This window comes from Myxocyprinus asiaticus, chromosome 16 (genome assembly GCF_019703515.2).
Source record: "Myxocyprinus asiaticus isolate MX2 ecotype Aquarium Trade chromosome 16, UBuf_Myxa_2, whole genome shotgun sequence".
In the NCBI taxonomy this organism is placed as follows: domain Eukaryota; kingdom Metazoa; phylum Chordata; class Actinopteri; order Cypriniformes; family Catostomidae; genus Myxocyprinus; species Myxocyprinus asiaticus.
The window spans coordinates 9,759,997-9,886,531 of NC_059359.1; the positions used below are offsets into that span (position 1 = coordinate 9,759,997).

The 126,535-nt window shown below is 37.7% G+C and overlaps 2 protein-coding genes, 2 long non-coding RNA genes and 2 pseudogenes across 6 annotated transcripts; 5 read left to right on the plus strand and 1 right to left on the minus strand.

Moving 5' to 3' along the window:
• The first annotated feature begins 4,535 nt into the window (after window positions 1–4,535).
• Window positions 4,536–9,844, plus strand: LOC127454208 (rRNA 2'-O-methyltransferase fibrillarin-like). Its single transcript, XM_051721252.1, has 9 exons — window positions 4,536–4,661; window positions 5,409–5,540; window positions 6,665–6,829; window positions 6,923–7,017; window positions 7,122–7,292; window positions 8,269–8,401; window positions 8,491–8,603; window positions 8,866–9,011; window positions 9,362–9,844. The coding sequence occupies exons 1-9, from the start codon at window positions 4,652–4,654 to the stop codon at window positions 9,384–9,386; spliced, it is 990 nt and encodes a 329-aa protein (XP_051577212.1). The 5' UTR covers window positions 4,536–4,651; the 3' UTR covers window positions 9,387–9,844.
• Window positions 9,845–15,273: 5,429 nt separating this feature from the next.
• LOC127454547 (alkylated DNA repair protein alkB homolog 8-like) lies at window positions 15,274–18,986 on the plus strand (annotated as a pseudogene).
• Window positions 18,987–21,664: 2,678 nt separating this feature from the next.
• LOC127454218 (uncharacterized) lies at window positions 21,665–25,802 on the plus strand. Its single transcript, XR_007899502.1, has 7 exons — window positions 21,665–21,810; window positions 22,199–22,317; window positions 22,834–23,090; window positions 23,283–23,416; window positions 23,546–23,623; window positions 25,026–25,353; window positions 25,458–25,802. It is a non-coding gene; the product is annotated as an uncharacterized LOC127454218 (long non-coding RNA).
• Window positions 25,803–30,219: 4,417 nt separating this feature from the next.
• On the plus strand, window positions 30,220–100,629 carry LOC127454190 (dual specificity tyrosine-phosphorylation-regulated kinase 1B-like). Of its 3 annotated transcripts, none has more exons than XM_051721220.1 (11): window positions 30,220–30,377; window positions 88,117–88,262; window positions 89,801–89,920; window positions 90,360–90,548; window positions 90,749–90,896; window positions 91,627–91,913; window positions 93,171–93,317; window positions 94,066–94,227; window positions 96,548–96,851; window positions 97,070–97,173; window positions 98,096–100,629. In XM_051721220.1, exons 2-11 carry the CDS (start codon window positions 88,200–88,202, stop codon window positions 98,843–98,845), a joined length of 2,274 nt encoding a protein of 757 aa, XP_051577180.1. In that variant the 5' UTR covers window positions 30,220–30,377; window positions 88,117–88,199; the 3' UTR covers window positions 98,846–100,629. The 3 variants fall into 3 exon arrangements, with proteins under 3 accessions (XP_051577180.1, XP_051577178.1, XP_051577179.1); XM_051721218.1 differs by lacking the exon at window positions 30,220–30,377 and adding an exon at window positions 62,731–65,108; XM_051721219.1 differs by lacking the exon at window positions 30,220–30,377 and adding an exon at window positions 62,734–65,108 and having other exon boundaries at window positions 94,066–94,206.
• On the minus strand, window positions 42,777–62,028 carry LOC127454219 (uncharacterized). Its single transcript, XR_007899503.1, has 3 exons — window positions 61,821–62,028; window positions 51,218–51,306; window positions 42,777–43,253 (listed from the first exon to the last, which is right to left on the minus strand). It is a non-coding gene; the product is annotated as an uncharacterized LOC127454219 (long non-coding RNA).
• Window positions 100,630–103,564: 2,935 nt separating the features above from the next.
• On the plus strand, window positions 103,565–118,271 carry LOC127454548 (zona pellucida sperm-binding protein 3-like; annotated as a pseudogene).
• Window positions 118,272–126,535: the final 8,264 nt, after the last annotated feature.

Below are 126,535 nucleotides of genomic sequence, written 5' to 3' on the forward strand. Positions count from 1 at the left end.
AATGAGAAATATGTGTTATGAATAAGAAAACACAGTCATATAAAGCCTCTTAAAGGAATATTCCGGGTTCAATAAAAGTTTAGCTCAATCGACAGCATTTGTGGCAGAATATTGATTACCATGAAAATGTATTTTTACTTGCTCCTCATTTACTTTAAAAAACAATCTGGGTCACAGTAAGGCACTTATAATAAAGAAAGTGAATGAGGCCAACCCGTAAATTTTCAAATAACTATTGTTTCAAAAATAAAGCCACAAGACATAAACAATATTCATGTTTACATTTTAGTGTGATAAAATCACTTACTAACCTTTTCTGTTATATCCAATTTTACAACGTTGTTGCCATGACAATGTAATGTCAAAAATTACTATTTATACTAGAGCCCGACTGATATGGGATTTTTTAGACGGTTTTAGAGGGGGGGAAATTCACAGATTACTGATATGGTGGCCGATATATTTAATTTTTGAACTGGAATGAAAACAGACCTTTTCGATGTGGATTGTTCACCGATTTTGCACTGATATGACTATGCAAAGGTACTCAGAAGGCTGCTTTCTTAAACAAATATTTTTATCAAAGAATATTTGACATTATTATTATACATTGTCAACAAATTCTAGAAATGAACATTGAGAAAATAAAGAATAAATAAAAATACAATAAATAGCTTAATAAACATCAGTACCGTTTAGTATCAATCAAATGTTGACCATTAAAATAAAGAATAAATAAAAATTAAATAAATAGCTAAATAAACATCAGTATTACTCTTTAGTATGTGTCAAATGCTGACTATATTAATATTGCAGCGGTGTTACACTGTATTCTGCTATACAAATTCAGGGGAAACATTCAACGGTGGAAAAACAGACTTCTAAATATTACATTTTATAAATGCAATGACTGGAATTGTTCGGTTGAAGAGGGTACCAAACTGTGAATCCTGAACAAAACAGTTTGGTGAATACATGTTTACTCATTAGCTTCCACCCATCTGACAAGCAATGAAACTAGCTATGTGGTTAGCTAATTAGCTATAAGCTCGTTGTCATGGAGAGTAAAAGATGGACCAGCATTGTGTCTCACCAACTAGGTAACAACGTAGCATGAAATCAACACTCACCACACACAATCCACCACTGTACCGTTGTCTGCTGAGCTGCAAAAAGATACTCTGATATTTACCTTTCAATCTGCTACATTACTGACTGCTCTGACTATAGCTGACTAACAGCAAACAGTTCTGATAAACAGGAGTGACATTGTAGTCTGGGACATGGTTAACGTTATATTAGTTATATTGAAAAGGGAAAATGATGGGGTCATTGTATATTAACTTTCCAGTATGTATTTCAGAAACTAGTTAACTTACAGAGACACCGCTGAACTCCGCCCTGTCTGCAGAGCCACCGCCAGTTCAGAGTCAGCTCTGTAAACAATGGAGTCGGAGTGCGCTCTGCTGGACAAACTACGATATGACACCAATTCTAAAGCATTGTTTTCTGCATTATATGTTCTGAAAAAGTTTTCATATCTGCACATATCGGTAAAATAAACGGCGATACCGATATATCGGTGAAAGGCTAATATCGGCCGACCGATATATCGGTCGGGCGCTAATTTATACATCTTTACAGGTCAAATAATACATGAGTTTTAACAGAAGAATTAATGTAAGTGTTTTTATAAAATTATAAGATTCACATTTCTGCCTTTAAACCCTCCAAAAATTGGCCCCATTCACTTCCATTGTATGTGCCCCACTGTAATTTAGATTTTTGCTTTTTCTTAAAGAAAAGGACGGATGAGTTGAAATTATTTTTTATGGTAATCAATATTATGCCACAAATGCTGTCGACTGAGCTTAATTTGTAGTGAACCCGGAGTATTCCTTTAATGCAAAAAGATCAATTCTAGCTTTGTTTATACTAAAACATCACAATAATCCAAGATTTAAAGCACAAGCTCTAAAATGGACCAATGGCACTTGCTTGATCCTCTTGTTGATTTATGAGAAAATTAACATGGGGAAAAAAATGTAGGATCTGTGAGTATATTAATAAATGTAAAGGTGCACTCATTTTTTCCTTATTAAAAAGTTTTATTCCTAAAGAAATAAATAGTATATTTGAAACATATGTTTAAAATCATGACCACTCACATTAAAATGAAGACTCCAGTCATATCAGTAACCTTATAAAAGCTGTTGTATTCTACATAAAGAGGGTTTCCTCATGGGGGCTGCCATGTTAGGATCACATGACCAGCTGAAGACTACTTGCTTAATCTCTGTAATTTTCATTCATGGATTAAATAAATAACAGGTGACTGTGAAAAGTGAATTTCTTCAATGACATCGGTAACTGAAAACTGTTGAGTTTGTCTTATGCTGCATCCATGCCCCTAGGTGTCAGTGTATGTCCAAGATGACATAAACAAAAAATTACTGAGTGCACCTTTAAAGCTGATGTAACTTTTTGTTGTGTTAAAAAACTCTAATTATATTTTTAACTAATTACATTTATTTATCACACATTTGCAGTGAAACTCTTTTTTTTCCACATATCCCAGCTAAGGTCAAAGTGCAGGGTCAGCCATGATACAGCACCCCTGGAGCAGATAGGGTCAAGGGCCTTGCTCAAGGGCCCGACAGTGTCATCTTGGCAGTGCTGGGGCTTGAACCCCCAACCTTCTGATCAGTAACCCAGAGCCTTAACTGCTGAGCCACCACTGCCAGGTTAATTTTCTTGAAAACTGTAAACACTGTGTCTCTGTGGCACTATAAAAATTACTGTGTTTGTTTTGAACTACCCACTTAGACCCACCCCAACAACATTACTCAGCCAGTAGTGTGAGTTGGGGATGGGACTATCTCTTTGTTTGACCAATGGGAGGCGGAGGGCATATCCAGAAAGCTATTTTTAAATCAATAGCCTCTTTTACACCATCGGGCTGAACGGTTCAGAGCACGGTAAGGAATGGTTACAGTAGCTTTTCCACTAGGGCATGATTCGGCACGGCAAAGAAACCGTTCCCGGCCAGGGACATTAACCCCCCCCATATTCATAATAGTGCACTATTGATATGGGATTTTTTCCATGGTTGATTATTAAATTATTGCATTTGGTCCCCCCCCTCCAATCAATAGTGTAGTCAAGGGCATATGCAGGCATATGCCGTATGCCCACCTATCTTTCTTAGGATTTTGCGCATGCCCACCTAAAATAAATGATGATACGTATGGCCGCCAGAACAACGAGTAGGCTTTTGACTTGGAACTTTTAAACTACTAACGCGATGCCTCAGCACCTTTGAGTGAATTGTGTTTTTTATTTTATTTTAAAAAGTTTGCAGAGCTTCTCTCTAAACACGCACCGAGCTGCGGGAGGTGGGAGCGCAACTGATGGCACTGGCAAGACAGATAGTCCAACTAAGCTGATCCACCAATCAGAACGTTCATTTCAGATGTGATTGGATATTTGCTAACCAATCATATTTTCCATTTCAGTAAGGGGCGGGACACTTCCAGCGTCTAATGCTGATGCACAAGCATCCATGGAGTAACCATATGTGATGAGGTTACATTTAACAGGGAAATAAAAATGTTGGTGTGATGAGAAGGAGGGCGTGGCCGGGTTTGAGTTGTCCTAATCAACCAGGGGGAGCAACCCTCATAAATTTACAGTATTTAGGCATGGGCGACATGGTCAGCTGCTTGCGGGGCAGCATGAGGCACCCACACAGACCAACCCCCCCCGGTCAACTACTTTGGGGGGGGTGTTGAAGCGGGTTTTGCCCAAGGCGCCATACAATCACCCCCCTCCACGGTCAACAACTTTGGGGGCATGTTGGAGCGGGTTTTGCCCTGGGCGCCATACAAGCTAGAACCGCTACTGAGTATGCCAACCTCTTATGTGTACACAGAAGCTATTCTAATGACAAAATACATTTAATTATATCATCTATTCCTAAATATTGAAAAGTGCATTTTGTGGCCAATTTGTATTGTAGAATTCAGTCTTTTTTTTTTTTTTTTTTTTTTTTTCACTTTTGCTTTAGGCTAGTTGTTGCCCTGCCTTCATCATGTCTATCTTTATAAAGCATTTCAGCTTAATTCCTTATTAATAATAAATTAAAAAAAATATTTTTAATTGTATCTTATAGTCTATGATTACCTGTTGTCTTGTTCCATAATTATGAAAATCTTTTTAATGAATACATTTGACCATATATTACCCTTACACAAAATACTGTGGTGGTGTAGTGCTACCATGGTATGGTGATGGTATCAGATGGTAGGCTACAATATGATTACTGTACTGATGTACCATGGTATTTACATGGCACTTCATAATGCAACTATGCCCAAAACCCATGGTTTAAATATGATTCCATGTGAAAAAACAAACAATCACTGCAGTGTAGTGTATTGGAACTTGATTGTAGTTACATATCTTTCCCACTAGAGAGCGGGGGGGAGCAAGAGCCACGTTTTTTGCAAGTGCATTATGGGAAAAGACGTTTGACGCACATGTGGCCATCTGATCACATTGTTGAACGAGTTCAGAGGGAAAGTAGCGGAACTGCTTAAGCTGCAACAGTTTGTATAATTAGAAGAGGATTAGCCTTATATACTAAGATACAATGAAACCAGGTAAGCTATTTATATTTCGGATGCATCTTTATGTTTTTGTTTATCTAACATCATACGATTAAACACTAGCATTTATAAATGTCGATATGCTCGCGCGAGAACATGCCGGCCATGTTAGCCACGCGCATGAAGTTTTAGATGCGAATCTCGCTTTTTTTTTGTTGTTGTTGTAATGTCCTGATAGTGTTTCTTATCTTCTTTTTGTATGTTAACATTTTTAACGTGTTTTTCTTACAAAGTGTTATTACAAAGGTGACTTAGTTAAGCTTGTTGCAGTGTATATTAGACGCGTGCGAGCAACCATGCTGTGCACGCGGGACTTCAGCCCCCACATGGCACATGTATGATCCAAGACTACACAATTAATTGCGCTGTTTATCAGATTATTTACTTAATGCCAATATTATATAGTCGGTTCTGCCTAGTCGTTTTGAAGTGTTTTCACGCGTGAGCATTCACACATTGTTGGTGACCACATGGGTTTAGGAAAATGTCTTGCCTGTCCGACCATGTTAAGTGCATTTCAGCAACCTGGTATAAATGAATTGATTTTAGTTCTGTGAGCGAGACATTAGTATTGCGCACATACACGAAGTTATCAATTAATGGAAATCAACTTTGTCCACACTGACTCGATTGTTAGAGAGAGGACATTTAATCTCCAGGCTTGTTTGACTAATGGTGTGTTCTGTTTTAGTATGAGAAATTGTTTTCCTTTTAAAAAGCCCTAATATTTAATTTCGTCAGGATTCAGTCCGAGAGGTGGTGGCGGCGGTTTTAGAGGGGGCTTCGGGGGCAGAGGCCGTGGAGGAGGAGACCGGGGTGGAAGAGGAGGAGACCGGGGTGGAAGAGGAGGATTCCGTGGAGGTCGAGGTGGTGGTAAGTTTGGATTTTTTTTTTTTTTTTTTTTTAACTATTTGGTCACTGCAGAATTATTATTGCTATTTATTACATTATTGCCTAATGTGCATTTTCATGTTTTTGTTTCTTAAATCTGGTTTGTTGACAATTGGACAAACTTTTTCAATATCAATATAAGGGGTTAACATTTTTGTGTAAAAGAAAGTGTATGTTTTTAGATTATGAAGTCATTTTTATACATTTTAAAGGAATATTCCGGGTTCACTACAAGTCGAACTAAATCAACAGCATTTGTGGCATAACGTTGATTACCACAAAAAATAATCTGGGTTAAGTGAGGCACTTACAATGGAAGTGAATGTGGCCAATTTTTGGAGGGTTTAAACAGAAATGTGAGGCTTTTAATTTTATAAAAGCACTTGCATTAGTTCTGTTAAAACATGTGTATTTAATCTGTGTAGATTCATATCAGGCGGCCTCCTCCTAAACAATGCAAGTGAATGTCCTCCATTTTTTGATGGTCCAAAATGCATATTTAGGGTGCATCAAAATAATCCACATGACTTCAGTTGACAAATAAAGTTAATCTGAATGCAAACGATTGATTATTTTTAGAAACAAAACAATACTTATATACTACAAATGTTCGCTTCCGTACATCTGTGTGACTTGCGCTCATGAGAGGGATTACGTAAACTTGTTGGTAAGGTCCACACTTCACGTGGAGTCAGGAAGAATGTCATTGTTTACATTTGTTTTTTATTATTATTATTTGGAAATTATTTTTTATTTTATATTGTTTTGGTTTGTGAACGGCGCTTGGTCTGTGCAAGTTTCTTTTGTAAACAATGATGTGCTTCCTGCCTCCTCCACGTGACGCGTGACCTTACCAACGAGCTTACGTCATCCCTCTCATGAGCGCACATCACAGAGATGTACGGATTGTCAATTGTTTACTTTTATCCAAAGTGGCTTGCAAATTGGTTGTTTTTTTTTAGAAGGTTTTGAGAGTTAGGGCTATCAAAACATAGAGATGTTTTTGTGGTGAAATATCTGACAACTTACAAAAAAAAACTGTCAAGTTTTCCAGTGTGCTATAAAAGTGTATCGTAAACTTACCCATCTCCACTTTTTTGATAAAGGTGGAGGGTTCAGATCCCCTGATGGTGGCAGTGGTGAAGGGGGCTTCCGTGGGCGAGGGTTCGGCCGTGGGACTCCCAGAGGCCGTGGAGGAAGAGGAGCAGGAGGGGGACGAGGAGGATTCAGGGGGGGCAGAAGGGTGACTGTAGAGCCTCACAGACATGAAGGTGAGTCATTTGCTTTGTTTACTCTCAAATCTGAAGGAAGATTACATTTGAGTTCCATAACTTTCTAAATCACCTTTAATTTGAAAATCCCAGGAGTTTTTATCTGCCGCGGTAAGGAAGACGCCCTGGTCACAAAGAACATGGTGATTGGAGAGTCTGTGTATGGAGAGAAAAGAGTAAGCGTTGAGGTGAGTTCATAGCGATGGTAACGTCTCTAGTTTTCATTCAGGTTATTCTAGAAAGCTTCAGATGCATGTTTTATGTATGTTTACATACATTTCTGTTTTTGAAGGAAGGAGAAACAAAGATTGAGTACAGAGCATGGAACCCTTTCCGCTCAAAGCTGGCTGCAGCAATTTTAGGAGGTATAGACCAGATACACATCAAGCCAGGAGCAAAAGTCATGTACTTGGGAGCCGCATCAGGGACTACTGTATCCCACGTCTCTGATATTGTTGGGCCGGTAAGTGGACTTTGCTTTAATTGTTAATTTCCACATTTTGTACACATCACCAGCAAATAGAATGCATTGGATCAGAGATTTAACATTATTAAAATGTATATTGTAAATAGATTTTTGTAAATGTGTTGTTGATAAATAGTTCACCCAAAAATAACTCTTATTTACTCACCCTTATGCCATCCTAGATGTGTATGACTTTCTTTCTACTGAACACAATTTAAGAGTTTTAGAAAAATATCTTGGTTATGTTGGTCCATACAATGCAAGTGAATGGTGGCCAGAACTTTGATGCTCAAAAAAGCACAAAGGCAGCATAAAAGTAATCCATACGACTCCAGTGGTTTCCAGTGTCTTCAGAAGCGTGTTTTGTGATGCATCATATAATAGGTGTGGGTGAGAAACAGATCAATATTTAAGTCCTTTTTTACTATAAATATCCACTTTCACATTCTTTTGTTTTTGGTGATTTGCATTCTTCATGCATATCACTACCTACTGGGAAGGGAGGAGAATTTAGAGTAAAAACTGACTTAAATATTTGTGTTTCTCGCCCACACTCATCATCACTTAACCACTGGAGTCATATGGATTACTTTTATTCTGCTTTTTTGTGCTTTAAAGGTCTGGCCATAATTCACTTGCATTTTATGGACCAATAGAGCAGAGGTATTCTTCTAAAAATCTTCATTTGTGATCAGCAGAAGCGAGTCATACAAATATGGGATGGCATGAAAAATTTTCATTTTTGGGTGAACTATCCCTTTAATGTTAATTCAGGTGTTTCCATATTTGTAGCACTGTAGTAGTTTGTAATTATAATCATCTAATCAATGCATAATCAAATTTGCACTTTAGGTGTGGTTAACAGTATTATATTACTAGTTTTCTGCTCTGATTCCACGTTTTCTGGAAGTAAATGTGATTTCTCTATTTAGGTAAGGGGTATTACATTTTTCTAATTTTTGTTTGCTTACAGGATGGGCTGGTGTACGCTGTCGAGTTCTCCCACAGATCAGGCAGAGACTTGCTGAATGTGGCAAAGAAAAGAACCAACATTATTCCCATCATTGAAGATGCACGACACCCACACAAGTATCGCATGCTTGTTGGTAAGTTCCTGTTATACGACTATGTATTTTAACCTTTGAAAAAGCAATTCCAGGTTGTTTATTAAACCACTGCTTCTCTTTTCTTGAAGGTATGGTGGATGTCATCTTTGCTGATGTTGCTCAGCCTGACCAAACCAGAATTGTTGCCCTGAATGCACACAACTTTCTGAAGAATGGAGGCCATTTCGTAATTTCCATTAAGGTAAAATAAGTATGTTTTTGACATTGTGTTCTTGTTGCTGTAAGACTTTGAATTCTTCAGTCAAAATAATATTTGTAATTTAATACATCATTGACCTAACCGCAACACCTATGAATTATTTTGATACCTTTAGAAATATTGATCAACGTTTACATGTGTTAACTGAAATCTATTTTTGAAGTTGTGAAAATCACGCTTGGCCGAAAGTCAAATCTTAAAAAGAAATTTCAGTTGTTTCCCCTTTCTCCATTGCTTTCTTTAGGCAAACTGCATTGATTCAACAGCAGCACCGGAGGCAGTGTTTGCATCGGAGGTTAAGAAGATGAGTGCAGAGAACATGAAACCCCAGGAGCAGCTGACACTTGAGCCATATGAGAGAGACCATGCAGTTGTTGTGGGAATATACAGGTAAGTCTTGATGGTTTTAAGACCAGGGAGCCTCATGCAGAAACCTATGTGGTTTCCATACTAGAAGTATGCATGCACACAAAAGACAGAATCTGAATGCATACTCTCCAGTCAGCATGTGTACATGTTCTTCACATCATTCCCTTCAGAAATGTAAATTTGTGTAAATTTTGCTTGTATTCATGAGCTTTTGGCAGCATTTTTTTAATGTTATTTTTATATATACATTCTGATATGAGATTAGTAAATAGTGCACTTTTTTTTTGCAATGGCTATAAGGCCTGTGGTTTCCTTTTAGTCTATTGAAATTAGTAAACTAAATTTCCCTCTTTGTTTTTCGTTTCTTTCAGACCAGCACCCAAGCAAAAGAAATGAGGGGCTCCTGTGAGATCTTGCATCACTATTCTCGTCCTCCTTTGCTCCTGAAATTATTGCTTCTGCCACTAGATGGACCCACAGTTTGCAGATAACAAAAAAAAAGACTGATATAACTTAACCATTGTCCTGTTTCCACTGGGAAAAGAAGACATCCCACTTTAACTCGTGAGCAAGGACGACATGCTTAATGGAGAGCTACTGTTTTTTATGATCATCCTCAGCTATGTAATATACTGTACTGTGAGGTGAAGTTAATTTTTTGCTTGTAAGATCTGATTACTGGTGTTAACTAAATCAAGTGTTTTTCAAAGCATACTTTTGTCAATGAGACAAATAAGGCTCTTATGGAATTGTAAGATTTCTATTTGTCTTAGACTAAATTTGTGCATATTTTCATTTATTGTTACAATTTTCTTTTATGAATATTTTTAGTAAAAACAAAATTACTAATTGAATGTCATGTCAGTTATTGTGGAGGGTTTAAAAAAAAAACATTCCTGGTCTCGTACACACCTTGGAAAGAGATAAATATGTTGGTGTTTACCGTTGAAATTAGGAGGCAAATTAAAAGTTTAGTTCGCTTAATGTTACAGGTATTGACCACATTAAGATTTGTAAAGCTGAAGTGTGTTGTGCTTGTAACATTGCCAATATCTATCATTTCAATGATAAAAAAAAAAAAAAAGGGTTAATGAACAAGTATAAGTTGTTGGTAATTATAGTGTTTAAACATTTGCAGAGATTAAACAATAAAATGCTTAATTAGCATTCAGCAAGTTAGCGTACATCTGATGAAAGAGATGACTGGTCTCAGTCTTAAAACTACAGGAGTGAGTTGCAGAAGTTGTTTATGGTCTGACAGAACTGGTAATCTGTGAGTGCAAACTTTTGAAAGGATTTTTTTTTTTAGAATCCGAAAATCAAAATATCAGTTCATAAATCTGTCAGAAAACTGGTGAAATGATCAGTTGATTCTAGCTTTTATTTGCAGAAAATATTAAATTGGGATAAATATTCACTTAAAACCGTTACCATTTTCTTTCAGCTCAAATTTACACAGGGTTGATTTTGAAGATCCTCAAGTAAGGTATAAATATAATTCCCATTTGCACTAGTATTCATGATGAAGCTCATATTGAAATCCAAAATCACGGTACATCTGCACCTCTGATAAATTTGATTCTGTTCCAGAGGTTGAATGCACAATGCCTGAAAGCTACTCCTGTTCACCCCAAACAAAGTAAGATTTCAAAGCAACATGAGTGACGATTTATAATATGCCTTTATGGCTAGATTGCCCTTAAAAAGTATGCAGTGATTGTATCAGATGGTTATACAATGCCATTGAATGATTACCATAGTATTAACACAGGACTCATGGTACTTCAGAGAAACCATGGTATGTGTCTGTCAAAACAACACCTTATTAACAATGTGCATGTCCAAAAAAAAAAAAAACGTAGTACCATGGTACATTTTTTTAAGAGTTAAAGGGGTCATAACATGCCCTTATTTATGCTTTTAATATTTTCCTTGAGGTTCATTTATAATATTAGTAAAGTTTTTTTTAGCACAAAAAAAGTCATATATTTGTAAAACATGATAATTTCCCACTTATTCTGACCCTATGTCAGAAACACTCTGTTTTGGTGCTGTTTCTCCTTTAAGACTTGACAGTGAACGCCCACTGTTATGATTGGCTCTCTGCTCTTAGCTATGAAAAGTGACAAGATAAAGTAGGTATTGATGTCAGACATTCTATTATTTACTGAGATTACCTCTGCACTTTTACCATAGAACAAAGTGTAACGGTTAACTAGCGTGTAACGACAGTATGTCACCATTTGCAGATACCATACAGTCAAATGGGGAATCATAAACTGTCACCTACCTTCTCTTATAAAACAGCAATTTTATATTCCATTTATATTTTATTCCAAAAGGATTGTTTAATGTAAAACATGTTGAAGATTGGTGGACAGGTGGTCAATTCATTAAGTGATGAGCTGTTTCCTGACAAAGCACACAGAAGCCTCTCCTTCATAGACAAATGCTCATTTTGCAGTGAGGAAGTTTTGAGTTCTGAAACTTACAGTATGTTTTTATAGTACAATGACCTCTTCTATGTAAAAAAGATCAAGGAAAGTTTGACTCTTCATGTCATGGCGTTTTAAACCAAGGCAAAATCACTGTAGACATTCAGCAATTAAAATGCCACAGTTTTTATTGTATGCGAAAATTGACCAATTTTGTTGTTATCTTTAGTTCAAAGTTCTGCCAAAGAAGCTCTAAAATACCGGTTATGCCAGGTTAAAATAAATAAATAAATGGGAACATACGTTTGTAGGAACCAATGTTGTAGTTATTGCGCATGAAGGGACCAAATAAGCGGTTGCACAACGGAGAACAGCATGGGCTGTGTCTCGTTTGGAAGGATGCGTCCTCCGGAGGTCGCATTTCTCGGCCGCATGCGTCATTGAGGCTCTCTCGTTTAAGAAAAGCGAGTAAGACACTTCAAATGCAACCTTCTTTCACGGGAATTCGGAGGAAGCATGAGGTGTATCCTTCGTGGGCTCTCACAACCCACAATTCTTTGCTTCAACGGAAATGTCAAAAAAAAAAAAAAATGACACCAATTTGCCCGTAAATATGATGTTCAAACGCAAGGAATGTTAATTCCCAAGTTTAAGTACCTCAGTAGATGGGTGCAGAGTATATAATATTTATAATTATATGAATATATAATTAAAATAAAGTATTAGACTAAAAGTACACTTGTAAAATCTATTTTCTTTTCTCTTTACATCATTATAACTCTCCTAAAATGTATCTCTCATGCATTCCCTTCCAGAGGGACTTTGTTCCCTTCTCACTCAAAGCGCTCCCGCTTGTTAAGGAGTGGCATTCCATTTCCGTTTGTCCTAGGACGTCTCGTTTAAATGAGGCTTGTTTAAAGGGGGACACTCGGTATACTGCAGCCTTCCAAACGAGACACAGCAGTCATTTTAGAGTGTGTCTGATTGCACCGTGTAACAAATGTTTTTTTTTTTTTTTTTTTTTTTTTTTTGGTTCCTGGGTAGTAAGTGTTATTTCCTAATAGCTTATGCCTCAAAAGTATAGAAAATGGCTATTATTCCTCACAAACTTTGCTTTTGTGACCAGGACAGTAATATTTTGAAATGTATCTATTTCCAATGAGAAAATGGGCACATTTGTGTCTTTTTGTTCACATAAAGTCAGACAAAAACAGCATATGAATCCAAATTAACATGTATTTATACTAAAGTAATATTCAAAACCGTGCTGGTCCATTATGGTATCAAGTACCTGTCTCTTCCCCTGGCTCACTCGGTGCACCTCAAAGAGTATTACAACAGCATCAAGACCTTGCTGGATGCCTTGAAGTATGATGAGTATGGCTGGGAGGTCATAGGAGACTTCAAAATGGTGGCATTCCTGATGGGTCTCCAAGGCAGTTTTACCCAGTTTCCCTGCTATCTTTGCCTTTGGGACAGCAGGGACACCAAGGCGCACTACCACAGGCGGGACTGGCCACAGCGGACCAAGTTCTCTATGGGGAGGAACAACGTCAAGTGGAAGCCACTAGTGGACCCCGGAAGGTGCTGATGCCACCACTGCACATCAAATTGGGCCTTATGAAACAATTTGTCAGAGCTCTAGATAAGGAGTCGGCAGCCTTCAAGTACCTTCAAGTCTTCTTCCCTAAGCTGTCTGAGGCAAAAGTCAAAGCCGTTGTCTTCGTCGGACCACAGATAAAGAAGGATTTTGGATTCATATGTTGTTGTTTTTTCTGACTTTATGTGAATGAAAAGACACAAATTCACCCGTTTTCTAATTGGAAATAGGTAAATTTCAAAATATCACTGTCCTGGTCACAAAAGCAAAGTTTGTGGGTAATAATAGCCATTTTCTATACTTTTGAGGCATAAGCAATTAGGAAATAACACTTACCACCCAGGAACAAAAATTGTGTTACATAGTGTTGTTATTGGTGTGTTTGTGTCAATAGGGATCAAAACTTTTACTTTTACACTTACACCTTAGTTAAAGGGATTGTTTGCCTCAAAATTTTCTGAATTTCTTTCCTTCATGAATCACAAAAGGGATGGAAAGCAGAATGTTAGCCTGAGTCACCATTCACTCTGATCGTATTTTTTTCCCCATACAATCAAAGTAAATTGTGACTGAGACTGTCATTCTGCTTAACATCTCATTTTGTGAGAAAGGATGATTTTTTTTGGGTGAACTATCTCTTTATTTAAAGGGTCACTTAAATCACTGCAAGATGTTGCAAATAAAATTAACTCAACTTTTAGAACTGCAAAAATCATATTCTTGATCAGTATTCTCTCATCATTTACTCACCCTCATGCCATCCCAGATGTGTATTACTTACTTCTGCTGGACACAAATGAAGATTTTTAGAAGAATATTTCATCTCTTTGGGTCTTTTCAATGCAAGTGAATGGTGGCCAGAACTTTGAAACTCCAAAAATCACATACAGGCAGCATAAAAGTAATCCATACGACTCCAGTAGTTAAATCCATATCTTCAGAAGATCAATATTTAAGTATTTTTCTCTATAAATTTCCTCCCTGCCCAGTAGGGGGCTAAATGCACAAATAATGCAAACAGCCAAAAACAAAAGAAGAATGTGAAAGTGGAGATATATATATATATATATATATATATATATATATATATATATATATATATATATATAATACTTAAATTTTGATCTGTTTCTCACCCATACCTATCCTGTAGCTTCTGAAAACATGGATTTAACTACTGGAGCATATGGATTACTTTTATGCTACCTTTATTTTCTTTTTATATCTTTAAAGTTCTGGCCACCAGTCACATGCATTGTGTGGACCTACAGGGCTGAGATATTTTTCTAAAAGTCTTTGTGTTCAGCAGAAGAAAGAAAGTTGCTGTTTACACTGTTTAGTGCTGTCACAAAGACTGGTGAGATATCTCAAGACATTTATGTCAGTGATATCTTTCAGGGAGAATGAACATTGTCTGCATAGCATTCCATATTAAATTGAAATGAGAAATAATAAAAATTGAAGCTAAAAACAGTGTAATTATGATTTTTGCCCCCTTGGGTGGAGCCACCAGTCGATCCACCAGCATTAAAATCATATTATTATGAATAAAGTTTAGCTTATTGCATGGTCTTACAAGTTGCATGTCTTCAATAATTGAATCACATTCAATGATACAGAAGCGTATTAAAAAAATATTTAAAAAGACTTTGCCTATAAGATGTTATACCAAATGACAGTAGACATTAATCAACTCTTATAACTGTGTTCTTTGCAGAAGCTTCTCAAATGGTGATATACACCGATCAGGCACAACATTAAAATCACCTGCCTAATATTGTGTAGGTCCCCCTCGTGCCGCCAAAACAGCGCCAACCAGCATCTCAGAATAGCATTCTGAGATTATATTCTTCTCACCACAATTGTACAGAGCGGTTATCTGAGTTACTGTAGACTTTGTTAGTTCGAACCAGTCTGGCCATTCTCTGTTGACCCCTCTCATCAACAAGGCATTTCCATCTGCTGAACTGCCCCTCACTGGATGATTTTTGTTTTTGGCACCATTCTGAATACACTCCAGAGACTGTTGTGTGTGAAAATCCCAGGAGATCAGCAGTTACAGAAATACTCAAACCAGCCCATCTGGCACCAACAATCATCAATAATCTGCAATAATCTAATCAGCCAATCGTGTGGCAGCAGTGCAGTGCATAAAATCATGCAGATACAGGTCAGGAGCTTCAGTTAATGTTCACATCAACCATCAGAATTGGGGAAAAAATGTGATCTCAGTGATTTCGATCATGGCATGATTGTCAAGAAAGGTGTGTCATACAAGTTCATTTCGAGCTGAGATCCATTTGTGCTGGACAGTTTAGATGATTCTTTACTCAGAAGATCTAAATAAAGTGTCTAATGATGAAAATGTTCTATTGGTTTGTCAGTGGACTGTGATAAGAGTGTATCGTGTGCTTTGCCTCCTGATCTATCTGTGTTGGAGGATTTTGTGTCTCCAGAAGAGGAGATTCAGCTGCTGCAGGTTGCTGACTGGACATCACATTCTGATGATGTCATGGGTAAGAGATATTTGAGATCGTTATTGGGATCCCAACAATCAGATTTATGCACAAATAAGTAATAAAAATGTCAGCACATTGACATTTGATGTACAGGGCAATATTTACATATAGTTTTTACTTCAGAGCCAGGGTTTTCAACTAGTGGTTTGTGAATATGCTCTAAAAAACATACACTTTTCTTTATATATATATATATATTTTACATTTCCAATACTAACTAATTTCACACTTTCCATTTAATGATCTAATAAGTATAATTTAATGTTGTAATATTAATGTTCTCAATAAAATAGTGTTATCAAGATATTCTAGCCTTATTTTGTACTGGGTATCTATGGATTGGCTGAGTTTTGTGTCAACTGGGCCAGTTTAGACAATATTTTGCTGAAGGCAGATATTTGCAAACTATTACCAGATTTAAATGTAATATTCTATCTTATTTCTGTTATTTATTTTTTTGTATTTCAGTGCAGAAAGCTTTAAAACACAGAAGAGTGAAGCATTATGGATATGAGTTTTGGTATGATAACAATAATGTGGACAAAGACAAGTCATTACCAGGTGGTAAATTGAAAGTTCAAAATTTGTACCCACATTATGAATTATTAAATATGTATTAAAGGAATCGTTCATAATTTACTCACCTTCATGCCATCCCAGATGTGTACGACTTTCTTCTGCAGAGCACAAAGATTTCTAGAAGGAATATCTCAGCTCTGCAGGACCATACAATGCAAGTGAATGGTGACCAAAATTATGAAGCTCCAAAAAGCGCATAAAGGCAGCATAAAAGTAATCCATAAGACTCCAGGGGTTTAATCCATGTCTTCTGAAGGGAATTTTTGGGTGAGAACAGACCAAAATGTAACTCCTTTTTCACTGTACATCTTGACGTCTGCAGTCTCCTTGGCGATCATGATTTCAAGCTCGATTGCACTTTCTAGCACCATCTAGCGCTATGAGCATTCGTCAAGCACTGCGAAGTGTATTTAAGTTTAAAATTATGATCGTTCCTAGAGACTTCAATGGCAAGATTTGCAGTGAAAAGGGAGTTGCATTTTGGTCTTTTCTCACCAAAAACCGATTAGATCACTTCAGAAGACAAGGATTAAACCACTGGAGTCTTATAGATTACTTTTATGCTCCTTTTATGTGCTTTTTTAAGCTTCAAAGTTTTGGATCCCATTCACTTTCATTGTATTGACCTGCAGAGCTGAGATACAGTGCATCCAGAAAGTATTCACAGCGCTTCACTTTTTCCACATTTTGTTATGTTACAGCTTTATTCCAAAATGGATTAAATTCATTATTTTCCTCAAAATTCTACAAACAATACCCCATAATGACAACATGAAAGAAGTTTGTTTGAAATCTTTGCAAATTTATTAAAAATAAAAAACGAAAAAAATCACATGTACGTAAGTATTCACAGCTTTTGCCATGACACTCAAAATTGAGCTCAGGTGCATCCTGTTTCCACTGATCATCCTTGAGCTGTTTCTACAACTGATTGGAGTCCACCTGTGGTAAATTCAGTTGATTTGACATTAATAGGCAAACACCTGTCTATATAAGGTCCCACAGTTAACAGTGCATGTCAGAGCACAAACCAAGCCATGAAATACAAGGAATAGTCTGTAGACCTCCGAGACAGGATTGTATCGAGGCACAGATCTGGGGAAAGGTACAGAAAAATTTCTGCAGCATTGAAGGTCCCAATGAGCACCGTGGCCTCCATCATCCGTAAATGGAAGTTTGGAACCACCAGGACTCTTCCTAGAGCTGGCCACCCAGCCAAACTGAGCGATCGGGGGAGAAGGGCCTTAGTCAGGGAGGTGACCAAGAACCCGATGGTCACTCTGACAGAGCTCCAGCGTTTCTCTGTGGAGAGAGGAGAACCTTCCAGAAGAACAACCATCTTTGCAGCACTCCACCAATCAGGCCTGTATGGTAGAGTGGCCAGACGGAAGCCACTCCTCAGTAAAAGGCACATGATAACCCGCCTGGAGGACTCTCAGACCATGAGAAACAAAATTCTCTGGTCTGATGAAAAAAAAGATTGAACTCTTTGGCCTGAATGGCAAGCATCATGTCTGGAGGAAACCAGGCACCGCTCATCACCTGGACAACACCATCCCTACAGTGAAGCATGGTGGTGGCAGCATCATGCTGTGGGGATGTTTTTCAGCGGCAGGAACTGGGAGACTAGTCAGGATCGAGGGAAAGATGAATGCAGCAATGTACAGAGACATCCTTGATGAAAACCTGCTCCAGAGCGCTCTGGACCTCAGACTGGGGCGAAGGTTCAAATTCCAACAGGACAACGACCCTAAGCACACAGTAAAGATAACAAAGGAGTGGCTACGGGACAACTCTGTGAATGTCCTTGAGTGGCCCAGCCAGAGCCCAGACTTGAACCTGATTGAACATCTCTGGAGAGATCTGAAAATGGCTGTGCACCGACGCTCCCCATCCAACCTGATGGAGCTTGAGAGGTCCTGCAAAGAAGAATGGGAGAAACTGCCCAAAAATAGGTGTGCCAAGCTTGTAGCATCATACTCAAAAAAACTTGAGGCTGTAATTGGTGCCAGAGGTGCTTCAACAAAGTATTGAGCAAAGACTGTGAATACTTATGTACATTTGTTTTCTTTTCTTTTTTTTTATAAATTTGCAAAGATTTCAAACTTCTTTCATGTTGTCATTATGGGGTATTGTTTGTGGAATTGAGGAAAATAATGAATTTAATCCACTTTGGAATAAGGCTGTAACATAACAAAATGTGGAAAAAGTGAAGCGCTGTGAATACTTTCTGGATGCACTGTATTCTTCTAAAAATCTTCGTTTGTGTTCTGCAAAAGAAAGTCATACACATCTGGGATGGCATGAGGATGAGTAAATGATGAGAGAATTATCATTTTTGGGGGAACCATTCCTTTAAGTTCAGTGTGATTATGTTAAACACTTTAAAGAAATACAGTTGAGTGGTTTATCTAAAATAATTGAATAAATGTCTATCATTTCAGGCTTGCCAGTGGAATGTGATGCTTTACTGCTGAGATGTTTGGCTGATGGCCACATAAATGCTGTCCCAGACCAGCTTACTGTAAACCAGTACCAAAGTGGACAAGGTGAGCATTCAGTTGATATATCATGTATTTATGCAGCTGAAAGTAGATTTATGTGCATTTCTAAATGTAAATGTTATCATTCGTTACAGGCATTCCAGCTCATGTGGACACTCAGCGTTTGAGGACATCATCCTTTCCTTGAGTCTCGGGGCAAAGGTACAAATAAATGAAGCACTTGATTGTCTAATGTAAGAGTATTTATTAACTTATAAAAATGCATATGTTTAATGACCTTTAATAGGTCTCCTAACTTAATTCATTATGATTCTTACTGGTGGTTTTTCGACTAGAGGAGCCAGAGCCACATATCATAATTGTATCATCACTGTTTACTATTAATTTTATTGCGTGAATTTGAAAGTGACTCTGGAGTTGTTGGTGTTAGTATTCATTGAATATTCATGATATTATTATATATGATTTTGCTGCCGATATCAAATTAAGCAATGTCGTGAATATTGCAATGATTTTAGTGTGCTTTTTATTTGGCCTCTATGTTTCCAAAAGAGCATGTCATGAGACTAATTTCACAATCCTTCTGGGCTGCACAATATGAATATGTGAAAATAAAACCAAAAAGGCTGCGATTTAATCCAGTGGATGCATGGTCTGTGTGCTTTAAAGTGAACAGGTGACATTTTCTGTGATGACACGCTGTTTTCAGCACTCTCTGAGCGATTCACGTGCATTGTGAAAGCAAAGTGCTGCAGATTCACACCGTAGCAAATAGGGCTGGGTATTGATAGGGATTTCCCAATTCGATTTTGATTCCGTTTTCACAAGCTCTCGATTCAATTCTGATTTCGATTCGATATTGATTCATATAGGTATATTTCAGTTATAATGTCCTTTTTGCTTGCATAGGAAAGAGATTCTCCTCCAGCTAATGCTTTTAATCATACAGGGGACCTTCTAACTAGGTGCATTTCGAAAATATTAATTTTACTAATTATATTTTATTTAATCATTTTGGTCACATTTTGACTTTTTAAAAATCGCTATGTATGCAATCAATACATAAGGTATTATATTTCATATATTATTTTTTTGTTACATGTTTATTGTTTAATTGCATTCATTGTACTATTTACAAGTATTTACATTGATTTGTTGAACACGTGCCAAAACCGGTATTTCTGTAGAGAGCGTCTGTAAATGAGTGCATGCTAATGATAGAGACTCAAATGGCTTTATCTCATCTGTGCCATGCATGATTGTTATTGTTGTTTTTGATCAACAACTGACTGTAGAGAAAAGAGACATTATTCAATGACAAATGGGTCGTGTGGATTTAGTCTTTGGACGTGCATTACACGGAACAACTTTTACTCAACACGCAGTGAAAGGATCTCGCTGCTGAATACTCCACCACTATACTACATAATGAACCCTTTTCACAAACCTGTTATGATGCATTTCTTTAACATAAATGTAGCAAACTTTTTTTATATTTCCAAGTTTAAAAATTTATTGTAAATGTATAACATTTGACTTTGTATTTTATTACCCTGGAATAGGTTTTTAAAAATCAGTTACCATAGCTGCAATGAGGCTTCTGAGGGAGTGACAGAACATTTGGCCTGTTTCTTTCTTCTTACTGCTGTTATCCAGCGCTGTATATTTTTCTTCTTTTGCAAAGCTGTGAAAGCATAATCGTGTGTGGGTGGTTTTTTTTTTTTTTTTTGCTGTTGGAGCAAACCGGTAAGCAAAAATTACATTTGCTGTGGTCCCCCATTCACCGCCATTCAAGTTTAGCCAACTATGACGACTTCCGCTTCGCGGTACACGGACGTGTTAAAAGGGTCCATTACTGGTTTGGACTAATTTGCCAAATATATACATTTTAGTCGCATAGCACAAAATTTGGTTGCAAATGCGAGTGATTTCCCTTCATTGTGGTGGACGGCTGTGCATAGATTACAAGATCAAATTTGGAATTAAAGAATCGATATAAAGACCACTCAAATGAAGATCACGATGCATCGGAAAATCAGTATTTTTACCCACCCCTAGTAGCAAACATTTGTAACCACTACAAGTTATTATACAAATCTAAAAAAGGACACAGTATCACAGAAAAGATGGCAACATTTCAACAGATTTGTAATGAGCAACATTGCAAACTGACAAATTCACGCTTCACTTTCAGTGTTCCGCCAAAATAAAAGCTCCAAGTGAAGGTGAAGTAAATTTGACAAATGTAGTATTATTATTATTGTTCAAAACAAATGTTATCCACATAATTCATATACTAATAGTTCAGCATTATATTGTATTATAATGTATCTGGGCTCCAATAGTAAGGGAGTGAACTTGTTCTCAAACAGTTTGCGTAAAAATATTTGTAGTTAAATATAGATTATTACTGTATTGTTTTGGTGCATCTAAATGAAAATTATTAAATATTGTTCTTGTGTTAATTTAGTGCAACAGAAAACATGCCTTCATTTTTTTTATTTCATGCATTAAACATTTTAAATCTACTTAATTGCTGTTTGGTTGAAATTTATCGTTCCTCTGAAATTTATTTAATGCCATTTCAGAGCAAATACATAATTGTATAGATATATTTTATATCGAATATAATCAATAAGCTGAAAAATATTGAGATATAGTTGTTTTAGCCATATCGTCCAGCCTTAGTGACAAACCATATTTATTTTCACAATGTAAAAATTCCTATTCTTAATCAGAATCTTTGCCAAGTTTTAATATCTGATGCAGTTTTACTTCTCGGGCAAATTTATCTTGTCATAAGGATGTTTAATGCATATTTTTGTTTCTCATAGTTCTCTTGTTTGTTCTTTATATAAATCCCTCTTATTTTTATTTTACACACATCAGTATTATGAGTGGGTCAGTGTAATAAAGTGTGGTGCAGTGTTCTGTTACACAAGACCTGTATGTAGCTTTATTGATTGGGTTACGGTACAGCAACTTTATTGATTATCTGATTTTCCTTTGTCAAAACAAAGATGGAGACGGTAAGGAAACCTCATCCTATGAGGATGAATATCCCTGTTCAACATCTCATCCTTCAGACTTCAGACATCCTGATGGACGATCTGTGGTTGTGGTGCTGCCCGAGTGGAGTTTACTAGTGATGAAAGGAGAATGCTGCTATCTGTGGTCCCACAGGTGAGAAACGGGAAGATCTTTCTTTTAAAATAAGTATCTATGTAATTAGCACATCTAATGAAGCACACTTTTACATATCATGTGTTCGATCATGCACAGCATGTATTTTTCGCAGCTCTTGATCATTTTTAGGTGATGGTATCGACTCATGACTGTGTGCCTGCTTGGCCGAATTAACAGTGGTGTTATTTGCCCCTTGTATCTACTAACTTGGGTTTCTATTGATAATGCGTAGTTTTTTTTTTTTCAAATATTTTAATATTTCAATATTTACTTCTCATTTGTCCTACTTCAATTGATCAACAAAATATTTATATTCAATACTATTGTTAAAAATGACTTAAGGTTTAAGTCAGTATAACGCCTCCGAAATTTTATATTGTACCAGTATCATAGGCTGGAGGGTCAGGCGTTATGACCTCTGACTTGAGTAATCTGACCCTGAGTCGCTGAGAAACGAGGACATCGCTAACATTTGGAAAATCCGTCATATACCCCGCAACTGTGGTGAGTGCATAAACTATTTGCCAAATTTCAATTTTTAAATGTCTTATTCTAAAGAGCACTAGAAACATATGTTACTCCATTTAATGAGCAGAAGAAAGTCTTTTTTTTTTTTTTTTAAATTCACACGCTGTCGTGACGGTGTAAAGAGGAGTTTTCTGTTTGTTTGTTTTTGCTCACATGACAATAGAATGGCTACCTGCATGATGTTTACACCTATCTTTAGTGAACAGACGTTTTTCAAATATTAAAGAAATAATATTAAAAGTTTATTCGAAACTACTTTTTATAAGCCTTTTAAGAATTTCAACTAGACATTTTTGACTGTAAGCCTCAAACAAAATATCGGAATGACTAGCATGTTCATCATAGTAGAGGTGTATTCAAATAACTGTTTTGTGTGACTGTTTTTGAATAACTTACTAGATCCAGATAAAATTAGTGTCTCATTGTTGACCCATTTGTATAGATTTAGGAATGACATGCATCCATTATAAAACTGTTTATTTCCCTTTGTAGCCTATCCATCTGTATGTGATAGCCAGCTGCCACCCTCTCCACCCACAGTGCCTGTTGCTGAAGGCAATGCATGCTGTTTGGAGGTACAGTATGTTCATCAAGTCTGTGAAGAAATTTCGTCGCACTTCAGCAGCATGCGACACTTGCCGTGTCCCCAGGTTCCTGACTTCCTGCTGTCCCTGCCACCTGATACTTTTCTGGTGGGCATTGGATGCGGAAATGGCAAATACCTGGGGATAAACTCTGACGTGATTTCGGTAAGTCCAATAGCAGCAGACTTTACCAGGAAGTGACCCACAGACTTGCTATTAAAGCTGGACATTTCATGATTATCAATAACTATGATGATTACCCATAACTTCTCTGGCATCTGTCTCATCTCTGAAGAACAGAAAACCCCTCTGAATCTTTTTTTTTAATCTCTGTCTGTTGGTGGGCTCTGACCGCAGTGCTAATTTGGTTCAGATCTGCGTTGAGCGAGGGTTGTGAGGCATTTGTGTCGGATGCCCTGTCTGTCCCACAGCGCAGTGGCAGCTGTGATGCCTGCATCTCCATTGCTGTCATTCACCATTTCTCTACACAGGTGAACATACTCAGTTATTCAGAGCAATCTGTTAAAAGTTTGCAACACACAAAGTTTCCCTTTTATTACTTTTTCTGTGGAATTCAAAGGGAAATATTAAGAGGATTGTTAACCTCCGTCACCATACAGGTGTCTTTGTTTCGAAAAAATTATGCAGTGAAAGTGCATGGTGACTGAGGACAACAATCTGCCTAACATCGCAAGGGGGTGAGTAAATGATGACCGAATTTTCATTTGTGTGAACTATCCCTTTAATTACGTTGGCTCGACAAAGCCAACATCTTGTTATTCTACAGACATGTTTAGGGTTTTTCCAAAATCCGTAAACCAAGAACAAAATGATCAATTGTAACTCCTCCTACAACTTTCTAGCTACATCCACCAAACTTGGTACAGACTTTCAGATTGTTCCTTAGAGTGCTATGTCTTGATCAGATTTTGGTTTTCCCGTAGCGGGTGATCAAATATCCCATTGATGTACTGTACATTGACGGAATGTTCAGACGGGCCAAGACTATTCAAACTCCAAATTCCAAAAAATTCTAATATAAACTTTCTCTCTTGCTTCTTTCTTTTTCTATCTTTCTCTCTGTCTGTCTTGCTAGCCAGCTGTTTTTCTTAATGTAATGTCAGTGCAACCATCAAACTTTTAAAATTAAAGGAATAGTTCACCCAAAAATTACAATTCTCATTTACTCACCCTCATGCCATCCCAGATGTGTATGACTTTCTTTCTTCTGCTGAACTCAAACGAAGATATTTGGAAGAATATCTCCGCTCTTTAGGTCCATTCAATTCAAGTGGCCAGAACTTTAAAGCTCCAAAAACCATATAAAGGCAGCTTAAAAGTAATCTATTTGACTCCAGTGGTTACATACATGTCTTCGAAAGTTATATGATAGGTGTAGGTGAAAAACAAATCAATATTTAAGTCCTTTTTTACTCTAAATCTACATTTCACCAGCCCTTCTATGCACGTTCACAAGAGGACAGTTCTTTTTTTTTTTTTGGTGATGCGCATTCTTCGTGCACTTCACCACCTACTGGGCAGAGAGGAGAAAGAGGAAAAAAAAAGGGAGGGATAATGGAAAGGAAAAGAATAAATAAATAAAATTTGCACAACTGCCCACCAGTAGGTGGCGATATGCATAAGGAATGCAAATTGCCAAAAACAAAAGACCTCTTGTGAATACGCATAGGAAGGGCTGGTCAAAGTGGACATTTATAGTAAAAAGGGACTGAAATATTGATCTGTTTCTCACCCACACCTGTCATATCGCTTCAGAAGGAATGGATTTAACCACTGGAGTCATTTGAGTTACTTTTATGCTGCCTTTTATATGCTTTTTGGAGCTTCAAATTTCTGGCCACCATTCACCTTGCATTGTGAGGACCTACAGAGCTGAGATATTCTTCTAAAAATCTTCATTTTTGTTCTGATGGCATGAGGTTGAATAAATGATGAGAATTCATTTTTGGGTGAACTATCCCTTTAACCTTAAGACAAGTCTTTGTCAAGCCAACATCAAAGTTTGTTTTAGCAAACGTTATCTATCTAGTTAAGTCATGATGCATGTTTAAATCTGTACATGATATGTACTGTTCTTAGGTAAGAAGACAGTCAGTATCAAAGAGCTGGTCAGGTTATTACTGAAAGTGGGAGGAAGATCTCTTATCTACGTTTGGGCCATGGGACAGGAATACAACCAGAAATCGAAATATCTAAAAGAAAACAAGCAGCAAACTAGCCTGGACAATCAGGAACTTAGAACTGATGAAAATAACCCCAACCAACAGGAGGAGAATGTTGGGAAAATGAGTTCAGACATGACACGTATTGAGGACAGTTCTGAGAATGCGACAACCCAGAATACACGTACATGCTAACCGCACAGCTTTCCTTTCCCAAGATCTTCTAGTGCCATGGCACTTAAAAGGTAATAAGGACAAGAACAAGGGAGATACAAGTGGAAGTATAGAAGTCCCAGTGGACAAAACAAGCCAGGGGCCTGTGTTTCACCGCTATTATCATGTGTTCCAGGAGGAAGATCTGGAGGAGCTGTGTTCTGCTGTGACGGGTGTTAAAGTGTTTAGGAGCTACCACGGTCGGGGTAACTGGTGTGTGGAATTGGAGAGAACACTAGATGCCTCTTCACGGAATGATACTGCACAGGGAAAATAACCTTTTTTTTTTTTTTTTTTTTTTAAATCATGGGTCATTTAACTAATTGAATTTTATTAATAAAGAACATTTAATATGAGCATGAAACATTTTCATTGATGCAGTGACTAATTATTGAAAAGTCAAAAGGCCAGTGACTGAATTTCAAATTCAGTGTTTTTTGTAAAACTGTGTAAGAATTTGTATATGCCTTGTGCAAAACCTACCTCAATCAAATACTTTTCAGCATTGGATTAGGTGGAAATGTCAGTTTAAGACTGTTTCAACAAAATTTGCTCTGGTCAGTTCATTTCCACTGCACTGCAAAAAAATAATCATTTACATTAATTAATGCATTATGTGAATGAATGAACATTACATTTATATAGTGCAATTCTGACACTACACTCAAAGCACTTTACACAGTGAACAGGGGACTCTCCTCAACCACCACCAGTGTGCAGCATCCACCTGGATGTTGCAACAGCAGCCATAGTGCACCAGTACACTCGCCACACACCAGCTATTGGTGGAGAGGAGAGAGTGGAGTGTTGCAGCCAATTAATGGATGGGGATTATTAGGAAACCATGATAAGGGCCAATGGGGGGAATTTGGCCAGGACACCAGGGTTACACCATAATGTTTTTTTGAGAAATGTCCTGGGATTTTTAATGACCACAGAGTGATGACCTCAGTTTTTAGGTCTCATCCAAAGGACAGTGCCTTTTTACAGTATAGTGTCCCCATCATATTCTGGGGCATTAGGACCTACACAGTCCACAGGGTGAGCACCCCCTGATGGACTCCCTAATATCTCTTCCAACAGCAACCTTAGTTTTTCCAGGAGGTCTCCTATCCAGGTACTGACCAGGATCAACCCTGTTTAGCTTCAGTATGCAAGCAGTCTTGAGCTACAGGATGATATGGCTGCTGGTGTCATGAACTAACAATGAACAATACATTTTTTACAGCATTTATCAATCTTTGTTAATGTTAGTTAATAAAAATACATTTGTTCATCATCAGTTCATGTTAGTTCATAGTGTATTAATCTCAACATATACAACTTTTGATTTTAAAAATGTATTACTGTATGTTGTATTTAACATTAACTAAGATTAATAAATGCTGTAAAAGTATTGTTCATTGTTAGTTCATGTTAACTAATTTCAACAAATGGAAACTTATTGTAAAATATTACCGAAAAAAAAAGAAAAAAAAACTTGATTAAAAGGGAAAAAAAGTTTTATTTTTCTTACCCATTTGGCAAATAGTTTTTCTTGTTTTAAACATAAACCCCTCTAAATTTAGACTTAATATCTTATGCCATTCTGCATCGGAAGTATTTTTGTTTTCTTTTTCTTTTTTTATGGATGTTTTGATATTTTTACAGAAAAATAAGACAAAAATACTCTAAGAATATTTTTGCTGTGTGGGTGATTTTAACATTCAACAAATTCTCAGTGACCTTTGCCAATTTTGCGAACTGCTTTTCTGCTTTCATTAAAAAGAGAGTTATGAAAAAATTATTTTGTGGTGAAGTAAATATAGCAGAAAATATTAAGTACTTTCTACATTAAATAAGTTAAAGCGTGAACTTGAAAGTAATAAGTAAATTCTACATTTGTATTCAGTTCAAACATGTACAAATTAATGCTTTATCTTGTAAGTAAATATTATTTATGATTGTTTGTTGTCTTTACAATGCGTAATCATGTACCAATCCTAAGTAGAAAACCTTGTCATATATATTTGCTAATTTTAGTACATTTCACAGGTAAATGAAATAAGTAAATTTTACTTAACTTTTCAAAGCTGGTGTGGGAAGGCTTCTGTGTGTCATGTAGTAAGCATTGAAATGTTATTGCACTTTGCTTAATTCAGTGCTATATTGCTTAAGTAAAATGTACAAACACAAAGTGAGTAAAACTGACCTGAAACAGAGATTTACAAGAAAACTTTACTTGAGAATTTCTAATTAAAGCCACCAAGATTGAGCCTTTACTTGAAAATATGGTCTGTTAAATTTACCAGCAATTTCTGGGTGGAAATTGTTTCATAGTTTGTTCGTTTTTTTTTTTTTTTTTTTTAAGTAAACCCCACTCCAAATAAATGTTCAATAAAACTCTTTAGAAAATATATGTATCATAAGCTCATATACATGTTTTTGCCAAAGGGTTTGCAAAAAAAAAAAAAAAATGTTTTTGTAAGACATGGGGAACAAAGACATAATTTGTTCAGTTTATCGGTTTTTGAATGTTGTAAAAGTAGCTTTCAACTGTAAATCTCTGTGTTTTGAAAAGCCACTAGAGGGCATCGGATCTAAATTTTAAAAAGAGGTAAAGGTACCGCTATGAACTTTCACCTTGTGTGAATGTGATGACGAACTTCCTGTATACGTTAAAAAATGTTGATAACCTAGGTTGACCTGTTGGCCCATTTGATTCATATATGATTTACATATCTATTTGGCCTGCGCGTATTTTGCACAGACGAATGCGATTTGTACAATTTAACTGTGAAACTGGATGAAGAAAGAGGTGAAAGGGTCAAAGCTTTAAAGTTGTGAATGTTAAAGCCTTTAATGTGTTTAAAGGTTATTAACAAAAGGCACCTATAAATATGTTTGTTATGATTGTCTTATAATCATTGACACTTTATAATAATGGTCTGTCATTAAAATGTAATTATGCATGAATTAATGCAGGACAAATGAGTAGTACTACAATAACACTTTAGTTACTACAATTAACTAATATGGAAACATGATTAACCAAACATAATCATTCACATTTAGACACATGTTAATGTTTTGATTAGTAATCAAAATTAATTAGCAGTTATTTTAAATTAGCCATAGTTAGTTGATAGTTCTCAAGGAGGAAAATCAGATTCAGTAATTACTGATTACCTAACAGTGAACAACCTCAGTCATCAGTTCACTATTACTTAATGATTGGTTAATCATGTTTCCATATTAGTTAATAGTAAATCGCTTTAGATAAAAGCGTCTGGCAAATGAATAAATGTAAATATAATAGTAGTAACTAAAGTGTTAATGTAGTACTACTCATTAATCCAGCATTTATTCCTGCATAGTTACCTATTAATGATGGACCATTATTATAAAGTGTTACCGGTATTTCCTTAAAACTTGTGATTCCAGAACTGTATATTCTTCATAAAAAACATTTTTTTAGCATTTCAGTGAGTTGAATTATAATAAATATATAAAAATTATAATAATCTATCATATTTTAAATAATTTTAAGAAATCTTGAGGCCCCCCGGAAGTGTGCTGAGGCCCCCTATTGGGTCCTGTCCCCCTGGCTGAGAACCACTGTGACAGATTCAATCAAAAGTGATGCTTTCATCAACTGTTTAGTCTCGATTTAAATTATTTGATGATCTCTGAGGAATACTATAAAATACGTGGCTCTTGACTTGTTAGATAAATTGAATGCAATTGGCTTGACAGTGTTACTGAAGCGGTGATTTTACACATTTATCCCTTTAGTTCTGGGCTTATGAAGCCCACACTTTGCACCAAGCTGTGCTAATATTTTGATATTAACATTACATCTCAAGTATTTGAAAACAGTACTGAAGCTAAGTTATTTGGAGACATGAAAACGCAACTTGATACCGTATTTTACCTAACATTGCCGTACCTTAAATTATATTTTATCCAAAGATAATGCTAATTGAGATTTAAAAAAAAAAAAAAAAAAAAAGAAGAAAGAAAAAAAGTTCCATTAACTGTCGCAGATTGGCACAGTAAACTGCTTCACGAGATCACTGCCTCGACATTGTTCATTTGCTTTGGTTTAAGCAGTTTATGCCATTCTAATAGACGAATACAAGCCAGAGAGCCACTTAAACGTGAGTCCTTTTAATTGTTGTTTCCGTACGAATATCGTTATTTTTCCCTACACAGGCAAATCGCGCTAACAGCCGCTGGGTGCAGCCCGTTGTCAGGTTTGTTTAAGCGGCCATTTTGTGAACACTGCACGCACACTGAAACGAGCGGGAGCGCGCTCTGCAGCGGGGACGCGCTTCAACCGTGCAGACCCTCACTAGCGACAAGCAGCCGCGGAGCCGATCCGAGATTAACTGGCAGTGAGGGGGGTCCCTGGCGAATGGACATCGCTAATTGTAGCGGTGTGACGGAGAAACCCCGGTTTTAAGTTCACCCGTTTTTCTTTCGTTTCTCGTTTTTTGTTCATTTAATCACTCAATTCTTCTCACCCCCTCGCTGCTGCTGCTGCAACACCACCGCGAGCAAGCCGCTACTACAACTGCCGCTGCTGGGCGATGTGAACGCGGTTAGCCTGAGCGTTAGCCTCCGAAACCCACATACTACCACCACCGCTACTACTTGACTTAAAGCGACTTTTTCTGGAAGGAGAAGGGAGACACCACGTAAAAGCGGTATATCGGCTGTCACGTTCCTGCTCATCGGACTGAAGGTTAGCCACGCCGGGGGTTTGCAAACGCTCCTGTCGCGCTCTTTTTCAGGGGACTGTAACAGAAAAAGACCAACTTGCTGAATAGGGATTGTAGAGCAACGACAAGACGATCCTGTGTGTGTTTCGTCTTTTTTTTTTTTTTTCCTTTCTTTTTTTTTTTCTTGAGGAGGCGATCTCAGCAACCCGTCCGTCCGAAGGGGTGGCGGTTCGGGGGAGGGGGGTAGTTTTGCCGGTTTTTCGGTCCGCCCCGGTACCTGTGTGGCGGAGGTTCGGACGGTAGAGGGGGAATACTGGTAATGGCTGCGTCGGGAAGCTGGACACGAAGCTGAGGTAAGAGGACAGCGGGTTTCTTCAAACATATAAACCAGTATTTTTCACTCTAGTTTATACTGTTCCTTCCTTATTCCTCTCATCGAGCATCAAGACACCGTGTTCCCTTGCGAAGATGTCCGATGCGCAGGCCGTTCAGTGCCGGGGCTCTGGGCAGGGGAATGGGGAGGGAGTGGGGGCATATTCGGCTTGTTACTTCATATAAACTGGGTCAGATGCAAAAGACCACTGGCAGGTATTTAAACCTTATCCTGCTCTACCATCCATCCAGACAGCAGCAGCTCAGCTCATCATGGTTTGTCAGTGGATGTGATTCGGAATGATTAAAATCATGCAATAGATTTTTCCTGATCTGGCTTGGACATTTAGGTTCTAGGTAATGGAAAACAGTTTATTCTATCACATCAGGAAGATTGAGCATCAGTCAAAACCAATGCATGACATTTTGAATCGGGTTGCAGGCGTTTGCAACCATGCACCCATGTTCGATTATGGATTATGAGACTTTCAATGCATCCTTCGATTATCGCTTTTCATTATTTAGATTGATGAGTCAGGTTTGCCCATCACGTTCGTTTTAGACGCCCAGTTGTCATTTAATGGTTGTTTAAGAAAGAAAAAAATCCCACAGCATCACTTCGGCCACAATTACATTAATGCAAAACTGCGGTGTTGCATGGGATGCAAATCTTCTGAGCAGAATGTCGAAATTTGACTGCTATTTTGTCGCTTTTGCACCATATTTGTTCATATATTGACTGTTTGTAAGCTAGGATGTGCATCTTGATTTAGAAACGGGCATATTTTGTTCATACAAATGCGACTTTATTCTAAGGGTGTCTATAAAGGGTGACGTTACATTTTTCTTCTTAATGTTCATATGTGCATGGGGGGGTAATATGGGCGATTCTTATTACTGTCCACCTCTAGAATAAATTTGTATGTGGCACATTTACCCAGGTGTCTTATTTTGCCCAATATTTGTACAGTCGAAGCCCTGGTTACATCTGGCTATGCCTACACCCCTCATCTCCATAGCGTTTTCTGCAAGGCTTCTGCTGTGGTGCTGAAGTAGCAATGCCGGTTCAAAATGGACTCACTTCTGCTTCTTTTTTTTTTTTTTTTTGCATGTTGCTATCTCGACCAGCCTTCTTTCTGCATCAACAGACATTGTCACCTTTAGGAATGGTTAAAGCATACCTATTTCATGGATTCATGCTTTTGCTACAGACGTCCAATTTTCAGAACAGAAGTGGGTGGGTTTCAATTGTAGGTGAAAGATTGGATGCAAAACTACTTGGTCATTCTTTCCATCCATTTTCTTTGGAATATTTAGTCAGAAGAGGATGCATTATGACTTATTTGAGAGAAATGGCCTTTTGGTTGCTATGTGGGAGCTCTTAAAATCTTTTCTTCTTCATCTTCGAAAAACCCCCACCCCACCCCAACCCCCCAATTTTTGTGTGTTGGTGCACTTAATGCATTTCCAAACATCTGCCTCAACCATACATTTGTCGACTCTCCCAGTCTTTCATTTAGTTTCGACCCCCTTTCATCAGATTTATTTGTATGTATGAGAAGCTCTGTTTTGGATTTCTTTTGGTGTCTGTGGCCGAGTGGCACACGGCTGTGAAAAGACTAACTAACTTTATTGTAAAAAATCTTGGAATAACTGTAAACATCTAGTGAGGATATATTAAAGGAGGTTTCTTTGCCGGGAAGGGTTATATTAAAGACTTGTTTCTGTACTCCATTCAAAGAGATTTCCACTGCATTTACATGTTATATTGGGTATTTTTTGCGGTTTTGGAAGGAAACTTCGTGCAGTAGTACTCCTAGGCAAGTTTCACAATATATCCTCAATTGGCAGACATAAGACTTGAAAATGTTGTAGTTTACATATTGTCTACTGCGTTTGACAGAAACAAAATGTGTATTCTGAAATAGGGCTGCAACTAACGATTATTTTGATAATCGATTAATCTAACGATTATTAGAATGATTATTCGACTATTCTGCGATTATTGCACCGATTAATCATCAGCTCTAAACCGATTATTCAGCTTGTGCCCCGACATAAAAGGTTGTATTAAACGTGCTTACTAACAAAGAGGAAAAAAATCATCTTTAAAAAATAACTCTAAATGACATTCACTGAATTAAAGGGAAAAAAACATTTTATTTCAGTTTTTAATTCAGTAAAGAAAATCACTGCAAAAAAATCCTTTTGTTATCAAGAGTTTTTGTCTTGTTTTCCATTTAAAATAGTCTAAAAATCCTTAAAAAAGAGACATTTACTTGAAAAGCAATATATAAGATATTTAGACTTGCTTTAAGAGAATGTATCTTAAATATAAGTGTATTTTGTATATAAGTGTATTTTTTCAATTGATTATACTTCTGCAAGTGCAGTAATGACAAAATATACTTATATTCAAGATCTATTCTCTAAAAGCAAGTCTAAATATCTTATATGCTGTTTCTCAGGTGAATGCATCTTTATTTAAAGGATTTTTAGATATTTTAAAATATTTGTATATATATATATATATATATATATATATATATATATATATCCCCTTTCTCCCAATTTGAAGTGCCCAATTCCCACTAATTTGTAGGTCCTCGTGGTGGTGCGGTTACTCGCCTCAATCCGGGTGGCAGAGGACAAGTCTCAGTTGCCTCTGCTTCTGAGACCGCCAATCCACGCATCTTATCACGTGGCTCATTGTGCATGACACTGCAGAGACTCCCAGCACGTGGAGGCTCATGCTACTCTCCTCGGTCCACGCACAACTTACCACGCGCCCCACTGAGAGCGAGAACCACTAATCGCGACCACGAGGAGGTTACCCCATGTGACTCTACCCTCCCTAGCAACCGGGCCAATTTGGTTGCTTAGGAGATGGGGCTGGAGACACTTAGCACACCCTGGATTTGAACTCGTGACTCCAGGGGTGGTAGTCAGCATCAATACTTGCTAAGCTACCAAGGCCCCCGAATATTTGTATTTTTAATATTATATTCAACATTCTCAGATAACAATTTTTTCTTCTAGTATAGCTGCTAAAGTAAATGTACATTGTTGTTTTTTTTGTTTTTTTTGTGTGGATTTTTTCCCCTTTTCTCCCAATTTGGAATGCCCAATTCCCAACGTGCTTTTAAATCCTCGTGGTCGCATAGTGATTCGCCTCAATCCAGGTGGCGGAGGACGAATCCCAGCTGCCTCCGCATCTGAGACTGTCAACCTGCGCATTTTATCACGTGGCTTGTTGAGCACCTTGCCACGGAGACATAGCACGTGTGGAGGCTTCACGCCATCCACTGTGGCATCCACGCTCAACTCACCACGCACCCCACCGAGAACGAACCACATTATTGTGACCACGAGGAGGTTACCCCATGTGACTCTACCCTCCCTAGCAAACGGGCCAATTTGGTTGCTTAGGAGATCTGGCTGGAGTCACTCAGCACACCCTGGGATTCGAACTAGCGAACTCCAAGGGTGGTAGCCAGCGTCTTTACCACTGAGCTACCCAGGCCCACATGTATGTTGTTTTAAAAGAGATATAGATATTTATATTGGAAAACAAGCCAAAACAATTTTGGCTGCAGTGTATAATGGGGCGAAGACTACCCTCTCTCACCTTTCTGTTCACTTCAATCCATCTTTAACTCACAAAAAAAAAAAAAAAACTCTCTCTCTTATAAATAAAGCTGCGTATTGCCCATTTTTTCACGATAAGAAATGCACAGTGAAATATATTATGATTAAGTAAGTCGCGAGCCATCACGTTATAATCTAGCTGCATTTAGTGTGCATGCTCGAGGGACGAGTGTCCCTGCGACAGAGTGTGCATCAGCCAGCTGCAGTTTCAATCACTCCCCCTTAGATCAGGACATTCGCACAACACATAGAAGAGGTGCTGACCGCACAGAGAAATGCCAGTTTCGGAGTTTGTAGTTATATACATGATCTGCTTCTGTATAATTTGAACTTTAATAAAGCTATAATGCATTAAATATAACTGCATTAAAGATGTAACTCGTGCATCTGAATTGTGAGCTGTGTAATTCTTCTCCTCGGTCAGGCGTGAACTGCAGTGCTGCACTCACGTGTCATTATTAGAGTTTAATGTGATGTCGTGTTACGTTTAAATGAGATCAAAGGACTATTCGACAACTAACATTTTTGTGGAATTTTTTTTATTGTCGACGTTGTCGATAATGTCGACTAATCGTTTCAGCCCTATTCTGAAAGGTTGACAGCAATGTAGTGGCCACACCTTAGCCATTAAAGGAATATTCTGGCTTCAATACAAGTTAAGCTCAATCAACAGCACTTGTGGTATAATGTTGATTACCACAAAAAATAATTTGGACTCGTCCGTTCTTTTCTTAAAAAAAAAGCAAAAATCGAGGTTACATTGAGGCACTTACAGTGGAAGTGAATGGGGCCAATTTTTGGAGGGTTTAAAGGCAGAAATGTGAAGCGTATCATTTTATAAAAGCACTTACATTAAATCTTCTGTTTAAACGTTTCTGTATTATTTGAGCTGTAAAGTTGTTTAAATTGTAATCTTTACAGTCATTTTAGGGTTTTTAGGGTTTGTTGACATTACATAATCATGGCAAAGAAGTTATCAAATTGGATATAACTTTACACAGAAAAGGTTAGTAAGTGATTTTATCACACTAAAATCATGTTAACACACACACTGTTTATGACTTGTGACTATACTTTAGAAACAGTGAGTATTTAATGTTTATGGACAGGCCCCATTCACTTCCATAGTAAGTGCCTTTTTTAAAGAAAAGGTGGGGCAAGTAAAAATTATTTTTTGTGGTAATCAATATTATGCCACAAATGCTGTCGAGTGAGTTTAACTTGTATTGAACCCAGAATATTCCTTTAATATTATGTCTCTCATGTCCTCATTGCTTGCAGTTGACATAAACTAAACTGGGATGGACACAAGATTGTTAGTCTTTTTAGAGACCACCTGAGGCAGTATTCCCCATTCATCTCACAACATACTCCTAAATTTGACAGCTCTGGAAGAGGAGGACAAGAACACTTACAAGTACATCGTTTTCGTACTGTCACTTTTTTGCATTATGGCTTTCTTGATGTAAAGCATAAGCTACATTTGGAAGGCCTTACTGTGTGCACTCATGATGAAAGCAAGATTGGAAAACTTTTAGAAAGACTTTAACTCCATGAATGTGCATGATGTACCCTCAAGTTTCACCATAGCCGACCTCCCTATCCCACCCATTCACCCATCCCACTATTTCTATCTGTCTATCCTTGTGTGACTCTGCCCTTACTCTGTCAGGACAAATCCTTTCACTCATCAGATGGAGATGGCATGTAGCCTAACACATCGATTTGGATGTGGCTCTTAACAAGCTTTTCCTCCAAAGCATGGCGCGTGTGTGGGGTCAACATGTGGCTCTATAGATAATAACGGAACTGAATTAGTCCATAAGGAAGTATGTTTTTCATCAGTAGATTGTCCAGGCTATTAAAGTGCATTGTAATCGGAAGTTCTGAAGATCTTCAAATTTCATTCAAACCAACTTGAGCAGTAAACATTTTGTTGCTCAGCCTCTTCCAAACTGACAGCTAAGAAAGGGGTTTTGGTGAGCAGTGTCTTGATTTGTCATTGAGTTAGTTCAATTGAGGACATCCACAAGACCATACAGTAATTCATTTAAATATGAAATTGGGAAATGACCGTTTTTTCAGCCTTCATCTTAAACGTTAATTGCTTTGGGATCATAGTTGTCTGAACTGTAGCCATTCCCGATAATTTTCTGCACAAAAAAAATAAAATAAAAATGCCTAACTCATGCAGCCTCTCAGCACAATTAATACACAAAACATATTCTCTGACTTGTTATGGTGTTTAGAGTGCACAATTAGTGTTGTTACGATTCCAAAATTTTAGAAGTTGGTACCAGTAATAGTACATTTTCACAGTTCTTGAAACCAATTTCTATACCACAGCAAAAATGCACAATATGCTATTTAACACACTTTTTAGCCAATTTAAAAAGTTAAATATCAATGTAAATAAATTAAAACAAAAGCATGTTTCCTTCCTGTGTTTCTCAATTAAGTAAACATTGCTTCGTTTTTTTCAAAAATCGAAGTTAGTGAGGCACTTACAATGGAAGTGAATGGGGCCAGTTTTTGGAGGGTTTATAGGCAGAAATGTGAAGCTTATAATTTTATACACTGGTGGCCAAAAGTTTGGAATAATGTACAGATTTTGCTGTTTTGGAAGGAAATTGGTACATTAATTCACAATAAAGTGGCATTCAACTGATCACAAAGTATAGTCAGGACATTACTGATGTAAAAAACAGCACCATCACTATTTGAAAAAAGTAATTTTTTTCCAGCAGCCATCACTCCAACACCTTATCCTTGAGTAGTCAGGTTAATTGCTAATTTGGTACTAGAAAATCACTTGCCATTATATCTAACACAGTTGAAAGCTATTTGTTTCGTTAAATTAAGCTTAACATTGTCTTTGTGTTTGTTTCTGAGTTGCCACATTATGCAATAGACTGGCATGTCTTAAGGTCAATATTAGGTCAAAAATGGCAAAAAGAAACAGCTTTCTCTAGAAACTCATCATTCAATCATTGTTTTGAGGAATGAAGGCTATGCAATGCTTGAAATTGCCAAAAAACTGAAGATTTCATACAAAGGTGTACACTACAGTCTTCAAAGACAAAGGACAACTGTCTCTAACAAGGACAGAAAGAGATGTGGAAGGCAAGATGTACAACTAAACAAGAGGAAAAGTACATCAGAGTCTCTAGTTTGAGAAATAGATGTCCTCAGCTGACAGCTTCATTGAATTCTACCAGATGTAAACGGTGATGTGTCTCGCCTGTCAAGCGTGATCAAATTGCCCAAATGGCATGTTAACACCAGGTGTAAACATAGCCTTAAGCCCAAAGAATACTTTGATTTTAATGTGAATGCTCAGAGTCTGCGTATAGTCGAAAGCAAGCCTGTCAAAGTATACTCCATTTGACGGTGCATGCATATACAGGTGTTTGGCGCATGCACGCTACGACTGCTATGAGATGCCGGACAATTTCTCTTAAGGAGTTTAGACCCATAAAAATGCCTTTATATTCCTTCAGACTCGAGTTATACAAATGTAAGTATCTCCTGACGTCCTCACACACGCGTTCTTGACGTGTATATCTACTTTTGTTGTTTTTACCTTTTGTTTTCTCCTGTTATTTACCGGCGATTATGTCTTCTTTTTGCGTTTCTTTCTTGCACAGCACAAATGTGAGTATTTCCACCTTGTGGATCCACTAATTCGTGCAAATAATCCCTGGTGCATGCACGGTCTGCACGTTCAAAGGCGCACGGTTAGAAAAATCGGGCTGCATGCGTTCAGCGCTCGAGCACTCTGCTGGTGACAAGATTTGCGTCACGCGTCATGTACCGAAGTATACTTTGGGCTTTAAAAGAAAGCCAGTCCTAAATAGGCAACAAAACGTGTGTGTGTACAAGTTTAATTGGCCATGCAAGCAGTTTGTGGAGTGATAAAGACTCTTGTGTTGTCTTTTTAATCACAAGTTATCAATGAGCATACTTGGAGTCAACTGGTAATTAACATGAGTGATGAATTGATTTTTTTATGTTTGTAGATTCAGCGTCAGGAGTATGGTTTTTTGGTATTGGAGCATTTTTACGAGCACGAGAACAAGTACATAAGTGCAGTATTTGACCCGATTCTGATATCATATCGGAACATCCCTAGTCCTTGACATTCTTCCCCACTATTGTGTCCAATAAAGTTTGACATTAGCATGTTTCTAAGCTAATCACAGGATACTCTAATAAGCATTAAATATACATAGTACACACAAAAATGGGGTTAAATAGTCAATTTATTTAGATTTAACTATTTTATTAATACTTTTCAATATTGAATGCAAAACAATTATTTAAAGTTGACGTTTCTCTTGTTTTTTCCACAATCTTGTAGGACATACAGTGCCATCTAGGTAGGCAGATCACTTGGTTGTGGAACAGAGCAATTGTCTTTTTTTATAGAATTATGGGAGAGTTTTAGATTTTATGATCCTTACTGTTTCAATACTTATTCTTGACTACCGCATGCACATATCAAACCTGCCTTGGTGAGGTGTACTCCTCAGCAGCAGTACTGTGTGAGTCATTCTGGTCCAGTCCCCACCTCTACGTGATGCAGTCTTGATCAGTGTTTGAGCTGTCAAAGCCCAGAAACCCTATAAGATTCAGCAATGCACTTCATTGACGAGACAGTGTGATCAAAATCTAGACATTCAAGAGGCTAAAGAAGTACAAAGTTGATACAAAGGTTAAAAAAAAATAATAATTTTAGAACATAATTAGTTGTGCTTTCAAAGGCAAACATCATTATTACTAGGCTATTGCTTACACTTGGGTTTAGGGATTTGAACAAACCCCTAACCCTTAAATTTTGACACGTAACTCTTCCCACACGGTTTGTGCTGCAGAACTGGATGATACCTAATATTGTGACTTTTTGAGAAGTGTGCTTTTTACTTGAAGTGATCAGACTTTAGATTTTTGCTTGGCAAACAATAAAACAGGCGTAAAAGTCACATAGACTTATATTGGAGGTCCTGATCCATGTCTAGAAACCAGAATATCACAGAGGACAACACCCCAGGAACCACTCAGAACACTTTAATAACCACATAGCAATGTCCTGGCATTGTGGCAGCAATTTTTGCACTTGCAAACTCACATTTTCATTAGAAAATGTTAAAATCTAGATAAGGGGTTTTCAAACTCTGGGACAGATGGTCCTTTTTATTCCAATAAACTTAAATAAAGTTAATTTGAGCAATGGGGGTTCTGATGTTCTGCACGCTCCGATGAAATCATCATAGGATTATTGTATCACATTTCGCATTTCTCCTCCATATCTTGCAGACCTGCAGTCAACTTAATACAAAGTAAATATTTTCTAGATAACATTTGAATAATTTCAACATGCAAACAACATTCTTCTTTATAACATCACACACTGCTTGCGCTATAAAAATTGGTCTTAATGCATGAATATGCATTTGTACACACAAATAAATATAAAGTTGTCTTAACAAATTAGAAAAGGGGTCCCTTGCTAGGGGATCATCATATTTCCTTGGTCCTTGGCATCAAAAAGTAAAAAAAAAAAACCTGATCTGGTTGGTCATCCTCTAAAAAAAGACAAGGGTAGAATTCTTTCTTTAAGTTTCGGACAGTATTTTTAGGTCTTTTAATATACCAAAAAGGCAGGCCAATCAATGAGTATTTTTACAATGAAAATCAAGAGTAGTTTTACCTTTCTGCTGTGCTGTAACCTGTGCATTCTGTTTACATTGTGTGCAGATAGAAAGTTGAACTGTGCATGATAGTTCACCCACAAAATTATATTTCTGTCATTTAGGCTTCTCACCCTCATTTTGTTCCAACCCTGTATGTCTTTCTATTGTAGAACACAAATAGAGATGTTAGCCTCAATCATTATTCATTTTCATTGTATGGAAAAAAGATGCAATAAAAGTGAATGGTGACTGAGGCTAACATTCTGGGTGAACTATCACTTTAAGCACTTACATAAGTGTGTATGCATGTTTGTGTTAGATGAGTATGATATCTCCCAGAATGTTTCTGTTTTAGCGTCCTCTTTGCATGTGTGTGATAAGATGGGCTGGTTTTCTTGGTGCCGATCTCCCCCCCTTAGCATCCTTGCCTATGTGACCTGCTTAACACAGCTCTGAGAGAGAGAGAGAGATAGAGGGTGAATGAGTTTGAAAGCCTGAAGGAGAGAGTCCATGGTAGATGGGGAAGGCAACAGGGAAGTAGAATACACTTGGAGAGAAGAGATCTCAATAAATCAAGATAAATAGAACTCCTATTCAGTCTAAAGACATAAAGGAAAGGTGAAAAGATGAATGTGTGTCAGAGAGAGAGAGAGAGAGAGAGAGATGAGGGAATCATTGGTAGAGCTGGATGGGATAAAGATGTTATGAGCTTGCTCCTAAAATAGACTTTTCTTCATTATTTTAGTAATCTTTATCCATCCCTTGCAAATCCAGGCACCATGAGAGAATAGTCATTTAAAGTCAAGTGCATGGCATGGCCACGACATTAAATTCATTTGAAGGTTCCCAACGTGTTGTTTAGTAAAAAGTGTAGGCCAAACTGTGATGACTGTCAAAACATTCCAAAATCTCAGTGTAGACTAGACTTAGCTTTTTATTTCAGCTATTGTGAATTCTGAGTCCATACGTTCATTCTTTATTTGATTGATGACATAAGTAGTGAGATGACAGGAAATTATGAGAAGATCGGGATCAGGACATTTTGAGCCAGCATCTCCTGCATGAGCACCACGGCTCAATGCGTGGAGCACATTTGCTTGTAGCCGCTAGGCTATAGATCCAACTTCTTAATATTTATAAAGCTTTTATAAACGTGTCAGTGTCGGGATAAATAAAACATTTAATATAGGAAAGGCTACATGTTTTGGCTTATACAGTCAATGTGTTTGGAAAGAAGGGGACAGACTTGTTTTTGATTCGTAGGACATCTGACAAACAGGTTAAACAATTTATTTATTGTTAATACATGCAAGAAATGCATGCCTCTCAATCAACTCATATTATTTTGGTTATCTGTTGTATCTGTAGGCAAAGACTAGTTAAAGGGATTAGTTCAACCAAAAATGAAAATTCTCTCATCGTTTACTCACCCATATGCCATCCCAGGTGTGTATGACTTTCTTTCTTCTGCAGAACGCAAACAGAATTTTTTAGAAGAATATCTCAGCTCTGTAGGTCCATACAATACAAGTGAATGGTGACCAATATCTTGAAACCTCAAAAAGCACATAAAGGCAGCATAAAATAATCCATTTGACTCCAGTGTTTTTTTTTTGGTTTTTTTTTGGATTTTTCCCCTTTTTCACCCAATTTGGAATGCCCAATTCCCAGTTCGCTTTTTAAGTCCTCATGGTCACATAGTGATTTGCCTCAATCCGGGTGGCAGAGGATGAATCCCAGTTGCCTCTGTGTCTGAGACCATCAACCCGTGCATCTTATCACGTGGCTTGTTGAGCACGTTGCCACGGAGACATAGCGTGTGTGGAGGCTTCATGCCATCCACCGTGGCATCTGCGCTCAACTCACCACACGCCCCACCGAGAACGAACCACATTATAGGGACCATGAGGAGGTTACCCCATGTGACTCTACCCTCCCTAGCAACCAGGCCAATTTGGCTGGAGTCACTCAGCATGCCCTGGGATTCGAACAAGCAAACTAGCGAACTCCAGGGGTGGTAGCTAGCGTCTTCTACCACTGAGCCACCCAGGCCCCCAACACCAGTGTTTAAATCCAAAGCAAAAATGGAGGTTACAGTGAGGCACTTACAATGTAAGTGAGTGGGGCTAATTTTTTGAATGTTTAAAGGCAGAAATGTGAAGCTTGTAATTTTATGAATGCACTTGCATTAATTCTTCTGTTAAAACTTGTGTATTATCGTTTTTACTGTCATTTTAGTGTTTTAGGGTTTACTGCGTTACTTCATCATAAAGTTGGATATAACATTACACAAAAAAGGTTAGAAAGTGATGTTATCACACTAAAATCATGTTAACATGCATATTGTTTACATCTTGTGGCTATAATTTTGTAATTTGTAATTTTTATGGTAATCAATCAACATTATGCCACATTATGCCTCTTGATTGAGCTTAACTTGTATTGAACCCAGAATATTCCTTTAAAGATGGCTGTGTTGAAGGCAGTTTGGTTAAAGTAATGGTTTACCCAAATATTACAATTAATTTGTTCATTAAGCTTGTATGATTTTTCTGTCTTTTGCTGAAAAAAAAAAAAGAGAAAAGAGAATATCCTGGCCACACTTATGGAGAAAGTGAATGAGAACAGCGGGCTGTCATGGTACAAAATGACTTCTTCTGAAGCCATACGAGAACTTTGTGTGAGGAACATTAATATTGAATAATGAGGTAGCGCACAAGTTGTATGGACCATTTTAATAATTTTATGTTGCTTTTTTTGTCATTTTGGAGTTGGACAGCTTCAGTCCTCATCACTTTCATATTCTTCAAAAATTCTCCTTTTGTATTCTGCAGAAGAAAGAAAGTCATGCAAGTTTGGAACAACATGAGGGTGAATAAATAACGACTTTCTGTTTTGATGAACTATTCCTTTAAGACTTTGACTCTGTAACTTAAGCTTAATGTAGTAATGCTTTTGTGATCATGTCCATGATCATGATACTACCACATGCCAATAACCTTAGGATTGACCTCACTTTAGTTTACTTATATTGCACATTTACTCTAGATTAGTCCAGAAAGTTATTATAAATCTTGACCAGATCTGTAGATTTTTAACCATTTCACCCATTCTCTACAGAAGTACAGAGCTCTCATTTTTCATTTAGGAACTTGTTTCAATTCAGAAATTGAGTAGAAAACAGTTTATCTAATCTGACACTGAGTTAAGTAAACAAACCTAATGAAAATAATTAAGTGTTTGATATGGCTAATAACAGTTACTCAATCTACACTTTTGATAACTTCAGTTTGTTATGAATAATTTGCAACACTCCCTCTCTTTAGTTCTTTCTCTCATCCAAACTTTAGGAATAGGATGGACCTGTATGTTGTGGAATATGGAATGTATTTAGATGGCCTGTGTCCCTTTGGATGCTGTGACGTGGGGGTAGTGCAGGGCAGAACAGTAAAGGATCCTCATCAGGGACATTGCTGGGTCACTCTCTCTTCAAAGGGAAATAAAAGTGGGTCAGGACTGGGGGAAGAGATGAGAGGAGAAAAGAGGAGAAGGAAGGAAATCAGGAGCAACTGAGAACATGCCACACAGTTTATTTTAGTCTGTTGCACCAATGTTGATTAGTCAAACCTGTATGGTGCTTATTCTGTGATATGTTTTCGCTCGGTATGTAGCTTTACTGATAGGGCGACAATTGTCAAGGGACCTTGAAGCAAAATTCCGCAGATTTCCGCAGAATTGGAATACTTGTCATTCTCCAAGCTCTACACATGCCTAGAAATGCACCAATGTATCGGCCAAACATCGGCATCAGGTGGTAAAACCAATTATCTGCACTATTGGACATCGGCCGATTTGTTTAAAAACAGCCGATTATCAGGGCCGATTATTTCCTGTCGAAAGGCGGTGGAAAAACGTGTCTTCAATTCGAGCTGCATTTGAAAGAAAATGTCTCTTGTGTGGAATTACTTTGATTTGGGTGATAATGACAGCGGAGTTGCAATTTGTAAGCTTCGCACTGCAACAATTTTAAGAGGTGGAACTACCATTAAAACTTTTAACACAACTGATTTGATTACTCACATTAAAGAATGTGCATTTGTTTATAATTGAGACCAGTTACTTTGAAACATGAAAGACACATGGTGACATTGAGAATAAAGTTATGTTCTTTAGAAGTTGTGTAATTAATTACCAGTGATTTTAAAACAAGGTAGCAAAAAGAAGAACCATCAAACTGTTGTTAACGGCAGATTGATTGGCTCACAAATTTTGTATTGGGGCATCCCTATGTTTGTTTATTAAATAATTTGCTTTGTTTGATTACAAGTTAACAATAAGAGTGTAGTACTCTAAGCTATGTCCATTACCCCCAAAATCAGTACAGAAAATGTAAGAAAAGTCTGCCGTTTCCATCTGGGCCCATAATTCTAAACCACTCAGCTTTTTTATTTACAGAGAAAAATGTAAGATCGTTTCCTGTCCAAAGACCACTCTTGCATACAGTCACCGCAACATTCACCATCAGGTAGGCCGTCATCATATGCACTATTTCATCTAGTGATAGACTGGATACATCAGCTGATATTTTGCCATTTTGAGATTATCAGAATCAGCTGATAAGTATAGCTACTTGGTCGGCTAACAAAAGTATGGGCTTTTGCTTGTGTCACTTCCAAAATATACCTACAGACCTGTCAATTGTTAATGCACAATTTGTTTACAAATATTTTGTTAAAAAAATATGTGAAAGTAAAAAAAAAAAGTTTTTTTTTTCTCCAGCCTATATATGCACATTAAATTAGTATTAGCCTATTTGACACACAAGAGTGCTTTGACCGTATGACATCAAAGTTCAGTTCGTTTGGATGAGTGAACACTGTTTTCCAAACTCAGGTGTGCATCTGGGAATTGCACCCAAGTCTGCTTGAAAAGGTGGTCTGGGGTACGGTTCATGTGAACTCCAGTACGGTTCTCTGCTAATATGAATGCAATTGTACCAAATCGTGGAAGTGAACCGCTTGTGATGATGTATAATTCACATCTTTGCAGGCTCCCGATCGCAATTATTATGGTATAATACATTTCTCACACCTACTTGTCTCCATATAAATCCCCTTCTGAGAGTATCTCACATTCTTCACATCTCTTGCAGTGCATCCACGGGCTTGCAGCAGACAAACGCTAATATTTATTACATCATTGCACATTCAGTGCATCCGCGGGAGACAGACACAAGTGTCGTTGTGGGCTTGGCAAGTTTTTGTGGTAAATCCAGAGACAATTTAATACGTCACTTGATGTCTTCTCGAGTTGTTATCTAGTTACAGTGATAAACAGCTGCTGCTTTTACTCACGTTGATGACGTAATCGGACCGCGGTTCGGACCCAAATAATATAATGTGAACACAGACCAGCAGGGATGGGGGGAGGAAACAAACTCGGATTCGGTCCAAGGAATCGAACCAAGTGTGAAAGCACCCTTATGATCTGTATCAGCTTCGGCCATTGGAAAAACCTGTATCAGTTGACCACTAGTTTCATCTGTCATCCTAGAATTATTCTTGGCCCCTGTTTACACCTGACATTAAAATGTGCTTTGGCCGATCCATTTGAAACAGAACGACACTAAAGACAGGTTAAACAGGGTCAAAAATGTTTTGAAATTTGTCTGCTTCAACTACATCCGGAGGTGTAGTGTAAACGCTCATCTGTTCAAATGCGTTCAAACAGCAGTTAAGCATTGCCTACTCACCTTTTAATCAAGCACTTTTTTTTTTCTCCCCAATTTGGAATGCCCAATTCCCAAATGCGCTCTTAAGTCCTTGTGGTGGCGTAGTGACTTGCCTCAATCCGGGTGGCGGAGGACAAATCTCAGTTGCCTCCCCGTCTGAGACTGTCAATCTGTGCATCTTATCACGTGGCTTGTTGAGCGCGTTACCGCGGAGACACAGCGCGTGTAGAGGCTTCACGCTATTTTCCGCGGCATCCAAACACAACTCACCATGCGCCCTACCGAGAGCAAGAACCACACATTATAGCGACCATGAGGAGGTTACCCCATGTGACTCTACAATCCCTAGCAAACAGGCCAATTTGGTTGCGTAGGAGACCTGGCTGGAGTCATTCAGCACACCCTGGATTCAAATTCGTGACTCCAGGAGTGGTAGTCAGCGTCTTTACTCGCTGAGCTACTCAGGCCCCTAAAATTAGTGTTTTAAACTTTGTCGGTTACATGTGGTTTTGAAAGGAAATAATTATAATTTTAAAAGCGCATACATAAACATGTACAAGAACTTCCGGAACTTGTTCAGTGTGCCTGATATCAACATTCAGTTTATACAGGTAATCTAAAATCATTTAGAATGCTGCTCTAAACATCAGGCAAGTATAATTGGGAGAAGTAGTGCACAGCTTTTTTGCACTTTCTTTTTCTTTTAGTACTTTTGCACTTTATTGTCATGCATTAACACACTGATGTAATGATTGATTATATGTAGTCATGAAATCGGAGACCCTCGCCTTGAAATATGAACACAATTGTTTAAAGAGATGCATACTTCAACTAGGTGTAAATGTCGATGTGTATCCCCTGATCTCTTGTGATTGAACTGCTCAAAACAAATCTCAATTCCAGGTGTAATAAGGTCCTTAGGTGATACAAAGATTTGGTATTTCTGGAAGGATTTCTATCTGTGCACATGTATCTATCTCTGGACTTGAGCATGTGCCAGTACAATGCTTAAACACCTGCATGTGTGGCTTAGTAGCCGATATTTGAAACATGCCTGTTTCAAGGCCCATGGTTAAAAGGCTGTGTGTGTCCATGTAAAAGGCCTTGTTGTCACCATGGGAGTGCAAGACTGCTTCATGCACTGACTGTGACAGCAAAGTGCCTGTCTGTGTGCTTGCCTGCATGCCTGCACACACCCCTTGCCAGGCTCCATGACTGCTCTAAGCTGGCACAGCAAGAATTAAATAGCCAGAGCTTCTAGAGATTATGCCTGGCTTAACAGAAGCTTAATCACATCGTATGTGCAGTATTGGAGGAATAGGATAGGCAGAGGAAGAGCTGGACTAAGGGGCATGAGGAGTTTGTGTGGACTGGAGTCTAAGAATTGCTGTTTTTACTCTGTACATACTGTATGTTATGGGTATAATTGGTTTTATGTCCAAAAGTGGGTGGGGTGGAGATCAATTGTCAACCTTATGGACCTGGCAGTTTCAGAAGTGCTGGTCTAGAGAACCACCTGTGTGATAACCAACCAAGAAATATTTTAATGGAATGCTTTAAACCTAATTCAGCTATATATTGACTTTTGATACCAACTTGCTGTCTGGTAATTATATATAGATGGGCATTATCCAAAATAGGCTACACACAGGCTGACAAAGTATAACGTAAATGTTTCAGATGGCACTTGTGTACATGAGGGTGTACTATTGTGATTCTGTAACATGATGTCTTATTAATTACTGTGATTATAACATCCATTTGCATACGCTTTACAGAGGAGACCTTTTTTCATTAGATCATTACATTTGTATGCTACTAATTTAATGTGGACGGGCAATTATTCGCCTTTATGTGTACCTGGATTGACTAACGCTACAGTTGTTTATGATTATACATTTTATGATTAATTTTCCTTCAATAATACTGCAAAATCTCTTAATATGATATGTATAAATACATCAACCAAAATTATAATATTCTATACGAGAGATAAGGAAAAAGGTAAGCAGAATATATTATCGATGGGGCACATGGTAAGTTGTGCGTGGAGATCACGGGGAATAACATGAGCCTCCACACGCGGCAAGTCTGTGCGGTAACGCGCCCAGTAAGCCACGTGATAAGATGCGTTGGTTGACTGTCTCAGAAGCGGAGGCAACTGCGATTTGTCCTCCGACGCCCAAATTGAGGTGAGCAACTGAGCCACCACGAGGACCTAGTGAGCACTGGGAATTAAGCATGCCAAATTGGGGAGAAAGAGAGATAAAAAAGAAAAAAAGAAACTCACCTGAAAATTACATCCTTGTCCATTGTGAATATTCAGTGTAGCTGTGTATGAAGGTCACTGCGAAACCAAAATGTTTACCAAACTTTATCTCCATGCGAAATCCGTAAGGGGAAATTCTTCGACACTGGAAGCCCATCGTGCAAAATTAACGATCGCTTGGATTCCCATTGAGATGAATGTATTTCGCCAGTGGAATTTCGCTGTGCGAAGGTATGTGTGGCCGTGTCTTAAGATATCTTAGTACTATAATGATTAATTAGCTGATATTTGGCTATTGTCGACTTCGGCCAATTTATTGGCGGATTAACAGAAGTGGTCATTCCTCCTAGTGTCAGTTCCAAAATGTACCAGTCTGTCAGTGGATAGTTTGTTTTGAAATATTTTTGGTAAATATTGTGTGAGACGTGTTCATACGTTTAAGTTCCATCGCTCACTTTGTGTAAAATTCATTCAAAAGTTGAATAAAAGTTTTGTTTATTGTGTTGCTAAGAAAACCAATGTAAGGTTGACCAATTACGACTTTATTTACTGATGTATAAAACGCCAATAAATTAATTCAGTAACGCAGTCCTCAGCTTCTTTTTGATAACCTATGTAAACAATATGCCATGCAGATGCCCCACACAAATATAAGTATTTTAATGTAAATTCTATTCATCTAAATTAATCGCAATTACAATATCAATGGAAATAATCGACAGTTGTTATTTTTGTCAAAATCATGCAGCCCTAGATAGATGTCTGTGTATGTTGATGACAGTAACTTGTTTAATTTAGTGGATACAAGAGTGAAATATATACAAAAACTAGAGGGAGTTGCTAGACGTTTGTTAAATATATCGATCTTTTTTGTAACTCTAAAAGATTTATGTTTATTTTGCAGTGGAAATAACATTAAAACTTCCCAACGAATTGGATACTTGCATGTGAATATGCAAAGACAAAGCAGTTCAACTTTTAAAGGTTTTTAGGAAATGTTCAAGTTGGGAATCATTTCCTCTCCAATAGAATGTCTATAGCACTCATGCCTTGTAATGGGGAAATGTATTTGACCTGTGTTTTAGATTGATTATTTTAAATGGGTTTGTCCTTCTGCAAATCCAGTGGCCTTAGTTTATTCCAGTCCTGCCATTATATCACGTGTTCATCAACTCCTGTGTCTGTGTGAACTTTTATACTGCATAGTCAAAAAATAAATGTCAGCCAAACTACTTATAGTTTGGATGGCCACCAGGTTTGCTTTCAGAACTAAAAAGATTTGAATTCTATTTGATCATAGTTCAGAACAAAATAAATTAGGGATGTGCACGAGTAAAAATACTATTCGAATTTTGCAAAGTTTTGCTTTGCTGGCCATATATACAGTAGATGTATGTTAAATCCTGAACACACAAACTAAAACTCGCAGTTATAACAGAATGCACTGGGTGGCGCTGTTGAGAGTGGACACAAGTTGATCACATTGGATGAACAAACGGTTCTGTCAGTTCGTTTTTATTTGGACACCAGAAAGCGGGTTATTAAGAATGTGGCTTTCCGTGAGAAAGCTGGGTTCCTGTTTAAATGTACTGTATAAGCGGTGCACTCTTTACTCCCGTATATGTGCATCTCGTCAGAAAGCAGCATCCCTGTAGCAACGTAATCCCCGCGACGCTTCCGTAAACAACAAACATGGCATCCGAGAAAGACTTTGCAATTTTACTTTCCGTTGTTTGGCTTTATTTATAGATATTCCACAGTTGTTGCTGTGTTTGTTTTCTTAAATTTCTATTGACCTGCAACAGAATTGCGCTGCAATAGTGGGGTTTCCTCACACGTAAATCTACGGTATTCCCAATGTACAAGCATATATGCGGAGGTAAGGGACATCCCATCATTTAAACTGGTATGTATGAGTATAGTTTACTGAGCATGTTTCTTTTTCTTCACTTTGCATGAGCTTAAATGCTTTCAGTCTATACATTTTTGTTTTCACACATTGCTTGTTTAAATGTTTTCAACAAAAAAACACAGTACATAATATAAGCTTATTTTGGATGTAAATAGAAGCTTGTTTTTTTTTAAATGGTGATGCAACCTTAATGATTGAAAAACATTATTTCACAATGTCTCTTTCTCATTAATTACCTTCATTTAAATAATAGATTATTCGAGTATTCGTTTTTTATGAGCTTAAATATTCAAATACCAAATTACTGATAAATCCCCATCCCTAAATTAAATATTTAGTGTTCGTTCAGGTAGAATGTAATCTTGCACACTTCACCTTAAACTTTATTACAGACATTATCAGAGCTGTTTACTGCACATTTTTTTTTTTTTTTTTTTTTACTCTCTTTAGAGACTTTTGGAAATCCAGAACTGATCTTTTGAGGAATTTACAACTATAGGCCTTGTTCCAAAAATCATTTGATGATTCTGTTTTTTTTTTTTTTTTAAACATTTTCTTGTTAAACACACAATATAGAAGGATGCATTTGCATGACGTTAACAAGTAAAATCTAATTAGTTTACCTAAATTTGAAAAAGCATGCAAACCGATGGCCTTAAAAAAATCTTAGTAAACATGCTTATTTGGCTCAAGTACAGTGAACTTAATTATTTAAGTTTACTAGTTTCAAGTAAACTTAACTCATCTGTGATTAAAGTATCATTCTTTTTATTTAATTATTTAGATTGTGTTAAAGCACGTCTTATACAGTGTAAGAGAAATTATGACTGGACTCTAGGTCAGCCATGTGGCACATTGGATTCTCCTCAGTACTTAATGCACATAAATCTGCACTTTTGTAAAGTACAATTGAGTAAAGAAGAATGGCTTAAATTTAAAAGGCTCCAGGTCCACCACAAGTAACACTAATCACCCTAATGGTGACTTCACACAAATCACAACTAGTAACCAGCTACAAAACAACAACAATAGTCATAAGAATTAAAACTATAAAAAAAAAATTTAATATCAATTATATTTCTCCATAAGTTCCCTTGTCTTGACCAAACAAACATAATTTATTCTTATGGGATTCCCACACAGCCGAAATTTTGTTCTTGATAATTCTGAGTTAGAAGCAAAAGTTTAAAGATCGTATATATCTGAGTTATGAGTTCCAAAATGTGACATTTCAAGTACTGTTTAATTAGAACCACTTGACTGTTTTTAATTAATGACAACTTTAGGGTTTAGAGAGTAACAGTAACTTCATTAAAACTGTTTTGAACAGTAAAAAATAAAGCTCAAGTTGAGTCAACTTTTTTTTAAGATAACTGTTAGTATTTACATTGTTTCCTATTTTTGAAAAGTCTTTTTTTGGGTGGGACTGAAGCAAATGCTGGCAAAATTATTTATTTATTCATTTATTAAAAAAAAAAAAATGTTTTAGTATAGCAAGCCATGACATTGTGCTACAGACAGTTATACATGATAAGAACAAGATATGTGTTTTAAAAAAAATACTTTACCTGTCCTTTCAGTCATTCACCAAGTGCTGATGTGTAAAGGCTGTTCTCTCTCACTTTCTAAGCTTTCATGCTATAATTTGGCTTGACCACTAGAGGCAGCAGAGGAGGGACAAGCACTAGATTAGATTAGATTCAACTTTATTGTCATTGTGCAGAGTACAGAGCCAATGAAATACAGAAGCATATAACCAGAAATGCAGATAGCTGTGTGAGTGTGTGTGTGTGTGTGTGTGTGAGTGTGTGTGTGTGTGTGTGTGTGTGTGTGTGTGTACATATATATATATATATATATATATATATATATATATATATATATATATATATATATACACACACACACACACACACACACACACACACACTACCGGTCAAAAGTTTTGAAACACACTCATTCTTGATTATAATCATTTTTTTCTTCACATTTTAGAATAATGGTAAAGTCATCAAAACTATGGAATAATAGAAATGGAAATATGGGAATTATGTTGTGACTAAACAAAATCCAAAATAAATCAAAACTGTGTTATATTTTAGCATCTTCAAAGTAGTCACCCTTTGCCTAGAATTTGCAGACATGTACTCTTGACATTTTCTCAACCAACTTCTTGAGGTATCACCCTGTATTGAAGGAGTTTCCATCTATGTTGGGCACTTATTGGCTGCTTTTCTTTATTATTTGGTCCAAGTTATCAATTTCAAAAACATTTTTTTTTATATTAAATTTTAGTTTTGTAATGAAATAAATGAATATGGTGGCACAATTATATTTTTGTCTACAAATTAATTTCAAACATTTAAACATTCGCCTTCAGATCAAAAGATTTTTAAGATCATGAGAAACATTTCAGTCAAGTGTTTCAAAACTTTTGACCGGTAGTGTTTGTGTATATATATGAATGTATTATAAACTTTGTTAAAGTGCATTTTTAAGATTCAGATGGTAGACCAGTCAGTGCAAATAAGTAATAGTATATACAGAAGGTGCTTTGGTACTGAATGAAGTAGAAAAGGCTAATGACTGTTACAGTGAAAGATACTATTCGGTGCAAATAGCATGTTAAAGAGACGGGTGCATTGATTCAAGTATAACAGGAGAAGTAAAATATGAAGTAAACAGTTTAAAGTAATGTGCAACTGGTATTATACAGTTTTTTTTTCCACTAACTTCTCAATTATCAATTTTATCACCAGAGTAGTTATATACTGTTATATGAGATTTTTCCATTTTAGTTGTATGTAAATGTTGTATATAACATGTAGGAATTACGCTTTTTTTCTACATTTTGTAAAATTGTGCACTGTGTACATCCTGATGCATATTGTGGCTCGAGGCTACCAATGACACCTATGACCCATGGGCAACCTGATCTCACTTAAACTCTTCCTGACCCCTTAAGAAAGAAAATAACCCTTAATCCCTCCATTGTTGCCCATGCATGGCATCTAGTGCATACATTAAAACAGTAGACTCTATGTAATATAATCACACACAGAATAAATAATTGTACATTAATTGCATTTAAAAAAAAATGATGACACTGGTGTGGCCTGGGTGACAGCGTCCTTGCTGTTTCTCTCATTGACTGTCTGTGAAACTGTTATATGTATGGTTTTCAGGTGAAAGGTCATGCTGTGGAAGGGAGGGCAGGGAGGAGGGGAAGGCTCATCAGGGATTAACAGTGGGGATTCTCCTGCGTCTCTCTCCACGAAACGGTCAGGCATAAGTGCACTGACACGTGAGGACAGATACTGTCAAGCTTCGTCTCTTCCTGATCATCAGGAACATGTGTATTCTTACCAGAACATTTATTTTTAATTGACCATGATGTGACGTAATAGTCATACTCCCCCCTTGTATATACAGTAATTTAAAGTAATACTGAAATTAGTATCAAATCTGGGAAACAAAATGAAAATTCAATAAATAAATAAAAAGTTAAACACTACTTATTCAAGTGATTATCTAATCAGCCAATCAGCAGTGCAGTGCATAAAATCATTCAAATACGGGTCAGGAGCTTCAGTTTATGTTCAAATCAACCATCAGAATCTGGAAAAAATGTGATCTCAGTGACTTCGACCATGACATGATTGCTAGTGCCAGACGGGCTGGTTTGAGTATTTCTGTAACTGCTGATCTCCTGGGATTTTCACACACAACAGTCTCTAGAGTTTACTCTGAATGGTGCCAAAAACAAAAAACATCCAGTGAGCAGCAGTTCTGTGGATGGAAACACCTTGTTGATGAGAGAGGTCAACGGAGAATGGCCAGACTGGTTCGAGCTGACAGAAAAGCTACGGTAACTCCGATAACTCATCTCAGAATGCACAACACGTTGAACCTTAAGGCGAATGGGCTACAACAGTAGAAGACCATGTCGGGCACTTTATTAGGACCATAATATTCCTAATAAAGTGCTCAGTGAATGTATATCAAAGTAATAAAAGTATTACTGAAATTAGTATCATATCTGGAGGAAATTAGATGCATGATACCATTGAGAAAATGGGATTGTATATATCATTTATTTGTATGTACACTCATATTTTGTCTATGTTTGAAATGTACACATTTTTTAATTGTATGACAACTTTCTATCAAACTGAATTGAGTAATCTTTAGTAAAATATGCATATTATGAATCAAGCATAATGTACAGTATTTAACTAAACCTAAATACTTAAATTTTAGAAATGTAGATTATCAAAAGTAAAGTAGATTATCATAAATCAGTGTGATGGAAATGTGTGTGTAAAATAATCTTAAAAATAAACATGCATGTATAGTTACGTGTGTGTGTGTGTATTCAAGGTTAGTACTAAGTGTACTCAAAAAATAAATGTAAGATATATGCATTTCAATTTCATAACAAATTTCCAGCAAATTGAATTGCATAATCTTTAACAAAATTTGATTAGAAAACTTAGATTGGAAAAAAAAAAGTACTGTAGAGGTCGACCGATAGTGGATTTTACCGATAACCAAGTTGGGCAGTACCTGCCAATAACTGATTAATCAACCAATCGTTTTTAAAATTTATACTGAATGAAAAAGTAACACTCAAAGTAAAATAGTTCTTAACTTTATTACAAAAATAAACAGTATTGACTGAAACATGAAAATGTATTGTACTTTTTTTAAATGAAATAAATATTTATATATATGAACTACTATTCAAATTTTAGTCCGCTGATTTTTAAATTGACGTTGTTTCCTTAGTCCACAAGAGGGCACAATAAATACATAAACCATTCAGCACCGTTATATTATTGCATAGAACATTCCTTTCTTTGCTGTTACCAGCATTTCATTTTCAACTAATGTGCATAAAATAAATGTAAAAAATTTAGTCGGTCCATATTCTCAAACGTTAAGTCAAAAATAAAATGAGGGGGGAAAACGGTTCAATAGACTGTTTACATGGTGTTACACTTGCACTGATTCCTACTACTCCAGACTCAAGCTTCATAATAACAGCGAAATACCACATTGTTTTTTATTCAGTACAGTTGTATGTAGAGTAGCAATATTCACAGATAGCAGTGGTATTTGGCTGAACTCGGTGGTGAAGCGGCTCAGACTATGGGCCCAGGCCAGGGGCTGTTCAAACAGATGGAAAAACAACAGACTGGAACCGAACGCAAGGATCTCGAGACACACATTTCCAAGTTGAACATCTTTCCTGACAAAGCATTTAAACAACTCATTGTTTAATATGAGAAACGCTTATAAGAGAGCAAGACGCAATGGCCAAAGACCTTCACAAACTATAGGGCTGTTCACACCGAACGCTTTTGCAACCATCCATTTGTTTCTTTATGTAAACGCGCACTAGACGAACGTCTTTGTTTCCCTTGTTTTTGTTTATTCAGCGTCTCGTGCAGGAGTGCTGTTTTTTTAGATGATGTGTCTAATTAAAAAGAAATTTAAAAGCATATTGAGACACCTGCTTTCTGTTAAACTGTATTTGTTGTGCTGTGTCTAGCTTTTTTTAGCGTAAGAATGCGATCGATCTGAAGTCATCGTATTACAGTGAGGATAAAAAAATTTCATTGAAATCAGATGTGTTTCTGGTTTGTACTTTTATCTCGGCTACATGAAGATATTAATTTGCTTTCTCACGTCACTAGCTTTAAAAGTGCAACTTAGCTGGCTAACGAATGCATAAATGTGACCAGCTGGATATAAACTAATGCAAATAGATGGTAATGGATGGTAACAGTCTTGACATTTAAACATTTGGGTAGGACTTGCGTGTATTTTTGTCACATTGTTCTAACCACTTGAAGTTAGATTTAATGTTAGTGTCCTCTCAGCCTTGTTGGCAAACATACTACTGTTCTCTACTAATGCAGCATCTAGTCAACAAATGCATTACTTTATAATGATATGACAACATGTACTGTATTCATACCTTTTTGTTGTTGATGTTTTAAATCTGCATCTGAAGTGTTCCGCTCCATGCAAAGTGTAGTCTCACGTGTCAAAACAAACACTACAAGGCATCAGTGAAGTGACCTCTAGAGGCCACTCTCATACAATTTAATGACAGTGGACCCTTCCCAGCCACACCAGCACCGGACACAACGAGGAAAAACTATCGGTGTGGATTTTTGCCAATAACCGATAGGTCCAGAAATATGTTATCGGTGCCGATTAATCGGCAAAACCGACACATCGGTCGACCTCTAGTGTGCTGTATATATAGTGGAATTAACATAACTTTCTGGCATTAATTCATCATTTGTGTCTATAATACATGATGCTTTGGTGCGTCCCAAACCGCACACTTCTGCACTATTCTATGCCATTTTGTAGTGCGAGTAGTATGTTTATACTGAAAATGCATAAAAAAAGAAGCGTATTACCAAGGTACTTGGATGATGCACTTCTTCAACCATCAAAATGAAGTGTGGAATGTTAGACACTTCATGCACTCAGTAAACACGGCTTGCCATATTATGTAGCGGAAGGGGCGGAGTTAACTGGTGCATAATGTATTCTGTAAGTGTATAGTGTGGAATCTGGGACACAGCTTTTGTTTTGTGAATTCTAAAAATTTAAAATCAGTATAAGAAATTAAAGAAAATCTAAAAAGTCTTGTTTTGTATGACAGTTTTGTCCATTAATTCCTGAAGTTTTTTTTATTAGTGGTCAACCGATACAGGTTTTTTAATGGCCAATGGCGATATATCACACAATTTAATATAGTAAATAACATAAACATAAAATTTCTAAAAAATTAATACATATTTTTTAGCACTATATTTACTCAATTTCACACTAAACTTTAACTTTGTAAAAAAGAATCTAAAAAAATAATATTGTATTTTAAATGGTAGATAGCCATTTCTTCTGATTTCTGTTTAGTCATCAAATTTTAGTAATTTATTTGCACATAAAGAAATTGTTAATATATTAGGAAAAAGGAAATAACAGTACACACAGTAGTCCAGCAACCATGGATGGCATGTCCATGTTAGCAATCGCATTTTCTCAAAAAATACAGAATCAAAACAAATGTACATACAGTGCATAGTGAATAAGACATTTACTTATAGCACACGTGAAGCTCTTTTACTTTGAAGTTGCACTCAGGCGCTCGTGCGGATCCAGCATGAGCAGCAATCTCCTGACAGTTTAAACGGCCTGGATCGCCTGCTTGGATTGACACGGAGTGACCGTCATGATTTGTGAATCAGAGGAACTTTTGATCCTGATCCTGAATTTTTTTTTATTCTGGCTAATAGAATATGCACTTCAGAGGAAGATATTAGATGAGCGCTCAACGGGAAGAAAATGCTGGATTTTTGTGAGGTTCGTGAATTACATCTGTTTAAAAGAGATATGCACAAATATTTGCAGATGGTATATGATAGAAGTTTCATTGATATTTGCCTTTTATCATTGGAAAAGAAAGTTTAAAGTGACAGGGAACTGCTGAGGAGAGGCTGATAGAATACAGTGTGATAAATGAGCGCTCCACAGGATGCTGGATCTGCTCAAGTTTTGTGAGGTTTGTTTATTGCATCTGTTTAAAAGAGATATGCACATATTTGCTGACAGTATATTAGTTTTATTGATATTTGCCTTTTTATCATTAGACAAGAGAGTTAGAAGTTACAAGTTCAACTGTTGAGGAGAGAGAGGGAGAATGAAACAGGCGAGCACTTTATCATTATGAGCTCAGACGTGTCTTTCGCGGCTCTGATATGCGGACCGTTTAAATGACACTGTGTTGCACACGGGTCTGTTATTGTGGTAACACGATGGCACGTAACAACAAAATGAACTGTGACTGGTCGTTTACATGTCTCATTCACTTCACATGCAAGCAGGCGATTTTCGGCGTCCTCAAGAAACAAATCGGCCAAACGGGAAGATTTATCGGCCGATGCCGAAAATGAAAAAAAGTCAGAATATCAGCCGATTTATCGCCCTCTGCAATATATCGGTCGACCACTAGGTTTAATGCCATGTGACAGCAGCTGTGACTTAATAGAGTTATTTTGAAATGCTGGTGCCATGGCCGAAGCATTGGGACAGCTTTAGGGTTCATATCTATAACTGTCCAAGCACGGCACCTCATGCAACCTATTTATGGATGAAACCTCAAACTTCTGTAATGGTAAACTTGACTCTACCCCCCCTTAAGTTTCTTGGCAGAATTTCCACGGCACTAGCAACATTGGGCCATTTTTGTCATATGTAACTTAAAGTGCAAGAGGGCAACTGCTCTGTTTTAAAACTTTTTTTTCTTTTTGGAGCTACAGCTTCATATCCTGTGCATCATTCTGCCCTAAACCACTTGTAGGATAACTACTTTTGAGCCCAAATGTAGTTATCATGGTTTCCTTAAATCTTATAGATAAAGTTAACTGAAAAGCTATTTAAAAGTCCAGGTGTCCTGAAATAAATGTTGAGACCAGTTTTCTCTTTGTTTAATGCCACTTTGTTTGTCATTTGAGTGGCAGGGGCACATTAAAGGGTGGCGGTACCCCCTATTTACAAGGAATATTACAAGCTGGATGTTCTGTACCCCACCTGTTTTAAGTGTTCATTCCATAATTGGCATGTTTTGTTATACTGCACTTGGATATATGCTGAATAGATGAAGTCCAAAGAAAGCACACACTTTAAGAGGCTATTTTAAATATTTAGGGACTAAGAGGTCATACATCGCCCTGTAGCTTTCCTTAGTTGTAAATATTTCTCTGTAGGTGGACGAGCAGATTTGCCAATGGGAAGTGTTTGCTGGGAGTGCTGTGATGTATATCTGGCCAGTTCTGCCTGTCGATAAGGAGGTTGAAAATAAAGCACTGAAGAGTATATGATTTGTTTTGGACAGCATGCCATCCTCATCTTCTGCTTTTAGTGGAAAACCCATATTTGTTGCCTTATTTAACTTGCATGTGTCTAAACAGACAAATGTCTTTCTGTAATGCACACTTTAAAATGGAGGGGAAAAAACATCTCTGGCGTGAGCAGAGCTGAAACACAACCCCGGCAACCTCCCCGCAGTGTAATTGTAATTCGCTGCTGTGTTACCCCGCCGTTCCTTGTGCGCTTGCTAGCTTCTTCAGTGAAGTTCGACTACCGTATCTTCCCACTGCATCATGTTTACCTAGCAACACGCATCACCCGCTGCCGGCCCTCCCATTGGTCATTTCAAAACGCACCCGGGACCAATGGCAGCGCTGTTACCATGGTACAGTGTGTAGTTGCCGTGTGGAATTTTGCTGCAAGGCACGTGAGTCTCGGAATCTTCGCCTTGCGTTTTTAATCTCGGTGTCTGGGAGCTTTGCAAAGGTGATTTATTGGAACCGAGTCACATTTCCTCTCAAGAACCAGCTCACTTGTACACGTAGACGTTTATCTGTACATTTATGCTTTACAACCCAAAATAATAATGTGACACATAAGGGGGCTGCCGCAGCTATCAGAGGGGTGCGCGCACTGTTTTAACAGTTTGATGGCATAGTATTAAAGGGTCTCCAAATGTATTTTAGCGCATTTTTTGAAACATGTCGAGACTGGCACTTCTCAGATATTTTGTGCATATATAGTTATTTTATTCAAGTATTCCCATGAAGTAGCCTAATACACATGTGGTTGCTTGTTATTATAATTTTACAGTTTAAATGATATTGGATATAAATGTGTTTTTATATTGCTTTTATTGTTTTAGTTGCATGTTGGTAAGTTCGTTTGGGAGTGTCCATCTGCTAGCCACCAAAAATGTCACTCTTTTGTAGCCTTTTAATCTTTGAACTAGTGTGTGAATTTTCTATGGTTGCTTGATGAGCGAAAATCGATGTAGATAAAATAGGCACGCGCGTGATTCTGAATTGGCGGCGTTTACTGATATTTGAGTACATGATATGTATGCTTGCATATCACTGATTGAAAGCAATCATATCGATCATTTTCTCTTGGTAAGAGAAAGATACGTGAAAAGATGCACATAAACGGGCTTCTGTGGAGTCATGGAGGATGAATGACAGCATGGTTAACCTCGTTTTGCACCACCATCGACCCCCCCTCCCTTATACTCTTTTAGGGGAGAACGGGGAGAGGAATTACCAACCCGCACACAACTAGATTTTTAAACATGCTTCTTAAACATATTGTGAAATTACACAAAACTCAAACAATTAATACATTTTTGTCATTATATATATATATATATATATATATATATGTAAAATAGCATTCTGAGATTATATTCTTCTCACCACAATTGTACATAGCGGTTATCTGAGTTACCGTGGACATTGTCAGTTCGAACCAGTCTGGCCATTCTCTGTTGACCTCTCTCATCAACAAGGCGTTTCCATCTGCTGAACTGCCGCTCACTGGATGTTTTTTGTTTCTGGCACCATTCTGAGTAAATTCTAGAGACTGTTGTGTGTGAAAATCCCAGGAGATCAGCAATTACAGAAATACTCAAACCAGCCCATCTGGCACCAACAAACATGCCATGGTCCAAATCACTGAGATCAATTTTTCCCCATTTTGATGGTTGATGTGAACATTAACTGAAGCTCCTGACCCATATCTGCGTGATTTTATGCACTGCACTGCTGCCACACGATTGGCTGATCGCATGGATGATTGTTGGTGCCAGACGGGCTGGTTTGAGTATTTCTCTAACTGCTGATCTCCTGGGATTTTCACACACAACAGGTTACTGTGATCGGTGACTAAAAACGTGCATTTAGGTTTGTTCTTCACATAAAATTATTGTAAGACTTGGAATACACCTGGAATGAAACGGGTCACTTCAGCAGTGCAGGATGTGTACAGACATATTAAATAGACAGATAAACAACAGAATAAATATTAACCACTGTGAATAAATGTTGCACTTGCCAGATGCGTCGTAAAACTGACGCCAGAGGGCGCTTTTGGCGTCTGTAGATTGATGCGCTGGGCTCTTGCACAAGCGTCAGTCTTTGACGCTTTGGGAGTGAGAACGTGTTGCAACATATATATATATATATATATATAAGCTTGATATTGCAACTCTGTATGTATCCTGTGCAAATGTCGCTCAACAGTAAATACATTAACTCAAACTAATATATATATATGTGTGTGTGTGTGTGTGTGTTTTCATGAGACGTTTAAGCTTAGTTTAATTACGAAAATGAATCAGTAAAATATGACTAAAAATATTAACTTGGAGATAAGTTTGCGGTAGAGTTGATCTAATGCACTTTATATGTAATATCTTATTTAGTTAAATCTTAGGCCAAGAACTTAACCCTTATTTTTTAATGTTATTATTATTTTTGTTAAATATCAGTTTATTTAATTAGCATTTCAGTTAAAAGAATATTCCAATCGACAGCATTTGTGGCATATTGTTGATTACCACAAAAAATAATTTCGACTCATCCCTTTTTTTCTTTAAAGAAATGTACAGTGATGTGCTTTATAATTAATGGGGCAATTTTATGGAGGTTAAAAGCAGAAATGTGAAGCTTATAAGTTCGTGTATTATTTGAGCTTTAAAGTTGTTTAAGTCGTTTTTACACACACACACACACACACACACACACACAAAGTCATTTAATAAGAAAATTCCATCAAATTGAATTGAAGTATTAAGTTTTATTAATCACACAATTCAATGTGACTCAATTTTGTTATGAAATTGAATTGCGTAAATCTTATAAATAAGTTAAAAATAGTTTTTAGTGTATGGACGTTTGAGGGTTTACGGAGTTACGTCATGACAACGAAGTTGTAAAACTGGATATAACTACACAAAGGCTAATAATCAATTTTATCACACTAAACTCATGTCAACATATTTATTATTTATGTCACTATACTTTTGAAACCGTGAGTGTTTTAACGTTGTAAGTGCCTTACTGTTGTTTTTAAAGAGAAATTGAAAATAATTTGTGGTAATCACCATTATGCCACAAATGCTGTCGATTGAGCATAATTTGTATTGAACCCGGAATATTATTTAAAGCTTGGCACAAGTTATTTGAAACAAGAATGATCACGTAAAGTTTTCCTCATTGCAACAATTCTCAGATTCTCGGCCTCGTTGTTGTCTCCCCCTCCTCCACCTCCATATCAATCTACCTGAAGTCTTGTGTTATTTCCGCGGGCACGTCATCCTGTTTCCGCGGCGCACTTTGGAGACAACAAGGAGCTAGGGGAAAGGGCAGTCTCTCGTCTCCGCTCCGCCCACATTCCAAGCTGACCAATTCAAACAGCCACGGGGACAGCTCCTGACCAATCGCAGATAAGCTGCCGTGGCGTCGGATAGCAACAGACCCTGTGAACGCGCAGACAGGGGGTGGAGAATGTAGCACCCATGAACGCGCGTTAGCAGGAGAGGAGGGAGGGAGATTTGAGGAGCAGTTCTATGGGAAGGAACATTGGCGTGTGTGCGCGCGCTTTAGCACAGAAAAGTTTTATGAAACTCAAAGGGCACGGAAAAAAATAACTTGTGTGTCACGCACACATGTGTAGCCCAGCAAAGGCATTGTTTCAAACTAAGCGTAATATGTTTCAAATCATGGCTATGAATTCTGAAATTTTAGGGACATGTTTACGAGGTGGGTAGCCTACCTTTCCCCCTAAAGACCCGACCTTGACATATTGATTTGTTTTGCATAGAGTTACAACTCTGTTTTTAGGCGTTCCATTGTTTTGCAGCCTTGCAAACAAGGCAATTATGTTCAATTAGGGATTGCTCCTAATGATTCCAGTGATCTCTCTCTCTCTCTCTCTCTCTCTCTCTCTCTCTCTCTCTCTCTCTCTCTCTCTCTTATATATATATATATATATATATATATATATATATATATATATATATATATATATATATATATGGGCTGTGTGAATATCTATATCTGCAAAGTTACTATAAATGGAGAGAAGTGGCTTGGTGGCGCTACTAAGCTGGAAAGGGGGATGCTTGTGACTGTGTGTTTTGTGGCTAAAGCCTTGTTTGAACTGATGAAATCTTGGTAAATAAGCACATAATCATGCGTCACTCCTTTGAAAAGTGTTTCATGGTTCTCATGACAGCCCTCGGCTTTTGGTGTTTAAACATTAAAGCGTGAGGAGCTGCGTCAACCGAGCTCCACCACAGAGTGGCTCTCCAATATCTCCCCCTCCCCTCCAGTTGAATAGCTGATGGAACAATCCTCATTGCAGGGCGTGGAAGCCGACCAGAGAGGCTAGACAACAAGGAGTAACGGGCAAGCAGCGAGTATGACTTGAAACTGGCTGGAAAAGATAAGGTCTTTACGGAGAAAAACAATTGTAAAAGACGAAGAGAAGCAAAACAAACGGAGCGTTGCGGTTGCGGATTGAAATCCAGCACGACGGGAAATTGTATCAGTGAAAAGTCTACGCGGAAGCCCCACTGAACTGAAACGAATTGCGCTCGCGGTCACCACTCAGGATGGAAGTAAAGTCAAACTGTTTACCGGCTGATATTTTTCGCTAAAACGCTTGGTGACGCATTCAAAACTATTTTTATGATCGACAGAAAGTTTAAAATTCTCAGTCGCGAACTGAAAGGTCTTGGACTCGATTTGACAGCGCACGGTTGGACGGGTGCGGGAGGACTCACGATCCTAACTTTTGAGTGAACTGTCACTGCTTAACCAGCGAAAGAGGCGTTTGGATTCTTTGAACTTGTTTCTGGATATTTTTTTTACATTTTATTTTTAAATGCAAAGCTGCAACACATCCGTTGAACCGCAGCCTCACTTTACCGATCTGAAGAGGTTTTGCGTATGGAAGCGCGTGCTCCTTGTTACCTGTCCATTCGTTTGACATTTGAGCTCTATAATCGAGACTAAATTATATTTTCATCCACATTGTATTGTTAAATTATTATCGTGAAATCGTTTGAACCCCTCCTCCAGTCGTTGTACATTTTGTGCCTGCAACTTGCACTTCAGCACTTTGACTCGTCGTCGTTGTTGTGCATGCAGGTGTTTGTTTTGATCCTGCAGCCAACGAAAACATTCATCAGAAGCTATAGGTTGTTGTCACTCGTGTTTTAAGCTCCTGGCTCCCTCCTCCCCTCTTTTTCGACGTGCCAGCGAATAAGGTCGCCTGTAGACACTTGCGGATTTGCCAGATCGATAAAACAGTAGCTTTGTTTCTCCCACCACACACACACACACACACACACACACACACACACACAAACACACAAACAAACAAACACAAACAAAAGGAAGTCACTAATACTTTTCTTACCTGGACGTGCATTTTTGGTATATCAGGATTGAGCTACAACGTTATAACTGAGGAAAGGGGCAACACAGCCATTGTTGCTACACACACCTGCGTTTTTTGACTAATTAAAGTCACTGTAGGATACCTAGACAGAATATAAGTAAAGCTTGCTATTTTTAGCGATAGTGATGGGGTAAATGGTGTTGAAAATTGAGACCTACACCCCCACCCTTAAGGCTACCAACACTTCCAGGCTTAGCTCTGGTTTCCTTGTCAGCTTCTGAATTATCTGGTTTGGAAAATTGAAGTGGTGGGTCCTGTCACAAGGATCTCAGTCATATCCCACTCCTGTGAACAGTTTTTCGAAAAAGTTCTTGATATTTTAACAAATGGAACCCCCTCGGCATCGCAAGACAATGAGTCTAGATACAAAACAAGTAACGCAAACTTTAGTAACCAAATAAGTTCATCCCCATATAAACAGAGAAATATAAATATCTCTCTCTCTCTCTCTCTCTCTCTCTCTATATATATATATGTGTGTGTGTGTGTGTGTGTGTGTGTTGCAGAGTATATATATATAGCTCTATAAAATATATAAGACACAAAGTTTGAATATGTATATTTTTATGTCAAAAGTAAGCATTGTTGCCTGAAACCCAATCCATTGCCTTAGAGTAACATATAGTAATAAAGGGAATAGTATGGACAGAAATGAAACAGTGTTTGAAATAACTTAATGGTGCCTTTTTCGTTCATCAGTTGCTTCTGTCTGTCACTTCAGGATTTCACAAGTAAAGCTATTTTTGTGCGTAAATCTTTATAACTTGCCTTTATAGTTCAATCTAGAGTTTAGTTACCATTGGATGTACACTACTGGATTATTTACTGAAGCTATAGGCATGTGAGAAGGATTATCCTTTACTTGATGTCAGCAAGTTTTTCAAAAGTACTTTTTGGGATCCCCAACAAACTCAATTAAAGACATTTTTTGGATATCACGGGCCAACGCATAAGCATTTCAGATGGTGATCACTTCGTCTGTGGAGGAGAAGCCGCAGCCTTCTAACAGAATGGTCGCAAACTTGGCGACCGAATCCTGGATTGGCAGCCCAGATCAGAATCGCTACTTGCCACAGTCACACCTACTACGGAAGCCGGCGAAAAGTTAGTACAACCTCACTTTGCATCTATAACAAGTATACCTGTGCTCAGGTCATGTGTTGCTGATCAAAGTGGCCTTAAGGTCTGAACATGCATGAATGTTGAGGGTCAGTTGAGTTTCAACCTGTGGGTGCTGCATGAAAGGTTTGTTTGTTCATACATTATTGCATTCTATAGCACTAATAAGTCAAAGGAAAGGCGGTCTGTCATTATGTCTACAATGTATTGAATTACTACCAGTCATAACTTTAGATATCCTCATGTCTTAAAGGCAGTTTCCATTTGACAGTCATTTTCTTCTTGTATGAATTCAGTCAACAACACCAAAAACTGCATAGAATCCATGTTGGGGAAAAGAGCAAGGGAATTATATTGATTGCATCATGAGTGGTAAAGGTTGTGGAATTTGAGGAAATACCTAGCTTCACTCCTGATTCCATTTGAATATCAATACAGTTTGACCACAACACTGGTCTTCTCTAATTGGTACATTAGTTGCCACCACTGTTGCTTTATGGTCAGTTTTGCCAGTGAACGCAATCGACCCTTGGCTTGATGGACCTTAATGTAACTATTGAAAATGTGTATAATACTTTTGTGCTGGGTAAAGTGCTTGTTAAAATATAACTATTAGGTTATTCACGGTTAAAAGAGAGCCCACCCTGTGACATTTCCCTTTACGGACATCAATTAGTCAAATCTTTCCCACACTTCAGATACCCCTACAGACCTGTACTCCTTTCCCATAATTGTCTTAACAGAACTTGTTCAAACAATCATGGGAATAGACACATTCCCAAACGGTTTCAGAGGCTGCTTAATCTTTGCGTCACTACTGCGTGGTAATTTGTGCTGTGAGCTATGGGAGCTCTACGTGAGGTGTGAGCTCACAGTGATCGCTCTGTTGCTGGGAATCTTAGAGCTGCAACAGAATGCTTCTGTAGACCAGTGGTTACAGTACTGTGCTCAATGTAGGCTACGTCACAGCTTTTCTTGGATTGTTAGTCATTTTTTAAAACACTGAAAGATTACCGTCATGCCTTTTGATTTCAGTTTAAATTTGTTTTTCTTATACCTATATCAATGAAGTGGGTTGATTTCATTAGTGTTAAACCCGTAATTGTCTTTTCGTTCAGTTCTTTGGTGCTGCTATCGGTTTATTGCAGTCCTTGAATTGTCAAAGACCATTGTTGCATTTGATGATTTGTTGAACAAACTACACCAGGCGTAATTAATGTCCAGTAAGTTGTTGCTGTCACATTATTGACATTAAAAAGACCTCAAAAGTAATCATGTTTGGTGGAACAAGATTAACAAGGGACCTCTTGTTAAACACAAAACCAAGTGCAGTGGTTCTTGTGGCATTTTGAATGTCAACAGAAGTTGATGAAGTCCAGTGACCGTCAATTCGCTGCTTCGCAGATGTACCAATTAAAAAATGGCAGTTTATTTGTTAGACATAGACTTGTTTAGTCCAGCTGTCATTACTTGCTGTCCCACTCATTCTCTGACAGTTCAGGTTTGGAATTAAGGTACTCCATTATGCGTCAAGCAACCATTTCAAGAAAGTTTCCAAACAAGTTATCTACAGCCGCTGTTGCTGACTAATCCCAACACCGCACAAGTCTGGAATTATCTTTGAGATTTAAGATCCATTTTATCTGCAGCTAGTGCTAATATATATATATTATATATATATATTTATTAGGGGTGTAAATCGGACGTTTCATCAATACGACCTTGTATCGATTCTCTTGGCCTGTGATCTGATATTTGCGATACTTCAAAGTCTGCCGTGAAGTGATTTAGATTTTTATTTGATTCAGGGCCCTACGATCGATATTCCGATATTACAATTAATTAAAAAAATTTTGCCCTCAAATGCAACCAAAATATAATTTGAATATTTTATTGAGCTCTCTGAAAAGTGCAAATTTAGTATCCACATTGGGACATCCACAACAAAATAAGGTACTTCAGATGTTGAAAAAAATTATTAATGTCACACACAAGTGATCATCAATCATTTGATTACAGCTTATTTTTCAGTTTATTCCAATTCAAAGTACTTACTCATGACTTGTTTCCAACTATCCGTGCTATCCGTGGTTATAAGGGTGTAATAAATTTTAGTAAGGGTGCTGATGTGTAGATGTTTAAAGTCTTATAACTGATGCTGGAGCTGAGCAGGTGTTTCTCTTTCTCTCATTAGTGCTGTTCAGAATGTCGGCGTTGTCAAGATGTTTCACATGATGGTTGAACTGCTCCATGGTACTTTTAAATAGCAAATTCTTATGCAAAATTCAAATGAGTCACATGCACAACGATATCGATGAAAGCCTGAATTAATCGTGCATGCCGCTCTGCGTTTATCATGAGAGCTCGCATTTTAAGGAGCACCTGGTGAGATCGTGTTCCGCGGGAAGCCCGGTTAATGCACTCGCGCTGATCCTGTCACTGGAGCTCGGGTTTCGCGGGAAGCCTGGTTGACGCATGCGCATGCCGCACGGATAACAGAGCGCAATTTGGCTTCACAGATCCTGCACACATCCTTATCCCACATGAAAAGCGTATTCAGCGCTCAAAGTGAAATGAATGTAATAAGGTTGCTTCATCGCCTGACGGAAATGCGTACGGACGTGGCTGACACGAGAGTATTAAAATAAAAGTGCATCTTTAAAAAAAATTCTATATCGATATTTACGCATTGTATTGGTAACATTGGATCGTTGGTTATTGGATCGATGCATCAATCCAGATCAATGGATCGTTACACCCCTTTTATACACACAGGTGGCCAAAAGTTTGGAATAATGTACAGATTTTGCTGTTTCGGAAGGAAATTGGTACTTTAATTCACCAAAGTGGCATTCAGCTGATCACAAAGTATAGTCAGGACATTACTAATGTAAAAAACAGCACCATCACTATTTGAAAAAAGTCATTTTTGATCAAATCTAGACAGGCCCCATTTCCAGCAACCATCACTCCAGTAATCATGCTAAATTGCTAATTTGGTACTAGAAAATCACTTGCCATTATATCAGACACAGATGAAAGCTATTTGGTTCGTTAAATGAAGCTTAACATTGTCTTTGTATTTGTTTTTGAGTTGCCACAGTATGCAATAGACTGGCATGTCTTAAAGTAAATTTTAGGTCAAAAATGGCAAAAAAGAAACAGCTTTCTCTAGAAACTCATCATTCAATAATTGCTTTGAGGAATGAAGGCTATACAATGCTTGAAATTGCAAAGATTTCATACAAAAGTGTACACTACAGTCTCAAAGACAAAGGACAACTGGCTCTAACAAGGACAGAAAGAGATGTGGAAGGCCAGATGTACAACTAAACAAAAGGATAAGTACATCAGAGTCTCTAGTTTGAGAAATAGATGCCTCACATGTCCTCAGCTGACAGCTTCATTGAATTCTACCCGCTCAACACCAGTTTCATGTACAACAGTAAAGAGAAGACTCAGGGGTGCAGGCCTTATGGGAAGAATTGCAAAGAAAAAGCCACTTTTGAAACAGAAAAACAAAAAGAAAAGGTTAGAGTGGGCAAAGAAACAGACATTGGACAGCAGATAATTGGAAAAGAGTGTTATGGATCTTAACCCCATTGAGCATTTATGGGATCAGCTAGACTGTAAGGTGTGTGAGAAGTGCCAGACATGACAGCCACAGCTATGGCAAGTGCTATAAGAAGCGTGGGGTGAAATGTCATCCGAGTATCTGGACAGACTGATGAGAACTCTTTGAAGTAGTTTAAGTACAGATATATTGTTTTCTCCAAATTGTAATAGTAATTTTTCACATTATTAATGTCCTGACTATACATTGTGATAAGTTTGAATGCCACTTTGGTGAATAAAAGTACCAATTTCTTTCCATAAGTGCAAAATCTGTACATTATTCCAGACTTTTGGCAGCCTGTGTGTGTGTGTGTGTGTGTGTGTGTGTGTGTGTATATATATATATATACATATATAATTACAGGGTTTAACAGTTGGACAAAAAAAAAAAAAAATAAATAACTGTTGCCACTGTTTTAAAAGAAAAAAATATAAAATAAAATTACATTAAACTGCAGCTCACATGTTATACAAGGTGTTAAAACTACAAACTAGCAAAAGATTCCTTTTTGACCAAAATTAAGTCATGTTTTGCTCATGCATTACTGCCAGTATAAGAGTTACTCTGTAGGGTGTTCACACGTGAGTCCTCTCTGCAAGATACAATTTTTAAATTGTTATTATCATTATTGCAATATACAATAATAATATATTTTAGATATATATCATGCGGCATTGCTATACAATCTCAAGTCTTTATTTTGTCAGAAAACTAAAGGAAGTGTGTGTGTTTTTTCTGAGTTTAGTTTGAGTTGACAGCAGCTTTGTTCAGTAAATGCTCTCATCTCCTCGGTCCACAAAACGCAGTGCCATGGGGTTACTTTAGATTTGTTTAGAAACTTGTAATGGCCAAACATATTTTGAATTATGCAAATGTGCGATTGAAGTAAATCGGGAGCACTTTAAATGTAACACGGTCAGTGCACATTAGCGACGTGCAAGAAATGAACTCAAAGCACAGCTGTTCTGTGTATAACATATTCAGAGCACGAGATGGAATTCATGTGTATCGAGCACAGATCCATATTATGAGCCTCGTGTAATACAGATCAGAGTGTGCACGAAAGTTAAATAGTGATTGGTCAGTGGCGAACTTCTAAAGAGAGCCTGATAGGTCAGTTGAGGGTAAATTGACTTAGAAAGTAAAAAAAAAAAAAATTTCAGCATATAATGAAAATGAACAACAGTTTGCAACTTTAACTGGCTTACGATTTCTGCTTTCTAGCTCACTAATACCATAGACAGAAATCGTGAATGTGATTAAATAAAATATGATTAGTTGTGTAGCCCTAGCATCTATGGAAGAATCATATGTTTACTTTTGGAGTAATGCTGTGGCAGTATTTTAAACCCTCTTTCACTAAATGACCAGATTTGTGCTAACTAACACAATCAATAAACAAAATACGCCAAGTTTGCATAAATATATATGAAATGAGTCGATTCGAGCCGTACCGTGCAGTGGAAAAGCCCCAAAAGTTTCTGGATTTTTTTTTATTTTCTTATTTTTTTTTATCTGTGTATCCAACTGACTTCTCTCCTGTTACTGATGCTGCCCCGCCCCCCCCCCAGAACCTAGTCTGGTGTGCCAAACATTTTATGTATAACTCCCTTTCAGAAGCCTGAGTAACTCTTTTAAAGATAGATATAACAGTAAGTAAACCACTGGGTTCAGGGAAGTTCCAAGACGTATTGTTGGTCTCTGGAAACACATGGCAAAGGAAGTGTTTTGGCTGATTAGACACCTGCAGATCATATCAGTCAATCTTAGCACTGAACCAAGGTGCATGGAGTTTGAACTGCGAGACAGAAAGACATTCATTCATACAAACAACCCGTCCGCTCCTTGCCCCTTGCCCCTTTCGCTCGCTTTGCCTTTAATGTTTGTTTGCTCACCAGTTTAGAGTCTAAAGGTGGAACAAAATTTTTCCATGTGAAAGCCAGAGTTGAAATAGAACTTACATTTGTTTTATCACAAAATAAAGGCTGTTAGAGCATAGATATCCTTTGTTCTATGTGGAGGTTTTGGCGTTGTGTTGGAACCTTTGGTATATATATACAGCTCTGGAAAAAAATTAAGAGACCACTGCAAAATTATCAGTTTCTCTGTATTTACTATTTATAGGTGTGTGTTTGAGTAAAATGTTTGAGTAAAACAAAAACATTTTTGTTTTATTCTATAAAGTACTGACAACATTTCTTCCAAATTCCAAATAATAATATTGTAATTTAGAGCATTTATTATCAGAAAATGACACCTGGTCAAAATAGCAAAAAAGATGCAGTGTTTTCTGACCTCGAATAATGCAAAGAAAACAAATTCATATTCATTTTTAAGAATACAATATTAATGTTTTAACTTAGGAAGAGTTCAGAAATCAATATTAGGTGGAATAACCGTGATTTTCAATCACAGTTTTCATGCATCTTGGTATGTTCTCTATCAGTCTTTCACATTGCTGTTGGGTGACATTATGCCACTCTTGGTGCAAAAATTCAAGCAGCTCGGCTTTGTTTGATGGTCCATTTTCCTCTTGATCACATTCCAGTGGTTTTCAATGGGGTTCAGGTCTGGAGATTGGGCTGGCCATGAAAGGGTCTGGATCCGGTGGTCCACCATCCACACATTGATTGACCTGGATGTGTGGCATGGAGCATTGTCCTACTGGAAAAACCAATCCTCAGAGTTGGGGAACATTGTCAGAGCAGAAGGAATCAAGTTTTCTTCCAGGATAACCTTGTACGTGGCTTGATTCATGTGTCCTTCATCTGCCCGATTCTAGCCTTGCTGAAGCACCCCCAGACCATCACCGATCTTCCACCAAATTTCACAATGGTTGCGAGACACTGGCTTCAAGGCCTCTCCAGGTCTCCGTCTAACCATTAGACGACCAGATGGAGGATCGGTGATGATCTGGGGGTGCTTTAGCTTATTTTGACCAGTTGACATTTTCTGCAAATAAATGCTCTAAATGACAATATTATTATTTGGAATTTGGGAGAAATATTGTCCGTACTTTATAGAGTAAAATAATAATGTTAATTTTACTCAAATACATACCGATAAATAGTAAATGATACTGATAATTTTGTAGTGGTCTCTTAATTTTTTACAGAGCTATATATATATATATATATATATATATATATATATATATATATATATATATATATACACTACCGTTCAAAAGTTAAGGGTCACGTACTCATTTTTTATTTATTTTTTAGAATAATAGTAAAGTCATCACAACTATGGAATAACAGAAATGTAAATATGGAAATTATGTTGTGACTAAAAAAATCCAAAATAAATCAAAACTGTGTTATATTTTAGCATATTCAGAGTGGCCACCCTTTGCCGAGATTTTGCAGAAATGTACTCTTGGTAATTTCTAAACCAACTTCTTGAGGTATCACCCTGGGATGCTGTTTAAACAGTATTGAAGGAGTTCCCATCTATATGCTGGGCATTTAGTGGCTGCTTTTCTTAATTATTCGGTCCAAGTCATCCATTTCAAAAAAATCTTTTTTTTTTTTTAATGAAATTTTAGTTTTGAAATTAAATAAATTAATATGTTGGCACAATTATATTTTTGTCTACAAAACAAATTTAAAACATTTAAGCATACGCCTTCAGATCAAAAGGTTTTTAAAATCATGAGAAACATTTCAGGCAAGTAACCCCAAACTTTTGAACGGTAGTGTGTGTGTGTGTGTGTGTGTGTGTGTGTGTGTGTGTGTGTGTGTATGTGTGTATATGTATTACACACTGATCAGCCACAACATTAAAGCCACCTGCCTAATATTGTGTAGGTCCCCCCCTCGTGCCGCCAAAACAGCACCAATCCGAATCTCAGAATAGCATTCTGAGATGATATTCTTCTCGCCACAATTGTACAGAGCGGTTATGAGTTACCATAGACTTTGTTAGTTCGAACCAGTTTGGCCATTCTCTGTTGAACTCTCACATCAACGAGGTGTTTCCATCTGCAGAACTGCCGCTCACTGGATGTTTCTTTGATTTTGGCACCATTCTGAGTAAATTCTAGACACTGCTGTGTGTGAAAATCTCAGGTGATCAGCAGTTACAGAAATACTCAAACCTGCCCGTCTGGCACCAACAATCATCCATGCGATCAGCTAATCGTGTGGCAGCAGTGCAGTGCATAAAATCATGCAGATACGGGTCAGGAGCTTCAGTTAATGTTCACATCAACCATCAGAATGGGGAAAAAATGTGATCTCAATGATTTGGACCGTGGGATGATTGTTGGTGCCAGATGGGCTGAGAGGAATAGCATCTCAGAATGCTATTCTGATATGTGGGTTGGCGCTGTTTTGGCGGAATGAGGGGGACCTACACAATATTAGGCAGGTGGCTTTAATGTTGTGGCTGATCAGTGTGTGTGTGTGTATGTGTATATATATATATATATATATATATATATATATATATACACACACACACACACACACACACACACACACTGATCAGCCACAACATTAAAACCACTGACAGATGAAGTGAATAACATTGATTATATCATTACATTGGCACCTGTCAAGTGGTGGGATATATTAGGCAGCATGTGAACAGTCAGTTCTTGAATTTCATGTGTTGGAAGCAGGAAAAATGGGCAAACGTAAGGATCTGAGCGACTTTGACAAAGGCCAAATTGTGATGGCTAGACGACTGGATCAGTGCATCTCCAAAACAGCAGGTCTTGTGGGCTGTTCCCGGTATGCAGTGGTTGGTACCTACCAATAATGGTCCAAGAAAGGACAACCAGTGAACCGGCGACAGGGTCATGGGCACCCAAGGCTCATTGATGCTAGTCTGTCTGGTCCAGTCCCACAGAAGAGCTGTTGTAGCACATATTGCTGAAAAACTTAATGCTGGTCATGATAGAAAGGTATCAGAACACACAGTGTATGGAGCTGCGTAGCCACAGACCGGTCCGAGTGTCCATGCTGACTCTGTCCACCGCCGAATGTGCCTACAATGGTCACGTGAGCATCAGAACTGGACCATGGAGCAATGGAAGAAGGTGGCCTGGTCTGATGAATCATGTTTTCTTTTAGATCATGTTGACGGCCGGGTGCTTGTGTGTCGTTTACCTGGGGAAGAGATGGCAGCAGGATGCACTATGGGAAGAAGGCAGGCCGGCTGAGGCAGTGTGATGCTCTGGGCAATGTTTTGCTGGGAAATGTTACTTTGACACGTACCACCTACCTACATATTGTTGCAGACCACATACACCCCTTCATGGCAACAGTATTCCTGATGGCAGTGGCCTCATTCAGCAGGATAATGCGCCCTGCCACACTGCAAAAATTGTTCAGGAATGGTTTGAGAAACATGTCAAAGAGTTCAGGGTGTTGACTTGGCCTCCAAATTCCCCAGATCTCAATCCGATTGAACATATATGAGAGATGCTGGACCAAGAAGTCTGATCCATGGAGGCCCCACCTCGCAACTTACAGGACTTAAAGGATCTGCTGCTAAAGTCTTGGTGCCAGATACCACAGGACACCTTCAGAGGTCTTGTGGAGTCCATGTCTTGTGGAGTCCATGTCTTGATGGGTCAGAGCTGTTTTGGCGGCACGAGGGGACCTACATTATATTTGGCAGGTGGTTTTAATGTTGTGGCTGATCAGTGTATATATATATGTGTGTGTGTGTGTGTGTGTGTGTGCACTTTTCTCTTTATGTGTAATGTTTCTGATGTTGTCTCATTAAGATTTTAAGCAAACAAAGTTTAGGGGTCCATCATAGACATGCTTAATAGATTAGTTTTGGTTTTAATTTAGTGTTTCTTGGAAAACCTTAAATTTCAACCTAAGCTTAAATGGATAGTTCAACCAAAAATGAAAATTATCTCATCTACTCACCCTAATGCCATCCCAGATGTGTATCCCTGTCTCAATCAACTCCCTATGTCATGAATTAGTATATCGCGAACACGAATTCGGGCACTGGTAAGGGTACTGATCCACTGAACATTGGGATACTTATGATTCAATCACCTGCAACACGTTAACGAGCTCGCACATAGAAGCGCAGGTGTTATTAACCAGCACCATCCCTGTATAATTGACACTATATTTCATTTTCCTTAAAGATATTCAAACATACAGTGTTATTATAACAGATAAATGGCAGAAATAAAGAAATGAAAATATATAGGAGTGTATTTTAAACCTTTTAACAACTCATATTTAAAAGATTGTTTCTTTTTCGTGGTAATTATGAATGAAAGACATTACAAACAACATCTCTTTTAAAGAGAAAATAAGGCTTTGACTCTCTAGTTTTACACTTGTGCTCGTCATCTTACGATAAGAGAGACTACAGAAGACATGACGACGTTTCCGGTAAGGGAACATAGTGAGCAAGGATGCTCCCTGGTTTTTACAGTGCATTGTGGGATTTTTTTTAGGGAGCAAACGTTTCAGTGCACTGGAATGATTTTGGGATTGAGACAGCCCTAAAAATGTCTGACTCCCTGATCAGTGCCCTGACTACTGAACTAGGGAGCTGATTGAGACGCACCCTATGACTTACTTTCTTCTGCTGAACACAAAGATTTTTAGAAGAATATCTCAGTTCTGTAGGTCCATACAATGCAAGTGAATGGTCACCAGAACACCAAAAGCTCCAAAAAGGAGATAAAGTCAGCATAAAAGTAATCCATAATACTCCATTGGTTTACTCCATTGGTCTTCTGAAGTGATCCAGTTGGTTTTGGGGGAGAACAGACCAAAACATAACCACTTTCATTTTACATCTGGTCATTGCAGTCTCTAGGCACAATCATGATTTTAAGCTCGATTTACACTTGCTAGTGCTTGACACGTGCGCAGAGCGCTAGATGGTGCAATAGGAAGTGTAATCAAGCTTGAAATCATGATCACTGAGGAGACTGCTGTCAAGATGTACAATGAAAAATAAGTTATATTTTGGTCTGCTCTCACCCAAAACCAACTGGAATGCTTCAGAAGACATTGTTTAAACCACTGGAGTCTTTTATGCTGACTTTGATTTTGGAGTTCTGGTTACCATTCACTTGTATTGTATGGACCTACAGAACTGAGATATTCTTCTAAATCTTCATTTGGTGTTGAACAGAAGAAAGAAAGTCATACACATCAGGGATGGCATGAGGGTGAGTAAATGATGAGAGAATTTAAATTTTTGGTGAACTAACGCTTTAAAGTGCTTAAATGTCTGAGTCTTTAGTCTATTAATATGGATTGCACCACAAACTTAGTAGACTCTCATAACAAAGTACATTGTGGCATCATTATGAAATTGTTTTTATTCAATGGTCTGATTCATTGAATCATTTTAGCCTAATTAAACTTATATATGGCCTTATTTATAAAGAACTGTGTTGGGAAGCAAGATGAGACCATTTTGGAAAAATGTCTGCTTAAAATTGTCATCTTTTCACACTGATAAAATATGTTGTTTCACATATTTAGGGGAAAAAGTGACAAATGCCCTTCATGCTCATTGGCACTCGGAATCTCTGCCTCCTGCTGGATTAGTGATGGGCCTGAATCAGAACAAAAACATGTTATTGTTCACCACATGCAGTGTACCTGCAAGACCACATCCACCCAACATCCAGCTCACCCCCGTTGACTGCCAGCCCATCACAGAAACCAGGTTAAAGGAATAGTTCACCCAAAAATGAAAATTCTGTCATAATTTACCCACCTTTATGATTGTTCCAAACCCCTATGACTTTTTTTGTTCCATGGAAAATAAAATAAGTTGTTAGGCTGGTAGTATGTTAGTCTCCGTAACCATTTACATTCATTGCATCTTTTTCTGTACTATGAAAGTGAATGGTGACTGAGGCTGTCCATTTGTGTTCTATGGTGAAAAGGAAGTCAACATAAGGGTCAGTAAATAAGTGTGTTTACATGGGCTGTTATTATCGAGCTACAGCAGGTTTTTGAGTCGTCGAGCTACAGTCTTAATCTCTCTGTCCAAGTGTACATGACACCATGCATAATATAGTAGCTGAAGAAAGGACGTAGACAGTTTCCAGTTGACCTTTGCATCATATTAGCACGTCGAAGTAGTCAGCTAACTAACTTCTCAACAGCGAGATGAACGTAACAGGCACATGTGCATTTCTTACATTCTTTACGAATTGATTTTGGTGCAGATCAGATGTACGTTATCCATTGTGCTTTTGGTGATGTCAGAAGGCAGAAGACAACGCATTTTGCTCCTGGATTGTTGAGCTATACGAGCTATGCTTTGCTTCACTTGGCACCTTCAATTTATAAGGGTATTATCCTTATAAACTTTGTGTAAAGTGTAATAAAAAGGTTTAGACTGAGGAGAGATGTCGTGAATAAATAGACAAATTAGAAAACATATGATTTCTCTATATTTTCCTAGCGATCGCTGGTATTTTTATAGGTTTGTTGTCTGTATACTTGAACAGCTCTGCATCTGTTACTGGACCTGTCATTTGCTTCAGGGTGCATATTCTATCAATAACATGCTTTCTGCCTTATTTTATTAATGGAATCCACATGAGAAGTAAAATAAGATGTTATAACCACTCAAAGATAATTGAAAGAAAGATATATGCAGTAGATGTGTAATTTGTAATGTTTACATTCTGCATTCATGGCACTATTGCTAGCATGCTTACCTTGGCCATAGTATTCATTTGTTACCCTCTTTTATTGTATTTTATGATGGAATTTTTGAAAATAGTCAAGTAAGATCATCAAAAAAGGTTTTTATACTTGTTTTTAAAGAAAGTAATTTGATACTACTGCAAAGATGGGTGTTACTATGGGAGACAGATAATAGGATTAGTCAATGGGCAGATTACAGGCAGAAGATTAATAATTAAAGCCAAATCAGTGTGTCACAAGTGTGAATAGGTCTGGGTAAGAATATTGATTTTCTGAAGCATTGCGATTTTCGTTTGAACGAGCTCGATATCGATCGTTAAATCCCAAGATCGATCTTGTACTCTATGTGGCAACCCTTTACAAAGTGAGTAATAACTTGCATATGCGACAATTTCGTGCTTTGTTAGTAAAAATTATGTGATGGCCACTGACTGGTTAACTTTTTGTTTTTAACTCACCAGTGTTTGACTAGTCTAATGGTGAAGTAGTTCAGCAGCGAGATCCTTTTACTGCATGTTGAGTAAAAGTTTATTTTGACTTGTTCTGTTTTGGTGTCCAAAGACGAGATCTACGCCATCCAGTTGTCATTGAATAATGTCTCTTTTAATAAACTCTCTGTTCCTTACAGTCAGTTGATGATTAAAAACGAAAAAAGAAACATTTAATTCTAATCACACAAAACACGTATGCACTAAAGAATTGCATCCCCTGACATTGCGTTCACTGGCTGATGCCTGTAGTCTTAAAGAGACTGTACTGATTTAGCACATGTTTGACATGTGAGTGTAAATAATTGTATATAGCACAAATTAAGCATGTAAACAATAAACATGTAACAAAAATATACAAGATATTCAGTTAGGGTTGCCACAGTGTACGATGTTACTGGTTTTACTCTGTAAAAGGGACAACACTGGTGTGAAATTTTATACCAGGTAAAAGGGGGAAGCATTATGAATGGAACATCCAATATCAATGCAATAGCCTAATGAATAGAATAGCCTTAAATAAAGAATAGTTGCCTAATGAAGTGTGTGCGACCCATGATAAATTAACCTAAATAATGCATTGAAAGCCAGATGTTCTTCACTAACGTATCAAATTATATAGGCAGTAAAGTACACGCACTGACAGAAGATGTTTAATTGCAGGTAGCGAATATAATGTTCATGGTGGGTAACTGTAAGATGTCTCAGATTCGGAATGACACAAGAAATGCTTTTAGACACATATTTGAAGAAACGCATTTTATTATATTTTTAAGAACAGATGACAGAAATGCTAAAAATGCGCATGTCTGACATGCTGTTTGTTCGGATGCATGCAGTCTCGTGGAACACATGCATGTAAAGGCATTTTTGCAAAAAATAGTATCATCTATGAGAATGCTGCAATTGGCCTCAGACCATCTCAGCTCAAGAGGTGCTCTGAGTTCAGTTCACTTTATTTCCACAGAGCAGTTTGTTGTGAGTGCAACTCTGCAGGGTAACTTTTATATATAGCCTATACATCTGTGATTAAATCATGAAATAATACAAAAACACATTCACCTCGAACCATTATTTATATTTCAGTGATTTATTATTATCATTATAATTATTATGTTTACATTTATAATTGTTTTTAGATCTTAATTTGTATTAGTAATTTTCCGCCTGTTGTCATTGACGGATACTTGCGTGACGGTAAATGGAAAGGTGGTTATATTTTTTTTTTTACCACTTCATCATTTTAATTGCTTTTTCATTTCATTTGAAGTACAATTTGAATTTGGTTTAAGTTTTTTGTTTTTTTAATTAAATTAATTTTATTTTTGATGCAAAATCACTAAAGCAAGAATATTCACCCTTCCCTCAGCTGGGGGGTTGACGATGTAATTGGATATTGTGGTATATATATATATTTTTTTATAAAAATATCGTGAACATATTTCTTGCATATCGTCCAGCCCTAGGAGGGAACAAAACAAATGTATTCACACACATTCAAAGTCATTACCCTTCCGAAGCAGCTAAACTGGGTCCTGGGATGAAAGGTAATAAAACACCAACATTAAACCTGCAACAACCCACAATAAGTTAAGTATTTGCCCAGACAATGAAATACCCGATGCCTATGATGCAGAGAATGCGCGGATGAAGTAGGTTAGTTGCCAAAGAGATGTTGCACTTCACAACTGTTGAAAAGCCATCTTTCAAAAAGTTGAATAACACACATTTTAATTGCACTTAATTTTTTTCAGTTTCATTTGTATTTTTAGTTAAAATAAATAAAAAATAAAGTTCAAAGTTTGAAATCAAGCTGTCTTGCATTGTTGTGTAGGCTATTGCTTAATGAAAATTACCCCATAGTACCACTTAGTGTCCAACCAGCTGTAATACCGGTGTTAGTGGGTTTGAATGTGAACACCGCACTGGTGTGAAAATCATGATATCGTAGCAAGTCTATATTCAGTATAATATATGCAATTTCAAGACATGTATTGATGGAATACAATGTGTGTGTATTGTGTTGCATTCAACTTACGGGCTAAATGCACGTCGCGTGGCACCTGTTTTACGGAGCATGCACATTACGCCGAGGCCGATTGTGGTCCGATTAACGTGTATACATGCTGGGCGAAGCCAAGCTACAATCGCATTATCTATGTATGTTAGTTCAATTTCACATTAACCAGACTGGTACAATTTCAGTCGGACTCAAGTGCTTGCATGACATTTAAAAAAAAAACAACAAAAAAACACATTTTTGCTTTAGTCTGACTAAAGTCTAACTTTCAAAGTGCATGTAAACGCACTCAGTGATGACAGAATTTATATTTTTAGGTAAACTAACCCAAGCAACTTTCCCCTGCTCATTTTCTAATATTCTGTGTCCCATTCCCAGTATCCGATTCTCACTCACACTTTTGTTCAGATGTTCATTTCTCTCTTTCTCTTGCATCATCCTTGCTTTCCAAGAAAGAAAGTAAACATTGTGAATAGGCCTGCTCCTGATTCTGTGTCAACATCCACCTCTACAGGAGCAAGTGGCTCTTTACTCAAGGGGTGCTTGATTAGTGCTGGTCATTTTAGATTAGCCAGTCTGATGTTAACGTGAGCTCGCAGTCGCCTTGAGCTGTGAAGGTGCAGTCTCACTGAGAGATCAGCACGTAAGCTCCTTAGGATCCCGCGGCTCGTGTTTAAAACTCAAGGATAAAGAGGGGTGGAGACTTCACAATTGTGCATGACAGCAGTCGGCATGCATCCATTTACGACGTGTGGACATTGTAACAGTTCGCAGAAAGGAGGAAGCTGTGGCCAGCTTGACAAAACACATAGACATTTGTTGCACTTTTCAGTCGCACGCAATAACACACTGCTTCTCACTGTTATGCTTTTCAGCTTCACTACACATAAACTCTGTTGGCTTTTCAGCCCAACACTACACAGTCAGCTTCGTCCATCTCTCTCTCTCGTCTGCCGCTGTCTCCTCTCCCTAAACACTCCCGCTGTCCCTCACTGGAACGCGAGACTGGTGTGGCACACAGGTGGACCTCATTCACTACTTATCTTCCAGGCCTCGCTCTGTCTAGATGCTGCTCGGCCCCGCCCTGCTCGCCACAGACATAAAACCTGGTTTGGTGATTGTAATGCCATGCAAAAACTTTTGTTTTTTAATGCAGAACAAAGGTGTGGCAGTAGAAATGGAAACTTTTTTTCTAAGCAGTTTCAAATAGTGATTGTCCAATAAAACGGCCAGGCCGATTAATTGGATGATTTTTGGCAAATTTTAGAGGTTGTCGGCCGATAACTGTGTCCACTTGGCTGATTAAAGGCCAAACTTCAGTTTTCAGTGCACGTGACACACAAATTTCGGCATCAACACAGAATGCACGGCCTATCCTCATGAAGCCTAGTTTTTCTAGATACAAAGACACTGTCCACATCTTTGTGCATCAGCCTGGCATTGACTGTACTAAAAAGTTTCCAAAAGCAGCCGTAGTGCGCATGCACCGAACGCATCTGTATGGGCTTGCGGTCAAAAGAGTATACTTTAAAAAGGATGTGCGCTCGACCATGTGTGAGAGGGAACGGAATGCAGAAAAACAAAGTATACCCTAGACTTAAATGTTCCTTGTGTCCATTCCAAAATTCAAATGAGAGCCTTGTCCACGGATAAAAATAATTTCTGTTTACAAAAATCTTTAGTGAGTATTGAGTAAATATTGTGTACAATGAAGTGTTTCAATTTTGTGTACATCTCATTTGCTGTCATTAAATTGTATTATGCAGTTATTGGCCATCAGCCACTCTGTTCTCTAGACATTGGCAATTGAAAAATGCATATCAGTCGACCACTGGTTTTAAGCATTGGTTAGTTACTTGGATATTTAACATAAAGACAGCACTGTGCTTGTTTTAGTTTTGCTTGTTGCTGTGGATGGTCGTCATATATCCATAGCTAATGATGTATTTTGAGGTGGGGGATTTATTTTATTTTTAATGCCTTGTGTGAGCTCTCAATTTACCAGTGTCACTGTTTGAGGCGTTGACCCAGATGGCTTTTTATTAATAGTTTGGAGTCTTATTCAGCTATGGGGGTCTGACTGTTTAAATTTCGCTGTGGGAGTGTTTGGGGTTTGGCTGCCAGGAAAGGTTGGATGGGGGTATCGCATAACACGGTTAGGGGTATTGAACATAATGGAAAGGTTGAACGTTTTTCAGCAGCCCTGTTGAGGACAGATTCCTCATGCAAATTGGGGTGTTCAAAGAATCACAAATGGCAATCAGGTGAAGGTTTATTTAAGGTAATGGACAGTGGAGGATTCTGGGATGGGAGGTGGCAGCACAAATCCTCAGTTCAATCAGTCCTTAATCTAAAATCGTTAACGAAAATTTAAGCCGGTATAACACAAGTATAAAGGCCAAAGTATACTTCCGTTTTCTGCTTGCTGGTACGTTTTGCGCACAGTGCGTATAATGCTAATTTAATAATCAGCACAGTATGCATGTACTGGCCGCGTGTCTAGAAAAACCAGCCTGCATGCTGACAGCCCACGTGTAATGACGAAATTGCCGCCATATGCACTATGTCTTTACACGTTGTTGGCACATACACCTGCTGTTGACTGAAAATTGAGTATCACAAAGCAGTCGTAGTGCACAGGGCTCTGAAAACCGAAGTACACTCTAGCCTTAGTTTTTCTAGACACGCGTACGCACCCGTCGAACGTGACTGTATGGTGCGCAGTTAAGAGTATACTTTGAAGTACTGTATGTCCTAGCCTTTACCCGCTGACCCAACCCACTGCAAACCACCCATTATACGGACTAGTTTGGTGGTCAATGCAAAAGTGGGTTAAAGGAACTTATGGAAAGCTGACAACTGAAAGAGATGACATTATAAGGATGTCCTTACTCCTAAAACTTCCATTTTGTCCAATTATATGAAGTGCTCAGAAGTAAGAGCTATGTTTGAAAGATACCTAAACATACTTCAAAGTTTATGGCACATTTGTCTGGGATCCAAAACTCCTTCCCAGTGCATACTGGGAGCTGTGGCTCTCTGAGAAGTGTCCCTGTTATTTCTCTAATCAGGTTAACATGATCTTAAGTCTTCCAGCACGGCACAATCAGTAACATTGTTATCTCTCTTCATCTAGTTCTTGCAAGTTCTATGAGAATTAAGCAGGAGATATGATCTGTGCCGTCTTTTCCTGCACTCCTAATAACCCATACCTGCTAAATACACAAACGGCCACCCATACTTACAGGCCAACCTTTGTTGAATAGTGTAGGCTTGTTTTTAGCTACGCTTGTCCTTCAAAGCTCCCGAAGCTACAGCCGGAAAGCCTGAAGTTGTGCATGACATCCATGTGACCTGCCATCTACGGGCACATACGCACATTAGACAGTGGACATAAAGTGACACACACCCTTGACTTATTCACCCCTATGTACTATGTCCACAATGTTCCTTTTTCATAAACAGCCTCCGTTCTACACATGGTCCACCACTGTTCAACACTACAATGGCACAAACTTGTTGCTTGACACTAAGGTCATGTTTTAGTTCTTTTTCATACAATAACCTTTAATTGCTTGCACACAGACTAACTCGCATTTGATGCAAGTTGACAGAGCCCATTGAATCACCTTTTTATGGTGTAAGCATTTGAAATGTGGGATAGTTCACCTAAAAATGACAAATCTGTCATCATTTACTCACCCTTATGTTCTTCCCCATGATTTTCTTTCCTCCATGGAACAGAAAAAGAGATGTTAGGTAGAATGTTAGGGACTGACAGCCTTTGTCACCATTCACTTTAATTGTGTAGAGAAAAAAAAACAATGAAAGTGAATGGTGACTGAGGCAAACATTCTGCCTAACATTGTTTTAGAACAACATTTTGGTGAATAAATGATAACAGAATTTTATTTTTTGGGTGAACTATTCCTTTAAAAGAGATTGACATTTGTTGTATGTAAGGGAAAATATATGTGTGTATGTATATGTATATGTATATATATATATATATATATATACATATATAGCAAAGTGCTCTCTGAATCAGACAGAATTGATCAAACTGTGGTTCCACTGTCCTGCCCTTCTTTCCTCACATGCCTATCATGGTGTATCCAACTTTGGCTCAGTAGTACCAGCGTTCCCATTACCCTAACAGGGAATAAGATAGGGGGTCAATACGGACATGGGAAGGGTGAGGGTGGGAGCGATAGGGAGGGGGTACTTCAGCTGTTCGCATGCACACACAACCATCCTCTTCCTGTGCCATAGAAACAGGGAGTAGACTGGTCTGTTGCCATGGTGACACCCTGATTGGCAGCTGGCAGCTGTGTTTGGTCAGCTGTGGGGATGTAGAGTGAGGTGAGTCTGTGCATGGTTAATTGCAGCGGATGATTACTTCATCCACCACCTGATATATTTAACAACCGCGATCTGACACTTGTGTTTGTTACAATAAATTCTACCCAGGCACCTGTGTGTCTATGGACAAGCGCGTGCCCTCAGCTGTTTTATTTTATTAATATTCTTTCGTGTTGGAAACAACATTTATTTGAGTTTTATGGCCAGATCAGTTTAGATTGAGAGAGGGGTGAAAAAAAGAGAGAGGTAACAGGCAGGGAAAGGGAGGGCAAGAGCGGCATTGTGGGAAGGGTTGCTGATACAGCACAAGCTACAAGGTTTATTTATAGAGACCTCGCCGCCCAGCCCTTGGATACCAGCAGCCAATCAGGAGGGAGAGAAGGAGGGGGCCTCTACCAATCAGTGTGGAGGAAGGGGGGTGTCACACTCAGGAAGTTCTCACTGTGTTCGGTTCAGCATTTAAAGGCACAGTGTGACATTTATTTCTGGTGCTCAGCAGTCATCACTTTAACAGTCATCATGTCTCTCTAAAAATAAGAGCATAAGAAAAAAGCTAATAAATAAAATCATGTTAATTCAGGGCATTATAAAAGAGGATTTGTGTTGCCTGTTACTGTTACTGTTGTAAGTGTACAAATAGGTGCAATTTTATTTTTATTTTTCTGATGTTATTAACTAGTAGCTGTTTAGTAGGTCTTGCAATGAAGCATGTAGGCATTAATTGTGCATTGTCATTACCTGCAACAGGATCTGAGCAGAAAGAAGCCAGTTAGAGATGAGTCACATATGTATTGCTCTATCCAGGCAGTGAATTGGTGCTGGGACTCCTCCTATGGGCATGTAACAGCAATGCTTGCCGTCACTCTCTGGAATTGATGGTGGTCAGATGTGTCGTTTTGCACTTTGTTTAAGCTACGGCCATTGATCGCCAAGCTATTTCAGGTTGTAATGTGTCATTGATAAATTTCACCCCCATTACTCCTCACCTGTCAGCCCCTGATAGCAGCAATAAAAGCATTCGCCATGGAATATCTCATCCATTCATATCCCCCTGTCCGACTTTCACATCCTTGCTTCCGCACTCAGCAATCTGACTTAATTACTGTACTCTCGGCACATTCTCGCCCATTCCCGAAATGTCTGATACTTCCTTTTTACATTATGAATGTTCAACGTTCTATTGGATTATTGTGGGGAGAAAAACAAATTGCATCCTGTAGTTAACATTTCAGTCCATCAAATTTGGGACAGCATTAATTCTTTATAAGCCTGTAGTTTAGTGCCCTGTAAGTCCCTTGGTCTTTTGTATACATAACTGGCTCTATGACTTCACTGGCCTACATTCTGAAAGATCTAATATTTATCTGTGCAGTTAAGGGATGGGAATCATAAGAAATTTAACTATTCCGGTTCCAATTCCGATTTCTCTTAACGATTCCGATTCCTTAAGGGTTCCAGATGATATTACTGATATTCCCATTATTAAGTGAGAAAAACAATTCTTATTGAACTTACTGCCTTCTGCAGTCTGTTGCAAAATTACGAGGTCATTTCAGATTTCTACAGAGCAGATATAACAAATCAGAAATTCTAATTTTTTTTCAATCAAAAAATGTAATCAATTTTTGCAAAAGGTTTGTTATCAGACTTTTTTTTAACACTTCCAGAGACAGTTTAGACGATGTTATGTAGTCTAATGTTGTACTTCAGGCTTGTGAAACTTCAGCAGTTCTTACTTCATTTCAAGTTCGACATCCATAACTTGCGCATCTGTGTAAGTGTAAGACTTTACTGGACTATACCGGAAGCGCTGTATGTTTCGTGCTGTAGATTCAAAAGAACCGGCTCAATAAAATCATTCTTTGGGGAATCGGACTATACTGAATATGATTTTGCCAGACTATACCAGAAGCACCGTATGCTTCGCGCTGTAGATTCAAAAGAGCCGGCTCATAAAAGTCATTCGTTCGGGAATCAAAATAAACTGGCAGCGCTACTGCCGAAATGTGCTGCTGGAAGCACTGTCAGAGTAATTTAGTGCAGTGTTCTATCCGCGTTGGTGGGAAATTGCATGTAGGGGAACGGTTACCGGAACCGAAAGTCACGTGGATCAAACGATTCCTATATTTTTTTTTAAAGAATAGAACCAGTTCCGAACAAAAAACGGTTCTCGATTTAAGCAAGCAATTCATGCTTTCTTAGCTCATACTTGGGGTTAGGGATTTGAACAGACCTCTAACCCTAATGATCAAACTTATTTGCATAACTTGTCTCATGCCATTTGTGCTATGCTCATAAGTGATTTCTAAAATCGTGCTTCTTGTTGAGTGGAGGTGTGCAATTACTTTTCCAAGCTGTCACACTTGTAATTCTCACCAGGCGTAGTAGGGCTGGATATCAATATAGATTTCTCGATTCGATTCAGATTCACAAGCTCTTGATTCAATTTCGATTCTGGTTCATTTAGGGACATTTCAGTTTAAATGTCCATTTTACTTAACATACAAAAAAAATAAATAATTCTCAGCTAATGTCTCAGCAGACATTACAAAAATATTATTTAAAAAAATGATCAACAGGGCCCAGACTATGCAGTTTTATTTGCAATATATTAAACAGATATAATAACCAACACAACCAAAACTGTAGTACACTTTAAAGTAGAAGTAAAAGATTGACCTTGGGATTTTAAGAATTGAAATTGGGACCATTCGAATGAAAATAATGATTAATTGGAAAGTTGATATTTTACCAGCCCTGTGGCATTCGATAAAACAAGCAAAACATTGCAGTTGGGATTCAAGCCATGGATATCGTAGAGACTTGGGGGTGGGTTCTTTTGATTTGGGCCATTAAGCTTAATTAGAATACCCTAGCAAGCACCTAGCAACCACCCAGAACACCCTAATAACTGCATAGCAACATATATTCAGAACGCCTTAGCATCCACCCTAGCATTGTGGCAGGGCATTTTCAAGTCACGTTTTCTTGTAAAAAATGTAAAAATCTATTTGTTTGATGCTCTCCATGCAGAGTGACTGGAGATTTCTTGGTTGTTGGCTTGTTAGCTGTGTTTTGTCTCTATACCAATAGCTTCCTGATGTCATTTATGTTTACCTGTAATTTGGGCACCACGTGAGGTATATGAGGTCAGCACTAGTGAAACGTACACCCTGTATTCAGTGGCAAAACATGCAGCATAGTCTTGGCCAATGAGTGGCAGCACAGGACCATGGATAGCTCTGTTTCCTTTTTACTCCCATCAGCCTCTGAGATTTTGGTTTGCAATGTCATACAGCTGTTTTACTTTATTCCACTAGGTTTGCGTTAACCTACTGTACACTGATTTTCTGGTGTTTACTTAATATCAGTCTATAGCTCTTTGGAAAATACATGCAGCTCAGAAACTCAGAGCTCAATTATTCTGATTTAGAAACTTTTCTCTGGGCTTTGAAGGTGTATAGCGTAGTATTGCACCCTCCTACTCTTACACACAAACTCATCTGGTGTTGTCATGCTGACCTTAAAAACTGTGCTGAAATTTCCAAAGCCAAAATGAAACTGGAGCATCTTGAGAAGATAGCCGCTCATTCAAAGTACTGATATTCCATGCGATTGTAGAAGACTTCAAGAGTTCTTCACAAGAGGCTGCAAAAATACCTTTAGTTTTGTCTTCTATTATGGTGTGTGAGTGTGTCAATATTTCTACTACCCCTGCAGTGCAGCGTTTCTCCCCACACCCATGTCAGTATTTTCTTGGTGTGTGTGATGCACCTTAGGAATAGGTCTTCTGAAACCTCTCTCTTATTTTTTATTTTATTTTATTTTTTCCTATATGAAGGTGGAAGCAGCTCAGGATGCAAGCCCCCTTCCTCTACCCTCTGCCAGCCTGCCGCCTTGGGCTTCTCCCCCGCTGAGCCAACCATGTCGAGCCAGCACAGCCACCCCTCCTTCAGTAACATCCACTCCATGGCTGACCAGCAGCAGGTACCAGAATCATGCTCCCCTTCAAATAAATAATATCATATAAACATTTGTACATGCGCCGGCCTCCAAAATTATTTGGACACTTCTGAGTAACACCAAAAATGTTATGAATGTCATTGCATAAGATAACAAAATATCAAAGCAAGTGACATTTATTGTAAAGGTGCATTCATTAATTTTGTGTTTATGTTATGCTAGTCAATTTGGCAGTTGTCATGAACTTACAATGACACCTAGGGGCAAGGATGCAGCATTGTTCAAATGCAGTAGTTTTCAGTGACCAGTGCCATTGTGCAAATTCACTATTCACAGTCAGCCATGATTAATTTAATCTATGTGTGAAAGTGTCCAAATACAGTGTGATATTTGGCTAGTCATGCAATCCTAAAGCCCAAAGTATACTGTGCAGTTGAACGGTCAGCCTGTCAAAGTGTACTCCATTTGACTGTGCGTGCTTACACGCTACAAATGCTATGAGATACTGGACTAATTCTCTTCAGGAGTTTAGACCCATAAAGATGTCTTTATAGTCCTTCAGACTCGAGCTATACAAATGCAGTTTTGTCCTAATCTCTGCACACACACACGCTCTTGACGTGCACATCCACAGTTGTCATTTCCACCTTCGTCTCCTGTTGTTCACTGGTGTTTACATCTTCTTCTGGCACTTCTTCATGAAAGCAACAGCACAATTATTAGTGCAAAAAATTCCAGGCGGGTAGAAAAATTGAGAAGGATATAGCTGCAGGCAGTGCTTTAAAATGGGGTGGGAGCTCCAAACCACCAGCAAAGATATAACCTAACCCTTTCCCTAACCTTAACCGTGAGTTGAAGTGACACCCCCTTTTAAAGTTGGTGCAACCCCCTTCTGGAGTAACCCCACCCTTTGTTGGAGATTCCGCCCCCCATTTGGAGTTCTCTGGCCCGCAGATATACCTTATTGAAAAAATCTGTCTGCACACGTTCAGTGCTCGAGCACTATGCTGATGACGAAATTTGCGCCATCGTTCGCATCAAACCAAAGGAAACTTTGGGCTTTACGTGGAAGCCCCCATGAGGGTGCCCTCTGCATGTAGAGTAAAACAGCTTTTTAAAAAGTTACTGATATGATTGGAGTCTTCATCTTATGTGATGAGTGGTCATGATGTTATACATACTGTATATTTCAAAAATTATTATTCATTTCTTTAATAGTAAAACTTTTTAATGAGGAAAGAAATTACGGAGTGTACCTTTAAGTGTCCAAACACTTTTTCGTGCCACTGTAGCTTGTAATCATCATTTACAAAGTTAGTGTGTGATTAGACAAAAACTGTAATAATAGCTAAATATGTGGTTTTTGTTTCCAGAAGGTGTCTATTGGAACATAATTATTTATTAGTTTACCTTTCAATTTATGTTGAGATACACTTTTGTGTAAGATACACTTGAAACTTCAAGGAAGCAACAAAATGTATGTCATGACTGAGCTTATTTTCCTTTTTGTCTTGCCTCTTTTGCCCTTTCTTTCTTCTTATTGGTGTTCTCGGCTTGTGCAGGTGCTGTCAGATATGACCATCCTGCAGAGGAGGATTCCGCCGAGTTTTCGAGATCCCGCCAGCGCGCCACTACGAAAACTCTCCGTCGATCTCATCAAGACATACAAGCACATCAATGAGGTAAGCCAGCCTGGCATTTAAGTTGTTGATAAGACTGATCTTATATTTTCCCCAATGATTGTTTAGTGCAGTAGCTCTCTTTTTAGTATAGAGTGCTAGTATGCCGAACCCCTATGACCTAAATCATTTACTTCAAGTACCCCTAATATTTAAGTAATGTTAACCTTTCAAAATATGAATTTTATAACATGTATTTGCATGTTCAGTTGTGAAATATTTGTTGATAATTTTCTTTTACATGTTGTTTTTATTTATTTTTGTTATATTATATAAATATTCAATTTAACCCAGCATTGGCATTTCTAACACACTCTTACAAACCCCATGCAGTTCCCTCATGAAACCCTAGGGGTTTGCTCAAATCAGGGATTTTGGGAAACCCTCATATAGAGAGTAGTACAGAGGTGCAAATAGGAAACCTGTATCCTTCACTTTCCAGGTGTACTACACGAAAAAGAAACGGCGTGCCCAGCAGGTTCCCCCTGAGGACTCCAGCACCAAAAAAGAGCGCAAGGTGTACAATGACGGCTATGACGACGACAACTATGACTACATTGTTAAGAATGGGGAAAAGTGGCTGGACCGCTACGAGATCGACTCGCTTATTGGCAAGGGCTCCTTTGGACAGGTTAGCCCCAGTCTTATGATCAAACTAAAATTGGCCAAAAGAATGGTCTTTTCATAGAATTATCGATTTTGTGTGAATATGGAGAATTGAAGGCCTGTTTGCAGAAAGCTAATTGAAAAGACATAATACTTTTACTCCTGTTGCAAAACTACAAGTATCCTACTATTCAAACACTGATTCTTTTGCTACCATTTGTGTAGGTGGTGAAAGCCTACGACCACCACGAACAGGAGTGGGTGGCCATCAAGATCATCAAGAACAAGAAAGCCTTCCTGAACCAGGCCCAGATTGAGCTGCGGCTTCTAGAGCTCATGAACAAACACGACACTGAAATGAAGTACTACATAGGTAAAAACTAGACACTGTTTTACACAAACACAGAATACAAGTACAAATAAAAAACTGTTATGGTAGTTCTACTCTTCGTTAGACTCTTAAGGTGCAGTCACACTTTGCGCTCTGTACACTTTCATTCATACTCATGCAAACTCGAGCACATGCAAGGAAGTTTGGTATTTTGCTCTGTGAATTTGACTTTGCGAATTCACATAAGAAAGGACATTTGACCAATAGAGGATCTGAACATTCACAGATTGACGTCTTTGCTTAATACAGAGAAAACAGATTTCAAAGCTGAATGGTTTGCAGTTTTTCTGGGAAAGTTTGACATCATATCCTGTTGCCCATATTCGAAAGTAATTTTGCATAGTGTGACTGCCCCTTTAGTATATGGTCACGCATATAATTTCAATACATTTATTAGCAGAGTTCACACAAAATTAAAATTTTGACATGCTTTACTCACCCTCATGTTCCAAACCTGTATGACTTTCTTCCGTGGAAGATGAGATATGTTGGACAGGATGACTCAGTTGCCATTCATGTTAATTGAATGGAAAAGATATGCAATAAAAGTGAATTGTGACCGAGATACCTCAAATTTCCCTTTTTGATCCACGGAAGAAAGAAAGTCATATGGGTTTAGAACAACGTGAAGGTGAATAAATGATGACAAAAACTAACTTTGAGAAAGTCCTTGCACCAACACTCTTCTTTCCTCTCATTTTTGTTTCTTAAGTTCACTTAAAGAGGCACTTCATGTTCCGTAACCACCTGTGCCTGGTGTTTGAGCTTCTCTCCTACAACCTGTATGACCTCCTGCGCAACACCAACTTCCGCGGCGTCTCACTCAACCTGACGCGCAAGTTTGCTCAGCAGCTGTGCACAGCACTGCTCTTCCTGGCCACGCCCGAACTCAGCATCATCCACTGCGACCTCAAGCCCGAGAACATCCTCCTGTGCAACCCCAAGCGCAGTGCCATCAAGATTGTGGACTTTGGCAGTTCCTGTCAGCTAGGACAGAGGGTGAGACTTTATCTCAGACCTACTCGTTTCATTATTTCCTATTGGCAAGCTGAGATGAGGTAACACCCAGTATTTAACTAGTGCAGTTTTTTTGAAAACTCACACTCTTCTTGGCACAACGAACAGATAAAAATGAATAGTGGAGACCAGGTGTCAGAGAATTAAGATTTAAGTCTGAGGGCAAATATACCACCGAAATGGACAAAAATGCCACAGAAATTGAAAGTGTGGGGGAAGTGTGAATACCTCTTTTTTTTTTATATATTTAACCTCTAAAATATTTCTTAATATTAAACTTTTGGCCTAGTTATAGATAGAGCACAAAATGATTTGTTGATTTTAATGATTGATGGTAATTGCATATCTTATTAACAGAGTTCCCATGGTCACAGAAAACCTGGAAATATCAGGGAATTAAAAAATAAAAATAAAACCAGACTTGGAAAAATCACAGAAATGACTAAATTCATAAATCTTGGAAATTTTTATAGGGAATATATATGTTCTAGTTGTTCTCTGCTCTAAAATATTTAATGAGCTAGATATTGCTCATGTGTAGAGTAAAAGTTGCTCGCATTTGTCACTGAATCCTTTTTAGTCAGTTATTTTGAATTAAATAGATTAAATGGTTCACAAATCGTTCTGATTCATTTATTAGCATCTCGATCTGAATCAAAGTAGTTTTTAGAAATCTGTATCCAGCTATCAAAGATGACTGGAAAGGTCATGGAAAAGGCATGGAAATTCATTGGTCAAAAATGGTGGGAAACCTGAATGTATTTATTGTAATAAATTTTTTTTTAAGTATTTGACATAAAATTATAACATAGTATAGTGCTATAGGGTTAGAAAACAAAAATCATATTGATAAAAATCATAAAGATAAAAAGTGGCCCTGAAAAATAACCCCAGGAAAGGTAATTTTTTACATTGGTGGAGACACAAATACTATGGTGAAGCTGAATTGATTAAATGCGTCTATAAGACAGAAAAGGAACACCATGGTCTCAGTCTGGTGGGATGTGCATTCATGGATGTACATTCTGGAGGTCTTTCCCACAGCTCTGATGGGTTTTACTGATTGAGAATAGATTCCCACTGGCAGTGCTGCACCCATCTTAACTTGCAGCTCCTGCTGCCCCCTAGTTGAGATGAAGTGAAAATATATTCAACAGTCTCTCTGAAAGCTCAGCTTGGTAGACACTTGTGCATCCTGTGTTTGTGCATGCCTTTCAACTGCCTCCATTGCCTACACAGATTTACCAGTACATCCAGAGTCGGTTTTACCGCTCACCTGAGGTGTTGCTGGGCATGCCATATGACCTGGCTATTGACATGTGGTCTCTGGGCTGTATCCTGGTCGAGATGCACACAGGCGAGCCACTCTTCAGCGGCTCCAATGAGGTATGCCGATTTATCACACAGTGACTGTACAAAGTATTCTTCTGTTCAAAAACAGCTAGATGTAGCACACCAGCTTCTTTTGATTGGTCCATTGTTTTAAAAGACATTGATGCGTCACTCTCTGAAACAAACGTTGACGTATTTTTAGCTTGATACAGTATCTTGAAGGGATTGTTCACCCAGAAATAAAGATTCTGTCTGCACTCTCTCAACCTCATGTTTTTTTTCAAACCTGATGACTTACTTTCTTCCGTGGAATGCAAAAAGTGATGTTAGGCAAAATGACAGCCTCGGTCATCATTCACTTTCATTGTATGGAAAAAAAGATCCATTGAAAGTGAATGGTGAATACAGGTTTGGAACAACATGAGGATAAAAATAATAACGGAATTTTCAGGTTTTGGTGAACTATCAATTTACTCAACTCAAAATGCAATCAGACACAATGCATTTGCCAAATATTTGTTTGATGCATGTGTGCATAGACCAACAATTGAACAACAAAAAACAGCACAAATTGGATGCAAGAATGCATCCTTCGTGTTGTCCTCCTTAATCAACTCACTCTTAAATAACTAAAGCAATTAAAAATAAGTCTAGATCTCCAGTTAAATTTATTTTGCAAACATGGGAGCTGACTGTCATGTACCAACACACCATATTGTGTGCAAACGTATACTTCCTGATGTTGCAACATAAATCAGTTTTTGATTTTGTCCTGACGCTGTGCTGTATCTTTTTCTCTCAGGTGGACCAGATGAATAAAATAGTTGAGGTGCTGGGGGTCCCACCCAACCATATGCTGGATCAGGCCCCTAAAGCACGCAAGTACTTCGACAAGCTGTCCGACGGCCTGTGGACCGTCAAGAAGAACAAGGACATTAAGAAGGTACTTTATCCTTCGGCCTCCGTGAGTAAAACTCTGCTTCTACTTAACCTTCGCCCTCCTCCAAAAGCCTCCCATCCTCACCATCACCTGCTCCGCACAGACGCTCACCTTATCCTCAGGGAGAGGGGAAGAGAGACAATAGGGCTTAAACAGAGGGTGAGGGTGGAGAAAATGGTTGGGGATGAGTCTCAGTCACAAGATGAGAATTTTGAGCAAAGCTAATGTAGCCGAACTGGTCTGATAGAAAAGCTCCTCCTCTCTCCACTGACCCACCTTGATTTACCAAGACACAAGGTCAATCCAACCCTGTACCTTCAGCATATGTTCTCCTCATCTGCATCATTTTCAACATGATCATTCTCACAACCATCCTAATTTTTTTCTCTGAGAGCCTTGTGCAGAGACATCAGATTAGGAGCTGTTGGGCTGGGTATCGCCCAACATACAGTATCACAACAGTCACACTTAAAAATGTCTGAAAGTCTTTACACACAAAATATCAAAACCAAGTGGCATCTGCAAACAAATGATGCTAGACTTTTTCTCTGAACTAAATTCACATTTCATAGCCATTTTTGCAAGTACTTTAACCAATTGGTCCCAACGTCAGTTCCCATCAAGTTCCCACAGGTGTAGTTCATCACATTAACTATGCTGTATTTTGTTTAAATAAATAGCATTTGGTTTATATTTTGTTATACAATGCAAAGAGATTCATACATTTTTAAGTCAGTCCCTCTCACACAATTTCCTTTTGTCTAGTACAGTGCCACATAGCAGGTCTAACCACTCTGAGAAATGTGGTTTCAGAGTTTTCAGAGAAGAACTGCTTCTTCATTTATTGATCAGTAGGAAAAATCAATGCATACAAAAATAAATAAATCGAATTCAAGGATCTAAAGTGATTGATGCAATATTGTGTGAAAATTATTGTTATATGTTGATATCTGGTTAGTGCTACGCATTTTCACAAAGGTTAAATGAGTGCAAGCCAGTAGATAGAATGAACTTGTGTCAAGATAAGTGAAAGTATTGTCTAGTGAAAAATGTAGAAAGTGTTTGTTTCTGTATTTAGGCTCAGATTAAGATGCAAAGGTGATAGCAGGTGGAGGGTAAAAGTCTAGACGAGGTCTTAATTCACTTTGTTTTACAGGATTAATGTCTGGCACTTCCTGCCAATTCATCCAGATACTCACCTTAAATGCTCCGGCATGCATTTTGTACTTCTGTGTGAGCAAGGGAGAGAAAAGGTTTTAAACATTTAAAGCTTTATATTATTTTCAAATTGTAGGTATTTGCATTTGATTGTAGTACAGGTTAAGGTCAGCATCACAGGGTCTCTACTGTATATGTGACACTGAGGGCTCCTAAACAAACATCATTATTCCCAAAATCCAACAGCCACATCTCACTTTCAGTCCCCATCCACCTGCATTCATGAATGATTTCTTAGGCTGATTAGTTTCTTATTAAAGTCAACATGAAACCAAAATTGACCCTATTTACTTTCTTAATACACGTTCTTGGTTTTATTGTGCATGACTCGTCAGTGCATGTAAATTTGTTTATGAAATCTAAAAACATTGATCTTCATCTGAAACTACTTCACTTTCCGGCTGATATCACGTGGGACACGCAGGCCTTAAGGCCAAAGTATACTTCGGTTGTCCACTTTGCTGATCGCGCCGCACAGTATGTGCAACCAGAATGCAGAAAAAAGAAGTATACCCGGGCTTTGAATCTTAACCAATAGCCAAATAGCTATTGGTTACTATTGTAATTGTTGCAGCCTTTCTAAAATTTTGCCAATAGTTTACCCTGTAATTTAATGCTGGTAAACATAATAGGTTGCAACAATAATGAAGAATAATGATGCATTTGAAAAAGATGCATTATCTTTGGGATACATTGAGATGCTCTCAAGGGGGAAGTCAACCTTCACCCTCCTTGTATCAGTGGCCTCCTCAAAAGTGTCCACCTCCAATTCATTCCCAATGGATAAAATAAAGTTCCACCCTGCTTTTTTCATTAAGTGTCTTTGGGTAATGCATCTCATTACGGAATTAAAATGGATTGCAAATGCTGTTTCATGTTGACTTTAAAGTGTTTGAGTAATAATAAAAAAATATATATATATTTATATTTTTAGATGTATGGATTTATTAATCATAAATGGTTTGTTACAGCTTGGTCAATATAAAATGTTCTTAGACTGGTAGTTTATCACCCTTTGTCCCCAAGAGTTTGATGATATTTGTACTTTTTACTGCATTGCGACAAATTTGATATGTTTGCGTCTCATCACTTCCCTTTCTCTGTGTCTGTTTATTCGTCACTCCAGGAATACAAACCACCTGCCACGAGACGACTGCACGAGATCCTGGGGGTGGAGACTGGAGGTCCAGGGGGGAGGCGGGCTGGAGAACAGGGCCATGCGCCTTGCGACTATCTGAAGTTCAAGGACCTGATTCTGCGCATGCTGGACTATGACCCCAAGACGCGCATCACGCCCTTTTACGCTCTGCAGCACAACTTCTTCAAGAAGACAACAGACGAGGGCACCAACACCAGCAGCTCCACCTCCACCAGCCCTGCCATGGACCACAGCCACTCCACCTCCACCACTAGCTCGGTCTCCAGCTCTGGTAAGCATAGGTGCAAACACCATGAACACCTGGTGCTGTAGAATCAAGTAATGCAAAGTTGTGGGTTCGATTCCCTGGAACACATATTGATAAAATGTATTCCTTTGGATAAGAGCATCTACCAAATACATAAACGTAATGTAAATGTACTTTTGCAAAGTAAAATGCCAAAAAAACCAAGAGGCACTCATGAGTACTTTTTCGTTGTTCCCAAACAGGTGGATCAAGCGGTTCTTCCAATGACAACCGAAATTACCGGTACAGCAACCGGTACTACAACAGTGCAGTCACTCACACAGACTACGAGATGCAGAGCCCACAAGTAAGTTCTCCAACAACCGAAGCTACATTCAATTTAATCAATTCATTAATATCAATTCTCTATCTGAGTAAGCATATCTCATGTTTATGCAAAAACATATCAGATGTTGACTGAAGTTGTCAGCCTCTAAGGGTGCTTTCACACTAGCACTTTTGGTGCTCACCCGCATTCGAAAGATGTCAAAGTTTGGTTTATTTGGATGATGTGAACGCTGTTTTCCGAACTTTGCTGCACACCCGTGAACCACACCTGAGTCCGCTTGAAACTGTGGTCTGGGGTACACTTCATGTGAACTCCAGCACAGTTCACTGTTGATATGAATGCAATCATACCAAATCGCGGAAGTGAACCACTATTGATGACGTATAATTTATGTCTATGCAATTTACAATTATTATGTTATAATGTATTTCTTATACCTGCTTGTGTCCAAATAAATCCCCATCAGAGAGCAACGCATACGCAGGCTCGCGGCAGACAAACACTAACATTCATCACATCATTGTACGTTCAGTGCATCCGTGGCAGACAAACGTAAGTGTTGTTTTGTGCATGTAAAGTTTTGGTGGTAAATCCAAACAGACAAATTCTTCAATAACACAGCAAGGCTGATGTCGTCTTGAGTTGTTACCTATTTACAGTGGTAAACAGCTCCTGCTTGTACTCACGTTGATGACGCAATCGGACCGCGGTTCAGACCTAAATAATATGAAGTGAACAGAGACCAGTTAGGGCATGGGAAAGGGGGTGGAAACGAACCCGGGCTTGGTCGAAGCAATCGAACTATGTGTGAAAGCACGCTAACATTCTGCCTAACATCTGTTTTTATGTTCCATGGAAAAACATCAAAGGGGTTTGGAACAACATAAGGGTGTCGGCATGATTCAGAAGTTATCTCATCTCCTCTTTATTCTCTCTCCAGGCTCCATCTCAACAGCAGTTGCGTATCTGGCCAGGAGGGGACAGCGGCATGGGTCAACTGTCCAACAGCGGCAGTGATTCCTCCTACCCTCAACTGCTGTTGCACAAGCCGGCGGCCACGCAGCACTCGCGCCACTTCCTGGGCAACATTGGGGGTATGATGGAGCCGCACCATCCCCACCCCATCTACGGCAGCCACCACAGCAATGGCAGACAGCTTCGGCAACAACAGCAGCAGAACCAGCCGCAGGGCCAGGCCTCGCAAGGCCAGCAGGGCCAGGGGCTGATGCCTATCTCCTCCCCGCAGATGCAGGACAGCATCGAGCTCAGCCTCACCCACCACCACCACCTGGGTCAGTCTTCCATCATGCAGCCACCCCCGTCGAGCTTGGACTCTAGTCAGTACGGCTCCTCCAACCTCCACCTGGGCCTCTCTGCCTTTCGGACTAGGACAGTCATGGCCCCCCAGCAACCCCCGTCTGCTTCCCAGCAACAGTTGCCCCAGGCCCCATCCTCCCAGGACAGCATGGTCGCTGCCTCCGGTTTGGGATACATCCCTCCATGCTACACCGGCAGCAACAACAATAACAACCCGCCGCAAGGAAGCATCGGAGTAGGGGGAATGCTCACTGGGGGGCCGCTGCCCAGAGGAGTCGGGGGAGCTGGGGGGCGGCCGGATTCCGAGGAGTCCGCCATGATGGCAGTGTGTGGCAGCGGCAGTGGGAGCGGTCAGAGTGCAGCCAACTCTTGATAAATCTTGAACAAATTCCAAAAGCCATACAAAAATGTTAATGAAAACATAACAGTGACAAAAATGCCACACACCTACGACATGTAGTAAACATAAAACACACACACACACACACACACGGCCACACATAACAGAATTTCAGAGAAAAACTTGTGAAATATCAAACGGTTGATTTTTTTTTTTTTTTTTTTTTTTTTTTTTTTTTTTTTTGCATGGGGGGACAAGGTCAAGGGAGGGCCTGAAGGGGATGATATTAAACTATTTTTTAGCTTTTTTTTATTTGTTTTTCTTTCATTGAAGGAGAAGAGCAGTGGATGAAGTACTCGGAACAGAAGGTTTCAGAAAGTTTGATTTTACCTTTGTCATATTATTTGATTGTAATGCGATTTTAGGACAGGTTTGCAGCGAGAGATTTTGTTTGTTTTTGTTTTGTTTTTGTATTTTTGGTGAGAGGAGAGTTTGGGATTGAAAATAATGTTTTTTTTTTTGTCAAGACGACAGCAGCAAGAGACCGTACCCTTATGCTTTTTTATCTTCTTTTTTTTTTTTTCTGAAGTTTTGCCGTAATTGTACAAATTTTAATTTATTAAGAATCACTACATAAGGAAATTAGAAAAAGAGCTAAATTGAGAGGTGGGTTTATTTATTCAGTGTTTTATTTATACAGGTATTTTTTTATTTTTCACTTATGCATAGAAAACTACAAGCAAACAAAGTTAGGTTGGAATTTTTGTTTTGGCTTTATTTTGTTATTGGTTGCTTTTTTCTAGTTGAGTATATTTCACCCAGTCACCTTCACACATGCAACATACAAACACACACATTTTTTGTTACTTTTTTTTTTTTTTTCAATGTTTCCAATCTTTATCTCGCTTGACACACTGGCTTATATATCTCAAACTATGAAAAAATCCTACGAATTAAATAAAGCAAATGACAGAAACTGTTTTTAGTCACCACACAGTGAAAAAACCTACTAACAACTAGAGGAGGCTGAACCATGAGCCGCTTTCACAAGGAGAGAGGGAACGTAACCCAACTTTCACATTAAGGAGGAAGTGATACAGGAAAGTCTTGAAAAACATCAAAACATTTTGCCAGATGGAAAACCAAAATGCTTCCCTGTTGCTCGTTTCAGAAAAATAGTCTGCCTTTTTCTTCACCATCTCACTAGACTTTCTCACCTCTCTCTCTCTCTTTTGTTTCTGTCTCTTTCTCTTTTTTTCTAACCCTTTTTGTTTTGGACAGAAAACTATGAAAGCATTAACACATTTGTATTAACTCTGGATATGCTAAGCCAAATCTTGCTGTCACTCTCTCATCTTTCTGTAGCTCTCTTTCGCTCTTTATTTTCTTACCCCATATTTCTGTTTGAAGGAAGAGTCTGGGGCAAGATTTAGCAGGAGGGTGGAATACTTCAATTTGAAGGGACACTTTCATGCCCTCCTGACTGCGGCCCCTCCCACTCTGACTTCATTTCCTGCCTCTAATTTTTCCTTTCTCTCCTTTCTTTATTTCCCCCCTTCCTCCTTCACAACACTCTGTGAGTGCTGTTTGCCATCAAAGTCAAAAAAGTGAACTACTTCTCTCTTGGCTGCTATCTCCACTCTCAACCATGTTCGGATTGCTGCTAAAGAAAACAGACAGATAAATAAATGAATAAATAAATAAATAAATAAAAATGAAAACATTTTAACCCTCCTGCTTCAGAAAAATGAAAAATAAACCACTGCATCTCATGTATTTATTACTATTTAACAAGGAAAAAAAGATGAAAAAAAGAATCTGTTTTCTGCTGTTTTTCTTTTTCTTTTTTTTCCTTCTTTTTTTTTTTTTTTTGCTTTCTTGGTACAGGTTAAAGCTTGACATTTATATTATGTAACGGAAACATGGTATTAAACAAGTGCCTCGATTTATTGGTCAGCCACTGGACAGAATTGAACAGAAGAGGATTATAGGAGTTTGATCAAGGTTTATTATATGTATAGCTCAAAATTCAAGCCTCATGCAACTGTGTAGAAATCCACTACAATTCAGAATCATGTGAAAACTTCATATTGGAAGCGAACTTCAGTATGACTGACCAATACCATATATTTAATTAACTGATGACATCTTCATCCATTGTAATCTGTGTACATAGCATCGATGCATCATCCAGTTAACGTTAAAGCAATGTTAGGGTGAAATGTCATTTTCATGGTTAATTCTAATGACTGGGATTCGAACCTGCGACCTTTGAGGCGACAGGACCGGCAAACTACCTTATTCTGCTCAGATCAGTGATGATGACTGCTGTCCTTTATGTTCTTAATAACCAGTTAAAACTTGTAATTGGCCTCACTGGCTTCTTTACCTTGTCATTTTTTTCAACATCATCCTTCATGAGAACATATTGTCTGAAATATTATGATACCAGTTTTGGTTTCTCTATTAAAGAGAGAGTTGCCTCTGTAGGTCCTCTAATCTTGTTATGTTTAGAAGACGTTGGTCACGATATAAATGTCACACTCACAATGCACTGTCAGCAAAGTGTCTGAGCACTGATAAACTTTGAAAATGCAGATGTTTCCGAGATGCTTATAAGACAAATACAGATTTTTGTGTCTGTACAGTCATTATTTAAGAATATAGGAAATATATATATATATATATATATATATATATATACAGTATATAGAAATGGAGGGGTTTCGGGGGACAGTATTCAGAACAAATTGTTGCTCTGTCACCTCTCAATAAATCTTGAAAACCCTCACACAAGCTCTTTTGAAGTGGAGGAGCACCTAAAGGAATATTTTTGAAACATTACCATCACAATTTCAGACTGTAGAAGACTCAGTGATCTAGGTTTCTAGATTTCTGCTTGCATTCTAAACAAATGAAAATAAATTCAGATGTTATTCAGAACTGGAAGGTGGTTTGGTGAATATAATAATAATTCCTTACATTTATATAGTGCTTTTTTAGGCACACAAAGCACTTTACATAGTATAGGGAGAATCTCCTCAACCACCACCAGTGTATTAAGGTATTAATAGTTTGCAGAAGTTGATGGTGATGCAAGCAATAATGGCTATGATACAGACGTTCTCTGGTCCTTTTGACATTCATTTATGGATCATTTTATAAATTATGAGTTTATGAAAAGTCTTCAGTAAATTAATTTGACATCCACTTTACTAGAATTATATAGAGTGCTCGTTAAATAAATCTGGCCTATACATGCTCAAGGCTTTTCTTTGATGCACTAGTAGATTAGGATTTTTTAAGGGGGGGGGGGGGGGTCAACAACAGTCCTGTTATAAGGATAACCAACCTGCTTATTGAAGTGTAACTGCCACAGTAATGGTTCAAAAGTGCTATACGAAAAATTGCATTCATCATTCTACCAAGACAATAGTTTAACACATTGCTATCTGCAGTAGCCTATAGTTTAAAGTCTACCTGCTTCTAGCAAAAGTTAAAAACCACTCATACTTTTATTAATTTAATTGATTTATTAGTTACTTTATTTCAATAAACAGATATTAGTGAACATGCAATCAATTAAAGGAATGTTCCAGGTTCAATACCAGTTTAGATCAATCTACAGGATTTGATGCATAATGCTAATTACCACAAAAAATCATTTTGGCTCGTCCATCGTTTATCATGGTCACAGTAAGGCACTTACAATGGAAGTGAATGGGGCCAGTGTATAAACGTTCAAATAAAAACTGTTTGAAAAGTTTAGCCACAAGACATACATGTTTACATGATTTTAGTATGATTAAAGCAGGGGTTAGTGGCGTTATGTTGTCATAACAACGAAGAAGTAGTACTTGATATAACTTTTCACAGATAACGTTAGTAAGCGATTTTATGATATTAAAATCATGATTACCCATAATATGTTTACATATTGCGGCTACACGTTTGAAAGTTTTTCTTAACGTTTATTGACTGGCCCCATTCACTTCCATTGTCTTTGCTTATTTTTTGTATTAGTCAACATTGTGCCACAAATGCTGTTGATTGAGCTTAAAAGAATATACCAGGTTCAATAATACAAGTTAAGCTCAATCGACAGCATTTGTGGCATAATGTTGATTACCACAAAAACATATTTTCTGTTTGTTTTTTGACATATATATATATATATATATATATATATATATATATATATATATATATATATATATATATATTTATATATAAAGCATGCATTTGTGTTACATTGAGGCACGTACAATGGAAGTAAATGGGGCCAATTTTTAAAGGGTTTAAAGACAGAAATGTGAAGCTTATAATTTTATAAAAGCTCTTATATATATATTTATTTAAACACGTGTTATTTTAGCTGTAAAGTTAAAGTTTAAATCATTTTTACAGTCGTTTTAGGGTTTGTTGACATTATATCGAAATGGCAACATAGTTATAAAATGGCTATTATCTTTACACAGAAAAAGGTTGGTAAGTGATTTTATCACACTAAAATCATGTTGACACTAATATTGTTTATGTCTGGTGGCTATACTTTTAAAACAGTGAGTATTTAAAAGTTTACGGCTTGGCCCCATTCACTTCCATAGTAAGTGCCTCACTGGAACACAGATTTGTGTGTGTGTTTTTTTTTTTTTTTTTTTTTTTTTTGTGGTAATAAATATTAATTGTTAGGTTCAGGAACACCCCTTTAAACCGAGCAGCAAATACGCAAACTCAGCAAGGCGCGCACTCTTAACAGTTGATGAGGCGTCACGTCATCAATCAACAGGTGGCTGTAGCGCGCGCCTTGCGTTCTTAACGTAACCTTTCAAGCGTTATCATGGGACGCATGAGTTTGCATCTTTGTACCTTCTTAGCTTAGTTTATATAAAAAAAGCCTACAGATTTAACACCGCAGGTTACCCAAAATATATCAAATTGTACCCACGGAGCAGAAAGCGCGTGCCATGCCAGAGGCGGTCAGGCCGTGGACATGAAACTACGAGTTTACGAAGAGTACTCTGTTTATGCGGCCTTACTATGTAATCCCAATAAACCAATATTCTCCAGCTCATCTCGTTGGCATGGAGCTGTTTAGACCTCTCTCCGAAAGAAGAGAATTGCCAAACATTTTAACCGGTCTCCTAATTCCTCAAGTGGATCATCAGCGTATCCAAGTGTCTCCTGTGCGTAATACTCATGGTGTGGAGGTGTGGTGTAGTTAACCACAGTAAAATTTAGGTGCGTGTGAATAAGAGACTACTGGGCTTCAGGGGTTTGCCGCCTTCATTTAACCTGGGAACGTGTTCTGTCTCTCGCTCGGACAAGAACTGCTTTTATTTCCACTATGACATTAATGAGTCCGGTGGCTCTTTACAGGGAAACAATTATGTAAAAAAATCCTAATCTTAAAGGAATATTCCGGGTTCAATACAAATTAAGCTCAATCAACATCATTTGTGGTATAATGTTGATTAGCACAAAAAATAATTTCGACTTGTCCCTTCTCTTTAAAAAAAGCAAAAATCGAAGTTACAGTGAGGCACTTACAATGGAAGTGAATGGGGACAATCTTTGGAGAGTTTAAACACAGAAATGTGAAGCTTATAATTTTATAAAAGCACTTACATTAATTCTTCTGTTAAAACTCATGTATTATTTGATCTGTAAAGTTGTTTAAATCGTCATTATTACAGTCCTTTTATGGTTTGTTGACATTACATTGTCATGACAACGAAGTCGTAAAATTGGCTATAACTTTACACAGAAAAGGTTCGTAAGCGATTTTAGCACACTATATGCACCTTATTCAGCCCCGCCCCTTTTCAGCGCTCTGCTCTTCCGAATTTTGTCATCTAACTTCCTGTTTGTATTGAAGCTGCTGAGAAGAGTTGATTAAAATGAATTACGCGTGAGAACACAAAGTATTTTTCACCAAGAGTAGATGGTGTGAGTCTACAGCACCCCTTTACTACCTGAAAATGCTTGTGGTTTTTTTTCTGCTATTAATTTGGTTTTCCAGAATTCACAGAGGTAAATTGGACCTGGCAGATCCAATGTTATTATAGTTAACATTTTCATTTACTAAAATAAAAATAATAACTGAAATTACTGGAAAAAACTAAACTAAAATACTTTTTCATAACTCCAAAACGAACTAAAATAAAAAATGATCTCAAATTCATTTTAGTTTTTGATTATACTAGGGTGAATATGGGCAAAGTGGGACACTTTTGGAAATGTAACATTTCTTGACACTTTGAATTATGATCCAAACACCACATAACCTAACATTATACTTTTGAAGGAAGCTTTGGATGTCTTCTTAGTCAAAAGCAAAAAATGAAGAAATATTCAATACTGAGAAGTAGAACCTTTGAAGAACCTCTTTTGACCAAATCCCAGATTTTTTTAAAGCAGTTCTGGTAAAGTGAGACAGAGGAAAAATTATTCTCTAGAAAACATCTAGAAAGTGTTTGGAATTAATTTTTATATTCCTTATACACTTTCACATCATAACATTAAGTTAACATTTACTTTTTTTAATAACATAAACATCATTTACCTAAAATTTGTCATTTTCTTGGCTATTTTCCAATGAAATGAGCTCTGTCACACATCCTAAAGTAAAATCATCCATGTATAATCTCAAAAAGATAAAGGGATAGTTGACCCGAAAATTAAAAGTCTCATCATTTACTCACCCTCATGCCATCCCAGATGTGTATGACTTACCTTCTCCTGCTGAAAACTAATGAAGATTTTTAGAAGAATATCTCAACTGTGTAAGTCCATACAATGCAAGTCAACTTTGAAGATCCAAAAAACACAAAGGCAGCATAAAAGTTATCCATAAGTGGTTTAATCCATGTCTTCTGAAGTGATCTAATCTGTTTTGGGCAAGGCCGTAACCATGTCTTGAACACTGGGGGGACCCAAACCATTTTGGTGGTAAGGGGTCGCAGGTGTTGAGGTCACAAATATAATTGTCCTCAGTCCTTTAAAATGGTAAAGGCGATTAAATTATAATTTTCTGAATAAAGGCTTTAAATGCTTTTAAGTTTTGCTTGTTTTAGTCATCTTTTCTTTCTTTTTTGTGCTGTATCAAAGATAAGACGAATAAAATTTGAATTTCTTTTCATCACTGATGTATCTATAAAATGACATGACTGTGTCAGCTGGCTAGCAAAAAGAAAATACACAAAATTATTTACTGACATCAAGTTGTCCCTCATTGTTTATTCTCCCAGTACAATCTTTTCTTCAAGAACCCGAACGCTGCTCTTTTCCATACAAAACACCTCATATTGACCATTGCTCTCAAGGTCCAAAGAAGAAAAAAATAATTATTCATATACCATAAAAGTAGTCTATACAACACAAAGCTGTTGTGTGGCCCCAGAAAGTTTGGAATATAATGCACGTGTCATATGGACTAATGTTATGTCTACACTGAACCTTTAATTACGCTTTATAGTATTGGTCCTTTATGAAGCTCGACAGCTCCTGCTCACTATAAACAGTTAAGCTTAAAATATCTATTTTTATGTTCCAAGTAAAAGTAACAGCATGTGGGTTTTGAACAACATAAAGGTGAGTAAATGAGTGAGTAAAAATACATTTTCAATTTTTAGGTGAACTACTCCTTTATCTGGTGGCTCATCCTCATAATGGACTCTTTTATAAGAAGACTCTTAGGAGATGCTGGACAAAATTCAGAATTAAAGACAGAAATTATTTAGAAAATCTTAAATTGATTGTTAATGATTACCTAATAATACTTACATTAAAAATATATGACAACCTAAAAACTCAGTTGAAGCCACAAGTTACAGGTCTAATATCCTAGTTCTGATCTGAGGGTGAAAACGCTCTACTTTGTGTTTTATAGATCATTTTCTCAGACAATATCAAGAGAATATTCTAAAAAGTTCCTTCAAAAGCTTGCCAGATTACCACATTCATTCAATTCCTTTATAATATTCGCTACATTCTCACTTTATCTTAAGAAAACTGCTCCGTTAATGTTTTCACATTCAACATTATGAATGACATCCGAATCACCATTCGCCAAATGGTGAATGGTTCACACCATAGGAAATTACTGTTGGTCGGTACAACATTTCAATTAAATATTTTTATTTTTATTTATTTATTTACAGGGGCAGTGCACATTAATGAACATGACTGTAAATGTGCCAGAATTAGCCAAATGGTTATTTTTCATCTGTAGACCCTTGACAGAATGTTAAGAAGTCACCCTAAAAAACAAAGCATCTTATATTAATACAATAAGAAAAACAAAACAAAACAAAAAAAAGAAAACACATTAACTACATTATCAAATACTAATTAAAAAATGCAAGCACATAATTGATACCAAGCACAATAAATCATATTAAATACATTATATTAGTAGGAAATTTTATCTAAACTCATACTGTGCTACGTAAGAGGTCAGAGAGATAGCGACTGGAGAATTATTAACCAAGAACAATTGTAATAAAATAAAACTCTAATGTAGACATTGCTGAGTATTAATTAACCATTTCTTAAGATGAAACTTAAAAGAACAGTATGTATCCAGTCCTCTAATTGTTGATGGGATGGAGTTCCATTCACGTGCAGCTTTAACGTAAAATACAGACTGACTAAATTTACACTTTCTGAGGGGAATAATACAATCCCCTCTTGCCCCACCCCTTGTGGACCGATGAGCAGTTGTTCTTATGTTAACATACTGTTTTAATGAGGAGGTCAAGCTATGTATAGTCTTAAACATAAGACAAACATCTACATATTTAATCATGTTTTCCCAACTAAACAGATTATTTTTTTTAATATTGAACAATGATGAAAATAAACCGATTTCTTATCAAGAGTTTTTAGTGATTGTTTATACAGAGACTCCAATGGTTTTAGAGTAGTTGTACTAGCTTGTGACCAAGTTGTTAAAAAATAATTTTTCCACAATCATAAAATAGTGGGCAAATATTGCATGTTTAGTTATATACTGACCTCTTACATGCCACTAAAACACTTAACCTGAACTGCTGACACTGATGCGTGCGTGCTGCATGGTGCTGTAATCTAAATAATCCACAAGGTTCCCGCTCAGCTTCTTAAATTTGAGTCCTGCCTTGATCGATTTGATCTCAAATGACACTGACGAGATGTTAGACTACTGAGCGTGGTAAAAATTAAACTTTTTTTTAAACCTTTGTGCTATTCTTGCAACAAACTAATTACAACTAGACAGCAATGCATAATGGACTGCAGCAGAACAGCAACAAGGATATCAATTATTGGGGAGAGGGGGGGACAATCTGGCCATATCTGATTATTGGGAGGGACTTGTCCCCCTCAAAGTATATTGTGGTTACGGCCCTGGTTTTGGATGAAAACGGACCAAAATGTAACAAATTTTTCACTTCTCATCTTTCAACTGCAATCTACAGGAACGATCATGATTTCAAGCTTGAGTACACTTACTAGAAGAGTTCGCGGAGCGCTAGATGGGGCTGGGAAATATAATCGAGCTTGAAATCATGATTGCCAAGGAGACTGCTGATGTTGACATTTACTGTAAAAAAGGACTTAAATATTGATTTGTTTCTCACCCACACCTATCATATTGCTTCTAAAGACATGGATGAAACCACTGAAGTTTCATGGATTAATTGTATGCCGTCTTTATGTGCTTTTTGGAGCTTCAAATTTCTGGCCCCTGTTGACTTGCACTGTGTGGACCAATAGAGCTGAAATGTTCTTCTAAAAATCTTCATTTGTATTCTGCAGAAGAAAGTCATTAACATCTGGGATGGCATGAGGGTGAGTAATGATGTTAGACTTGTTAAATTACACCAGTGAAAGCTCAGCTTTGGCAGCCATAAAAAATACTAAAAATAAATAAAACTAACTAAACTGAAACTAACAGACAAACTGAAAACTAAACTAAATTGTAATGACAAATTGAATATAAAATAGAAATAAAAACTAAATAAAAAAATCCAAAACTATAATAACCCTGGGCAGATCACATTCAGACAGCTATGACACGCTGCACTTTTTCATGATGTAAGCGTTTCATTGTTATATGCAGATTGTTATCTGCTTAATTTTTAGGTTTCAGCTTAATAGTAATTTGTGTTAAAATGTCTAGTTGACATGAAATTTCAAACAGGATAGCTATTTTACATGCAAGTTCATAACATTAAAGGAAATGATCTGTACTTTTTTAAATTAATTTTCACCCCAATCTTTTAAGAGGCTTAAATGTGATTAAAATATAGAAAAATAATTTATATATATATATATATATATATATAGTAATACCCTGATGGGGAAGGGGTTCTACTATATTTATACCATTTATCCACACAAACTATATACCGATATGTATATATATATATATATATATATATATATATATATATATATATATATATATATATATATATATATCGGTGTGGATAAATGGTATAAATATAGTAGAACCCCTTCCCCGTCAGGGTATTACTCACTAAATCTGCTCACCTTAGCTATAATATGATGGGTGAATGACATGAGAAGATGGTCAGAGGTGCCGACGTGTCGTACAGAGATATTTTGAATGACTTTGTGTTGTCTCTTGGAGTTTCATGAGCACAGAGGCATATCAGTATGTCCACAGCCTGAAGGTAGGATTTTGTGGATTTATGAATGGAACTTGTTTTAAAATCTCCCTTTTGTTATGAAATCCACTGAACATTTTAAAATACTCCTGATGACTTTTGGCAACTCTGTAACCTGTAAATCCACTTCGCTAGCTAATTACACTTGCACATCAACACCATAGGTCTATATCTAGACCGGACAAAAGACAAAGACAAAATATTTAAAATGGCTGCGCCCTAGTTTCTCTGGCGCATATGGTGAATACTTTTGACATAGTATTTTAACATTTACAGATTGGCCTCATTCACTTCCATTTTAAGTGCCTTACTGACACTCAGATTGATTTTTCTTTTTTTCAAGAAAAGGAGGGGCAAGTCAATCTTTATTTATTTTTGGTAATCAATATTATGCCACAAATTCTGTCGATTAAGATGAACCCGGAATATTTCTTTCAAGGGATTGTTCACCCAAGAATGAAAATTCTCTAATCATTTACTCACCCTCAGTCTGTCCAAGATGTGTATGACTGACTAACTTCTGCTAAACACAAAGATTTTTAGAAGAATATCTCATCTCTGTATGTCCATACAATGCAAGTGAATGGTGGCCAGAACTTTGAAGGTCAAAAAGCATATAAAAGCAGCATAAAATAACCCATAAGACTACAATGGTTTAATCCATGTCTTCAGAAGTGATATGATAGGTGTGGCGCTTTTTTTTACTATAAATCTTCACTATTACTTTCTCATTTTTCTTTTGGCTATTCTCATTCTTTGTGCATATCGCCACCTACTGGGCAGGGAGGGAATTTATGGTAAAAAAGTACTTAAATATTAATCTGTTTCTCACCCACACCAATAATATTGCTTCAGAAGATATAGATTAAACCACTGGAGTCTTATGATTTACTTTTATGCTGCCTTTATGTGCTTTTTGACCTTCAAAGTTATGGCCACCATTCACTTGTATAGAATGGACATACTTCTAAAAATCTTTGTGTTCTGCTGAAGAAAGAAAGTCAAACACATCTGGGATGGCATGAGGGTGAGTGAATGACGAGAGAATTTTCATTTGTGGGTGAACTATCCCTTTAAAAATTGCATTTAGTCAGTTGTTCTCAACTTTTTTGACTCCAAGCCCCCACAAATGTCCAAGACTATATTCAAACTATTATAAATAATAGTTGAAGGGAGTTGTTGAATTAAGATAAGAAATTATGTCAGATAACAGGTACTACAGCTTTTGTTTTTATTGTTTTTTTTAGATTTATTACAGGATGTGTCATATTATAATTTAACTTTTTATCTTATTTTAAAAGCATTTAAAGTCATCTTGAGGCCCCCTTGCAACCCTGATACCACATATACTTCACCCAGACATCTATTTGATGTGTGTGTTTATATCTGGAAGACGTATTAACGTTGTTTGCTCATCTGCAATATGCCTATAAGACATATGTCAATAGTTATGTCTTGGATGTCAATAAGACATTAAGCAGATGTCTTTGAGATGTTTTAAGTGTGAATTTTTTTTAATTTTTTTTTAAAGATGTTCAGCAGATGTTAATTAGATTGATGCTTTCCAGATAAAACACAATCTAAAACAGACATCTCTGGAGATGTATGTGCAATGTGATATGATGTATGTGAAAACCACTGCATTAAGTAACTTTCCTGCTGAAAAAAAAACAAAAAAAAACTAAGGGGTTTGGGGCACTTTTTTTAGTGTGTCCTTAGGAAACCATCTTCACCAGGCTGGCTGACTAGCTTAATTCAGCTAAGACCATGTTGAAATCACATGACTAGTTGAATACTGGTGACTTTTCTCGATAACAAGCCCCACCATTATTATTATTGGTCCAAAATTGGTCAAATTGGCCACTAAAATGTAAACAAAACAATTATTTGGGGCACCTTCAATGTTTTCTCATCTTAAGATTCCTGTTTTGTTTTTTTGCCTACAATTCAACAATGTTTTACCCTCCTCAGATGATAAACGGCCAGATTGTGTATACCAACATTGTGTGCTATACACCAGAACCCCAAGAGACAGTCATTTGAGCCGTGCCACTAGCATTAACCATCCAGTGCTCATATAACAGTTGAAACACAAATCTCAATATTTTTATTCAGGACTTTGACGTAACATTGACCATATCATTTTTCTTTTTTCAGTTTCTAGATTTCATTATTCCTACAAAATGGGCTTCCTGCCTGTGGTGAGGGAGCGCATTTTTCACAAGACTTTTGAAAGCAGGGTCAAGTTTAGTCTTTCCGTGTGTAACGGTATGCTTTTCCTCTCTTTTTTAATATAATTTCCAGTTTTGTTTGACTGCTCGAATGGAACCTAATATTCTGTTAAATGGTTCAAACTCTAGAACACTGGGAAAAACTTGAAGAAAATGCAAGTTTTGTGCTTGGGAAGCCCATGTATTTTGAAGCCAGTGCTGCTCATACATTCAAAGATGAAATGATTTTCGTTGACTCCAATTATGTGACGGCTTCCAATGTCCTAGACTCAACTTCAAAACACAGTGTTATTCACAATTTTGGGTAAGCTATTTGGAGCACTCGGCTTTTATTCAACATAAAGACACTTGTTTAATTGTTACCATTTTGGAGAAGGGGACAAAAAGGAAAAACCTAAATGCCAAACTGTACAATTTCAGGTGCATGGAGGAAAGCAGAAGACAAGGAAGTCTGTCCCGCTTCCTCAAGACAATCAAATATTCTTCGGTTTTCAGATGCCTTTTTACTTCCCCAAGTTACTGACATGGTAATTTCCTTCATTCTTTAAATCTTGTCTGCAAAACAGCTATTGAGAAGTTGGAACCCTGGAAATCAATACAGATAGCTACTGCAAGAGAAAACAATCTTTTAATTTGCAGTTAGACTTTTAACTTGAAACCTCACAGTTATTAAGATAAAACTCTTGTGTATTTGTACAGGTGTGGAAGGGTTACTTCTAAAATGTATTCCACTGCAGATTACAGAATACATGCTGTAAAATGTAATTTGTAACATGTTCCATTAGATTACTCAAGGTCAGTAATGTAATCTGAATACTTTGGATTACTTAAATACTGGGCAGATTTTTTTTTCGCCTGTTTTGACCATAAACAAGTTGATAACAAGTGGGTAAAAACATCTGCCAGTATTGTCAGACAAAATACACTTTAGATTAAAATACATTTTCTGGAAAAAGCCTAAATATCTTATGCAAAGTAAATGTTTCTTGTTTTAACCTTTTTTTTTTTTTTTTTTTTTTAGATATGTTTTTACAGGAAAAAAAATACAAAATTCTCATTAATAATAAGATTTTTGCAGTATATCTTTGACCTAATATCAAAGGTCTTAGTAGAGAAAAACATTTATACTGTTTGTATGATCAATCGTTGATTTTCTTTTTCTTTTTTTTCTTTTTTTTTAATCATGGCTGGTAACAGGTGCAAGTAAAAGGGCCAGATATAGCATTTTAGCTTGGCATAAAGCTACATGACAATTAACACAAGGTTAACTATTTCTGCTGCTCCAAACTTCAAAACCCTACAGAGTGTACACAACCACATCTTTTTTTCTCAGTGATGTCATATCCACCTTTTCACTCACAACAGTGTAAAAGCGCCCTCTGTTTGCTCGTATGAATGTAACGCATCATAAGAAAGTGTTTCACCGCTGTTAAAACGTTCCTCAGATCGCATCATTTATACGGATAAATGTTTTCTAACTGACTCAATATTAAATTAAACAAATGACAATAAAATGCAAAGTAAAAACTTAAGTAATCAAAATACTTTTTAAATGTAACTGTATTATGATTACAAAGAATTTAAATTATAACTGTAGTGGAATACAGTGACTAATATTTTGTAATTTAAATACATAATCCCGTTACATGTATTGCGTTATTCCTCAACCCTGTATTTGTACATGTGTGTGTCTGATGATTGCATATTTTCCTCATTTTTTTAAAGCACTTTTACCTACATTGCACAATGTCCATTCACAATGCCACTACAAGTGCCACAGCAAAGTCCGTACTTATAATGAAGCAGAGAGAAGGTGAGCAACAGACCTAATTTGATTTCACACAATTGTTCCAAATCTGTCTTTAACTGCAGAGAAGCTTTATTTAATCTTTGTGTTTATCCTGTACCAACAGGTGGGAAGAAATCTACACTGATGCATCTGTTTGTGCTTGTTGTGAATCCACATGTGAAGTTGAAGCTACTCGTAAGTATGACCTGAGACATTATGAGTTGGAGATGGACCGCTCGTGAAAATTAATCGGATCAATTGTAACACTCAATATGGCAACTATACTGTTACAAGGGCCAGTCACCTGGCCACTGAAAGAAGGGAAGATCCACCCTATAGTTAAAAGAGCTAGTCACTATTGGTCTAGAATGTGCATGTGCGTTAGTTGATCCATCCTGTTCGTTGTTGTTTTTTTTCCCGTTATTTGAGATAAGCGTTTTGGAGATTTCCCTATTTCCCTTTCCCTATTCAAGCAGATAAGAGCTTTGAGGTTTTCTCCCATGTAGTCTCGCAGTGGACTAACTTGCCTTAAAGGAATATTTTAATACAAGTTAAACTCAGTCGACAGCATTTGTGGCATTACAACAAAAATGTATTTGACTTGTCCCTCATTTTCTTAAAAATAAATAAATAAATAAATATGGGATACAGTGAAGCACATAAAATGGAAGTGAGTGGGGCCGATCTGTAAATGTTAAAATACTCACTGTTTCAAAAGTATAGCCACGAGATGTAAACAGCTGCATGTTAAGCGTGATACAAATTTTAGTGTGTGCTATGCCTTTCTTACTTACCTTTTTTGTGCAAAGTTATATCCAATTTTACAATTTAGTTTCTATGACGATGTAACACCGTAATCCCTGTAATCCTATTTAAACAACTTTACATTTTAAATAATCCAAGAGTTTTAACAGAAGAATTCATTTAAGTGCTTTTATAAAGTTATAAGATTCACATTTCTGCATTTTAATCCTTCCAAAAATTGGCCCCATTCATTTCCATTTTAAGTGCCTCACTGTAACCTTGATTTTTGCTTTTTTTTTTAAGAAAAGGAGGGATGAGTCCAAATTAATTTGTGTGGTAATCAATGTTATGCCACAAATGCTGTTGATTGAGCTTAACTTTTATTGAACCTGAAATTTTCCTTTAACCCTTAAACTCTATGCACCTGCCGGCGGCGCAGGGTGGGGTGATATATCACGAAAAAAGTTTACGTTTAAAACGTGAAAGTCTCTGTTTATTGTTTACATAAGTCAGGCATATGAGGTATAATTTGAAAGCTTAGAATCTGATCTTTTTAGAGATAACCATCACTTCTGCATTTGTTACTTAAAATAACAAAATAATGCTTCAAAACAGTCGTGTTGAAAATTGGCTTCCCCCAGAGTTAACGGGGTATAAATATTTATATAAAAATAAAAGTCCTTCACATAGCACATAAATGGACAAGTCATATATCAAATGAAAGCTCTCACTCTCAGGAATGTGACTCATTAATTAAAATGTATATCATTGCAAAGGGGAGGATCTCCGCTTTCTAATGACACCTAGATTAGGCTTGTAGTCCACTCAGAGGCCGAGATATTCGATGAAACAACAAGGGTGGTGATTGAACTGAAAATTAGACTGAATGTCTGTGGACGAACACATCTGTGAGGGCTGAAATGCGTTAGAGCGCCACCTACATTTCAGATCTATATATTGTGATGGATATATCTGCCAACTAGTGGAATAAAATGAGACTTTGCAAAGTGAGGTTGAGTGAACAGAACCAGAATTACATGTTTACACATTGTAAAATGTTTTGTTAAAATTCTGTTTATCGTAAGATTATAAACACATACAATATTATTTATAAATAATTGGAGTCTATTGGGGGCAGTTTTCTGAAAAATTAGACCAATTTTTTGCAATTTGTCCAAAGTATGTGTGAATGGTGAGCTTTCAAATTTTGGCGGCAGTCCAAAAATGCACCAGAGTTTAAGGCAGCCAGTTTTGTCATTTTTGGTTGATGCATTTTTTCGAAAGAGCCATACCACAAACGAATAATTTACTATTTTCAAAAGCAAAATTTTTCAATAAAATAAAATTTTTATATTTCCCATAGACTACTCAAAAACAAACAAATATGCAAAAATGATAGGTAGCATGTTGCAATATGGAATTGAGTACACGCGTTTGTGCGGGTCTCCATAAAATTACTTCATTTTACGATTGTTCATGAAAAATGTAACTTTCCTTTTGGGCTAGGCAATATGTAAAAAATATTTTAATGATAATCGCATTTAAAATATCGCGATATCCGATTATATGGTCAACCCCCAAGATCGGTGAATATTTTTGCTTTATTGATTATGCTTTAAAAATGTAATTAATTTATTGAAACATGAAAAACTTAAAAGACATTTCTAAATTCAAATTGCACTTTAAATGAAATGAAAAAAGCTATTAAAATAACAAAGTGATTAAAAAATCTTATATATAACCACCTCCCCAAATCCAGACATTTCTCCAACGGCCCCATTTGCCATCACGCAAGTATCACAACAGGTGAAAAATTACTTATAGCCTACAAATTAAGAACTAAAGACAATTATAAATGTAAAGATAATTATAATAATCATCATAATAAATAAGCCTAATAAATTCCCTTGTGTTCCCAAAAAATGCTGCCAAATGTGTGTCGTATTGCATCGAATGTGTTTGTATTGTGTTTTGGTAACAGTTATTGCTGCCTAAAGAAAATAGAACAAAATTGTAGGTTCAAGGTGAACGTGTCTTCTATTACTTTATGATTTAATCACTTTCTTCTTTGTTTCTTTAATACAAAGATATATATTACTGAACCTGTAGAGTTGCGTTCACAATGTGTAAGAGCGAACTGCTCCATGGAAATAAAGCAAACTAAACTCACAGCACCTCCTGAGATGATCAGAGATCATTTGCAGCATTTTCATAGATTACATTATTCTTCCAAACATTTTTCAGATGAATGAAACAGAGAAAAAGGAGTGATAACTCTTTACATGCACTTGCTCCACGAAAAAACAGCGAACCAGACACGGGCATTGACGGCTTTTCTGTTCTCTGTTCTTAAAAATATAATAAAGTGTGTTTCTTCAAGCGCATCTTTTTGACTAACAGCATTTCTTGTCATGTGTCACTCCGAGACGTCTTACAGGTCACCCACCTGTTGCGGGTAGATGAGGAAAATTACTCGCACATGAAATACTTTTGGACAAGGAGCTTGGAAACTGGATTGAGCCTCGGGTGGCGGGTGCTAGTTTCACACCCTGGGTGCACATAAAAAATAAATAACTTTCATAAAATCTCTCGTAGAAAATGCTCTTAACTGCTAAGATCAGTAGTTATTGGGAAATGGGGCCCAGAACTCTATGCATGTGCGGGTCTTGGAGAAGCGCTTTCATTACACTCGTGAACAGCAGAGCTCACTGCGCACACATATAAAATCAGACCAGCATCGGCGGCTTTTCTTTCATCTGTTCTTCAAAATATTATCACGTTTCATCAAACGTGTGTCTTTGTGTCTAATTTCTTGTAATATATCACTCAGAGAAGTCTTACAGGTCGCCTTCCACAGTGGCTGGTACATCAGCAAAATACTCTGCATGTAAAATCCGCATTTGGCGGGTGTTAATTTCAAACCTTGTTCACCATGTGTAGGTTGTACGACAAATTCGGAAGGAAATCAAAACAGTGTCATTGACTGCAAGATTTGCAATCGCACTCACACTTTCTGCAGGAAAATTATCTCTAGAAAGTTTTAAACGATCATGTGTTGGTGAATGGTGAGATACCCAGCGAGCCACTTGATTTTTAACAAAGAGCCACTTGTGGCTCACGAGCCATAGGTTCCCGACCCCTGGTTAAAGGGAACTTTGGTGTATCACATCAGTTATTACTTGAAATGAAAACACTACATCAGGTGTCACACAACTTATCTATTTCAATGTTATATTATTTTTCGTTTAACAGCTTATTTTACTCATGTCACAACATCTCTGATAACAAGCAATTCCCGGATTTTGGAGCAGAAAGAACAACCCTTTATCCAAAGGAAGAATTGGTCAGTGTTCAGAAGGACACCAAGTACGTTCAAAGCATCACTGAAAAGAAAGACAATCATAACACAATGGAGATTTTGACTGGTGATGAAAATTTAGATGAAGAGGTAATTGCTGGGACAGAGATAACTGGTACAGAATTGGAGAATGAAGTGGCTTATCGTTCTGGAAAAGTGAAATTTCTTGAAGAAAAAACTGAAAAGGTGGAGATGGAGGAGGGGGATGCTGGGAGGGTCAAAAGTGAAATTAAAACTGACATTGTTGAAAAGTCTAATGTTCAGTTATTAAAAGAGTCCATGGAAGATGTTAACAATGACAAGAGGTCCAACCAGAGCCTACCAAAAGAAATGAATCGCAGAGAAAAAATGTCCAAGCATAAAATACAGCCTAAAGATTTTGAGAAGAACCTGCGTGTACAAAGCACAATACAGCCACGAATGGTGATTGATGAAGACAACTTTTTAAATGCCAAGCAAGAACCAACAGAGTGGAATGAAGATACAGATTAACTTTAACCAGTGGGAGAGAAACGACTTTACTTTTTTGAGCTTATTTTAGAGTTATTTGAAATCTCCAGGATATGACATTTGTCTTGATAAGTCTTTAACTTATTCAGAAATGAGCAACTACTCTATAATGGACTCTTGCGTTGTGCTAGTTGGTTTTATGAATTTATTTCTGTTTCAGGACCCTCAATGGACCTGTCTTTGCATTTTTGTCTGGGGGTGGGAAAATAAATATCTCCATCCTTTCCTAACATTGATATTTTGTTTATGGATTCAACCTAATTCATAAATGTGTGCTTAATGGCGATTAAAAAAGATACATTTTGTGCACTGTTTGAGCTGATTTTTCTAAATGATATTATACTCTTTCTTGAATAAAACATGCTTTTTCTACATATGTACTTACATTGCATTCATGTACAGTAACATTGACATCCTCTGCAATGTCACCGTAATATAAGACACAAATACCTTTGAAAGCATCCCCATTCTCATTACTTGTAAAAAAGTCTCATTTTCTATATTAGTAGACTCAGATAATGTAACAGATTTTGTCTGCATAAATTTGAACACTGCAGGCAACAATAGTACATCTTTCCTTTCTGTAATATACATTAAGATGCACCCTCTGATTTACCATTTCCAAAATATGATTTCTTATCTCTGGAAGGAGATAAAAGTGTGTCTGGTCCATTAAGGTATCCATTATGCAAACAGGTAAAGTGGGAAATATTTGGAATTTTACTTTTCCTGGCACTTATCCAAATGTCATATAACCTTACATTATACCTTTATGGCAAGCATAGGATGTCTCTTTCCTTAGTTAAGCAACAAATTAAGAAACACTAAGTACTGGGAAGAAAAAAACTTGACCCCCTTTTGACCAAACCCCTGATTTTTTTCAGGCAAGACTGGTAAAGTGGGACACTTAATTCTTCATTTTTCTTTTTAAACAAGCAACTACTGGAGTCTTTACTTGAATATAGTTTATTTTATTTATTTTCTTTTGAACATACACCTGTATAAATATTAAAATATACACTTACCACTTTAACAAATTCTAGTAAATTTTTCTTGAAAAATCTCTTTTTAAATGTTAGCGTAAAACATTTTGTAAACCTTTTTTCCCCTCTGAGAAAGATAAACAGTATTTTAATTATTTTACTTGCAACAGTGCATAGGTTCAAAAATAAACATAAAACCTCAGAATGCATGCACATCCACAACAACACAAAGTTGCAGGTCATCAAAAAAGGGGGAAATAGGGCACTTTCAAATGTTTTTCATATTTATGTTACATAAAGATTAGACTATCATCAAGAAAGTTTGAAATTCATGAATTATATTTAAATGAATTGAACTGCACTTCACTTCCATTCAATCATTATAATTGCTATGTACAGTTGAAGTCAGAAGTTTACATACACCAAACACATTTAACCTCAGCTTTTTACGATTCCTGACATTTAATCATAGAAAATATTCCCTGTCTTTGGTCAGTTTTTTGGTCAGTAACTATTTTAAGAATGTGAAATGTCAGAATAATAGAGAGAATGATTTATTTCAGCTTTTATTTCTTTCATCACATTCCCAGTGGGTCAGAAGTTTACATACACTTTAGTATTTGGTAGCATTGACTTTAAATTGTTTAACTTGAGTCAAACATTTTGGGTAGCCTTTTACAAGCTTCTCACAATAATTTGCTGGAAATTCTGGCCCATTCCTCCAGACAGAACTGGTGTGACGGAGTCAGGTTTTTAGGCCTCCTTGCTCGCACACGCTTTTTCAGTTCTGCCCACAAATTTTCTATTGGATTGAGGTCAGGGCTTTGTGATGGCCACTCCAATACCTTGACTTTGTTGTCCTTAAGCCATAACTTTGGAGGTATGCTTGGGGTCATTGTTCATTTGGAAGACCCATTTTTACGATGAGCTTTAACTTCCTGGCTGATGTCTTGAGGTGTTCTTTCAATATATCAACATAATTTTCCCTTCCTCATGATGCCATCTATTTTGTGAAGTGCACCAGTCCCTCCTGCAGCAAAGCATCTCCACAACATGATGCAGCCACCTCCATGCTCCACCGTTGGGATGGTGTTCTTTGGCCTGCAAGCCTCACCCTTTTTCCTCTAAACATAACGATGGTCATTATGGCCAAACAGTTCAATTTTTGTTTCATCAGACCAGAGGACATTTCTCCAAAAAGAAAGATCTTCATCCCCATGTGCACTTGTTGTAGTCTGACTTTTTTTATGGTGGTTTTGGAGCAGTGGCTTGCTGAGCAGCCTTTCAGGTTATGTCAATATAGGACTCGTTTTACTGTGGATATAGATACTTGTCTACCTGTTTCCTCCAGCATCTTCACAAGGTCCTTTGCTGTTGTTCTGGGATTGATTTGCAGTTTTCGCACCAAACTACGTTCATCTCTAGGAGACAGAATGCATCTCCTTCCTGAGCGGTATGATGGCTGCGTGGTCCCATGGACTTTATACTTGCATACTATGTTCGTACAGATGAACGTGGTACCTTCAGGTGTTTGAAAATTGCTTCTAAGGATGAACCAGACTTGTTGAGGTCTTGGCTGATTTCTTTTGATTTTCCCATGATGTCAAGCAAAGAGGCACTGAGTTTGAAGGTAGGCCTTAAAATACATCCACAGGTACACCTCCAATTAGCCTATCAGAAGCTAATTGGCTAAAGGCTTGACATAATTTTCTGGAATTTTCCAAGCTGCTTAAAGGCACGGTTAACTTAGTATATGTAATCTTCTGACCCACTGGAATTGTGATATAGTCAATTAAGCAATCTGTCTGTAAATAATTGTTGGAAGAATTACTCATGTCATGCACAAAGTAAATTTCCTAAATGACTTGCCAATACGATAATTTGCTAATATGAAATCTGTGGAGTGGTTAAAAAATGAGTTTTAATGACCAACCTAAGTTTATGTAAACTTTGACTTCAACTGTAAGTCAAAAATAAACTCATAACTTCTCTTAAAATAACTTTATAATGCTGTCTCGTTTTACCAGTATCACCCTGTCCCACTTAGCCAATATGCCTCTAGTAAAGTGGGAAAGAGAGAAAATGATGCTATGGAAAATATGTAAAAATTATTTATAATTACTTTCTATATTTTCTGATAGACTTTCACATCATAAATCATTACATGTAAGATTCACAAACATTTATTCATATTTACTTTTTTATAACCTTAACAAGATGTACAGATGCCTGTGTCATTTTCTTTACTATTGATTTTCCCACCGGTGGTCATGAAATGAGCTCTGCCACACTCTCCGGTGTAATATCATCAACTTGGAAACCCCAGAGGTGAACTTTTTACTAAACAAGATTAGTATGCAATGACCTTTAACCAGATAATTACATTTATATTGATATAATCGGGATCAAACTTAACTGTCCCACTTTACTCATTGTCCCACTTTACCTATATTTCTCAATGCTAAGAACGCGTTCTCGTTCTTGTGAAAATCAGTCTTGCCTAACTACATTGAAAGAGCAAACTCGGAAGACATGAGAACGTAAAACACATCTATGTGTGTTTTGATATATGTAGATTCAACAACCTCTTCACTGTTTTCTTTTTCTTTTTTTAGAGGTGGGTGATGACGTCAGACAAGTCCACAAGAACATAAGAAAGAACATAAAAAGGAATGGACACTGAGAAACAGCTAGCGCCGCCATCTTTTATTTTTGACGGGAATGAAAATGAAGCTGTGAGGGATAGACTTACCATCTCTTCAATGACATGCACTGAATAAAAGCTATCCAAAAGCTCCTGGATCACATCTAATTTTCCAAAGCTCATGTTGTATGGAGTTTTTTGTCTACTGAAATATACGGAAATATAATTTTTTTATATTTTGTCAGCGGAACGGCAAAAACACTTGTACAACCAACTGAAGAGACTGTACGTCTATCCCTCACAGCCTCATTGTCATTCCTGTCAAAAGTCAAAGATAGTGCTTCTGTGAAAAAACAACAACAGGTGCATTGACTACTTATGACGCTGAGGTACTCTGTATTTGTGGAATATCTCAAGTCAAATGCTGTTTAAGTGACCTTAGATTGTAACTATATAATTGCTTACAAATGCATTTTTGTGCTGTTATGACTTATGAAGCTTTATTTCATAGCATAATGCATTTTCTAGGACTTGTTCTGTACATACAGTGCATCCGGAAAGTATTCACAGCGCTTCACTTTTTCCACATTTTGTTATGTTACAGCCTTATTCCAAAATGGATTAAATTCATTATTTTCCTCAGAATTCTACAAACAATACCCCATAATGACAACATGAAAGAAGTTTGCTTGAAATCTTTGCAAATTTATTAAAAATAAAAAATGAGAAAAATCACATGTACATAAGTATTCACAGCCTTTGCCATGACACTCAAAATTGAGCTCAGGTGCATCCCGTTTCCACTGATCATCCTTGAGATGTTTCTACAACTTGATTGGAGTCCACCTGTGATAAATTCAGTTGATTGGACATGATTTGGAAAGGCACACACCTGTCTATATAAGGTCCCACAGTTAACAGTGCATGTCAGAGCACAAACCAAGCCATGAAGTCCAAGGAATTGCCTGTAGACCTCCGAGATAGGATTGTATCGAGGCACAGATCTGGGGAAGGGTACAGAAACATTTCTGCAGCATTGAAGGTCCCAATGAGCACCGTGGCCTCCATCATCCATAAATGGAAGAAGTTTGGAACCACCAGGACTCTTCCTAGAGCTGGCCGCTTGGCCAAACTGAGCGATCGGGGGAGAAGGGCCTTAGTCAGGGAGGTGACCAAGAACCCGATGGTCACTCTGACAGAGCTCCAGTGTTTCTCTGTGGAGAACCTTCCAGAAGAACAACCATCTCTGCAGCACTCCACCAATCAGGCCTGTATGGTAGCGTGGCCAGACAGGAGCCATTCCTCAGTAAAAGGCACATGACAGCCTGCTTGGAGGACTCTCAGACCATGAGAAACAAAATTCTCTGGTCTGATGAAACAAAGATTGAATTCTTTGGCCTGAATGGCAAGCGTCATGTCTGGAGGAAACCAGGCACCGCTCATCACCTGGCCAATACCATCCCTACAGTGAAGCATGGTGGTGGCAGCATCATGCTGTGGGGATGTTTTTCAGCGGCAGGAACTGGGAGACTAGTCAGGATTGAGGGAAAGATGAATGCAGCAATGTACAGAGACATCCTTGATGAAAACCTGCTCTAGAGCGCTCTGGACCTCAGACTGGAGTGAAGGTTCATCTTCCAACAGGACAACGACCCTAAGCACACAGCCAAGATAACAAAGGAGTGGCTATGGGACAACTCTGTGAATGTCCTTGAGTGGCCCAGCCAGAGCCCAGACTTGAACCCGATTGAACATCTCTGGAGAGATCTGAAAATGGCTGTGCACCGATGCTCCCCATCCAACCTGATGGAGCTTGAGAGGTCCTGCAAAGAAGAATGGGAGAAACTGCCCAAAAATAGGTGTGCCAAGCTTGTAGCATCATACTCAAAAAAACTTGAGGCTGTAATTGGTGCCAAAGGTGCTTCAACAAAGTATTGAGCAAAGGCTGTGAATACTTATGTACATCTGATTTTTTTTTTCGGTTTTTTTTAATACATTTGCAAAGATTTCAGACAAACTTCATTCATGTTGTCATTATGGGGTATTGTTTGTAGAATTCTGAGGAAAATAATGAATTTAATCCATTTTGGAATAAGGCTGTAACATAACAAAATGTGGAAAAAGTGAAGCGCTGTGAATACTTTCCGGATGCACTGTATGTGTAGCCTATATGTCGCAATCTCCTATGGAAGCTGTGCTGAAGCTCGCAAACAGTTTGCCCTCAGCATGGGAAAATGTGTATTATGCTGATGATTTTCTTGTTTCTGATGTCAAGAGCCCTGGTACACCCTATCTACGACTTCCTATATTCCAGCATTCAAGAATTCCTCTTTTGGACAAGGAACAATTCGCTCCAAGGCATGGATCAGATCGAGATGAAACAAATCCTCATCCCACAACAACTTCTAGACGCAATGGAATCAATCACGTGGGATTAACGTCTTTTGTCACTTGAACCAAATGATCGTTAAATTTGACAAACAGATTTTGGGTCAAGATGGCTTTCAGACCAAGCTGAAACTTGGAACGTGCAACATCAGCAAGACCACAAAGAACTGTCATTTATTTGTTTATGACATGGACCAGTGTGACAGAGAAAGGTATGCGTTTGCTTTTTTTTTATATGGGCTCTTCTTTTTATACAAATTGTTGTGAAATATTTTCTTCCTCCTTTTTGAATGCAGTTAATAAATAATAGAGTAACTTATTCCACCATACTGCACTACTCTCCTGTGATGTCCCTGGGGCCCATCCGACGTGCCATGCCTTTCTCAATCCCTATTGAGTGTCACTTTAACAGGTATGTGTATGACATTGGCTGTAGGGTACAACGATGCTAAAGGCATCCTTAAGGAAAATGTTTTTTTTTTTTTTTCTTCTTTTTTTTTTTTGTGTGTATTAAGATTGAAAAAAATAAATATATTTGTGTTTAAATAAATAATGGAAGATTTTTTTGATTAAAATTCTTTTCATGGTGACAAGGGAGCATTTTACCCCAAACTTGGGGTAAAAGGCCCCCAGGGGGGTTAAAGTGAAAATGTGTAAATGTAGGAACAATGGTTATAGGGCAAAAGGCAAATACCTCTGAGACTGCAAAATGCTTTTTTGGAGTTACAAATTAAGATAATACTCAAGATGACCAATTCAGAAAAGGGTTAACAATTTTCTGTTAATTTCGGTCACATTTGGCATTTCATAACATCTATAAACAAATAAATCTCCATTTTGGTTGGATCAGTCAAGTTGAGCCCACTTTGAACATTCTTCATAAATCTTTTTGCCCCACTTAAAGGAATAGTTCACCTAAAAATGAAAATTCAGTCACTGTTTACTCACCCCTGCACAATTACTCACCATCCACAGAACTGCCCCTCGTTGGTAACTCCATATGACTTTCTTTTTCTTAACACAAAAGGAGAAATTGTGAAAACATTTTATGCTCAGTGATGTCATACAATGGCAGTTTATGGTGACCACATCCTCATGCTTCAAAAGAATGCAAAATAATAATTCAGACGTGTAATAAATTATTTTATGCGACTCAGGCCTTGTTCTGAAGGCATACGATAAGCTTTGGTAAGAAAAAAAAAAACTAAATCGAATGTATTATATTGTGAAAATGCTCACCGACAGTTGATCTTATGTGTGCTTTCATGCATGAGATCAGCCATTTGCGCAGTTCAAGAGAGAAGCCGCTTTGGCTTCAACCGGACCACCAGCGATATTAACAACAGAAAACACAAACTAGTTGTACACAATTCAGTGAACAGAACTTACAAAACATGTCTCAAGAGTTTGAAGTCAATGAGATTTTTATTTTTTATGCCCAGCCTTATTTGTTTGAACTGGAGTACTCTGAAATTAAACTGAGAGATGGAAGAGCCTAAAGGCAGATGTTACTCGCATCAATGAGCAGAATGTTTTTTTTCACAATTTCTCCCTTTGTGTTAAGAAAAAGAAAGTCAGGGGGTCTGGGTAGCTCAGCGAGTATTGACGCTGACTACCACCCCTGGAGTCGCGAGTTCGAATCCAGGGCGTGCTGAGTGACTCCAGCCAGGTCTCCTAAGCAACCAAATTGGCCCGGTTGCTAGGGAGGGTAGAGTCACATGGGGTAACCTCCTCGAGGTCACTATAATGTGTGGTTTTCGCTTTTGGTGGGGTGCGTGGTTAGTTGTGCGTGGATGCCGCAGAGAATAGCGTGAAGACTCCACACATTACGTCTCCACGGTAACACGCTCAACCACGTGATAAGATGCACGGATTGACGGTCTCAGACACGGAGGCAACTGAGATTCGTCCTCCACCACCCGGATTGAGGTCTTATCACTATGCCACCACAAGGACTTAGAGCGCATTGGGAATTGGACATTCCAAATTGGGGAGAAAAGAAAAAAAAAAGAAAAGGAAAAAAAGTCTTTTGTATTAGCGGAGGAGTTTTGCTCTCAGAACAAGAACGTATTGAATTTCATTTTTGCTGTTTGAAGGTCCCTCCTCCCAATTTTACCATAGAACATCGAGCACGGCGTGCGGTCGATGACCGTACAAAAATTAAAATGGGGAAAACCCCGTGGAGGCTTGCGGGACCTCTCGTTCTGCAAATAATAGGGGCTTGAGCCACTTGTTCCAATTTCGAGCGTCTTCATATACTTTAGTGTCTGATTAAATCGTTCGACCAAGCCATCCGTTTGGGGGTGGTAAATGCTGGTCCGAATTGATTTAATCCCCAATAATTTGTACAGTTCGCATAGTGTACATGACATAAACGTCGTGCCCTGATCAGTGAGGATTTCT

Excerpts from the sequence above, each read along its gene's own strand:
- LOC127454208 (XM_051721252.1), top strand. Across the intron at positions 5,541-6,664 it reads CCGTGGAGGTCGAGGTGGTG|GTGGAGGGTTCAGATCCCCT; the intron begins GTAAGTTTGGAT and ends TTTTTGATAAAG. Across the intron at positions 8,604-8,865 it reads ATTTCGTAATTTCCATTAAG|GCAAACTGCATTGATTCAAC; the intron begins GTAAAATAAGTA and ends TGCTTTCTTTAG.
- LOC127454190 (XM_051721218.1), top strand. The coding sequence starts at position 64,967 with ATGGTGATCACTTCGTCTGTGGAGGAGAAGCCGCAGCCTTCTAACAGA. Across the intron at positions 90,897-91,626 it reads TGAAATGAAGTACTACATAG|TTCACTTAAAGAGGCACTTC; the intron begins GTAAAAACTAGA and ends TTGTTTCTTAAG. Across the intron at positions 96,852-97,069 it reads TAGCTCGGTCTCCAGCTCTG|GTGGATCAAGCGGTTCTTCC; the intron begins GTAAGCATAGGT and ends GTTCCCAAACAG.